Source organism: Phyllobates terribilis, unplaced genomic scaffold (genome assembly GCF_046119375.1).
Source record: "Phyllobates terribilis strain yellow unplaced genomic scaffold, ASM4611937v1 Scaffold_13__5_contigs__length_258822181, whole genome shotgun sequence".
In the NCBI taxonomy this organism is placed as follows: domain Eukaryota; kingdom Metazoa; phylum Chordata; class Amphibia; order Anura; family Dendrobatidae; genus Phyllobates; species Phyllobates terribilis.
Genome location: NW_027362773.1, coordinates 193770684 through 193914862, shown reverse-complemented (window position 1 = coordinate 193914862; position 144179 = coordinate 193770684). Strand labels below are relative to the sequence as shown.

General features: G+C 41.8%; 1 protein-coding gene across 2 annotated transcripts; it reads right to left on the bottom strand.

Annotated features, from left to right (window-relative positions):
- Nucleotides 1–46074: 46074 nt before the first annotated feature.
- Nucleotides 46075–132496, bottom strand: MAF (MAF bZIP transcription factor). Of its 2 annotated transcripts, XM_073659140.1 has the most exons (3): nucleotides 131027–132496; nucleotides 109115–109175; nucleotides 46075–52668 (listed from the first exon to the last, which is right to left on the bottom strand). In XM_073659140.1, the coding sequence occupies exons 1-2, from the start codon at nucleotides 132115–132117 to the stop codon at nucleotides 109142–109144; spliced, it is 1125 nt and encodes a 374-aa protein (XP_073515241.1). In that variant the 5' UTR covers nucleotides 132118–132496; the 3' UTR covers nucleotides 46075–52668; nucleotides 109115–109141. The 2 variants fall into 2 exon arrangements, with proteins under 2 accessions (XP_073515241.1, XP_073515242.1); XM_073659141.1 differs by lacking the exons at nucleotides 46075–52668; nucleotides 109115–109175 and adding an exon at nucleotides 127092–128930.
- Between the last annotated feature and the right edge of the window lie 11683 nt (nucleotides 132497–144179).

The window sequence follows — 144179 nt, the reverse complement described above, 5'->3', positions numbered from 1 at the left end:
AGGATCGACAATTAGAAATCCAACATGCCAGATCTAGGGAGCGGATCCGTGGAAGTTCAAGTTCTGGTACCTGACCCAAACTTTAGTCCAAAGTTCGGTTCGGGTACCAGAACTGTACCCGAACTAGAACCAGAAACCGAACTCCAATGAAAACAATAGTGACACGAACTTTAAATCTGGAAAAAAATTCTCCCTCTCATTCTCTTTCTTTCTATCTCTCCAATGGACTTCCCCCAGAACTCCGAAAATTGCAGCGGACTTCCGGGAGAAGTCCACATTCAGCATTTAACACCAGACACCAACTGTCCGGGTTCGCTCATTTCTAGCCAGATCCTTTACTTCCCATAAATCATCTGTTGGGCAAAGAATCTGGAGGCCCCCATACGTATTGAAAATTTGGCCGATCCTGCCCGACTTTAGTCCAATGTGTAAAAGGGGACCTTAAGTGATGGCATATTGCTATAGATTAAGAATTGATTTATTTAAGAGATGGTATTCTCACAATTTAAAGTTAACCCCTACCCATAGGATGGCAATAACTTACTGATGGCAGGGGTCTGACCACTGGGACTCATTGTAATCCCAAGAACGCAGATATATAAAGTCCCATCTTATAGGAGGGGAGATGAACATAGTAGACCTCACCTCCATTAATTGACAATCAGATAGTAGACCCCCGGAGATCAATAAGTTATCCCCTATCCTATGGAATGGGGATAACTTACAGTTGTTGGAAGACTCTCATTTAATGATTACTGGGGTGGTCCGATGTCTAGGATCTCCACTCATTGGAAGCCTCAGTGCTAATACAGCGCTGCTTCCACTTCACACTTTTTTCTTTTGCAAAGTCAACTCTTAGGCTGTGTGCACACTATGCGTTTTTGGTGCATTTTTGCAGCTAAGTCAATGAGAATCCTGAAGTGATGTGCACATAATGAGTAATTTTCCTCTCAGGATTTGCTGTGCGTTTAAATCTGCATCATGTCAATTCTTTGTGCGATTTTGCCTCTTTTTTCACACATTGACTTCAATTGAGTCAGTCAAATTCGCAGCAAAAACGCAGGTATAAAAATGTTTGCGGATTTGCTGCGGATTTTTGCTGCATATTTGTCTGACTCAATTGAAGTCAATGGGTCAAAAATGCTCCAAAAACACACAAAGAATTGACCGCTGGTCACAGACGTCGGCTAATGAGAGACTACTATACCCAGCAGCATACTTCTGCTGTCACTGATAACAGCGAGAGCAGGCACCGCTGATGGCAGGAGTCATTAGTCGGTGCCTGTGCTCACAGTAAAGAAAAAAGAAAAGTTTAAAAAAATATTGAAATAAAAATAAAAAACACATTATACTTACCTAACGTCTAATCCCCGATGCCCTTGTCACCTGTAAAAAAAATTAAAAAACACCATATACTCACCTAAAACCTAATCCCTGATGCCCATGTCAACTGTAAAAAATAAAAAATAATAAACCACTATATCCCTCACTTGTCTGCCGTAATCCGCATAATCCAGAGTGTCCCACAGAGATCTCACTTCCCTGGCAGCCAGCTATACACTTACAGGAGCGTTATCGCTCATGCAGTGTATTGCACTGAGCTGCCATGAGAGAGGTTATATGAGTTGATCAGCTGATGAAAATTCTCACGCAGCGGTGGTACAGTAAGTGAGATCACCAGAGCTCATCAGCTGATGAACTCCTGTGACCTCTCTCACGGTAGTTCAGCGTTATGCACTGACACAGGAGTGATTACACTCCTGTGTCAGTGTGTAGCTAGCTGTCATGTAGAACAGTTACATCTGCTCATGTGACTGTTCTACAAATGATCCGATCGCCATGGGACACTTTGGATTATGTCATCACTTCGGACAGGTAAGGTATACTGTTGTTTTTTATTTTGTTTTTTTTTTACAGGTGACAATGACTTCAAATGGATTGGGCATTATGGTAAGTATAAAGGTTTTTGGTTAATGTAGATTCAATAAAGGAGTCTGTTTTTATTTCAAATAAAGTACTTTATTCTGTGTGTCTGTATTTTATTTAATTATTTGACTATGGGGTTAGTAATGGGGGCTTCTTATAAACTCTTCTCCATAACTAACCCCTGGGCTTGATGTCATCTGCCAATACAAACCTCAATGGGGCTGACATCAACCTCCACCCTATCACCTCACTTGCCATCGCACCAGGGCAAGTGGGAAGAGCGGAGGCTAAGCGCCAGAATTGGAGCAGTTTATAGATGCACCATTTCTGAGGTGACTGAGAGCTGATGTTTTTAGTCTGGGAGGGGACCAATATCCATGGCCCCTTCCTAGCCTATTTATATCAGCCCGCAACTGGCTGCTAGCCTTTGCTGGTTAAATTTTATAGGGGGACCCTACTTCAATTTTTTTCTGCAGTCCCGTTCTAATCAAGCCAGTAAAGGCTAACCAAACAGCTGTGAGCTGTTATTAATAGCCAGGGAACATGTTGGCCTAATGGCTCCTTCCTAGTCTAAATATACTAGCCCTCAGCTGCCCGAGAAATGGTGCTACATATTTGAAGTGCCAATTCTGACGCTTAGCCCTGGCTCTTCCTGATGCCCTGGTGTAGTTGCATTGGGGTAATGGGATTAGGTGTCGCTGACACCAAGCCCTAGGTTTAGTAATCAAGAGGTGTCAGCCAGACACCCTCATCACTAAACCTGTAAGTAAAGAGTTAAATAAACACACACACTGAGAATAAAACACTTTATTTGAAATAAAACAGACACATTCTTTAATCATTTCAATTAACCAATATACTCATCCTGGGTCCGACGGTAATCCAAGGGTTAAAGCGATGTTCCACGTTTCTTTTTTCAAATATCTTTATTTATCTCCAAAAAGCATTCATTGCTGTACAAAAACGCTTAAAAAAAAACGCATGCAAAAACGCACCAAAAAAAAATGCTTTTTTGCTGGCAAGAGATGCAGAAACGTTGCAGAAATTTCTGCAACCAAATACTCAATGTGTGTACATACCCTTAGCCACTGCTGGAAAAAAACTAATATTGGGAAAATAAACTATTTTTGGCTCTTTTTAGTGCAGCATGGCTGAAAGAGCGGGATTTCAGTTCGGCATGCCCTCATTTTATACAATTCAATGCAGATGAATTGGAGGACCAGGAGTGGGCACTCTGATGAGGCCCTTGGCAGACAGATTTTTAGTTCTGACGGACATGTTTTGTATAATCAGAAACACGGATTAAAAAGAGATATAAAGCAGTTTGTGAGCCAGAACATGTTAATATATGTTATTAGAGGTTATTCATTTACTGCATACAAGCATAAAAGAGAGATAGGCTTTCAGTTCTGGCCAGGCAAGCAAATGGAGAATGGCAGGAGAAATTTATGCTAGAAAGTGAGGAGAAAGAAAGCTCCAGCTCCAATAGTGCTGTCAGAATGCTAATGAGTAGAAACGGCCCACTCAAGAAGAGCATGAGAGTCAGGATGGTTCCTGTACATGTTAGACTGGCATAAAACAATTTTAACTTGTTGTTGGGGGAGAGGGAGTAGCAAGACAATGTTTTTTCCAACTTTTGGGTTATCGGACAGACCCTTTTAGCATGCGAAATGGCTATAAACCATTCACTGCTGTTCTGCTATTTGTGTTTGTATTCTTTTATGTTGCTCAAAGGTCAAGATGAAGAAAAACATCATCTTCAGACTATTCTCTAAAAAACACACAATCAGGACCAGAATAGTAAACACTCCTATTTAGAATCCTCTGTTGATAAAAGTTCTGTTGTTACTAGTTATGTTCGCAAAACAGGGCCAATTAAGAGCTAATTCTGGCTCATACAAGGTCATGAGGAGCAGATAAGGCAGCTGGAAGACCAGACAGCTGACTCATACGGAATAAAATATTTGAGATAAAAACAACTTTTCTTCCTCCCCTCCCGAATGTGACTCGGCAAAAAGTTACAGTATAAAGTTCTGCGAGATATTTTTTTTCTGTTCTGTTTTGCAAAATCACTTTGAGTCCTTCAGCTGCCAGGAAAATGATTTTTTTTTGTTGGTCCTGTGTCAAGAAAGTTCAGTCACTGGGTTAACCATGGTTACTATGATTGTGATAAATGATGGAAAAAGGATTACAGAATATAAAGAGAACCGTTACATTGTAGCAAACTAATATTTTTGGCATAACTAATATTTTTGGTATAACTAACAAAGAGATGGAAAACAACGTTCCGGGAAGCATGGCGGAATACTGGTGTGCGGGATGTGAACCCTTGAGTCACAATGTTACCGCAACAGGGGCTTTGGTTGTGGCTCCTTCCCTGGGGTACACAAAACCTGCATCCTAAAATGGGACAATCATAACGTCCTGATACCCCAACATCCATGACTGTGGTGGTTGCTAATTGGAGGACTTTCTGGGGCAAAATCAAAACTTTGGGATGGCTGTCCTCAGTAATGCCAAAAAAAGTTGAATCTTCTCCCACTTGCTAATTATTCTCTGTGCCCCTGACAACTTTTTTTGATGCCAAGTGGTATCCAAGGTCACTTGTTGAACCAATACTTTGGAAACCCTCCTATAAAAATTCTGCATTTGCCCCTTCTGATCCTTGAGTTTGGGCACGCTTCGATCAGTCATTCAAGCCCAATGAGTAGAGATGAGCAAACCTGAACTTAAAAGGTCAGGGTTCATACCGGAAGTGTCTGGTGCTAAACCCCGAACACGGACTTCTCCCGGAAGTCCGTTTTAATGTTCGGAGTTCCGGTCGAAGTCCTGGAGGAGAGAGAGAGAATTTTCCAGCTCTAAAGTTTGAGTCTCCATTGTTTTCAATGGGGTTTGGGTTCTGGTTGAAGTTCAGGTACTCGAACTTTGGACTAAAGTTCGGTCAAGTACAAGAACCTGAACTTCTACTGGTCCACTCCGCCCTACCAATGAATCCTGATGTTTGACCATGGTATAATGCTAGCCCAGATTCTTCCTCTGTTTCTACAAAGGACTTCCCAAAATTCAAGAGATGTTGCCCATGCTGCTTTGAACACGTGATGGATATAAAATGTTCTAAAACCATAAGGAGATTATTGTAGAGTGGAGAGTAAATGGAATAATCTGGTGGGGGAATATAAATGTCATAGAGGAGAAGCCAGAATGGAGAGCAGCTCTGGTGCCACCATATAATCGGGTCTGGTGCCGATCAGTTGATCTCAGTTGATACGTTCTCAAAATATTTTGACCTATTTGTCTATAGGCTGGTAAACCACTAATGGAGTGAAGAGTTTTCCATCAGATTTCCGTCTACCACACACAGGTAATGCATTGAATACTGTATATTTTCAATGTACCCATCATTGTTGTGGTATTCAGATATTGTGTACTGATCTTGCTAAATCTTTCCTCGTACAATGAACGTCACTTTCTCAATCTAAACACTGTTTGGAGGGGGATACATGATAAAAAGAAGTCACGCTAAAAGAGGCGGATAGTGTGCCACCAGGAAACGGAAGGAAGTATTATCTTACCAATCGGAGGTGTATTTGTGGAATGTCCTCCAGTAGAGGTGAAACCAGTGCATGGATTCAGTCAATCAGGACATCTGTACATTCGGTTACTGCATGTATATAATGAACAGTTTCGTTCTCTTTGGAAATGTTTTTAAAAGACCAAAACCAAATTAAAAAAAATCATATTTTTTTGGTCCAGAAAGTGGAAAATCTACTTATTTCTTTTTTTAGGTTATTCCTTTTTAACTGATAATATTTTAGAGAAAATGAGCCAATGGCAAATAGCAAAGTAACACCTCTCTATGGTACTTTCCAATTTAGGTTGAGGTTTTTTTTTTTAGGAGTTTTTGGAGCAGAAACTTTCCAAAAATCACTGGAAGTTGTGAATTCGATTGCAGATTTGGATCCGAAAAAAATATCCGAAAAAAATCTGAAAACAACTTGAGTACACACTGAGTTTTTTTCAAGAATTTTTGGAGCAGAAACTGCTCCAAAAATTCCTGAAAAAACTCAGTGTGTACTCAAGTTATTTTCAGATTTTTTTCAGATACTGCAGCAAAAGCGCCCCATGAAATGAACATAGTCCACAGGAACGTCAAAGTGACAAGCGGTTAAAAGAAGAAAGATGAGAAGCTGGGAAGCCGCCCACACTCTATACTGGGACTATAGAGCAAAAGACGCCTGGGAAAACTTGGCGGTTGTCTAAATGATGCCATGTGCACATGGCCAAAAACAGTTTTTAGATGGTTTCGTTATTTTTGACCATAAAAAAACACCCATGATTGCCAATATAATAATCACATATACAGAAAACCATGTGGCAGGTGATGAAACTCCTAACCACCAATGATCAGAGCACCCAATCGCCTTGGTATAAGCAACTGAACACTATTAAAGGGTTCATCCAAGACAAAATTTTTTATTTACCATGGCAGGTAGTTGATGCCTACCTTGTTGTTGTGCCCGGCGCCTGCACAGAGCGGTCACTGACCGCTCCTGCCGGCAATTCAATTGGTCCGCATCACCAGGGCAGCTCTTCTTCTTCCGGACTGCTCTGTCAACAGAGCGTGACTGCTTACGTCATGCTGACTTACAACCGGCTCCCTGCAGTTAGGCAGCGGGGAGACGGATGTCAATCAGCATGACGTCAGCAGTCACGCCCCATGAACAGAGCAGAGTGGGAGAGAAGCCGCCGGTCTGTTGACTTCACGTCAGCAGAAGACGCTGAATCGCCGGCAAGAGCAGTCTGTGCTGGCAGAGATCGGCACTGGGCACAAGCGAACAACAGACCCGTAGGTAGCAACTACTTGCCTGTTAGTTTTTAGGCCCGTAGTAAAAAAATAATAATCCTGGATAACCCCTTTAACTGTAAAAAATAAATTTTTGTTCCTCTCTTCTTCCTCATCTTTACTATTGGCATATTTTCTAAAAATTTTCTTAAAGTAATTGTCCTGATTTTTAAAAACATGGCTGATTTATTTTTTAAAAAAATAGCACAACTTCTGCTAATGGGTTGTGTCTGTTATTGCAACTGAGCTGCACTGAAGTGAATGGGATTAAGCTGCAATACGACCTGTGAACATGGGTAGCGATGTTTTTGGAAGAAAGTAGCCATGTTTTTGTAATTCTGGTGCTGGCTGCTGCGTTATAAAGCAGCATTTAGAGCTATCCAACCGCTGCAGTGTAGCCATATTTAAATGCCACTCTCAATGTCTGTTGCAATCTTGCGGGAGTGTCGTTTAGGGCACCCCCCTATGACATGATTGCAGGGTGCCGATGAAGTACAATGGCAGCCGAGAGCATGTTGAAGGTCAAACACTTGGTAACTTGATTATCTCAGACACAATTACAACATTTTTAACCGTGCCCCCATCTACCAAGTGCGATTTCAGAGAGACTTTTGATACCTTGGATCCTCCTGTGCTAATATAATAGCCCAAATAATACCCCAACATCCCAACTATTATTTCAGACCAGTCAATCCATTGGTGGACACAGACTGAAAAGAGTCCCTGTGCAAGAACAATATATGGGCCCTTTGCGGTACAATAGTCCATCAAAATGCACAATTCCACCAGTTTTGGAGGCAGAAGTAGCCCCCCTACCTCTTGGGACCCTGTGCGGCTCCACAGGTCGACCAATTATATGTTCATCCCTGTATCAATCAGTATAAATGGACCTAATGATTAACATCTTTCAGTAGATTCCCTATGCCAGCACATCAAAATTGATGAAATACGCAACCATGTATGTATGGCTTTACATCGCAGACCACTGATTTAAAATTATATTGTATCCAAGAACTTTTCAGTAGACGTTCCTCCTTGAAATATAGATTTTACTAAATGTTAGTGTTCCTTGTAGCTTTAGAAAGATAAGTTTTGGGAATGTGCAGGGGGCTTCAAAGGGAGACTTATCTGTAAGTGATGGCTGCTCTCCACACAGGAGTCCATTTGGCACCTGTCTAGAGCCGGTGTGACAGCAGACCAGACCTTCTGACTTCATGTGTCAATCAACTCAACGTCTATGCAGACGGTAGACCGGGAGGTAGACAACCTGCAGCTCTCCAGCTGTTGTTTAAAACCCAGTCCCAGTATGCTCCACAAATCTAGAACGTCGCGATTCTGAAATTTTGCAAATGACAGCGGTCTGGGATGATGGTTCTTGTTCATGTGGAAGTCAGAGATAAAACAATATAACATGCAAATGGCTGATGTGATAACACTCTTGAGTGGGAACACACATAGTTCACCACTATCTGGAAGAGCAACTAGCACGTCACCATCATGAAGAAAGGACGGTCTTCTGAAATATTCGAAGAAGATAGCGAGGTCTTCAAAGGGAACTCATAGCTTGATAAGAGGTGGCCTGTTACTTGCTGGGTAGAGAAGATCAGCAGGGCGGGTTTTCGCAGCTGTCTATCAGCACACATGGCTTGTAAGATCATCTTTGTTGGAAATTATCACTGGTCGACACTGGAGACCGAAGAGGTGATAACTTCGTTTTTTGTGGATGGCAGATGTCTGGCTAACTAAACTGAAGGACGTGGATTGAAATTGTAGGAGCTGAATTGTTAGTGCATCCTCTCAGTTTAGATAGCTTGGTAGGTTTGCCTGCAGTCCTATGTAAAACCCTACATATATCCAGTCCTCAATCTCTAAATAACTAGACAACCGGAGCTCCGTGAAACCTTGGTTTTACTTGGATATGGGTTCCTTGGAGGATAACAACAGCAAAATAAATAATAGTCTTGGCAATAACTGTAGACAAGGGCATACATTCAATGGAGACCCTTGGGAAAAGGGGGCTCTCTAGTTGGTCTTCAAACAGAGGCTGGACAGACATCTGTCTGAGATGATCTAGTGAATCCTGCTTTGAGCAGGGGGTTGGACCAGATGACCCAGGAGGTCCCTTCCAACTCTACCATTCTATGATTCTATGATTCTATGATTTTAATACTGGACGGAAAGATTGTGTGGTGTCCATGATTACCATCTCCAGAGGAAATAATCCTGTGTTAGACAAGTAGAGGGCTAAAGTTGAGGTTTCATATCACACCTTACCATGATACGAACAGCAAACTATACTACCATAATGATACTACCGTTCCATAAAGCCTTACCATTATAATATTATCAGACCATGATGACATCCCATAATAAAAATGCCATGATACCATAATCTCTATTCTATACCAAAATGATACTGCTATCACCATTCTATGATGCTATAATACCACCATACCAAAGCGATAATACCATAACATAAAATTATAATACCGTACAATGATACCTTAATGGTAGTACCATACTGCGCGTTGATATCCAAATTATAATACCATATCACATGACCATACATGATACAATAATGATAATATAATGGTAGTACCATATTAATAATATTAATACCATGTAATCATCCATAATGATAATACCAAACCATGCTACAATAATGATAGTACCATGCTATAATGATAATATAATACCATGATCCCATAATAATACTACATCATTGTACAATAATAAAAACATAATACCATGATCCCATAATAATAATACTACATTATTGTACAATAATACCATACCATGACACATATGTCACAATAATGGACAGACCCTAAGATGAAAAAAATGAGCAAATACCCTGTATTAAGTAAATAAATAGTAATAGTACATGTTAATAACATAGGGTACTTAGTTGACACTATTTTGTTTAAAAAAAGCGTAAAAGCCATCCTACCACGACAAGGTGACCCTATCGGGATGGTCCTATCTCTAGTAACTCAACTTAGACCCAGTGTAATAATAATAATAATAATAATACATCTGCCTGTGGAAATGATACAATAATGGTAGTACCGTACCATAATCTTTATACCATATCACATTACCATGCCATAATGATAATGCAAAACTGTGCTGCCATCATAATAATACCACATTATAAAATCATACTATGATATAATAATGATAGTACCATTATAATAATACTGTGCCATGACCCATAATGAAAATACCATACCATGATACCATTATAAGAATACAAATACCATACCAAGATCCATAATGATAGTACCATATCATAGTATCATAGTGATTTTGCCACACCATGATATGAAATAATAATAATGACACCATTATTTAATAATAATAATAATACCATATTACCATACCATAATGATAGTATAATACTATGTTGCCAGAATAAGAATACCATATCATAAAATCATACTATGACAATACATAATACCATACCATGACCCATAATGAATATAACATAGCAAGATGCCATAATAATAAAAATGTCATACCAAAACAAATAATGATAGTACCATATCACATTACCCTACAATAATAATAGTTTCATACCATAGTGATTGTGCCATGATATGAAAAAAAAAAATAATAATACTAATTCAATTATATAATAATGAAACACATAATATAATAATGGTAGCACTATACCACAATCTTATTACTTAACACATTACCATGCCATAATGATAATACCATAATGCTAATATAATACTATGTTGCCATAATAATAAGACCATATAAAATAATACTATGATATAATAATCATAGTACCATGGTAATAATATCATACCATGACCTAAAATGAAAATATCATACCATAATAATAAAAATGCCATATGAAGATCCATAATTATAGTACCATATCATACTAATTGTGCCATACCATGATATGAAATAATAATACCATTATGTAATAATGATAATACCATATTATGTACCATGATACAATAATGATAATACTATACCATAATCTTTATACCATATCACATTTCCATGCCATAATGATAATACCATAATACCATGACACAATAGTGATGATACCATACCAGAATGATAATACAATACTACTGTATGCTGCCAGAATAATAGAACCATATGTAATAATGATAGTATCATGATAATAATACTATACCATAATCCATAATGAAAATACCATACCATGATACCATAATAATACAAATACCATACCAAGATCCATAATGATAGTACTGTATCTGTTACGCCGGCCACTCGCATGACATTTAAGAGCCGCCCTACTCACCGCGCGTTTCGCTCTGCTCCACTCAGTGCCTGCCTTGCGCTGATTGTGAGTCATGGGGGGACGTGACTGAACTCTGTAGGAATTGTATCCACTCTGTCCTGCAGAGATTTGCTTCCCCAGCCTATTACCTACTAGCAGCTGAAATATCAGGCGACTCCACCTTCCATTCCACTCCAAAATGTTGGTTCATAACCTGCTAGCACCCGTTTATGCATTTCTCAGTATTCTGTCTCCCGTCGTTGACCCGGCCTGTTTACCTGCTTAGTTTGACTTCTCCATCCCTGACTCCGACTTTGTTTTGTGAACCCGCGCTGCTTGACCTTTGACCGTCTGACTACGCTTTTGACTCGCCCTCCTGTACCTCGTACCAGCGCCTCTGACCCTTCAGTCAGCTACTGCAGTCCCGGGAACTGCCCTGGAGTGATTCCTGGTGTCTACCGGCAGTACAGCCTGTCCTCACCATCAGAGGTCCTAGTGAGGACCCTGTAGACACTTACTCAAGCCCCTCCAGGGTAAGCCCGGCCCATGGCACTGTGGATCCACACCCATCTGGGTTACAATATGACATTGCCCTGCACTAATGATTGTGCCATTCCATGATATGAAAAAATAACACTACCATGATGCCATCATGGCAGTACCGTATCTGATACAGATGTACCTTTCAATAATTCTGCTTTCATAAATGTGATCCTTAATGTTCACTTATTCACAGATGCATCTCTTTGCCAGATGACTGTTAATCCCAACCTCAAAATATAAAGCCTACATTGTGCCCGCGTTTCCTCTGCATTCACAAGCTACTTAACTATTCCCGAATAGCGTTTTTAGCGAGAGTCCAAAATACTCTATAAATATTATATCCCAGCAGTTAACACTTCTCCACAGCCTGAAACGAGTAGATCCTGGATTCCATTATTTATCTCAATCCTCTCCCTCTCCTAACTTCCTGTTGTCATGAATTTTTAATCAGGCATTTAAAATAAATAAGTATGCAGAGTCACTGTGCCTCTCTCAGTGCACGCGATGGATGTTTTGGGTAAAGTGATAGTGGAGAGAACTTGAGAGCATTTAATCCTATTCTTACTTGGCAAAGCAACAGAAGAAGAAAACACTAGTGCTGCCCTGGTATAAACTCTGAAGACGTCTGGAGAGACAGCAAGGTTCCAGAAGAGCGGTGCTGGCCCAATATCAGAGGAATTCCATGGATTAGAGGTGGCCATAATCATGGGATAACTCTGGCTGTGGAGCTTGGCTCAGGAGATAAGGAGCCTACCTCAAGTGGAAGCTTTGAGTTATTGGCTTTCCTTAAGGAGACCAGCATATATGGAGTCTCCTCAAGTGGAAGCTTTGAGTTATTGGCTTTTCTTAAGGAGACCAGCTGTATATGGAGTCTTATTGGCAATGCACCATGCAAAAAATGTGCAAATTAGAGAGAATTGTCTCGCTAACACCATCTATTAGAGGTAGCTACATACTCTACAAGTCAGCGAGGGGTAAGTACCCAAAAAACAGTCTACGCATAATTGCCTAGTCATGTCGGAAGGCTCTTTGGACATTGACTTGTACAGTAGCTACTTCCAAAGACTCCCATCCACATTAGATAAAAGTCAGCCCTCCAATTTTGATGGGGTCAGCTAACATGTATGAGGGCTTCCAGATTGTCACCAACAGATGTTGTAGGGGGAGAAAAGGATTCAGGTATTGGAATTTCAATTGCTGATCCATTTGTTCAGCGGAAACATAAGCCACTGCCGCAAGATTTTGACATCCACTCTCTCTCTTAGAGAACATGGTAGCTGCTGGTCAAGATGATGTATGAGGGAGTCAGAGTAATAGGTTTCGGCTGAATTATCTAATGCATATGGAGGCCTTCAAATGGTTGTCCAGTGATAACTTGTTGATCTGTGCTCGTCCAATCACTAGGATCAGCCCCAATCAGCAGGGAACTTGGAGCAACACTGTGAATGCCCTGCCACGACTCCATTCATTCCCAACGTGGCTGCTGAGTGCTGGCCTTGTTTTTTCCCATTAATTCAATAGAGAATTAATAAAGCACTGGTCAGGCATCTTGTAACAAGGATAAAAGTCACCCATTGGGGATAAAAGTGTCCTGTTCTGCCTATTGTTGCGGATCCCAGTGGTTGGTCGGACAACCACCGATCAATAACTTATCAATAGGTAATTACTTGTTTTCACTGGATAGCACCTTTAAGAAAGAACTTTTTGCAAAAATCAGCAAAAACAGGATTGAACAGCATAAAAATCCTTCATGGAGGAAATTAGTTTATCATCTGCAGCTGTTGACCAAGGATCTGCTTTGCTACAAATACATTTGTTTTTTGGAAGGTCCTTTTACAATCGGCTTTAAAACTAGAGAAGTATTCCGGTCTGAGTAAATAGAGGTTAGTGTTTTGTACTGAAAAAAAATTCCCAATATAATTTATGTATTAAATATCCATATCAAACGTTCATGAATGACATGGGAAAAGCTCCATCCAGGTTTCAACCACTAGACGAGAGCAGCAGTGCTACACTATAGAAAGGACTCAGTTTAGCTCTCCACTGTTTTCATCCCAGTTGTAGGAGCCTGGACGAAATTATTCTCATCTGATCCATGAAAGGCTGGGATGGGATAACCCTAGCCTTAAAAAAAAAAATCAAAAATCTTGGATGGACCCACAGGTTAACAGCTTGTTGCACTTTCAGTACAGTTATCAGAAGTATGTTTTTGAAAGAGAAGACACTTCTTGGTTACATGACCAGGACCCATGCCACTAGGGCCAAGTGTAAATGGACCCAAAATGTAGGGGCAGGACAAGTTCTCCTGGAGCCCACAGCAGTGATCTAAGAATTAGCCATGACATCTGACTAGGGATGAGTGGACCCATGGAAGTTCAGGTTCTGGAACCCGACCCGAACTTTATTTCAAAATTTGTTTGGTTCAGTTACCAGAACTGTACCCCAACTAAAAACAGAACCCAAAACTCATTGAAAACAATGGGAGGGGAACCCAAACTTTTGAGCTGAAAAATATTCTCTCTCTCTCCTCTCCCGGACTTCCCCTGGTACTCCGAACATTGAAACAGACTTCCACGAGAAGTCCGTGTTTGGATTTTAGCACCAGACACTAACTGTCTAGTACGAACCCTGAACTTTTACGTTCAGGTTAGCTCATCTCTATGTAAGGTGCCCCAGCGAGGTAGTCGTGGGCGAGTTGTAGCCCCTGCTCGCTCTGGCACCCTACAGACAGTTCGTGTCTTCCCTCTGTTGTGTGGCTGTGTATGTGGTGCTCTCCACTTATTTCAAACCATCCGATCGCGGCTGTCTCCAGGCATTTCTCTTCTGGAACCAAGGCGGCAATAAATTCAGAGGACACGAGGTTCTTAACCAGAACTTGGACTTTACTTGGGGAAGAGGAATATGTACAGTATTTACAGGCAGATATAATGGATAAGGCCCGACAGGTTATTATCTCTCTCACAGGCGCTGGCAACATCTTCAGCCCTGGTTCCCTCTTTGAGTGAAGCATCTCTGTGACTCTATCTCTAGCCCAAGAGACTCTTCTGAGTACCAACAGCGTTCGGATCTGATATCTCCCCCACGTCTTAGCCTGGAGTCCTATTTATCTTCCTCTGCTTCCGGCAGACTAGAAGTGCCCCGGGTCCTCAATACCTTCTGAGTTTCTCCGGCTGGCTAACAGGACTCTTGCGTAGGGAGACTTTTGCACTGGTGATCCCACTGTCGGAGGGTATGGAGCTCCTGTCTACCCTAGCAGCCAAATATATTAAAGCTGCCCGTACAGGTCACTGTCCTATCTCTTACTGAAGAATCACTTCCTGATCCTGGAAACTAAACAGAGATTTTCCTAATGTGCCCACCCTCAGTGAGGTGTCATCACACAGCATTAACCTATCACTGTCTGTAACACTGCTAGCAGACTCAACCTGACATCTGCACCCAGGACAGTGGCATCTTGTGGCTGTTTACAGGTACTGTAGCCCACAAGGAGTTATGTCAGGAACAAGCTCCGTATCACTCAAGGCTTGATCATGACGCTAAGTTCCCCCTTACTCTGCTGACTGGACCACTGAAGCTAACCCCTTAGCTTGGCCTACCAACAGTTCAGAGAGGTCTGACTTCAGGAACACTTCCTTTAACTATCTCAGTGCCAAGGGAAGGCTACGCCCTTCCCGACTATTACATTCCCCGACACTTTAATGTTGGTCGTCCCCGACCACACTAAACAATCAACACAGATCAGCAGCTATGACATTATATCACATTACCAAATTTACTAAAACATTTTAGTATGCAACTGGTCCTGAAGTCATCTTCTTGGATGGGAGACCAGCCCTTCTCGGTTAAGGGCCCGGGAACAGCAATTCAGGTCAGTCCATTATCAACTTTTCAAGACTTCTCAGAGGTACCGGTCCTTCTTGGTAAGGACCCTGGAAACACAGTGTCCATGTCCATATTTTTAAGACAGGCCAACACCTCAATAGCCCCCAATCTCCTTCAAGGGCTGCATTCTGAGACACACAGTCACAGGTAACACCCCGTGAGTCTCTTTCTTCTTGGCCCTAGCGGGGGTCACCGGTTCTTCCCGCTAGGCCACAAGTCTCGTAGATTTGGAGGATATCCATCCTCAAGGTGTGCCTCAGCGTTTTAAATTCCAGCAGAAAAAGGCTCAACAAGCGCAGCAAAAAGAAAAATAAAGAGTAAAAACAAAAAGAGCAGCTCTCTTAGGCACACAACTTAGTGCTGCTTAAGGCCTTCCTGGCCTGGGAGGTAGGGAAACAGTTCTCATATTCTTTTTCAGGAAGAAAAAAAAACACACAGGCCTTCTGGCCATGAAGGTATAAACAGTCCTTCCTAGAATAACAAAGGCGAGGCGCCTTAAACTTCGTTTCCTGAGACTCGACTGGTCTCCAGCCTTTAAATAGGGGTTCCTCGGAACTCGACCCCTCAGAATAGCCTGCTGGACGAATTGAGTAAGTGCAACTGCCCAGAGGACACCTTGGTCACTGCTCAGGTGTCTCCTGGAATTTCTCCATCTTCTTCCAGACTCCTCTCAGGCAGAACCAAGCCACTTCCAGCTGAAGTTATCTCTGGAACTACCTGCACATCTGCATCAGGCTCCCAGAGTGAAGTCAAGGCCCAAAGTCCTTCCTGAAGCTCCTCTACCATCTTCCTCCCCTCGGCATACCACAGCTCTATGCTTCTGAGAAATTCACCGCAACTTCTTTGGGTTGGCAACTGAGCAGCATGCAATAGTTGCTGGCCTGCGTCCGGCCTTACTGAACGGGATGGAGCTGAGGCTTGCATAACTGAAAATAGTGGGCTCCACCTCTTCTTGGTATTCTAGAGCGGTCACGGACTCTCCAGTCCCCGAAGCGGTGTACACTGAGTGCCTCCCTTCAGGCTGAGCCACAATAACTGGGGATGGTAGTATCTCTGGAACTACTTGATCGCGGTGATCAGGTCCCCAGGGCAGACAAAAGACTCCAAGTCTCCGCCAGTACGCGTCCACTGCATACGGGTCCCCATATTCACTCTCACCGCTCATGTCTTCCATCTCTTGCTCATCACCGCCAATGCTCATTCTCAATACAGGCTAGGCTCTTGCCTCGTGATCACGATGTGTCATCACAACTGATATCTTCCCAAGCTCCTTACCTCTCATGGGCTGGGACGAAAATGGCGCCGGTCGCTCTCCGGTGACGCGCGTACTGCGCGTCCAACTCCTCCTCTTCCTGGGCCGGCCTTCTGACGCGACCGCCGCGTCACTCGTCACTCTCGGCAGCTCCTCCTTCAGCTGCGCCCCTTCTCTGTGCACGCTGATACTCACTGGGCCGGACTTCGCTTTACTCCACGCCCTCTTCCTCACTGGACGTCCCATGCTGGGACGTATCTGCACTGCTGGGCCCATCCTTCTTTGGGCCGGAACTCGTGGGGGCTGGACATCTTTTCGCGCTCTCCGGCGTAATCCACTCCCACGATAGGCAGTTCTTCTCTCAGACTTTACCGCCACTGTCACCATCTTGGAATCCATGCTTCGGGCCGCCATCTTGGGCCGCATGCCTTCCAACACTTTCTCCTCAGTGTTCTGCGTCGGCTCTTCCCCGCTTTCTTCATGCGAGGAGCTCGCATCCTGCCGACTACGGCAAATGTAAGGTGCCCCAGCGAGGTAGTCGTGGGCGAGTTGTAGCTCCTGCTCGCTCTGGCACCCTACAGACAGTTCGTGTCTTCCTCTGTTGTGTGGCTGTGTATGTGGTGCTCTTCACTTACTTCAAACCATCCGATTGCAGCTGTCTCCAGGCATTTCTCTTCTGGGACCAAGGCAGCAATAAATTCAGAGGACTCGAGGTTCTTAACCAGAACTTGGACTTTACTTGGGGAAGAGGAATATGTACAGTATTTACAGGCAGATATAATGGATAAGGCCCGACAGGTTATTATCTCTCTCACAGGCGCTGGCAACATCTTCAGCCCTGGTTCCCTCTTTGAGTGAAGCATCTCTGTGACTCTATCTCTAGCCCAAGAGACTCTTCTGAGTACCAACAGCGTTCGGATCTGATATCTCCCCCACGTCTTAGCCTGGAGTCCTATTTATCTTCCTCTGCTTCCTGCAGACTAGAATTGCCCCGGGTCCTCAATACCTTTTGAGTTTCTCTGGCCGACTAACAGGACTCTTGCGTAGGGAGACTTTTGAACTGGTGATCCCACTGTCTGAGGGTATGGAGCTCCCGTCTACCCTAGAAGCCAAATATATTCAAGCTGCCCGTACAGGTCACTGTCCTATCTCTTACTGAAGAATCACTTCCTGATCCTGGAAACTAAACAGAGATTTTCCTAATGTGCCCACCCTCAGTGAGCTGTCATCACACAGCATTAACCTATCACTGTCTGTAACACTGCTAGCAGACTCAACCTGACATCTGCACCCAACACAGTGGCATCTTGTGGCTGTTTACAGGTACTGTAGCCCACAAGGAGTTATGTCAGGAACAAGCTCCGTATCACTCAAGGCTTGATCATAATACTAAGTTCCCCCTTACTCTGCTGACTGGACCACTGAAGCTAACCCCTTAGCTTGGCCTACCAACCGTTCAGAGAGGTTTGACTTCAGGAACACTTCCTTTAACTATCTCAGTGCCGAGGGAAGGCTACGCCCTTCCCCACTATTACATCTACATCTGACTGATATAAGAAACTGGTTGAGGTTTTGGCAACCTCTGCTGCAAGCCTACATAAGTGCGGCAGTAGTTGTGATTGACACTGGAGCCATGACTATGTCATTTCTGCACAGAACCTTCCAAAAAAAAAAATACCTGAGCTTGGAGGCTAAAAGTCCAAAATGAAGTCACATTAAAAAAATATTAATAGTTGATGCTATTTCATTATAATTGGAAAATAATAATAAAAAAAACAGTCCAAGTTGCATGGTGGTAGCCCAATCTCCTTGTTCCATGTGTTCAGCATGAATAGCGTTTTCATTAAGTGTCCATTGTAGCCAACACTTGTGTGTATTATGGCATATAGTTAATTAGGTAATTATTAAGTTGGATAAATGGAGGCTCTCTACAGAAGGGTCCTGAACCGACATCACAATATTCCACGTGCAATGTAATTTTCTCCTCTGACCCATGACTAAGGGCTGTATTGTTTATCTACAAGTCTGTTCCTTGGCTGGAATTCATTAACAGCTGCTTTAATTGGACACCTACAGATACTGCTTATGTGTTTTTTTTGTGTGAAGGGGCTAATAGGGATCATTCGCCTGCCATTATCTGGATGTGGTCTTCTAACCTCAAGCAAAGGTGTCCGAGCTGGTGGAAGCATGTGGAAGGAATCTCAAAACCTAATATCCGGAAAAGTCTTAAATAAAGACAGATTACTAAGGCTGGTTGCAGAGATGGGTGAATTTATTCGACTGTAATTGAATTCTACTCAAATTTTACAAAAATCTGTATTCTTAGATTACCGATTTTTTTTGTAATTCGCTTCATCAGCCCACCATTTTGATGAAGTACTGATGTGAAATGTATTGTGACGCAGAGACCCGCTGGCTCCTTGCACTGCAATACATGCCGCTGGTCAATCAGAGGCCGGCAGCTGACGCTGGCATGTCCCTCACGGGCGACGCATCGCAGTGCCATCATGCACTGCCCGTGGCTGCCACAGCAAAGTCATCTGCCAGCCTGTGCGCTGGCTATAAAAGAGGACGCCACAAATTGTGGGAGTGGAGGAAGGTAAGAAAAATTGTTTTTTTTTAAATGTGTTGTAAAAGAGCAGCAGAAGGGGGACATTATTATAGAAAGGGCCCAGGATGGAGGACATTATTGTAGAAAGGGCCCAGGATAGAGGACATTATTGTAGAAAGGGCCCAGGATGGGGGACATTATTACTGGAAGGGGGCCAGGATGGAGAACAATATTTACAGAAGGGGCCCAGGATGGAGACATTATACCGGGAAGGTGGCAAGAATGGGGACATTATTACTGGAATGGGCCAGGATAAAATATATTATTACAAGAAGGGACCCAGGATGGGAACAGTATTAATTGACGGGTGAAAATGTATGTTTTATAGGATATAGCATAATACAAGGGCTCATACAGCTGATCAACATGTAGATAGAGGCCCAGGTCCAAATTTTGCACCAGGGCCCAGCGGACTCTAGTTACACCACTGCCTCACTGCTCATCTCTCAGGAAACCTTCGCTACTCACTGTTCCCCGTCTGGTCCTCGATACCTTTTATTACCGCAACCCCACGCTGAAACTCCGAGCTGTATGAAATCTTTGAGGACTTGAAAAAGGCCAATTATGGTTGAAACGTTGCCTGCTGTGTCTTATTGTGATGTTTTTAACTGACATGGAATAAAGAACCTAGTGTTTTGGTGCCTCAGCTTTCCTGAACTTCTATATTGCTTTTGGACCTAGTGGGAGGGCCAGCCGAGTTCAGCACAAGTCTGTCAAGTCAATTGTGCATATGAATCTATCTTTGGACTGAAACCCCGGTTCTTTTCACACTAGACCAAAATGTCTGGCTATGACCAGTCTCGGGGTGTCTCTTTGCGTGCACATCATAAGGTTGCAATGTTTTAATTTCATGATGTCCCTGGCCTGGTCGTGGCTGAAAGTCCTAGCTTACCGTAAAGAAGCCCAGGGTTTCAGCGCGTGTCAGTGGTAAAAAGAGAAACCAAGGACTAGATGACGGTTAGTGAGCAGCGGAGGTGACCTTAGAGGTGAGCCGTGAAGGGAGTATTAGATTTTTTTTCTACTTCTTGTCTAGAGAGACCCCGGAACATAATAAAGGACATTCAATTCGTGGAAAATACATTTGAATCTAATCTCCCAGTAAAATCTGCGTGATTTGTCAAATTCCAAACTCGTCAGATCCACATATCTCCAGCCTTTTGGGGTTCTAGGCAGGGTGAATGTTCCAGTCTTTACCTTTTATACCTTCTAATGCCAAAACTGTATAATTTAGAACATCTAGACCAGTTCTCCATCTCTTTGAATGAAGAAAACTTCCAGATTTGCTTGGCCAGGTTCATTGGGATCGGATAAGTTGGTTGACTCTTCCGGAAGTCAGTTATTCTTCCCATTTACCGGGAGCCTGGTAGATATTCCAAGAAAGTTGACGACTATGTGCTAAATTAGCACTTCAATATCTTAATTGTCCCTGAGATCGGAACCTCGGCTAATCATCTTTATAAGACGGGAATACCTCTTTATTCTTCTTTATCAGTTTCAGCCATCAATAATCTTTAATCAATCCTTCATGAGTCTATTTTGGATGAGCCCCTGGAGCTCCATCCTCGCTAGCCCCGATACTTGTCCATTTCCAGGTCAGACAGAGGAAGAAAGCTATTGATTTGGAACTGCACTGGATTTCCCTGCGGGAAAGGACCAGTGCCAAAGACATTTTGCCAAATTTCGATTTTATTAGCAAATGAATTGCGGGTCACAGATGCCAAAATTTGAAATTGATATTCATTAGCAAATTATCTCCAGGTTTCTAATCTCTCTATTCATTGCTACAATGGACCGGGAACGCTCAATGCTTAAGATGTGTTCATGTGGATTCAGCTGAGATATTTGAGCCCGGCTAAATGGGAATGCTTAGTTTACACAGTCAGATGCATATTCCTTCTAAGCACCACTGCGTTCTATCAGCAGAGAGCATCTGAAAAGACAGCAAGTCTGCCGATGGCTGGCAGGAGTACATTTCTTGTGTGCGCAGAACACATTTCTTCTAAGGAGTTGCAGACAAGCTTTTAACTCCTCAGGTTTTAAATTAATATCACCCCGCAGCAATGGGTTTTAGACAGTGAGTCTAAAATATATGTATGGATGTCTGGGGAGAGTAATGAGGAGAAATTACAGAGGTTGATGGGAACGGCTGAGCGTACGGAACATAGAGATCTTTCCTTCCGCCATTAGTGTAAACAAACAGCAAGATGGGTGACCCAAGTTACGAAGAGGAGAACCGAGAGAAGATATTATTCAGCTTCGTGGTTCTGAAACGCGTTAAGTATGAAACATAGGAGAGGCTGAAAAGATATATAATTTGTCCGGGTGATTGGTATACATTTCTCATAATGGGGGCTTATATTTGTATAGTCAGGAACATCATACATTTCTGGATGAAAATTATGGAAAATATCAAGGAAGATAGGGACGGGGTTGCCAACTGTCCTGAAATGACCGGACACTCTTTCACCTGTCCATTATAAAAAACTCAGATTTTTTTTTTTAAGAACCTGCGTATATTATTATGTCTGTAATTTTCATCATTTTACCGTTTACAGTGAAGGCAACTGATGACTTTATATCAGAATTAAGGACAGTAGACATGATCATATTTTTATAATGTGGCCATAAAAAATTGTTGGGTTTCCATGATTTTTTGTAAACTGTCCAAAAAAAAAATAAGTTGGTAAACCTGGACAGGGATGGAGTAGTTTGTTTTAATCTGACCTATCACTTTGTTCTCGGGGAGATAAGCTAAGCATGTGGTAGGGGGCAATCGGGGGAGATAGCTATTGGCTAAAAGAGCTTTCAGCCTAAGGTCAAGTTCCCATGTTCAGTATTTGGTCAGTATTTTGCATCAGTATTTGTAAGCCAAAGCCAGAAGTGGGTAAAAAATCCAGAAGTGGTGACATGTTTCTATTATACTTTTCTTCTGATTATTCCACTGCTGATTTTGGCTTACAAATAATGAGATAAAATACTGACCAATTACTGAATGTGCGAACGTGGCCTAATTTGTATAGCCATCTCTAGGTCATATGGAAATAATTACAGCACGCTTTGTTATCACATCAAATTTGACAAAATTTTTCCAATTTTTCTAAAATTTCAAAAATATATTTCTTTTTTGAAGAACTTTTAACTTACTTTTTACTGTACTGTTTGCTTTCATTTCTCATACATAGGAATGCTGAGCACTTTATAGAAACACTAAATGCAGAAAATGTCCACACATATAAAAAAAATAATCTCAGCACTTCGTCCCTTAAATTCCTACTTTTCTTATTTTGTCTTATTTTGCAATAAAAGCTGAACATTTTCTAAAGAAATATCCTCAGAAAATCATCCATGTCCCTCCTTCTTCTCACTGTCCTGTGTGTGGCTGTAAGATAACTGGCTGCAGCAGAAGCCACTCCCCTATGCCCTGTCTGTAATTGGACGATGATCCTTAAGCCACACCCCATGTCTAAGGGGGCCGGACACTGATTGTCCAGCAGCCCAAGATGGAGCTGATCAGGAGGAAATTAACTCATGTTCTGTGCACGAAATCGACAAGACTGATTGCTTCCCGTTCATGCAGAGAATGCTGCACATTGTCACCCAGTGTTGACTACCATATTACAAGTCTGAATTCAATATTTATTTCTTGGTTTATGATTCCTTTAAGTGGTCATATACTTTACAGGTGAGACCCAATGCTTTGTTTGCCTCCCACCTTAAAGCCATATTGCATACACCAGCACTCCATTAAGTCAGCAACGTGTAGGGTCACCCCTCATTTGCATGTTTATAGGGTCTTGTGCAGAACACCATAGCTTCCAGGCAGCTGGATGAAATACAAACCTGTCAGGTAGATCTATTTTTGTTCCTGCTGCTTGTTTCTGTAGGGCGGCAAAACCCTTGGTAAAATGCCAAACCCATTCCAGCTTTTTCTCTCGCATTCCCCTCACCCATATCTGGAGTTTCTGTGAAATTGCACAGATGTACTTCCCTTCACTGTCCCAGGACCCCGGCACCATTAGCTGATGTTTACCATGGAAGTGCTGTCAGGTGAAGTACTTTGTAGAAAGTGTAATGCAATTTGCTCAGTTAATTGTTTTTTGCTTTCAGATCGCCCATTATCATCTCTACCGAGAGAACGTTAAAACATTAAACGTTAGCCCGATGTATGTGTTGTTGTGCGCGGGCTGCTATTAACTGGTATACTGTTGAAGATGACTGTGAAGAAGAACAAAGACTTAAGTGTCCCTCAAGTATCAGGGCTACCAAGACTTTTGAATATATTGCATTGCATTACCAAGAGGTTTGGTTACTTGTGGTCGTACCCCAGCTGTTGCCAATGGTCAGGACTCTAAGGGGAGGAGAACCGTTTTGGTTGACCTATTTACATGGGCAGAATGAAGTCCAAGGCTGAATCCAGATGTATCTGTGTTTTATTGCCAACAGTGTTAAAGTAGACCCCAGTTTATGACACCCCTGGGGTGATTAGCCTAGAGTGTATTTATCAGAACATCCAACTTTTGGTGATGGTCATCCAGGTGGATTTTAAGTATGGCGGGCAAAGCAAAATGTAAGGGATCCTTTATCTGTCTATACCACCCCCTTCCCTTCTACCACGCCCCGTTTCCTGCCCCTGAAGATGGGTTTTGAGTACAGGTGCGCTACTTTCCAGGAGGTTTCAACATTGCCCAGAAGATTTGTCCACTCTCTTGGGAGTTTAGGAGGTCTCCTCTTTTGACAGTAGTCTCCCTGATGTTTGAGTAAAGTTGTCAAATATGGTATTTGCCCAGATGACTGTAGATTGCCACCCAAGTCCAGTGGATCCTTGCAGCTACCCAGTTTGCCACCATAGACCAGGGCTTCTTCTGTTTTCACACCCATCATAATGCTATTAAACAGATTAGAGAAAGTTGGCCCGAGGATCTAACCTGATGGGAATGAAAAAATGGTGGCTATCAAAATATTAGCCCTCTTAAGTAAGGATGAGTGGACCAGTGGAAGTTCGGGTTCTGGTACCCAACCCGAACTTTAATCCAAAGTTCGGTACGGGTACCAGAACTTTACCCAAACTTGAACCAGAACCCGAATCCCATTCAAATAAATGAGGAACTGAACTGTGGAGCTGGAAAATCTCTCTTTCTCTCTTTCTCTGGACCATTCTTCCCCTGGAGCTCTGAATATTAAAACGGATTTCCGGGAGAAGTTTTGCACCAGGCACTGAGCGTCCGGTACGAACCCCGAACTTTTAAGAATCAGCCCCCCCAGGGCAAGTCAGGCATAATTTAAACTACTAGAAGGAAACAAAAAAAACCCTGACAAGCGCCTCTTAACAGAATGGCGACTGTATTATATACAAAACAAAGCATACAGCTGCCTCTGTAAACACCAAGATGTATGCAAACATTGAATATATGAAATGTAAACTGCATTACTGCTGTATAAAATGTACTTATAAAATCAAAGTACTTACCTGCCCATTTCTAGTACTCTGGCCCAGGCATGTCTGATAGTAATGTTTAGAGTCCCATCAAAAAAGGTCGCTTTGTTGTGATTGGTGGGCACACACAAATTGGCCAATTTGTGCTCTTAGTACCTTCTCTGACATCACTCATGCATTGGGCCTATTACAGATATTGTCAAGAAATCTCAAGTTTTACCTTCTTCAGCACTTTTGTCATTGTGTATCATATTGAGTAGACAGGGTGAGAAAAATCTATAATAGCAATGTATGGGGGGTTAGAAGCTATAAAGTCATGGTCCACACATGGTCCATTTCCATCTTGCTAAAAGACTGTGGCATACCTTGTGTTGCCAGCGCCCAGAGCAAGGCAAGTATTGTGCCCTTTAATCCAGTAGTAATGCCCTCTTAAGTGCACCCTTAAAATAAATAATACTCCTTGAAGGTCCCCTTTGGAAAATATGAATGCCCCCTTAAAAAGTAATGATTTTCCTTTTGTTCCCCTTCCAAAAGTAAAAATGCCACCTTTGTGCCACTCCCCATAAAAATAAAAAGTTTATAGTTTTATTACTCCCCTAATCTGAAAGATCCTAGTCTCTTCTCCCCTGCACACAGACTGGGCCGACACATGTGGCACAATGTGGTGATGTTGTTCTGCTGCCAGTGATGGGTATACTGACTTCTTGCAGGATGTAGACCTGAAAAAACCTACAGGATGTATGACACAGTTCACATTCGCGCTTATTGTATCTAGAAGTCTGGGACATATGCACTGTCATTTGTTCTTCAGTGTTATCAACACTGCTGCTACTTTCTTGTATGTATGTCGCTTAGAATTTTGCGCTCAGAAAAACTCCCATGTTATCCTACTGCTGTAAGGTCCCCATTTCTTACTGTTTGTGAATGTAATGAAGAATAGTGTACTTCACCTAAAAATAAGTATATACTAAAATCTCTCCTTACCTGTCAGGCTCATTAGGTGAGGTGGATCCTCAAAGCCCAAGGTTTGGGTGGGCACATGGGCCATGGGAATCAGTACAGCAGGCAGCTGAGGCACGCGGTAAACAGGTAGCAGAGGTCCTGGAAGCCGTAGGCAGACAGGAGATGTCCTGGAAGCCACAGGCAGACAGGAGACTGAGAACAGGTAGTACAGGTCCTGGAAGACTGGGAACAGATAGCAGATGTCCTGGAAGACCAGGAACAGGTAGAAGAAGTATCGGAAGACCTAGAACAGGGAGCAAAGGTCCCTGAAGACCGGGAACAGGTAGAAGAGGTCCTGGAAGACCTGGAGAATGAAGCAGAGGTCCTGGAAGACCTGGAAAAGGAAGTAGAGGTCCTGAAAGACTGGGAACAGGTAGTAGAGGTCCTAGAAGACCTGGAAAAGGAAGTAGAGGTCCTGGAAGAAAGAAAACAGGTAGAAGAGGTCCTGGAAGACCGGGAACAGGTAGAAGAGGTCCTGGAAGACCCGGAACAGGTAGAAGAGGTCCTGGAAGACCTGGAAAAGGAAGTAGAGGTCCTGGAAGACCGGGAACAGGTAGAAGAGGTCCTGGAAGACCCGGAACAGGTAGAAGAGGTCCTGGAAGACCTGGTATAGGGAGTAGAGGTCCTGGAAGACTGGGAACAATTAGCAGACAAAACACCGGTACAAATAGAAAGTCTTAATACCAAGAAACAGGGGTGAGTCTTGGTGGGCCTTATATAGGCCTAGGTAGATGATCACATAGGAGCACGCCAGGCCATCTGCAAAGCCCAATGTGGAGCACAACAGATTTCAGTTGAACGGGGTGAAGGGAGCACAGCCCTGATCTGGAACAAGTGCATAACAATACCATTACTAAATAATTACCGTTGTGATATAAATCAGTACATACAATAAATAAAGAAATGAGACCACCAAGACTAATTCTGGACTCGATGTGAGAAGTAGGACTGAGCCTACAGCACAAACCTGGACGCGCTCCCATCTACACTACAGCAGGATCCACTAACCAGCTTATAGAGGAACATAATGTATTCAGCGTGAACTAGAAAACCCTGGCGCTGCCTCTCTGCTTCCTAATTTGATTGTAATTGTGTGTTTTCTGATACTTTGTACATCTACCCACATTAATATCCAGACTCATGCATAATAAAATGCCCTATCCAGCCTGGAAAATGTTCTCCTACAGAGAGAGGAAAACAAAGAAGTCATCCGGATATTAGATAAAAATAATAATACTGATTTGATTCCGCGCTCCGTACGCTTCATTCCAGCGTATGCACAGAATCTTTATGTAGAGGAGACAGAGGAGAGCAGGAAGGTGTTTGCTGGCTCTCTGCCTCTTGTCTGAAACTCCGCAAGCTTAAAGGGAACTTGTCGCCAGGACTCTTTTTTTTATAGATTGGGGTATCTACAATTAGTTTGCACTGGATGCTCCTCCATTGTATCATCCAAAGGCAAAAGATATGAGAACAGTTTATGGGACAAGGAATATCTGTGTATGATAGGGACCAGCGATGCACATAGGGAGCCCCATTGCAAAATTCGTATTTGGACTATTATTTTTGGAGGTCTATAGATCAGGTTTTATTGCCTCTGAAGCACAATTTTTTGGTTTTAATTATAGTAATGAAATGAATATTTGTGAATATGGTATTTCAGGGAACTGAATCAAAACACAAGCGCAATAATAGGGATAAATTGGGCATCAACGGGCTCAGAATTAGGTTTAGCAGCAGGTTGGGAACAGGTGGGGATGGTGCTGGAAATTTGAGAAATGAAATGTGTCAGTGCTGCAAACCCTACAGATGAGTTGTGACTGGAAGAAGTTGTCATGGTGGTCTGAGCCAGATGGAAAATAAAAGAAGAGTGAATGATTCCATCAGAAAGGACATCACTTGTCACAATATATAACTGTACTGTAATTCCTTATATGACGCGCCCCCTGGCCCATGGGGTACTCGGTGCCGGGCCGGTCGTTGCTAGGGGAGATGTCACAGTGGCGGTGACCCGGTCCGTGACTCAGGGCGGTCAATAAAAGTGGTTATTTACAGGGGATTTATAGTTCTTGTATAGAGTTCGTGACGCCACCTGTGGTATGCGGCTAAAGGGAGCCGCCGCTGCAGAGCAGGTCCTCTGGAGCTGTTGTTAATGCGGCAGAGTTGGTTCAGCTCTCCACAGGGAGAGCTTAGCTCCAGGGCAGTATAGATGTTATAGATGTTGCAGTAGCGGTTGTGGTGCAGTGTAGTGCAGGGGTGATGGCGCAGCAGTAATAATTCACAGAGACAGTGGGGATGCAGTCTTCCCGATTTACTCACAGTTCACACTTTGCTCCTGGTTACAACGGCAGATCGTAACTTCCCACGTCGTGCTGCGTTCACCGGGCAGGGGCTCAGCCAACCCTCAGGTACCTCCGGAGTACATAACGGGACCCCCTTTTGTGTGTTCCTTCTGGCCATCTCCCTGCACCTCCCACCCAGTGTCCCAATCCAGTGGCCGCGGACCTTGTCGTGCGACGTCGTCTCTGTCCCCTGGGTCCTCTATATGGCCACCTTTTTGGTGAGTTAGATGGGGTTTTTTTGGGATGCAGCACCTGAAATGCTGCACCCTCCGGTTACCTAGTTGAATATTGCAATTCTCACTAGTTAGGGGCCGGTCCCCTCTGCGACCCGATCCCTCCACCGCCTGGTAGACTCGGGCGTACGGGTGGCCTCCAGCACTGCCTGTACCCCTGGGATCCTTTCTTCACTCCAGGAGCCTTCTCTTTGCTCTCATTCCTTCCTCCTCTCCTTCTCCTGGGCCTCTTCACTCAGGCCTGCGCTTCCCTCAGCTGAGCTCCTGCTCCCAACTCGTCCTCTGACTCAATCTCCTCAGAACTCCCTCTAGAATGTTCCACCCTCTCTTTTATATCACTTCTTACTGAGCTCCCTTGAACTTCTTCCTCCACCCACACCCACTACATGGTTCCCCCTCTCTTGGTTCCCCCACTCCAGCCAGGGACAGGGCTCAGCAGAGGAGCAGCGCATCTTGCCCCTCCTGCTGGTCTGGAGTAGTGTAGTGTTGGATGCAGGTGTTAGGGTCCCAGGCAGTACTCCTTTCTTACCTGAGAGTGAGATACCACACCTCTGGGTGAGATGCAGTACCTCTGTGGAGACAGAACCCTCAGGGGCGCCACACTTACAGATCGCTCTGCGATGATCTCCTAACAATGTCTATGACAAGATATCAAAATTTGTCCTATATTTGGGGGTAGTCTTCTCAAAGAGGTGGTACTTACGGATTTCATGATGCTTGGAAGGTTCTGCAAAAGCACGCGAGAGGTCACGGCGTCATGATGTCATGACATGTGCCGTGATCTTCCCGTGCCGTGCAAGAACCCTCCCAGCCCCATGAAAGCCGGAAGTCCTGGCAAAGCGGCAAAGCTTGAGATGCCCAAAAATGTCAGTGCAATCGGCAGGATGATCTGATGATGCAATGAAGACTGGATTGCTGACGGTGAGGAGCTGAGGAGGGGCTGGAGAGGTGAACGGTGAGTGTAAATGTGGAACCCCAGGGGTCTGGTTACCACAGTAATAGCAATATTACGTCTGTGAGCAGGTGGGAGGTCTCTTGGTCAGGAATCCTAAGCATGCAACATCTTCTGCCCAGTCCTGGGAGGGGAAGAACTTCCCCTATATAAACTGGGGCTGAGGCGGGGTTAGAGAGAAGAAGAGGAGTCCCAGACAGAGACACAGTCTGGTCTGGAGTGGAGCTGATACAGGGAGAGCAAGATCAGGAGCTCTGTGGGAGCAGTGATAAAAGGGGTCAGAGACTGGAAGCTGTAGAGCTCGTCCTGACTGAAGAGATCTCACCGGACACGGAGTCCGAGGCTGTGGGGACTGAGCCATACCCAGCAGCAGAAACCGACCGGCAGGGGATTTCAGGTCCTCTGGCCAAGAAACCCGAAGGCACGGTCACACGCAAGGGACCAGCACCGCTGTCGTGGAGCGGAGGCTACCAGAAGGCCCCGAGTCACCGGCCATACGGGTGAGCACCACACGGTACACTCAGGGACGTGGGCTACTTTTACCCGCTTCTAGCAAGGTAGCCAGGAAGAGTACAATTAGTGGGGAGGCCTACAACTCCGCCTGGCCAGGGGAGATCCTATCTGCTCACGGACTGACCAGGCCCCGATCGCTAGCCAGTACTCCCGGGAGGGTCTACCTTTGCCACCAGTAAAGACCCTGAACTACACCGCACCGTCTCTGAGTGGTTCCTGGTGCCTGCGAGCAATTCCACTATCCCCATCATCCACGTCCGCTGCCCTGAGGCCATACCCCTCCCGTTGGGGGTTATACTATCCACGCTGCACAACCGTACCACCGGCCTCAGCGGTCTGCCCTGCAGCGGCGGTTTCATAACCGCATTCAATGGGTGGCGTAGTCGAACACTATAACATCTTATACTAAACTCCGCCGCTTAGTTTGACACCCTGGGCACGGACCGGGTCACCGCCACGAGGACTACTATCCCCAGCAGATCCGGCTCCGGGTATCCCCCTGCGCAGCAGAAGCAGCACAGGCCCAGGGGGCGCGTCAACTTTGGCGTAGTCGGCAGGATTTCGTGCCCGCAACCACCGGGTACTGCGTGCCTGAAAAAGACTGTTAAACTTACCTGTGGTGAAGATTCCCACCATCCGACGCCATCTTTTGCCTTCTTCCCGCCATCCGTGGAGTTTTCCCGCCATCCGACGCCATCTTCTGCCTTCTTCCCGCCATCCGTGGAGGACGCGCCATCTCGAGGACGCCGCGCGGGAAGAAGAGGGGCGTGGACTCCGAAAGCGTGCGAGAACTGAAGCCCCGCCTCACGTCCGGACGTTGCGTAAGGTCCTGGAAGGAACCCAGCAGACGCCGACGTCACAGGAGCGCGACGGAAGGTCCTCAACCCTGACGATCCACTGCGGAGCCGCGGCCTACAGAAGAGGATCATCGCAAGGTAGGCCACGGTCCACTAGGGGGGAGGAGGATGTCGGATACGGAGGAGAGCTTCACTGCCACAGCCACCGCCAGCACCACCGCTGCTGCGGTCATGCCTTTCACCATGCCCTACATCCCGGGGGCAGCCTGGCTACCCCAGTACTCAGGGGAGTCACATACCCTAAATTACTTCAGAGAAAGGCTGGATAGCCTCTTCCAGGTGTACCCCCTCACAGAAGAGCAAAAAGTGAGCATCCTGGTGGCTCAATTAACAGGGGCAGCCCAAAGGGAGGTAAAGTCCTGGCCACTTGGGAGGAGGAGGACTGTCGCAGAGATACTAGCCCGGCTGAAGGACACCTTTGATACCCGTACCTCAGCCGAGATCAAGCTTAGATTCTACGGGTGCAAGCAGCGAGCACATGAGAATATAAGGGACTATGCGCTAAACCTACAAGAGGCCCTGAGAGCCATTAAGCAGGCCGACCCTGACGGCATGGGAAACGAAGACAAACTGTTGACTGAACAATTTATAGAGGGTCTACATTGTAATGCCCACCGAACCCAGTTGCGGGCCATGGCCTTACAGGACCCTCATCTGGACTTTGCACAGTTCAAGGACAGAGCCATCCGGGTGCTCCGAGAACCGGCACCAGGTGGCGCTGTGACCCACAAACGCCCTGCTACCACTTACCACCAGGAGACGGCGCCCTTGTCGGCAGGGCCTGTGGGAGCTGATGCGCAGGCTTTAAACAATGACCCGGCTACAGACCTGCACCATCAGGTCCAAGAGCTAACTAAAAGCGTTGCCGCGCTAACCCGAACTGTGCAGTCTTTACAGGTTTCTACTCCAGGGAAGATCCAGCTGGCATCCGGACCGGAGGATATCCCGTGGCGCCGACCAAGGAGGACCCCACCGGCCAGAGGAAGACCCAGCGACCGATACAACGAGAACGGAAAACCCATCTGCCGCCGCTGCAATCAACCCGGACATATGGCAAGGTACTGTCCTTTAAAACTGGCACAACCTGGGGTAGAGGGCCAACCCCTAGGAATAAGATCACCAGGCCCATCGAACTGGCGTGACAAATACGTGGGAGGACGTCCAGTCTTGCCAGTAGTACTGGATGGCATTCCTATGAGTGCCCTACTTGACACCGGGTCACAGGTCACCACCATCCCGTACGTGCTCTTCAAGCAGTACTGGAATGACTCGGATATAACCCGCTACCCAGACGACGACTTGAGTATCGTCGCCAGCAATGGTCAGCCCGTGCCACAGATCGGATTTAAAGAGATGACCATTAAAATCGGTAAAGTCGAACTGGCAGCACAGGGACTGATCATTGTGGACATTGACAAGCGCGAGAGTCACCCAAAGATAACTCTAGGAACTAATGTGATTGAAAATTGTCTTGCAGAGGTGATTCTCATTTTACAGCAGGTTGCCAAGAACGCCAGCTCCGGCCAGCAGCGAGTGCTCCAAAAAGAGATCCGGGCACTGATGCGACGGCAACAGGTGGAACTCTCCGGTGGTGAGATTGGTAGCGTGAGAATGTGTGACCCTTTCCCTATTGCCATGCCCCCGAAAAGTGAAATGATGATTTGGTGCCGGGCAGCTATTGGTCTGAGAGGTAGAGATTACCAGGCAATGGTAGAACCAGTCTACTCAGATAGTAGGCCCACCATTTTGATGGCACGGGGGGTGGTTGATGTACGCCATGGGAGGGTGCCCGTTCGCATAATAAATATCGGGAAGAGGGAAGTGTACCTGCCCCGGTATGCTACGCTAGCCAAATTGTATACCATCAACCAAAATTCTGTACAGTCTGTGGAACCCTTGCCTCCATCTCATCCAGAGGAAGGTAACGGCTCTAAGCAACAAATGGAGGACTGGTGTCAGCAACTGCATTTGGGTATTGACTCCACACCCGCTCACCAAAAGCAGGGAGTCTACCGGGTGATCCAGGAATACGAGAGAGTGTTCAGTAAACACCCGCTAGACTTCGGGCGAGTGAAGGGAGTGGAACATCACATCCCCACGGGAGACCATCCTCCCATAAAGGAGAGGTATCGTCCCGTACCCCCTGCACACTACCAACACGCCAAGGGGATGCTTAGAGACATGAAGGAGGCTGGGGTAATCAGGGATAGCTGTAGCCCCTGGGCAGCTCCACTAGTCTTGGTTAAAAAGAAAGACAACACCATGAGAATGTGTGTAGATTACCGGAAAATCAACCGTATCACACACAAAGATGCGTACCCCTTACCAAGGATAGAGGAGTCTTTGGCTGCTTTAAAATCTGCTAACTTCTTCTCCACTTTGGATCTCACTAGCGGGTACTGGCAGGTTCCTGTAGCAGAGGCGGACCGGGAGAAGACCGCATTCACCACCCCGATGGGACTTAGCGAGTTTACCTGCATGCCGTTCGGACTCTGCAACGCACCAGGAACCTTCCAACGATTGATGGAATGCTGTCTGGGACACCGGAACTTTGAGACGGTCCTGCTGTACCTGGACGATGTTATAGTTTATTCCAAAACCTACGAGGACCACCTGAAACACCTGGCGGAAGTGTTTGAAGCCCTGGCAAACTACGGTCTGAAGCTGAAACCGTCGAAGTGTCACCTGCTAAAACCAAAAGTGCAGTACCTGGGACACGTGGTGAGTGCTGACGGAGTGGCTCCCGACCCTGATAAGATCACCGCGATTAAGGAATGGCCAAGACCCTCCAGCGTAAAGGAAGTGCGACAGTTCCTCGGGTTGGTAGGCTACTACCGAAGATTCATTCCCGGTTTCACCAAAAAGGCAGCTCCTATGCAGGACCTCCTGATAGGCCAGTCCAGGAAGGCCAAGAACCAGAAGCCGCCCTTCAGATGGGAGAAGCTGGAAGAAGAGTCCTTCCGCCAGCTGAAGATGGCCCTCACGGGGGATGAAATCCTGGCGTACCCGGATTACAGCCAGCCCTTTATCCTCTACACCGACGCAAGTAACATCGGGCTAGGAGCCGTACTGTCCCAGATCCAGCAGGGGAGAGAACGGGTAATTGCTTACGCCAGCCGAAAACTGCGACCCACCGAAAGAAACCCTGAGAATTACAGCTCATTCAAGCTAGAGTTCCTGGCAGTGGTGTGGGCAGTCACCGAACGCTTTAAGCACTACCTCGCCTCTTCCCGGTTCACCGTGTACACGGATAACAACCCGTTGACACACCTGGACACTGCAAGACTCGGTGCCCTGGAGCAGAGATGGATGGCCCGCCTGTCCAACTATGAGTTCACGATCAAATACCGGGCAGGACGCTCCAATACCAACGCGGATGCCTTGTCCAGAATGCCAAACCTACCGGACGTAGGGGAAGATCCAGGGGAACTGGAAGAAGTTGAACTCCCCGCGTTTCACCGTCATGGGACTACCCAGTATTCCCACCGTGTAAGGGGTAAGCAATCCACTACGTTCAACCCCTTACCTCATTACAACTGGGCAGAAACGCAAGACAGTGACCCCGCCGTCCGACTAGTGAAGGAGATGCTGACTCAGCCAGATGCCCGCCTTGACCCAGACGCTCCGGAGGAGACCAAGCAACTGTGGGCTGAGAAGAGTCGACTGTTCCTTTACAAGGGGAAGTTGTGCCGCAGAATGGTTAACTCCCGGACGCATGAACTGGTCTGGCAAGTAGTGGTGCCAAGAAGAGACGCGGCTATGGTCCTGGAGGCATACCACGACGGAGCTGGGCACTTCGGATGGAAGAAGCTGGAGTTCCTGCTGCGCGGGCGGTTCCACTGGGTAGGCATGAGAGGAACCATCGAGAGGTGGTGCAGAGACTGTGGTCCATGCAACCTAAGAAGGAAGGACCGTGCCAGCCAGAAGACCCCCCTGCAGTCCATCGTCACCAGGCAGCCGTTGGAACTGGTAGCCTTGGACCATGTAAAACTGACCCCCAGCAGAAGTGGCTACGTCTATGCGTTAACCATCGTGGATCACTACTCCCGGTTCTTGGTTGTAGTCCCCGTCAAGGACTTAACGGCTCAAACAGCAGCTAGAGCCTTCCAGCAGCACTTCTGCCGTCCACACGGATACCCAGAGCAGGTGCTGACGGACCAAGGACCTGCCTTTGAAGCGGAAGTCTTCCAGGAGTTCTGCACTCTGTATGGCTGCCGGAAGATAAGAACAACACCCTATCATCCGCAAACCAATGGACTCTGCGAGAAGATGAACCAGGTGGTGATAGACCTTCTGAAAACATTGCCCCTGGAAGAACGCAGTCTGTGGCCTGAGAAACTGCCTGATCTGGTGGACCTATACAACCACATCCCTGTAGGTTCTACCAACTGTACCCCGGCTTACCTAATGAGAGCAAGACCTGGTAAGCTGCCTGTTGATCTGGATATGGGAGTCCTGACACCCGAGGACACTTCACCAGAAGCAGACTGGGACACAGAGAGGCAGCAGCAGTACCGGAAAGTACAGGAGAGCGTTGAGCGAAGTCTCTGTCAAGCAAGAGAAAGACAGGAGAAGACTTACAACCAGCATGCTCCCGCTGTTCCCCTGGTACCTGGAGAGCAGGTCTTGAAGAGGAAAAGACGGCTCCACAAGTTGGACGACCAGTGGGAGAAGGACCCGTACACCGTACTGCCATCAAGCCATGAAAACCCAAAAATCTGCACAATCAGTAAGGATGGAGGAGAAACCACAGCCATTGTCTCCCGAGATCCCCTGAAGAAGTGTCCCGAGCAACTACGAAACCCTGAAGAAGATCAAGAAAGCCCTCGACCCGCAGAGGAAAGGGAAGAGATGGTCAGTACTGTACTCGGAGACTTCCCTCGGTCTTGGACACAAGTAAATGGCGCTGTTGTGGTACCCGTTCTCACCTTCCTCCAGCCAGCATCCCAAGTGCCTACGGAAAAACAGGTAGAGCTGGAAGAGCAGCCGGTCCAGGAGGCAGAAGACCCCACACAAGCAGACCAGGAGAATCGACCCTCTGCTTATAGTGAGCCTGCCGTGCCCCTAGTGAGCCAAAGAGTCCGTAGACAGCTGCCCAGCTTACCTTTGACAGCTCCTACACCCTGTAGCTCAGGACCGGTCAGTAAGCTCCGTAGGTCTACTAGGGCCACTAGAGGCCAGTTGCCCGTACGTTGGAGGATCTAAAGTGTTCAGACTGTTTTATTGGTATTTACCTGTTTACTGTTGCTTGTAAATAATTATGTTTTTTCTAGTTATTTTATAGGTGTCTTTTGTGGATTAACCGGAACTCTGTTGTATATATGTTTGGAGCGTGACCCAGGAACGGACTAAAGACTGTTAAAGACTCGGGGCAGAACAGACCCCTACCTGGTTACGGCTCCCTGTTCTTTGGTGAAATGGACACCCTTTTTGCTTCAAAAATTGCACCCGGTTGCGGACACGCCGTGACCACCCTAATGTGTTTTTCCTTATTGTATTGCTCCTGTTTATACCCTGTTATGTTTTCAAAAATATGTTTAGTCCCGGAGTACTAAATTTTACTAGGGGGGAATGTGGAACCCCAGGGGTCTGGTTACCACAGTAATAGCAATATTACGTCTGTGAGCAGGTGGGAGGTCTCCTGGTCAGGAATCCTAAGCATGCAACATCTCCTGCCCAGTCCTGGGAGGGGAAGAACTTCCCCTATATAAACTGGGGCTGAGGCGGGGTTAGAGAGAAGAAGAGGAGTCCCAGACAGAGACACAGTCTGGTCTGGAGTGGAGCTGATACAGGGAGAGCAAGATCAGGAGCTCTGTGGGAGCAGTGATAAAAGGGGTCAGAGACTGGAAGCTGTAGAGCTCGTCCTGACTGAAGAGATCTCACCGGACACGGAGTCCGAGGCTGTGGGGACTGAGCCATACCCAGCAGCAGAAACCGACCGGCAGGGGATTTCAGGTCCTCTGGCCAAGAAACCCGAAGGCACGGTCACACGCAAGGGACCAGCACCGCTGTCGTGGAGCGGAGGCTACCAGAAGGCCCCGAGTCACCGGCCATACGGGTGAGCACCACACGGTACACTCAGGGACGTGGGCTACTTTTACCCGCTTCTAGCAAGGTAGCCAGGAAGAGTACAATTAGTGGGGAGGCCTACAACTCCGCCTGGCCAGGGGAGATCCTATCTGCTCACGGACTGACCAGGCCCCGATCGCTAGCCAGTACTCCCGGGAGGGTCTACCTTTGCCACCAGTAAAGACCCTGAACTACACCGCACCGTCTCTGAGTGGTTCCTGGTGCCTGCGAGCAATTCCACTATCCCCATCATCCACGTCCGCTGCCCTGAGGCCATACCCCTCCCGTTGGGGGTTATACTATCCACGCTGCACAACCGTACCACCGGCCTCAGCGGTCTGCCCTGCAGCGGCGGTTTCATAACCGCATTCAACGGGTGGCGTAGTCGAACACTATAACATCTTATACTAAACTCCGCCGCTTAGTTTGACACCCTGGGCACGGACCGGGTCACCGCCACGAGGACTACTATCCCCAGCAGATCCGGCTCCGGGTATCCCCCTGCGCAGCAGAAGCAGCACAGGCCCAGGGGGCGCGTCATAAGGATTTTAATTTTTTAAATTTTTGATGGTCCATTAAGTTCAGAAAGATGACAGCCAGCGGCTGCCATTGTGTGGAACATGTGCCTAAGTGAAGTACACAAAGATACCCATTTTTGCAAATGCCGATTTTTAAAAAATTCAAGTAGAATTGAACTCCACTCCAATTACTCGCTAACCTCTGATATACACAAATATATATATATATATATATATATATATATATATATATGCACATAGTTTAAAACCCAGAACTCAGGAAGTATTAAAGAAATTCCTTAGGTCCACTCCCCACAGCAGGCGAGTGGGGCTCTTGTTTTGGTAACTTTCTGGAGATTAAGGGAGTATAATTTAGACATGCACATGTATTCGTCCTCCTTTAAAATTAGGAAACCGATCTATTCTTTCTTGAGTGTTGGCTTTGCTGCCAGCCACAGACTGGCAGGTTTAACTCAAGAAAAACAAGGCTTAGATTTTTTAATATCATGTCAACTCTTATCTATTATCTCAACATTTACTCAGAATTTCGGGGAGTATTTTGACCTTCATGTGACCCGACATGTGACTAATGCTGTTGTAATGAGTCGAAGCCGTAGGATGTTCATTTTAGAATAGAACTCCAACATAATGCAGTATTAACCCTCCAACATCCTCGGTATTGTACAGCGAAATTCCTTTAATCTAATATTGATACAATCTCGAAAATCTGATAATCCCGCACTTGTTTCCAGCACAGATCAGCTGTGCAAAATGTGAAATTTCTCAAGATAAGAACCAAAAGAATGAGCAGACAGAACAGATAAGGAAATTCATCTGATTAAATACTTATAATACCGTACAGTAATATTTATTTAGACTTTTTTATTTAGAGTGTTCTCTACCCTAAAGTGGACCAATCCCAACAATTGTGGCAGGACCGGTCAGCCATATATAGACCATGATTTGTTCTTCTTGGAGATAAGACATGGCCAGAGGAGTCTGGCAGTGGTTTACTCTCCTATCCCCATACAGAAAACATGTCCACTTGGTTGAGAGTGCATGTGCATGGCCTGGCTAGGACTGGCCCACCGGAGAACAGGAGAATCCTCCGGTGGATCCCTGTGCAAGAGTGAGCCAGGATAATGTCACATTTTCATGAAGCTGAAAAGTGGAACCCTTGAGTTACCGACACTGTGCATGGCCAATTTTTCTTATAGACACTTGTCTTCTACAAGAACCCCATGCATTGGCCGATTTGATATTTTTCCTTCTCTCCCATACGAAACAAAAGGCCAATGTGAATTATTATTCATTTTAAAGCACCAGGAGGCAATAGGTTGGAAGTTGTAGCATGTCCGTTGGTGGTGAGGTGGCAGCGGGGTTATTGCAGACTGAAGACTTTCTGGAGTTTTTAGGTTCCATCTGAAGTTTCCAAGACAATCGGACATGCCGAGGCACTGAATTCTAGAGGATGGGGCATGCTTGGGAAAAATCTTGGACGCGATTCCGTGAAGAAACGAACGAGAGCGGAGAGGTGGTCTTGTGAGGATCAGAAATTACATGTGGGAAAGTGTTGAGAGATTAGGAGATGTATGGGGTAGACAGATTATGGATGGCTTTGTAGGTCAACATTAGCAGTTTAAACTGAATTCACTGGGGAATCAGTAACCATTGAAGGAATTGGCAGTGGTTGCAGTGGCAAGTAGTGAGGGAAGAGGAGGATTAATAAGGCAGCAGAGTTAAGGACAGACTGGAGAGCTGCGAGTGTGAATCAGCTCTACACCTTCATGTTTGATGTAGTGTTGTGGTGGCAAGAACCAATACCAGGAGTTGAGAAGTCCTTTTTCTTCTCATTGTAGCTCTATTGCTTCTACATATACGTGGAGAGAGAAGGTCAACCAATTTTATACTCTTCGGATGTGTTCAAAGTCATGAATGACTCCTTCAATACTTGTGCCCCTTGTGACTCCTCCAATACTTTACTTGTGCCCCTTTTCTTCTCCATACACCAGGAAAAGGAAGGTGGACCTGCTCCATACTTTTTAAATGTCTTCATAAACATGATGGAGATGGTATTAGCAAGCTCCAAAGAAATGCTTTGGATTTGTTCAATGGCATGAGCGAAAAATTGCTTGCTAGCAGAGAAGTCGTATGATTTTTTTAGCCTTGCCCCAATTTTTCAACATATACCAGAAGAGGAAGGTGAACCAACTCTATACTCTGTGGATGTCTTCAAGGGCATCAACATGTTGGCAATGGCATGAAGGGACTCCAAAGGTTCGATCCCATGTTTTTTGTTTTTTTTCCTGTGTCGCATTTTTTTCTTTATACACCAGGTAAGGGAAAATGAACAAGGTATTCACACCCTTGGATGATGTCTGTGAGGATGTGAGGAATGGTTGTGGTATGAGCCAGTTCCGAAGGAGCGGACTTTTTTTTTTATAGGGCCCCATTTCCTCTACATTTTCATAGATCCCATAGATGCTTTCTCTTCTTTCTGGCAAGAAAAGGAGAACCAGTTCTACACCTTTTTTATTTTTTTTTTAAGGTTATGAACCCACCAAAAGCTTTTAAAGATCCCCTTTTTCCCCACATATACTCCTTCCTAGACCACATTGAAGTTTTCATTCTGCACCAATAAGTTCTCAAAGTTTGTTAAAGGGGTTGTCCACCTTTGGGAACAATTTTTATTTCATTTTATTTACCCTAAATGATTGTATTTGGAGCTAAAAATCATTTTTGCATTTGGGTTTTATTAAAAAATTTTAACCGTTTTTTACAAGTTATTTTTTTCCTTGCACTTTCAACTATAATGTAGACTGTGGTCATAAATCAGCTGAAAGGAGCTAAGAAAAAGACTGATAAAAGAGTTAAAAATTCTATCTGAAGGCTTTAAGAATGTCAGAACAATCTCACTGATGGATTCTAAGTAAAATCACTCTGCAGCCAGCAAAAGAGAAAGCAACACAGAAGGTAAACGGTGAAAATTTTTTAATGAAGCCCAATAGCAAAAATTATTTTTAGCGTAAAATACATGCATTTAAGTAAAAAAAGAAAAAATATTGTCCTGAAAGGTGGAAATCCCTTTAAGGCTTGCATGTTAGCACTGTGATGGCAGTGGCAATCCCTCTGACTGTATGACTATAGCTCGATTAATAAAAGTATCTAATATGACACATTGCCGTCTCCATTTTTTTTTTTTAAGATTTGATTTGCCTGTCACTTTTATTTTCATGTTTGATTCATTGGCTCATTCCTATTCCAGATATGATTTATAGATCAATTTGTTTGCAGATATGATTGAAACACAGCGAAAGCAATTTTTAAATACCGTGTTTTCGCTGCGAAGGTGTAAAACCGTTAACAAATGTGCAAAATCAATAATAACAGCATTCTTCGGAGGTGTGCTGGTCTAATTCAAAGGAAATATTCATTACATTAAAAAAAAATAAAGAAACATTGGAACATGTAGAGAAATAGAGGTAACTAGTAAATAAGCATAAAAATAATACAAAGAAATAATAATAACGGGACGCTAGGAGATTTGACGTCAATTGTATTCATAAAATCTGTACATCAGTTACTGGAAGAGAAGTGTTTGCGTGAAAAAACAGTCTTCGGAGGTTGATGGAAGTCTATGAACATAGTGGCCTCTCCATAGTCTATATTGTTATTGACCAGGGATTGCGACAAAAAAAAACTTGGACTTAAAAGGACAACGTAAAGTATTTTCAAAAAGTCGAGCAAGAACATTGATAATGTCTCAAAAGAGATTGGAGAGATTGGATAGGACCATTGATATTTTCTCTAAATAACTCCACACTATTTTGAATTGCAGATCTTGCCCTTTAAATTCATGAGATAAAGTCTAACAACATCCATGTGGTCGCATTTATAGAGTAGAAATAGAATTGAGACGTCCATAAATATTCTACTATATAATCAGCGATATCCTACAGCAGGGATCACATCACATGGTATAGCAAAGGCAGTATAAAAGCAGAGGCAAGGAATGCAGCGGCTGTATAAAAGCAGAGGCAAGGAATGCAGCGGCTGTATAAAAGCAGAGGCAAGGGATGCAGCAGCTGTATAAAAGCAGAGGCAAGGAATGCAGCAGCTGTATAAAAGCAGAGGTAAGGAATGCAGCAGCTGTATAAAAGCAGAGGCAAGGAATGCAGAGGCCGATTTGTGCTGAAGCTAGATAGCGAGAGGACGACTCACAACTCGTCAATATAGGCAGCAAGAAAAAGGCTTATCACACTGACTAAACATTACACATAGTGTGTGACAAAACACAGCAGTGAAAAACAATGACGGTACCATCCATTTTCCCATAGCCATATATGTTGAGATAATTTGGACATTACTAAGGCTATGCTTGAGTTAAAGAGATTGAAAAGTGTTTGAAACAGTCCTAGGAAACTTCAGGGCGTTACACACACGTCTTTGCCAGGCAATAGGAGGCTTTGCTGTACCTGCAATTTGTAGTGAATCGAATTTTTGGAAAAATTAATAACAGCTGGCGAATGCAAATTTTAAAAGATTCGATCGTCTCTAGTGAATGGCGGCAAGAGTGAACCTGTAGTAGATTTTGGGACCCTACCATTCCCCCTTGTGTCCATTGATTCAATGTGAAAGCATACAGAGGTTTTCAGTAGAGGTGTAATTTTGGAGAAAATATGGGATCCCTAAAGCCTAGTACTTAGCTGTAGGAGCTCCAGGAGCCACCATATAGACTGCCATGTGCATGAGCCTTTCTTACCCTTTCTTTACTCATAAATGTTCTTGTATCTGACTGTAGTTAATTGAGTCATCCAAGAACTACTTTACTTTAATTACTCAACAAATAAATTCATCACCTTTTTAAGTGCTGTCAAACTGTAGCCGGTCCTGCAGTGATGACTTCACCTAAATTGTTCATGTGACCACTGCAGCCAATCACTTGTCTCGGCATGTACAGAATAACATCACTGTGACTGCCTGTGACTGGCTGCAGCTGTCATGTGAACAATGTAAGTGATGTCCTTGCTGGAGGAACGGTGGGAAATTATTATAGGTTGATAAATTAAAAGGGTTTTCTACTTTTTTATTCTTAAATCACTATATGGCTGGATTTATGGATGTACATGAGCAGTCTGAGATGCAGCTACTCACAGTGCATTGTAACGCCAGCATCCCTGCACACTCCCGACGGCAGGGACGCTGACATACTCACTCCCGCGATCACCCAGCCGCATCCTCTGTGTCCGGGGGCCTGCTTATGCCGCGCTTAGGTCACGCACATGTTTCCTGACTCTTAAAGAGACAGCGCATGCGCACCTGATGTGTCCCAGCCATTGGCTGGGAAACACTTAGTGATTAAGGCACCTTTACTTGTTGGGAGGTGCCTGAGTAAAATTAGTATTTAGTCTTTAGCTGCCTAGTCCATTGTCAGGTTCATGTGTGGAGCCCCTGAGGGTTCAGTCGCCACAGGGGTACTGCACCTCAGCTTGAGGTGTGGTATCTCCTTTTCCAGGTAAGGATGGAGCATCTCTCAGGACACCACTTTACCACTCAACACTACACCACTACCTGTCCTGAAGGGGGCCTAAATGCACCAGGGTGCTGCCCCGTCCCGGGATAGAGGAGATGGGGGGAACCAAAGATACGGGGAACCATGTAGTGGGTGGGGGTGGAGGACACACTTTTAGGAAACACTTATTCATTCATATTTAATCTACGGCCATCTTAGGTTCAAGGTCTTTGATTGAGGGTCTTCTGTCAGGGTCCAGCAAGAGGCTGCAGCTGGCGGAAGGTTCGCGGTCCTTGTACTCTGGCCTTGAGACGAGGAGCGGGTCAGAGTTAACCACTGTCTCTACCCGGTCAAGGTTCTGTCCTAAGAAGGCCTTGGAGGGGAGCAGAGGACATAGGCTCCACAGGCAAAAGGATCCCAGGGGGATACGGACGGAGCGGAGTCACCACCTGTATTCTTTATTCTGGCCTAGCCAGAGGGATTCCTGCTGCAAGAGGGGTGACCGGCCCCCCATATCTGACTTTGTTACTTCATGTCTCAGTCAGAAAAGCCCGGAGGCCTAGTGGATCCCAGGGGGATACAGACGGAGCGGAGTCGCCACCTGTATCTCTTACACTGTGTTTATCCAGTGGGACCCGGCCTTACACCACGTTCATACCACGCACAGTCAGGAGAAGACTTAGTGGGAGAACTTACCAAGGAGAGGAACACACACCAGAGGGGTCTCGACAGGTGCTCCTGATCTACCTGGGAAGTGCTGGACCCCCTTCCCGGTGGTCGCAGTACGCCGTGTGTAGCAGAGAGAAGCTTTGCGGCTGAAAGTTCATCTGAAAGTGAGTAAAGACCCGGATGACTTCACACACCGCCTCAGCCTGTTATTTCCTGCGCGGCACTGCACCCACCATCCCTTCTCACACTGCCCTGAGGCCTGCTCCACCTGCGGGGAGCCGTCCCATCTTAGCTGCCCGTAACACCAGCCTCAGTGGACTGAAGCAGCGCTGGTGTCCATCACCGGAAACCGCAGGTGGCATAGTCGAAATACCACTCTTACTTGAAAGCCCAATATTTTTATGTGACAGCCCTGGGCACGGACCGTGTCCAGGCCATGACTGCATCCCTCCCGCAACCCCCTACACTGACCCGGCTCCGAGTAACCCTGCAGCTCAGGGAGGGCTAGAGTGTCACACATGTGCTTGTCCTGTTCCCAGAACCTGAACCTATCTTCCTCAGCCTGCCTAGTCTGAACTAGTACCTGCACCTGCTACCTTCCTGACAAATAGCAGTGCCCGTCCAGTCTGTAATCCAGAATCCGCACTATCTGAACCAGCACCATTGTCCCTCCTGTCTGTGAGCCAGAATCTGTGTGAACTAGCTTCAGGATCTGGTCCAACTTTGGACTCCGAGCCTGCTCCTCCATCCCTATTACCTGGGGTCAGCTGCTGCGGTTCCGAAGTCTGTCCTGGAGTGGTACCTGGTGACCAATTTCTGCTCAAGTCTAACCCCACCATCAGGGGCTCTAGTGAAGAACCAGGTGGTCGCTTAGTTATGCCCCTCCAGGCTTTCCCCGGTCCGAGGCACAGTGGGTCCACACCCACCAGCGTGACACGCATGCTCAGTGTAAACAGTGTGCATGTACTTTAATGACACAAATATTTGTTAAAAGTTCGAGCAAAAGGAAAATCACATGCATGAGTTTTTGTGAATGGATTCACCTCCTTCCTAAAGCCATCCCCGACTCCTCTTTTAATTAGGCAGCCTGGCACAATGTCATCATGGCGGCATGACGCACATGTCTAATCATAAGAAGAGGTGGGATGCCGTCAAGTAAGAGACAGTTCTCAAGGCTCCTGTCCAGCGACCACAAATTAGTGCAGTGACCGATGAATCGGGTCCTACAAGTAATTTTGCACCACTCTAGCGGGCAGTCCAGGACTGTAGTTATAGGGGGCTGTCGAGGTAGCAGTTTTACCCATCTACTGTCTTAAGGGCCTAAAGGCCCCTCTGTCTTACCCATTTTACCCATGTGTTATCTATCTGTTGTCTCAAGGGCCTAAAGGCTCCTGTGTCTTACCCATCTTACCCATGTGTTACCCATATGTTGTCTCAGGGGCCTTAAGACCCCTCTGTCTTACCCATCTTATCCATGTGTTACACATCTGTTGTCGCAAGGGCCTAAAGACCCATCTGTCTTACCCATCTTATCCATGTGTTACCCATCTGTTGTCTTAAGGGCCTAAAGACCCCTCTGTCTTACCTATCTTACCCATGTGTGACCTATCTGTCGTCTCAAGGGCCTAAAGGCTCCTGTGTCTTACCCATCTTACCCATGTGTTACCCATCTGTTGTCTCAAGGGCCTAAAAGCCACTCTGTCTTACCCATCTTACCCATGTGTTACATATCTGTTGTCACAAGGGCCTAAAGACACATCTGTCTTACCCATTTTACCCATGTATTACCTATCTGTCGTTTCAAGGGCCTAAAGGCTCCTGTGTCTTACCCATTTTACCCATGTGTTACCCATCTGTAGTCTCAAGGGCTTAAAGACCCCTCTGTCTTACCCATCTTATCCATGTGTTACCCATCTGTTGTCGCAAGGGCCTAAAGACCCATCTGTCTTACCCATCTTACCCATGTGTTACCTATCTGTCGTCTCAAGGGCCTAAAGGCTCCTGTGTCTTACCCATCTTACCCATGTGTTACCCATCTGTTGTCGCAAGGGCCTAAAGACCCATCTGTCTTACCCATCTTACCCATGTGCTACCTATCTGTCGTCTTAAGGGTCTAAAGGCTCCTTTGTCTTACCCGTCTTACCCATATGTTGTCTCAAGGCATATGGAAAGTGGTGGCTTCTTACAGATTTTACCTTGGGGTCCAGAGACACAACTTCAGGCTCCTGGGTCACAATCTGTGCAAGAAGCCCCCACTTCACATGTGCCATTTACAACACTGGTTGTCTTCTTATTTGGCAGAGGAGCCTTTATGGTAATTTTAAAGGATGACATAGCATGTGGTTCTCCATAGAATGTACTGGGTGACATTTTGGGGACCTCTAAATCACATTATGGGGGTCCAAATTAATTATAACCACAGGTTGCTCATCTATGATTGACAGAGTATAAAAAATGACTCATAGAATCTACTTGGGTCGTTGGAGAAGATTGTCTTTAATTTAGTGGTCACTTATGTTTCTGAATGTTCTTAGAAGCCAAGAAGAATTTTTAGGTCTAGGGACAGAAGAATAAATCAGTGTTTCCCAGGACACAAGTAGGAAAATAATCATGTAAAAGAAGACCGGAGAAAAACAGAGACAAGACAAGTGATATTAATAAACGTATTTATGGAGCAAGTGGAACTTTGCTAGACAAAATTTAATAAATAAATGATAAATTAGTAATTATATTTTAACTCATGGTAACATAAGCATAATCCATTTCCTTGTGCCAGACACAGAGATCATTGTATCCATTAATAAATAATATATTACACAAACATAGCCGGTCAGTGATATCTTATAATAAGGAAGACGTGAGAGGTCGATCAGGGGCAAAAAAAAGATGCTCCACTCGTGTCTCGTAAAATATCTCCTGCAAGAGAGGTCTGTAAAAGAAGAAGTTGGAAACACATAACTTCTGGACATTCACATGACAATCTGGATTCATTCCAATGACCCATGAAAAATTGGGGCCAAATTGTACAGATCTTGTTGGACTGGAAGACTAGCTTGCGAAAGGAGTTGACTTATTGAGTCTTGACGGAATGGTCTCCCTACTTTGCCATAAAGTTGGATACATTTTCATTAATTAATGGAGATTATGAAGTTTGGTCATAAACATCAAACCACCAATTTGACCATTTTAAGTGGTGTGGAGCAGAGAGACTAACAGAGATCAATAAGGTTTGTTACCACTATTTGATTTAAGTCCTGTTCACAAAACCTTGGATAGCCGATCCATCACTTTTGGCGCAGCAGTATTCTTGCCCTGATCAAATTGAAGGGAACCTTGATTGACCAGTTTGTCTGTCTTTTCAACTTTTAGGGAAAGTGCCATTGGGCAGAGAAAGATCAAGGAGGCTTGTTCTAGGCTCAACTGGTTATATAGCCAAGATTAATGATGGTCCGACCTGTAGGATTATACCTTGAGCAATAGGCCATCAACATCGATGAGAAAGTGTCTCGAAATTTCTTTTGGTCAGCAGATTAGATTCAGACCAATTAAAGTTTGGTCAGAATTGAATGTACCCCAAAAAAGATGTTTATTATCCTCTGAGATCTCTACAGATCAAAAAGTGTAATAAATGGAGGACAGGGTTTAAAATATAAAAAAGAGGACACTCATCTGTCCTGCCGAAGAAGCTCCTCCACTCACTCCCTTTGGAAAGGTCTTCCAGCTTCGACTAGGCTTCATGTAGTCATTTGGGACTGATGTCAATAACATGCGCCATGCCCAAAATAACCGAAGAGGACTACTTAGTGCCAAAAGCTGAAGACCAACCGAAAGACCAGAGGGATTGAGTGAAGGACCATCAGGGAGCTGTGGTAACTGAGAAGGTGGGGGGTGAGCTAAGCTTTTTACCGGGCCTCAAAAGAATTGAGCAAAATGGTGATTGGCCACTATTAAACTGGATTCTTGCAAATCAAATTAAATTTTAGGGAAATTTGTACTGAATTTGATTAGTTACAAATCAATTTGATCATCTCTAGCAAAGAACAACAGATTTCACTGTCTCACATTATTTTTAAGAGAAAACACATAATATCAGGTAGAGAACTCCTTTAAAGGGAATCTGTCAGCAAGTTTTTGCAATGTAACTGAGAGCACTATAATGTAGGGGCAGAAATCCTGATTCTAGTGATGTGTGTTGTAGTTTTATTACAATCAGTGTTTTATCAGCAGGAGATTATGACTGCAGGACTAGGCGTCACAAGCCAGGCAGTCTAGCTAATCTGTGTAACTCCACCCCCAACCACTGATTGGAAAATGTGTATAGTGTACACAGGAAGCTACCAATCAGGGGGGTGGGTGTAGTTCTACACATCTCACCATTCTGACCACTGTTATATATACAGTAGGGATTCTATCAAAACTTCACCAAGCAGCCAAGTATGTGATACATCACTGGAATCAGGGTCTCAGCTCCTACACCATTCAGCTTTTAGATTATATAGCAAAAACCTGCTGATAGAATCTCTTTAAGATGGTCATAAACATGAGGATAACTTAGAGACTTCCGTTAATCTTTTTAGGAGCCCGGATACATATTCTATACACAGAAAATTATGGCGGGCGTCAGAGGGTAGGGGATGTCAGCAAAGGACCACCAGGAGCTTCAATCTACACTTCTACGCCTCATCCATCGAGCAGGACTAAAAAAAGGTAAAATGATGGAAGCAATAATCGAAAGCGACAGAAGGAGCAATTAAAGGTTTCCTGGCAGATGTCTGATACACGGGAAAAGTTTAGTCAGCACTAAGTGTACATTTCATTTATGTATTCTCATTTTTTTTGCCTGTAGTTTTCCTTTAATTTTGGATAAAATCCAAAAATTCTTACATTCCTTCCCTGTCACGTTCCATTGAATAGTGGTGGCAGAAACTATTTTTTTTCCAATTTTAATAATTTACCGTCATATTTTTTTTTTTACACTTAGTAAATTTAACCCTGGCACAAAATGACGACATTTGGTGCTCCACACCCAGTTGTCATGAGGTTAGATCGTGCGTGTTCCTATGAAAATATTGCACTTTTCTATGTAACGCAGAGGTATGAATGGTTTATGCACCTCCTAATGCTTTTAGGGTACCTTCTACTCAATAGTATTAGAGGTTCTAATGACTCGGTACATATAGGAACATATATTATAAGTATAGCTTTCAGTTCTACGTTATGCTCCTTGATTTTTATACATTGCATATATTTTAAAGCGACATGACATGCTCAGAATTTATTACACACAGCGTTCCAATCTATTGGATCGTACAATTTAACTTCATGCCAGGGACATAGGAAAACATTGGGACGTCCAGTACACGCTGCGTCAGGCACTGTTCTCACTCGTTCCTCCAGAATCCCGTGATGTAAGACATAACAATCTAATGTGAAATTCCGAGATTTTTGCATTGTCAATATCTTAAAGGGGACATCGATCTATTCTTCCCTAGAATTTTTCCAGGCCATTAGGATACATTAGGCAATTCACTTTTACCAGGCTTGAGATTTTATTTTGGTGAATTTAGGAGAGTTTTTCTTTTTTTTTTCATAGTTTTGTCCAGCATGGAAAGTTATAAAACTTTGCAAATCGATTTATTAAGGGAATTGTCTTAATTTCTGTAAAAAACAAATTGCAAATGGAATGAGTAGATCTACGAAAAAATTGCAGCATGCATGAGTTGCATCCGATAATCAGATGGAATTCACCCATTCATTTCTATGGGTCCATGGAGAACATCGGACCACATTTGGATGACATCCCATTTTCATAGACAGACTGAATGCAGAAGATGGAGAAACTTTTTCTTCTCTCCTCATCCAAGAAAATCGGATCACACTCTGATCAAACTCTGATCAGAGTCTGATCAGAGTGTGATTAGCATAATCAGACTGATTTTCTGGGATTGAGAACATATGTTCTTTTCCACCTGCCCTAACTCTGGGGATAAGTTGCTGCAGGAGATTGTTCTGATAAGCACACCATTAAGAGGAGGAGACAGGAGCTGAGAACATTCAGAGGAGGAGACAGAAGCTGAGAACACTCAGAGGAAGAGACAGGAGCTGAGAACATTCAGAAGAGGAGACAGGAGCTGAGAACATTCAGAGGAGGAGACAGGAGCTGAGAACACTCAGAGGAGGAGACAGGAACTGAGAACATTCAGAGGAGGAGACAGGAGCTGAGAACATTCAGAGGAGGAGACAGGAGCTGAGAACATGCAGAGGAGGAGACACGAGCTGAGAACATTCAGAGGAGGAGTCAGGAGCTGAGAACATTCAGAGAAGGAGACAGGAGCTGAGAACATTCAGAGGATGACACAGGAGCTGAGAACACTCAGAGGAGGAGACAGGAGTTGATCCATCACTGCCATCATCTGTACTCCAAATGAGCACGAAGTGATATCAATATAGCTAAAGACAGGAAAATAGAATAGGGAAAAGCCAGGATTTGTTTTTTTACAGGGATGAAGACAAATCCCCTAATAAAGTGATTTGCAAAGTTTCCTAACTTTCCATGTTGAGCATTATAAAAAAAATAAAAGTTTAGTTGCTCTTTAATCAATTGTATTTTATGGTTTAGTAACTTGGCCAAACAGATGATATCTGTATAGAAAACAAAAAATGTCAGCGGTTTTGGCAGGGATTGACTTGGAGACTTGCCTGAATGTACCAGTGTGGAGCAATTTAGTCACATCATGACTCTTGAAATGAAGTTTTATTCTGACACTTTCCGCTACCGGTCTGTATCTCTGATGAGCTGTCTGGTCTCTGGAGTGAACGCTCCACCACACCTCCCCTTTGTTCTTGATGGATGACTGTAGAAGTCTCCTCGTTGGCCTTTACAAGCTTTCACTCAAAAGCAAAGGAGAGGGGGTCTTGTAGAGTGCTCAGAGGGCACTTAAAAGTTATGGGCTGCCTTTAGAAAACTTGTGGGAGAGGTTGGTACCAGAATAAAACCTCATTTTAAAAATGATGCTGAGATTAAATCTCTGCACATGAGTATCTTTAGGCAGGTCTCCAGGTCTTCTATTCATCCCTGGAGGGTCAAAACTGATGACAGATTCTGTTTAAAGAGGTTGTCCACTACTTTAGCATTGATGACCTATCCTTAGCCTTCATATCTTATAAGGGGCAGATGTGTAGTACCCAGAAGTGGCCACTGTAAGTAGAAGAAACAACTCCATAACTGAGCACTTCCGGCCGCTGCTGGCACCAAGAACAGCAGTTCGGCGGGGGGCGCCAGGTGTAAGACCACCACAGATCAGACATTGATGACCTATTAAGGATAGATCATCAATGTTTAAAGACTCAGTGAGTATAAAATGACTCTTCACACCATGCACAGAGTGCACCCATAGTGCACACTTTAGACCGTTGACCAAGGGTTCGGCCAAAATTAGTCTAACATGTATGGGTGGCTTTAGAGGGCCAGCTCTCTGAAGAAGTGAGAAGATAGATGGTTGGAAGGTGCACTAAACAGTTCATTCTTGCCCCAACTGATTGGACACTACTGGCAAATCCAACTGATGCCGAAACAACCCCCATTCATTAAATGTAAGCCTCCGGGTAACTCCATATTTCTAGAATTATAGCCTATGCTACATTGCGCCATTTACACCTACATATTTTTTTCCTGTAAGAGTCAATTCAATATCACATTAGTCTTTTTAAGTGTTTTTATTGATTGTTTCTGTCCAACTGGCGTCTAACGGAAATTAATAAGAAAGTAAGACTAATAAAGTAAAGACAGACAAAATACTTATTCTTATATCTTAGATCAGAGGACAAATATGAAACCAGAGCACTTGTAACCAGAGGGTAACCAGAGTTTAGGATTGGGTTCATATCGGTTACAACGCCTTTTTTTGCAACACCGAATTTCATATCTGCCTCCTCCTTGCTATCGATTTCTCAATGGGACAATGGAACGGTGGTACTGACATGTGTTACCTGATGTAATACTCTAATAATAGACTAAATATTTTGCCCCTACAGGGCTGAATCTATCATATAATCCTATGGAGGCACATGCCTAGGGGCTGCACTGTTTTTGGGGGCAGCCGAACCTTTCCCCGTATTCATTTTTTTTAGGTCTACCAGCCATATTTACCCAATCAAAAACATGGGGTAGGGTATTGGCCCAAGTAGAATAAACATGCAGGTTACTAATCTGGGGCAATAGACTATGGCAGCACGAAGTGTATACATGTTCTTGTGCATCTAATGTACATGGTGGATAGGGTATCGGTTAAAGAAACTATACTAAATTATATCATTTTATACATTAATGTTCAATGGAAGTCAATGAAATGCTGGTGAGAGCTGAGTTCTATACATTAAACTGTATAAGGATTTCCCCTATCATCACAGATGGATACGTTAGGACCAGCACAGATGTATGCACCATGCGTGGCCCCCTCTTCCTTGCCCTGGGGGGCTTCATTACACTTTCAATCTCCCCCAGCAGGGAAGCTGTTTACTTTTACATTTATATACAATGATAATTTGTACAGAAGTATATACAAAGAATGCTTCATTGCTTTTCACCGTTGAGCGTAGTCACTGTAACATTTCGCCGTCATTCATCAACCATCGTCTTTTTTTGATCCATTGGAAAAGTATAAAAGATGAATAGTAGGAGTTCGTTGGGAAGATGATTTTTCCAAGTTTCGGGTGGAAATCCTGGGAGTGGTTGTGAATTGTAGACAGAAGGAGGTACCAGCAATGTAAAGAAAAGATCCTGAGGGTTAGTTGTGTATATGGAAATATCCTACAGTCAGAAGCTTTGAGTTTACGTCATGTTAAGCTTACGCCACATGGTCACCTGAGGACATTTTGGAACAACGTAGTGCGGTTCTATCTATTCTCAAGACAGAATCCACTGGAATAGTCATTGGCCTGAAAGGTGAAGGACGGGTGGCTCCTTTACCGAATCTGTTGCATATCGAGAGTAATGATTGACCAGAAGCACTTCATACATAGGGTGGTCGTCATTAGAAAGCATTATAAAGATCCTAAGAAAAGCATGCAACCAAAAGTCCCACCAGTGTCAATGGTATTTACAATGATGAGGTTCATGATTCTGCATGTCCACTGGAAAGTAGATTAACAGCAGTCCTCTGCGAGAAAGTCTAAAATGAAGAGGGTCTGAAGTCACTGGAGTAGCAGAATGGGCAAGCTCAATGATGCTCACCAACTTTACTTCACCTGCAAATGGAGGGAAAAAAAGAAATTTAGTTTTTGAAAGCAAAATTGCTGATATCATATATTATGATTGTTCATGTGCTAAAACCCTCAACGATCAGCAGAATAGGCAACTTATGTCCCAAGTTCTACCTTGATTCTCCACTAGATGCAAACTGAAGCCAAAAGGAGTCAAATGTTGGGCCAAGTCAAACATGTGCCCTGCCATTCCATTTGTGGCCATGGAAGAACTAAGGGAGAACATGGACACAGAAGTTTAAATGAGATATGAACACTTTGAAAACATTCGACTAAGATGCCCAGTCATACAGCCATTTTTAATAAGATATGTGTGTTATTTTCGTTGAATTTATCTTAATTCAACATTGAAAAGAACGAGACGAGAACCAGAGTGTGTTGGTTTCCTCCAATGATTATCGGACAAAGGTTGAACAGGTTTAACTGTCTTATCTTCTATATTCAGCCTTGGACAGCTCTACTTAGGACTATATGAAGAGTCATACCAATATGTTGCATTTTGAGAGAGTACAGGCATATACAGATATGTCCTGCCCTACCTTTTCTCTTGGCTCTAGACATCCCAAGATTTGTGGCTCGAGACAGTCAACGATTTGCTATGATGATTCTAGACTATCTTTGATACAATTTTGGTCCATTTGTTCAGTTCACTGGGTCACAAGAAGTGTGCTTCAGTCTACTGAATCAACAGATGTAGAACTCATGCCTATAGGTGGTCCAACAAGAGGATCCTTGGTATCTTGCGACTGTCACCAAATGCTGGAAACTATACAATTGGATGACATTGACCATCGACTCAATAGTTTCCAGCTAAACGCCAACATGAGACCTTTCCTTCAAGATACCAAATAAAGGATACTATGAAGGTGGATCCTTGGTCAAAGGACACTTTCCTACTTTCAGCATATACAGGGTGCTCTCGTATTGGATAGTGAGAAATGGATGGGCTTCATTTTTATCCATTGGGTTAGTAAAGGTCAAGTATTTCACTCCATTAGGAACTCGTTTCAGATCAGTTGTAAGTAAGCACAAATATCGAAGAACCAAATTCCACTTAGAAAACCAAATTACCTTGTCCCACATATGACCTTAACCAATATCAATTGCCTCATTCCTGGCTACATCCCTAAACAGTATTGATTTACCTTCTTCCCTGAGGAATACCAAACAGATATCCTTCTGAAGCAATGTCCAACACTTACTTCCCTCAATGTTTTTAGCTGATGACCTTCCTAAGCCATATTCTCAGTGTAATGTCTACCTATATAGAGTCAATATTAAAAATGCAGTGGTCATCTCCATCCATGGGTCTTGTATCAGCTCCATGTATTTTTTCCATGTTTTGACTGAAGATTGATGGATGAGACCCAATATGTCTATTACTGGCCAGTCATTTGCCAATGTGTGGTCTGCTGTAGCACTAGCAAGCCAGGTGGCTTTCTTTGGCATTCGCAGATGGCATCATATTGGCACCTCACACATCTGTGAACGAAATCACCTTGAATGTAATTTTGGAAAAAAGCATAATGAAATTGGAGAGAGTTCAGCGTCAGGTGACAATGTTTGTAAATGGGATTGCATTATGAAGAATCAGTAGCCACTTTGTATGTGTTTACCCTAGAAAAATGAGATGATCTGATGACTCTTTTCTGTAAAAATATACTCAAGGACAGTACAAATAATATGTTCCTGCTGTGAAACCAGAGTTTCAGATTATACAAAAAGAGAAGAAAACACCAGGCTCCTTGCGCAAGACGAAAAAATAGCTTGGCTAGATCTCCCATACTTCAACTTTTACTTTTAGGCCACGGCCTCACTATCAGTATTTGGTCAGTATTTTTTCTCAGGAGTGGGAGCCAAAACCAGGTGAGGAACAATCAGAGAAAAGGTATAACAGAATCAAGTCACAAATTCTGTATTTATCACCCACTCCTGGTTTTAGTTCCCACTCCGGAGAAAAAATACCGACCGAATACTGATAATGGGGCCATGGCCTTAAGGTGTTTCTTGTTGAGTTGGGATGGCTCATGGCTCCACAAATTAGACTGCTGTGTTTTAAAAGTAAGGTATTCTATACAGGGACATAGAAGATTTTGGGGTTAGTAAAAAGCTATACCTCTAGGAACAAAAGTTTCCCAAAGATGTATTTTCACCAATTACAGTATACACCCCCCCCCCCACCACAGAATAAGTGTATTAAAGGGAATATGTCACCAGTTTTTTTAAATGTAATCTGAGGCCACCATGATGTAGGGGCTGAGACAGGGGTGTAACAACCACGGTCGCAGGGGCCCGCCGACGCCAGTGTGGCGCCCAGCTGCGCTTGGAGCCACAGATCCTAGAGGGGTGCATTAACGGATTCCTCCACAAGAGGCCCCCACAGCACACACACACACCTCCACCTTCCACCTCAGACCACCAGAGGGAGCCCGTTAGGGATATAAATAGGGAAGGTGGAGCTAGGCAGCTCAGTGATTCAGCAGTTCCTGCTCAGACACAGAAGGAGTCAGTGCAGTCGAGCCAGAGCCTAGCAGTTCCTGCAGAAACAGTTCAGTACAGTCTGTAGAGTGAGTTCAGACTAGAACTCACAGAGCTCAGGATAGAGAGCTAGGAGTGTGCCGACACTCTGAGAGCGGCGAAGAAGAGCAGCATCCCAGCTGCAGTGTGTGTAGCCTAGTGAGGGCCCCGAGCGGGGCCGAAGGCAAGTGGAAGAAAGTAACATAGGGGGCAGAGGAGCTTTACAAGCTCACCCCAGAAGTATATATACCGGACACCAGGTCCTAGTCTACGTGGATCTTCATGACCAGTACAAAACAACCGGAACCCCTGGCGAACTACATGTCCCAGGATCACCAAAAGCTGATACGTACCAGGGTCAGGAATCACGGAGACCCCAAAGAATAGGGAAAGTGATCTCCAACCAAGTCAGCAGGTGCAGAACAGAAACAAAGTTAGGCCTAGCTCCAGGCAGGTCATAAACTTACTACACAAAGGCAAGAAACAGGAGGCCCTACACTCGCTCACTGGGGAGGATCCTGATATGCAACCTTCACCCTACAGTGCTCCGGGATGTGCCTGAACTTACATCAGTAAAAGGTACTGAAGTGAACTGTGTGTTGGCCTATCCTTCTTCAGACCCGGCTGGGTCTCCCCTGTCCTGCATCCCCTCTCCTACGCTGCCCTGAGGCCTAGCTCCACCTGTGGGGAGCTCTACCACCCAAGCTGCCATAACACTGGCCTCAGTGGGCTGCCGCAGCGCTGGTGATCCTTGCCAGGCACCACAGGTGGCGTCACGAACATTTACAAACCTATTATCCCAATATACATTCCCCTCTTTTCAGTTGTCCGCCCTGGGCCACGGACCGGGCCAGCCACCGTGATATCCCCCAAGCATCTGAGGGCCCGGCTGCCGAGTACCCCACGGCCCCGGGGGCGTGACACCAGCAGAAACTTCAACTGGATGTACATCCTTGGACGTCCATCCAGTTGAAGTGTATTGCGGCGCACAGCCCTATCAGGTCCGTGAATGACAACACACACTGCCTCCAAATCAGAGGCCAGCAGCTGACTTTGGCGTGCACGTGTCGGAGTGCATGGCAGTGACATCATATGCTCCCGTTGCATTATACTTTATGGATAACTATGGGGGGAGACGTGGAAGGGGCCATAGGAGGGCAACAACCCAGCAGCAGCACCGCTACCTCCGCCTTTGTGCAAGGAGGAACAGGAGGAGCACTGCCAGAGCCCTGCAAAATGACCTCCAGCAGGCCACAAATGTGTCTGTACAAACGGTTAGAAACCGACTCCATGAGGGTGGTATGAGGGTCCGACGTCCACAGATGGGGGTTGTGCTCACAGCCCAACACTGTGCAGGATGCTTGGCATTTTCTACAGAATAACAGGATTGGCAAAGTCGCCACTGGCGCCCTGTGCTCTTCACAGATGAAAGCAGGTTCACACTGAGCACATGTGACAGACGTGACAGAGTCTGGAGACGCCGTGGAGAGTGATCTGCTGCCTGCAACATCCTTCAGCATGACCGGTTTGGCAGTGGGTCGGTCAGTAATGGTGTGGGGCGGCATTTCTTTGGAGGGCCGCACAGCCCTCCATGTGCTCGCCAGAGGTAGCCTGACTGCTATTAGGTACCGAGATGAGATCCTCAAACCCCTTGTGAGACCATATGCTGGTGCGGTTGGCCCTGGGTTCCTCCTAATGCAGGACAATGCCAGACCTCATGTGGCTGGAGTGTGTCAGCAGTTCCTGCAAGATGAAGGCATTGAAGCTATGGACTGGCCCGCCCGTTCCCCAGACCTGAATCCGATTGAGCACATCTGGGACATCATGTCTCGCTCCATCCACCAACGTCACGTTGCACCACAGACTGTCCAGGAGTTGGCGGATGCTTTAGTCCAGGTCTGGGAGGAGATCGCACAGGAGACCATTCGCAACTTCACAGGAGCATGCCCAGGCGTTGTAGGGAGGTCATACAGGAACGTGGAGGCCACACACAATACTGAGCCTCATTTTGACTTGTTTTAAGGACATTACATCAAAGTTGGATCAGCCTGTAGTGTGTTTTTCCACTTTAATTTTGGGGTGACTCCAAATCCAGGCCTCCATTGGTTAATAAATTTGATTTCCATTGATGATTTTTGTGTGATTTTGTTGTCAGCACATTCAACTTTGTACAGAACAAAGTATTCAATGAGAATATTTCATTCATTCAGATCTAGGATGTGTTATTTGAGTGTTCCCTTTATTTTTTTGAGCAGTGTATATACCAGGATTGGGCCCAGGATAAGGGATATATACCAGGATGGGCTATTCATTATACTATATGGAGGACTATTGGCTGTGCATTATATTATATGAAGGATATGGGCTGTGTATTATACTAATATGGATGACTCTAGGCTGTGCATTATGCAACATGGATGACTATGAGGAGTGCATTATACTTTATGGAGGACTATGGGGAGTGCATTATACTGTATGGAGGACTATGGGGAGTGCATTATACTGTATGGATGACTATGGGGAGCGCATTATATTGTATGGAGGACTATGGATAGTGTATTATACTATATGGAAGACTATGGATAGTGTATTATACTATATGGAAGACTATGGGGGTGCATTATACTATATGGAAGACTATGGGGGTGCATTATACTATATGGAGGACTATGGGGACTGCATTATACTGTATGGAGGACTATGGGGTGTGCATTATACTACATGGATGACTATGGGCTATGCGGTATATTATATGGAGGACTATGGGATGCATTATACTATATGAAGGACTATGGGGGTTGCATTACACTTCTGCTAAGGAGTCCCATGATTTCTATGTACGCCCCTGGTGAGTATAATGGTTTATTTTTTTCTATACATTAAAGAACAGCAGCAGAACGCGGGACATGTACCAAGAGGTGGAATATATATACCAGGATGGGTCCCAGGATAAGGGACATATACCAGGATGGGCGATATATATACCAGGATGAGAGATATATACCAGGATGAAAGGCGCATAATTATATATAGATTTGAACCCAGGACTGGCGTAGCACCCCATCACTCTCCTTCTTGGTCAAATAGCCCTTACACAGCCTGGAGGTGTACTTGGGGTCATTGTCCTGTTGAAAAATAAATGATGGTCCAACTAAACGCAAACCGGATGGAATAGCATGCCGCTGCAAGATGCTGTGGTAGCCATGCTGGTTCAGTATGCCTTTAATTTTGAATAAATCCCCAACAGTGTCACCAGCAAAGCACCCCCACACCATCACACCTCCTCCTCCATGCTTCACAGTGGGAACCAGGCATGTAGAGTCCATCCATTCACCTTTTCTGCGTTGCACAAAGACACGGTGGTTGGAACCAAAGATCTCAAATTTGGACTCATCAGACCAAAGCACAGATTTCCACTGGTCTAATGTCCATTCCTTGTGTTCTTTAGCCCAAACAAGTTTCTTCTGCTTGTTGCCTGTCCTTAGCAGTGGTTTCCTAGCAGCTATTTTACCATGAAGGCTTGCTGCACAAAGTCTCCTCTTAACAGTTGTTGAAGAGATGTGTCTGCAGCTAGAACTTTGTGTGGCATTGACCTGGTCTCTAATCTGAGCTGCTGTTAACCTACGATTTCTGAGGCTGGTGACTCGGATAAACTTATCCTCAGAAGCAGAGGTGACTCTTGGTCTTCCTTTCCTAGGGCGGTCCTCATGTGAGCCAGTTTCTTTGAAGCGCTTGATGGTTCTTGCAACTGCACTTGGGGACACATTCAAAGTTTGCATAATTTTTCGAACTGACTGACCTTCATTTCTTAAAGTAATGATGGCCACTCGTTTTTCTTTACTTACCTGCTTTTTTCTTGCCATAATACAAATTCTAACAGTCTATTCAGAATGACTATCAGCTGTGTATCCACCAGACTTCTGCACAACACAACTGATGGTCCCAACCCCATTTATAAGGCAAGAAATCCCACTTATTGAACCTTACAGGGCACACCTGTGAAGTGAAAACCATTTCCGGTGACTACCTCTTGAAGCTCATCAAGAGAATGCCAAGAGTGTGCAAGCAGTCATCAAAGCAAAAGGTGGCTACTTTGAAGAACCTAAAATATAAGACATATTTTCAGTTGTTTCACACTTTTTTGTTCAGTATATAATTCCACATGTGTTAATTCATAGTTTTGATGCCTTCAATGTGAACGCACAATTTTCAAAGTCATGAAAATACAGAAAAATCTTTAAATGAGAAGGTGTGTCCAAACTTTTGGTCTGTACTGTATATATATGTAATTTATTCAGGATGTGGGGGAACAGCGGTTCAAATATTGCACCAGAGCCCATCAGACTCTAGTTATGCCACTGGGCTGAGATCCTGATTCCAGAGATGTGTCACTTACTAGACTGTTTTGCTGTTTCAATACAATCAGTATTTTATCAGCAGAAGATTATCACTACAGGACTAGGTGTCTCTTGCCTCCTGGTCCAACCACACCCCAACCACCTATTGACAGCTTTCTAAGTAAGCACAGTATAGACAGATAACTACCAATCAGTGGTGTGGGTGGGGTTATACACAGCTCAGCATTTGACCTCTGATAGATCTGCAGCAGAGAAAACTGTGATCCTATCACAACTGCTGCACCCAGTAAACTAAGTGACACATCACTGGAATCAGGCTCTCAGCCTCTACTCCATGCTGTTGTCAGATTAAATAGCCAAAACCTGCTGACAGAATCCCTTTAAGGCAGTGTCAGGAACCTGCTACTTCAGGAACCCCTTCACAGTTGTACATGCTGAGACCTTGCTATGTTCTTAGTGTTTCTATTAAAAAAATGACACATTGGTCGACTAAACATTTGAGAATAGGGTGGAGCCTTATTGCCCATGACCATGACCGCTCTTTAAAGAGAATCTCTCAGCAGGTTTTGGCCATGTAATCTGATGACAGCATGAGGTAGGGGCTGAGACACTGATTCCAGGGATGTGTCACTTATCAGGCTGTGTGCTGTTGTTTCAATATAATGAATGTTTCATCAGCATGAGACTATCACTGTCTGGACTGAAGCTCATGTGAGTTCTGGTCCAGCCCCGCCCCTTCCTCTGATTAGCAGCTTACTGTCAATAGACACTGTACACAGAAAGCTGTAATATGGCCAGGTTCAGCTTGCTACATGCTACATCTAAAATCTCTGATTGTGTCACAATTGTCACACCCAGTTAACTAAGTGATATATGGCTGGAATCAGGATCTCTTTTCCAACATTTTATAGCTCTAAGATGATGTAGCAAAAACCTGGTGACAGAGTCCCTTTAAGGTGGCCATTAATATTAGACTGAGGTTGGCCGAACCTGAATTTTGGTGGGACCGCTTAACCATCTAATGTGCATTGGTTTTGTCTATGTTTTGGGAAAAAAATGATCAAGCATGTTGACTTTAGACATGCCCCATCCTTTATTTGGCTTACTCCGTCTGCCCCACTCAAAGCATGCATGTCATTGGTGGTTTAGGAGGGATAGCTGTTGGGCAAATGAGCATTGGTTATAGCCCCATGTGCTTGGATCATTCTCTACTGAAAATATAAAGTAAAACTGCACCAAAGAGGAGACAATAATAGAAAGTGTTAAAATCAGAAAGTGGTTAATTATTTTTTTCCCAAGCTGTAAGAAAGTGAGTAGCACAAAGGGTCATAAGACTCATAACCTCGGGGTCCCTACAAGTCTGAAGAGGTTAATTCCGTGTCTGGTGTCACATGGAAGATCACAGCAGATGGTATAGATGGTTCTCAACCATTCTCACCCCTGGGGAAGGTGATACACTGGGTCAGCTGGGAGCACAGCTTGTAAACGTAGTATGCGGCTATATTTTTCTTTAACCTCCAGTCCGTTATTCTATCCTATCCCAACTCTTCTGCCTTTCCTGACGTACTTAGCACTTTAACTCACTCTGAAAATGACCCTTCCAAAATAGTATCATGGTGCTAAGATTCAAGAGCATTACGTAAAGGCTTCACCTGCCAGCAACATGAGGAGCAGGAGTTCACGGACATGGAGATGTTCCTACTGACAGGGTAAATCTGCCGCTATCATTGGCAAGGATTAAAGAGCATTTCCACCTAAAATAAAAAAAAAATCAACTGCAAATATGATTTGATCTGTTCTGTTTTATCAGCCGCCCCTTCGCTCTATCTTCTCGTTCCCTTCAGAGGTAGAATGTGTCATCGGAAAATGAGAAATCTTGCAATTCTCACACTGGCCACTGGGGCTTTTTTTAGACTCTCACTTCCTGTTCTTTCAGGAAATACACATGAATATTAGCAGCAATGCACAGACTCCTCCCATATCTATTGTATTGAAGCATCTAATGAGCGTGTGAAAACGTCATTGTGAAGGAAAAAGGAGCTATGACATTGCCTATTGTGACTGGTGGATCCCTTCTAATCAGCGGTGTATGGAGTTGTTAAGTGTCATTGTAATCCTGCCTCTGCTGATAATGAGACTGCTGAAGAGTCTTCTGTAAAGAACAGGAAGTTAGAGTCCAAGATAGTCCCAGTGTCCAGTGTGAGAATTGCAAGACTTATATATATACATACAGTATATATATATATATTTGTGAAGATACAGTATATATATATATATATATATATATATATATATATATATATATACAGTATAGACCAAAAGTTTGGACACACCTTCTCATTTAAAGATTTTTCTGTATTTTCTTGACTAAGAAAATTGTACATTTACACTGAAGGCATCAAAACTATGAATTAATACATGTGTAATTATATACTTAACAAAAAAGTGTGAAACAACTGAAAATATGTCTTATATTCTACGTTCTTCAAAGTAGCCACCTTTTGCTTTGATGACTGCTTTGCACACTCTTGGCATTCTCTTGATGAGCTTCAAGAGGTAGTCACTGGAAATGGTCTTCCAACAATCTTGAAGGAGTTCCCAGAGATGCTTAGCACTTGTTGGCCCTTTTGCCTTCACTCTGCGGTCCAGCTCACCCCAAACCATCTCGATTGGGTTCAGGTCTGGTGACTGTGGAGGCCAGGTCATCTGGCGTAGCACCCCATCACTCTCCTTCTTGGTCAAATAGCCCTTACAAAGCCTGGAGGTGTGTTTGAGGTCAGTGTCCTGTTGAAAAATATATGATGGTCCAACTAAACGCAAACCGGATGGAATAGCATGCTGCTGCAAGATGCTGTGGTAGCCATGCTGGTTCAGTATGCCTTCAATTTTGAATAAATCCCCAACAGTGTCACCAGCAGAGCATCCCCACACCATCACACCTCCTCCTCCATGCTTCACGGTGGGAACCAGGCATGTAGAGTCCATCCGTTTACCTTTTCTGCGCCGCACAAAGACACGGTGGTTGGAACCAAAGATCTCAAATTTGGACTCATCAGAGCAAAGCACAGATTTCCACTGGTCTAATGTCCATTCCTTGTGTTCTTTAGCCCAAACAAGTCTCTTCTGCTTGTTGCCTGTCCTTAGCAGTGGTTTCCTAGCAGCTATTTTACCATGAAGGCCTGCCGTACAAAGTCTCCTCTTAACAGTTGTTGTAGAGATGAGTCTGCTGCTAGAACTCTGTGTGGCATTGACCTGGTCTCTAATCTGAGCTGCTGTTAACCTGCGATTTCTGAGGCTGGTGAATCGGATAAACTTATCCTCAGAAGCACAGGTGACTCTTGGTCTTCCTTTCCTGGGGCGGTCCTCATGTGAGCCAGTTTCTTTGTAGCGCTTGATGGTTTTTGCAACTGCACTTGGGGAGACTTTCAAAGTTTTCCCAATTTTTCACACTGACTGACCTTCATTTCTTAAAGTAATGATGGCCACTCGTTTTTCTTTACTTAGCTGCTTTTTTCTTGCCATAATACAAATTCTAACAGTCTATTCAGTAGGACTATCAGCTGTGTATCCACCAGACTTCTGCACAACACAACTGATGGTCCCAACCCCATTTATAAGGCAAGAACTCCCACTTATTAAACCTGACAGGGCACACCTGTGAAGTGAAAACCATTTCCGGTGACTACCTCTTGAAGCTCATCAAGAGAATGCCAAGAGTGTGCAAAGCAGTCATCAAAGCAAAAGGTGGCTACTTTGAAGAACCTAGAATATAAGACATATTTTCAGTTGTTTCACACTTTTTTGTTAAGCATATAATTCCACATGTGTTAATTCATAGTTTTGATGCCTTCAGTGTGAATGTTGTACAATTTTCATAGTCAAGAAAATACAGAAAAATCTTTAAATGAGAAGGTGTGTCCAAACTTTTGGTCTGTACTGTATATATATATATATATATATATATATATATACATATACATATTATATAGTGTATATATATATATATATATGTTGGTGTATATATATATATGTATATATATATATATATATATATATATATATATGTCTTATACCTGGCAGCCATGTAATACAAATTGATGAGATATTTAGAAAATAAACAGAATCTGCAGCAAAGAGAGTGAACCACCTCATTACAAACTCACTTTTTCGCTGGAGGAAATGTAAGATACACAAGGGGTTACAAAACAATTTAACATTTTACAGCCTCAATGTATATGTATATTTAATACGTGTTTTTTGGCTGTGTCAGTATTTACTTAGTTTCATGCTATTCTTGTATTCACCAGAACATGGTTTTAATCAAGTCAGCTGTGCTGCTCTTCTGTGTTTAGTCAGGCTTGACAAAGGACTATGCAGGTCTGAAACATGTTGCCTGGGAGCGCAGCGGATATTTCTTTTTTGCCTTTTTAATTTTTGTGCTGTTGTGTTCAACCATATTTTGTGCTTTTTTATACTACTGGATAAATAAAGCAATTATTTTAAGAAGATGTGAGTAACGGCTATCGTTTGGACTGTTGCTATTACTGGAGTATTTTGCCGTGCACCTGGACAGGTGGGCCGATTACCCCTTTTCCACAGACACCATGTACTTCCTATAACCTTCATATACAGCGTATAGTTGTAGCATGGCACGGGGAGGTAGCCGCAGGCGAGGCACTGGTCTCTTACTTTTACGCCCCGTCGAGCTACATGAAAGAACGGGTCCTGGCTGGGTGTTGGTGCTGTGAGGGCCTTGCGCCCATGTAGGCCGCCTTTAGCCGGTGGTGTTGTCTGGCTGGCCAGGACCAGATGTTCCATAGGTCAATAAAGGAGATTCCCGTTCTAAAACACAGTCTTCACTGAACGGTAACTTGATAAGGGTTGTGTACAAGGGGTTGCGGGTACAAAGTCTTATGGATGTTTCCTTCACAGTGTACAGCATTTTCACTTCACTTTTCTACTCCAGGGCCGGTGAAGTACACTGATTCTCCATACTTTGTCACAGTCTAGCTTATTGCCACACTCCTGATCAGCAAGTCTCTCTACCTGCTCAGCGGTTCTGAGTCCTATTTCTTCCACTACTGGCCCCCTGGATCTACCGCTTGGAACCCCCATAGTCCCACAAACACAGTCCTGTTTAGGTCCGTTACCTTTAGCGTTTTGAAGCTTGAGGTTTCTCATGACACGTCATCTTATCCAAGGACCCCTTTGTCTGGAAGGCCAGTCTGTCGTCGGCCACTTCAGTACTGCACCAGTCCCTTGTCCCTTAAGCCTCTTTTCCTCGGTAGTTCACCCAAAACAGCAGCAATGCCCATACATACGTCCTACTCAAACTTAAACTTGTCCTTAACCTGCCTAACTACAGGAAGCAGCCACCTGCCCTTACACTAAACCCCTCCCACAATGGGCTAGTCCCAAAAATAAACACTATCCTTACCCTAATGTCACTACCTAGCTACAGTCACTATCTTACACTACCTATCTTGTGTCCTAAGTCCTAAACTATACATCACTACACTATCACACACTATACTGTACACTATGTCTTACACTACACATTACCAACATTACTATATCACATTACACAATATATATATACAGTGGGTACGGACAATATTCACACCCCTTTAAATGTTTCACTCTTTGTTTCATTGCAGCCATTTTGTAAATTCTAAAAAGTTCATTTTTTCTCATTAAAGCACACTCTGCACCCCATCTTGACTGAAAAAAACAGAAATGTAGAATTTTTTGCACATTTATAAAAACAAACAAACTGAAATATCACGTGGTCATAAGTATTCAGACCCTTCGCTCAGACACTCATATTTAAGTCACATGCTGTCCATTTCCTTGTGATCCTCCTTGAGATGGTTCTACTCCTTCACTGGAGTCCAGCTGTGTTTAATTAAACTGATAGGACTTGATTTGGAAAGGCACACACCTGTCTATATAAGACCCCACAGCTCACAGTGCATGTCAGACCAAATGAGAATCATGAGCTCAAAGGAACTGCCCAAGGAGCTCAGAGACAGAATTGTGGCAAGGCACAGATCTGGCCAAGGTTACAAAAGAATTTCTGCATTACTCGAGGTTCCTAAAAGCACAGTGGCCTCCAGAATCCTTAAATGGAAGAAGTTTGGGATCACCAGAAGTCTTCCTAGACGTGGCCAACCAGCCAAACTGAGCAATTGTGGAAGAAGAGCCTTGGTGAGAGAGGTAAAGAAGAACCCCAAGATCACTGTGGCTGAGCTCCATAGATGCAGTAGGGAGATGGGAGAAAGTTCCACAAAGTCAATGATCACTGCAGCCCTCCACCAATCGGGCCTTTATGGCAGAGTGGCCCGAAGGAAGCCTCTCCTCAGTGCAAGACATAGGAAAGCCCGCATAGAGTTTGCTCAAAAACACATGAAGGACTCACAGACTATGAGAAATAAGATTCTCTGGTCTGATGAGACGAAGATAGAACTTTTTGGTGATAATTCTAAGCGGTATGTGTGGCAAAAAGCAGGCACTGCTCATTACCTGCTCAATACAATCCCAAAAGTGAAACATGGTTGTGGCAGCATCATGCTATGGGGTTTTTTTTCAGCTGCAGGGACAGGACGACTGGTTGCAATTGAAGGAAACATGAATGCAGCCAAGTACAGAGATATCCTGGATGAAAATCTCTTCCAGAGTGCTCTGGACCTCAGACTTGGCCAAAGGTTCACCTTCCAACAAGACAATGACCCTAAGCACACAGCTAACAAAGGAGTGGCTTCAGAACAACTCTGTGACCATTCTTGACTGGCCCAGCCAGAGCCCTGACCTAAACCCAATTGAGCATCTCTGGAGAGACCAGAAAATGGCTGCCCACCAAGGTTCACCATTAAACCTGACGGAACTGGAGAGGATCTGCAAGGAAGAATGGCAGAGGATCCCCAAATCCAGGTGTGAAAAACTTGTTGCATCATTCCCAAGAAGACTCATGGCTGTACTAGCTCAAAAGGGTGCTTCTACTCAATACTGAGCAAAGGGTCTGAATACTTACGACCATCTGGCACCTGGGAATCAGCGGTACAGTTAGCGCTGTTCCCAAGCACCGGATGCTGACTGCTTCCCTCATCATTGTTCCCTGCTGGCACTGCAATCAACACCAGCAGGAACAATGCTGAGAGGAGTAGTCTGATCCCGCAGTGTCCAACTGTGGAGGAGAATGACTCGATCCAGCAAGCGGCCCCAGAGCTGCGCTCAGCAGGCGGTGTCCTGTCGCTCACTGAGCTCAGTGGAGGTCCGGAGCCCGCTTACTGCAGCACGTCATTCTCCCAGGCTCCTCGGTGTGAGCGGTCACATGGATTACAGCGGGGGACACTTAGGACAAGGATTTTTTTATTTTATTCTTATCTTTACAGTTGGACACTACTGGAGCAGACTATTACTCTCAACATTGTCCCCTGCTGGTGCTGATCGCAGGGCAAGAAGGGGACAATGATGAGGGCAGCATTCAGTATCTGGCGCTTGGGAACAACGCTAAGGCTGAGTTCACATGATGTGTTTTTCATGCGTTTCCGCGGCGTTTTTGCAGTTGCGTAAACGCCGCGGAAACGCATGAAAAACGCATGGTAGAAGGGCAGCAATGTTCCCCAATTGAAATCCGCATGTGCTGTGCCCATGATGCGGATTTTTCCGCAGCGTAAATGCTGCGGTCAAAAATCCGCAGCATGTCAATTAATTTTGCGGAAACGCTGCTCTTTTGCCGCCATTGACTTGCATTAGACCGCATGGAATCCGCATCACTCTATATGTTGATGCGCTTTTCATGCGGTCTAATGTGCGGATGGTACCCGGGTGTGGAGGAGAGGAGAGTCTCATCCAGACCCAGGTACCATTAAAAAAAAAAGAATAAAATAAAAAATATATATATTCTCACCTTCTGACGGCCCGCGCAGCGCTCCTGCTTGGTTCCCCGCACTTCGCGGTTGAATGAAGAAGGACCTTCGCTGACGTCAGAGTCATGTGACGGGTCACGTGACGCTGACGTCGGAAGGTCCTAAAGTCTTCACTGCCGGCAGCCGGGACCGAGCGAAGCAGGACACCGGGGGCCATCAGAGGGTAAAGTATATATTTATTTTTTATTTTTTGACATTCACACACTATATAAATCCATGCCGGTTGCATGGATTTATATAGTGTGAAGTTGACAAGCACTTTCCAAGTGATGCTAAAATCGCTTGGGAAGCGCTTGTCAACCCGCATGCGGAAATGAAAGTGAAGACCGCTTCATTTCCACATGTCCCTGGCAGGAAACCGCATGTACAATCCGCATGCGTTTTTTCCTGCCAGAGAGATGCAGAAACGCTCAGGAAAAAATCCTGAGCATTTCTGCATCGTGTGCACATACCCTAACTGTACACTGATTCCCAAGAGCCAGTACTTGTGCTCCTGATGCAGCACATGGGCAGCACACGGTTGTCACACGTGTGCCACACTGGTGCACACAGACACGGATATCTCTGGTACTGTTTTTTCCAGTACCGGAAATATCAAGATATGTGAAAGAGCCTTTATGTATGCCTGTCTATGAAACCGGACACACAGTAGGAGTCTCATGTATTTCTATGGTAGTCCTATTATGTCTCCATATAAAACAGGGTTGTAACACAGCCAGGGACATCCCTAATACCAAGATAACTTGACTCTGGAGCAAAAGCAAAATTCACATATTTGGAATCAATATATGAGAATATACAGATACTATTTTACACAAAGCAATTGTTTTTTATTCATTTGCAATTTTTTTTATTCTTCAAAATATTATTTTCACTATCTCACTGTTTTTTTTTTCAGGTCAGTTCACATTTATAGCACAAATTTGGGAAGAAATCTGTGACCTTCAAGGACAAGGTGAACTGCATGAAATGCCAAATTTGTGAAAAGAATTGATGTAGCACTCTTAGTATATGATGACTATTAGAACAAAATTAAAGGGGTATTCCCAAAATAGTAAGTTATCCCCTATCCATCACTTACTGATCATAGGAGGTCTGACCACTGGAACCCCAACAATCCAGATAATGGAGCTCTGAACTTGAATTCTAGCCAGCAGAGCTCCATCTAGAATGGGGCGGTTGTGTGCATTCTTGACATTCACTCCATCTATTGTCTATGGGACTACTGGAAATAGTGGAGTTCCAGACTCGCCTATCTGCAGCAATGCCATAGACAATAGATGGAGCCGAAGTCAAGCATGCGCACATCGTCTAAATTCTAGACGAAGCTCTGCAGAACTTAATTTCCATGTTACAAAAAATCTGGGGGTCCCAGAGGTTGAATGCCCAGCAATCAGAAAGATATCCCCTATCCTATGTGAATATGGAATAAGTTACAATTTTGGGAGTAACCCCTTAGATACCAGTGACAAAACATTGATGAGATATTTGAAAACTCCAAACATTAAAAGAATTTAGGAATTACAGAGTCCAGTTTATTAAAATGACATTTATAGCATTAGATTATATTATTATTAGCAGTAGTATTATAACTATTATAACTATTATTATTATAGTTATTATTATTACTACTACTACTATTATAGGTGATATTATTATTTTAATTTTTACTGTTATAATAATAGAATATTATTATATGTCACTAAATCAGAAAAATTCACAACCTTTAAATTAAAATTGCATGTATTATTTTATTTCCTTTTTTTTGTGATTTCCTACTACAAATCATGTACAAATTCTATAAAGTGACCTGGCAATATTATTCTCCACGTCATGATTACAGTAAAATATCGATTTTTATTTTTTTTTAACATTTTTTTGGGCTAATAAAATGCAGAACTTTTGTAAAATAAAATATTGGTTTGTGTTGCAATTTTCCTAGACACGTAACTTTTTAATTTTTTCTGTGGCAGGCGTTTTTTATTCGGTGAGTTGATGTTTTTGTTGACACCATTTTGGCGTACATCGTATTTTTTTAATATATACTGTATATATATATATTTATATATTTTTTATATATATATATTTATTTATTTTTTTTTTGCCGTTTTGCTGTTTTTTTTTTGCTGTTTGCTGTTTTTTATATATATTTTTTGCAGTTTTTTTTTGCTTCTGATTTTTAATAAATGTTTTAATGCTTTTAACAATTTTTTATTATTTTCCTTCGGGGGACTTGAACGTGCTTCATCGCCTATTCAATACTGTAGTATTGCAGTGTTTTGTGAAATTGATGATCTTCTACGAAGCAAACCCATTTACAACCATTTAAATCACTGTTAATGCAGCATCTAAGGGGTTAAACTGCTGCTAGCTTCGATCGCAGCTGTTATACTCGGGTGCCATCCAATGTCACCTAAGGGGTTAAACTGCAATCGATCGGAGCTAGTTTCAATCGAGGCTATTAGACTCGGGTGCTAGCCAATGGCATCTAAGGAGTTAAGCTTCAGCGTTTGGTGCTTTCTTCCAATTTTAAAGGTTTCTACTTGCAGTCAGTGAATCGGAACATTTTTGACATCCAGTGGCTAAAAATCCATACGGCCCAAATTCTTCTCACTGCTGAAGGTTTGCTACAATGTATGCAATCTAGACAATCCTTAGTGAACTAAATATAGCAGCTAAACACACCAAGAGAACAAAATATCTCGTCTCCATGCCGCGCTGCAATGTATCAGAGACTTACTCTAGGACATCTGTCGACACCTAATAGCGACTGAAACACATAAGACGTTTTATGATGGATAGAAAAGCCGCTGAAGTATGAACAGAGATAAGCAAAAATTAAAAAATTCTAATTTGCTGGCCTCGATAAATTTTTCTAAAAAAAATCGATTCACCATGAATCGAAAGTCTTCAAAACCCCCAACTTACCAGAAAAGACATTATTCATTGTTGGATTTCAGACTGGAGAACATTGGCCCACCAGAGAACTTGATTCTGAGGGCCCAACTTTCATACACACAAAACCAAAGTATGATCATTACAGGGGTTTTTCGGACCAGGGCTAATTTTTCGTCAGGCACTGAATATTACAATATTTCCGCAAGAGACACAATGTTAGGATTCAGCTCTGCTTGTCGGTTCATCACGTGATCTCTCATATGAGATTTGTATTCTTTTGTTCACGTGTCGACAGGTTAATCTTCCTGCTTCTCTGATTGCTAATGCTAAAGCATTGAAATAAGCAGGGAGAGAAGTTAGTGTCACGGGTGAGTCAGGTGAGACAGACAGTCGCTCTGGTGCTGGCTGCAGAAGGTCACTGTGCTTGGCATTGCAGACGCTTTCTTGATTCCCTCATCTCTGTAGTATAGGTATATCCTTCTTCCTTTAGGACCCAGCAGCGACCTCCACCTTCTGCTGCTGATTGACACATCCTTGCTGGGTAGTTAAATAGTTTCAGTTTCTCCAGAGAGTCACCGGTGATAGTTCTATGTACCTCTGTGTAGGCTTGGAGCACTAGCAGTCGGCTAGTTTCTTCTCTTGTGCCCTTGGAGGACATTTGGCGTTATGTCTCTGGTGTCTGCTCAAGCTAAGTGTATCCCCTTTGTTTGTCTACCTTGTTGTCTTTAGTTTGTAGTGGGGCTTTACTATTGATCACCCCTCACCCTCCATATCTAGGGCCAAGCTCTAGGCACATTCAGGGCTTAGGTTCCTGCTCGGCGATAGGTGTGAAACCATATAGGGACGATAGGGTAAGCAGGGTGATATTAGGTCTGCCTAGGGGTCTCCACTCCCCCTTTCCCTAGTATTTGGGCTTCCTCCCCCTCTTCCCTTTGTGTTGCACGTAGTCTTTGTCTCACCTTGTGTGACAGTTAGTCAGTACATGACCACAAATATGCAAATCTCATATCAGCGATCATGTGATGACTGACAAAACTGGCAAGCAGAGCTAAATCCTAACAGTAAGTATACTACACGCTGCTATGATTTGGCATGTCACAGTGCATGGCCAAAAATAAGCCTTTAATTATAATGCAAAATGACACATTGGAGAGAGCTGTGCAGTGTAGCTCCATAAATATTTAGAAGCTACTACAGATGATTGGGAAGGGTGCTGTGTATCGGGCCCCCACTGATCCAATTTCGATGACATTACCATGGTATGTCATCAATGTCATTTTAACAGAGAAGCCCTTAGTGTTTTCACCTACTATGAGACCCCTTTCACTGCTGTCTTTAAGTATGATCCCCCCCATACAACATGATGCCCTCACATTGAACTCTCCTAGATAAGCACAGTATGATGACTTCAGAGTGACATCATTGCACCTGCCACACCCGGACTGAGACATACCATGCATATACCATTCAAATCCAAAAGGTGGGCCGCCGACAGGCACTGGATTCTCCCCTACTCAAGAGGCCCATATCAATAACAAGTTCGGCTGCTATGGACATTGTTAAAGGAGAGATTAGGGCCCACTGAAGGATTCTCCGATTTTCCAGTGGGCCAGTCCATCTCTGCCTGTATTCAGCCTTTTTCAAGCTCTTTAATGCAAACACAAAGTTATTAATGTCAAAGTGACCTGAACATATATGGCTATGGGTAAACAAATGGTCATCTGTAATGTCCCTTTACAGTTTTATGACTTTCTCTCCAGATCTTTATGGCTGAGCTGTGAGATGAGACGCAATCTCACTATGCAGATTAACCACAACATGGCTGCTGCATTCTCTGCCTCTGAATCCAGTGAGCCAGTCCAACCCTGACTGTATTTAACCTTTTTCAAGCTCTTTCATGCAAACACATAGTTATTAATGTCAAAGTGACCCGAACATATATGTCTATGGGTAAACAAATGGCCATCTGTAATGTTTTTTTTACTGTTTTATAACTTTCTCTCTCGATCTCAATGGCTGAGCTGTGAGATGTGACGTTATCTCACTATCCAGATTCACTACAACATGGCCGCTGCATTCCCTGCCTCTGCTTTTATACTGGCTCTGATAGAACACAGACAATCAGGAGGGAATAACTAATCGCTATCTATCCCACATCTATTTAATCTGAATCTCTTTGGAGGTAGAAAATAACCCAGTGAAATTGAGATTAAATTATGATGGAATTTTTTAAATCAGATTTGACAATTGACAGCAATTTACCTGAATTTATTTTTGGGCATTCTCAGACATAGTGGCACCCTCTGAGAGAAAGTTCCAATGAAAACTTTCCAAATAGTTTGCCACCGCTGACTAATCCTAATAATATATAATGGGTATGATAAAAAACTAATATTAAACATACATAATAATAAAATAATATATAATTATTTATTGGAGAAACCTGTCCCGTAGGGTCACAAAGAGTTACCGCAGCTCTCTTACCATTGATTATGAAAAGAATAAACAGAACGAAAAGCTGACAGAAGAAAAAAAAAGAGTCTACGGTCCATGGAAGCCATGAATACTCTCATACACCCCGGTGCATCTACTTTTAGAAGCGGCAATAAAACACAACAAGCAGAAAATTATCCTAGGAATAAAAATGTACATGATAAAACTCTTCATTCAAAACTAATTGTGAAGCATTTGCTGTCTTTTATTAAATTAGAGAGAGAAGATGAAATAAATATTTTATACCGTCAGCTGCAAAGTGGGAAAATACCGCGTGTTTGGGATTTTAGTGCCCTCGGAGTGAGGAAAATTTATTTGCAGCGAGTGGAAAATAGACAGTGTGCATAAAATCCGGCAGATTCCCCCTAGTCAAATTATTTATCAAGTTAACAAGGGAGGGACCCTGCTCGTGACAACGGGGCCGGAGAGGAGAAGACAAGCCTTTATATTTTACCTCTGGGTTAGGCAAAGCCTGTAAAAACGCCACCTGACAACCAACGGGCATAAACATATCTGTGCAAATTATCCGTATTGTTAGAGAAGGGATGTAAAACCCGCATGCATCTTCCCCATCCACGGCACAAAGGCGGCCAGACAGCAACTAAGGTGCCACAACCGGCGCCAAACTCAACGAGACGTATCTTGCCGGATCATAAGGATGGTCACAATATTACCACTGTCTCATATTCAATGTTTGCATATGTCTATCTAATATCTATCTATCAATTTATTTTTTATCTATCTATCTATCTACAGTGGGGAAAGTAAGTATTTGATACTCTGCCGATTTTGCAAGTTTTCCCACCTACAAAGAATGGAGAGGTCTGTAATTTTTATCGTAGGTACACTTCAACTGTGAAAGGCAGAATCTAAAAATAAAAACCAGAAAATCACATTGTATGATTTTTACATAATTAATTTTCATTTTATTGCATGAAATAAGTATTTGATCACCAACCAGCAAGAATTCTGGCTTTCACAGACCTGTTAGTTTTTCTTTAAGAAGCCCTCCTACTCTGCACTCATTACCTATATTAATTGCACCTGTTTGAACTTGTTATCTGTATAAAAGACACCTGTCCACACACTGAATTAATCACACTCCAACCTCTCCACCATGGCCAAGATCAAAGAGCTGTCTAAGGACACCAGGGACAAAATTGTAGACCTGCACAAGGCTGGGAAGGGCTACAGGAAAATAGGCAAGCAGCTTGGTGAGAAGGCAACAACTGTTGGCACAATTATTAGAAAATGGAAGAAACACAAGAGGACTGTCAATCTTCCTCGGTCTAGGGCTCTTTGTGGGATCTCGTCTCGTGGGTTAAGAATGATTCTGAGAAAGGTCAGGGATCAGCCCAGAACTACATGGGAGGACCTGGTCAATGACTTGAAGAGAGCTGGGACCACAGTCTCAAGCATTACCATTAGTAATACACTACGCCATATGGATTAAAATCTTGCAGGGCACGCAAGGTCCCCCTCCTCACGCCAGCACATGTCCAGGCCCGTTTCAAGTTCCCCAATGACCATCTGGTTGATTCAGAGGAGGCATGTGAGAATGTCATGTCATTAGATGAGACCAAAATAGAACTTTTTGGTTTCAACTCCACTCGCTGTGTTTGGAGGAAGAAGCATGAGTACTACTTCAAGAACACCATCCCAACTGTGAAGCATGGTGGAGGAAACATCATACTTTGGGGGTGTTTTATGCAAAGGGGAAAAGACGACTTCACAGTATTGAAGAGAGGATGGATGGGGTCATGTATCGCAATATTTTGGCCAACAACCTCCTTCCCTCATTAACAACATTGAAGATGGGTCATGGATGGGTCTTCCAGCATGACAATGACCAGAAACACACAGCCAGAACAACTAAGGAGTCGCTCCGTAAGAAGCATTTCAAGGTCCTGGAGTGGCCTAGCCAGTCTCCAGACCTGAACCCAATAGAAAATTTTTTGAGGGAGCTGAAATCAATGTTGCCCAGCGACAGCCCCGAAACCTGGAGAAGATCTGTATGGAGGAGGGGCCAAAATCCCTTCTGCAGTGCGTGCAAACCTGGTCAACAGCTACAGGAAACGTCCGACCTCTGTAATTGCAAACAAAGGTTTCTGTACCAAATATTATGTTCTGTTTTCTATTGTATCAAATATTTATTTCATGCAATAAAATGCAATTTAATTATATAAAAATCATACAGTGTGATTTTCTGTTTTTTTATTTTTAGATTCTGTCTCTCACAGGTAAAGTGTACCTACGATACACATGCGCGAGCTGGTTGTGATGTAGTTGTCCACAGAAAGATAGCGATCTGGACTACAATATGGCGACGCGCATGCGCAGAAGTCTACCTATATGGATTGCGGACATGCGCTGGGTAACTTCCGGGACGCCGGGAGCAGCGCGTCCATATGCAGACATGTGTTCCTACTTTAAGAATGGTGGGGTGAGTCACAGACATTGTTATATATTGTGCACATATCTATTAATTATATTAATTAAGAGAGAATATGAGAGTATAATGATTGCTCATATGTGATGTACGTGCTTTGGAGAAATGATGTGTATTGTGACACAGATATATTGCACTATATACTTTCCTGCACTCTTGTCACTTTAATATTTTGTAAAATTGGATTTATATATTAATTATCATTTGATTAGATCACGTATTTATATAACCATGATATAATGATTCACTGCTTGAAAAAGGTCTCCACTGCTGGACCGAAACGTTGCCCTGACATGATGGGTTAATAAATCACCCTATAGTGTGGACTATGGAGTGCTGACTTTGTCTTTTTTGGATATCTATTATCTATCATTATCTATCTATCTATCTATCTATCTATCTATCTATATATTATCTATCTATCTATCTATATATTATCTATCTATTCATCTATTATCTATCTATCTATATATTATCTATCATTATCTATCTATCTATCATCTATCTATATATTATCTATCTATTATCTATCTATTAATCTATTATCTATCTATCTACATATCTATCTATCTATTATCTATCTCTATCTATCTATCATCTATCTATATCTATCTATCTATCTATCTATTATCTATTATCTATCTATCTACCTATCTATCTATCCCTATCTATTATCTATCTATCTATCTATCTATTATCTATCTATCTATATCTATCTATTATCTATCTATCTTTCTATCAATGTACATCTATCTAGCTGTATATCTAAAAAAAAGGAAAAAAAGAAGCTGTCCTGTGTAATAATACCAGAACATGTCCGCTGTCCTATAGAGCCAAGGCTGTTGTCTATATACTGCTCACTAGTGTTGAGCATTCCGATACTGAAATATCGGGTATCGGCCGATATTCACTGTATCGGAATTCCGATACTTAATTCCGATACTTTTATAATATCGAATACCGGAATCGGAAGTTCCCATAATGCCTGCGCTCTGCAGTGTCTGTGAAGGATGACAAGCTGGATGGCAGCGCTCAGCTGCGATCCAGCTTGTCATCAGAATGCCATCCCAGCGTGGGAGAATTCTCCTGATTGTTTAAAAGCCGGCGCGGTAAAAAGCCGCCGGCTTTTAAACAATCACGCAGCCCCATACTGCTTCCCCGCAGCCTCCCACCCCGATCCTCCGCTCCCCTCGCCACCTCCCATCCCGATCGTAAATTAGGACCGGGCGGGGAGCGCAGCACCAAGGAGCGAAGGACCCGGGCGGGGAAGCCGGCAGTGAAAAGACTTCACCGCCGGCTTTCCCGTTCTGTGCTGCGCTTTCCCGCCGGTTATTTCAAATGAACAGCTGAGGTATCAGGTGATGCCGATCAGCTGTTCATTTGAAGTAGCCGCGGTGCCCTCAGAGGGTTCATGTGAGTTCATGCTTGACTGCATGAACTCACATCAACTTTCCCACGGCCGCACAGGTCAGCCTCACCTCCCGGACCCGTCATGATTAGTGTGTGCGGGGTGTGTGTGTGTGCGGGGTGTGTGTGCGGGTGTGTGTGCGGGGTGTGTGTGTGCGGGTGTGTGTGCGGGTGTGTGTGCGGGCAGACATAGGCCGATGTGACACTACTACTCCCATCGGCCTATGTCTGTCCCCCGTCCACTCCTGCCAGCAGGATCAGCTCGATGGGAGCAGTAGTTCCCATCAGCCTGATCCTGCTATTTAAATTGCCCTACTGTGTCCCCAATAAATGTTAAATACATGTCATTGGTGGCCAGTGGTTACCTAAAAGAAATTAGTTCATACATTACCTGTCCCCGCCGATCGCCACCTAAAATAAAGTAAAAAATAAAAAACTACACCTATACTCACCAAGACACCTAATTCCCCGAAGCCATCGATCTCCTGTAATAAAATATAAAATAATAAACCACAACCTTATCCTTACCCCTCTGTAGTAGTCCACGAGTGTCCCACGAAGATCTCCAGTTCAGAGCAGCCACATAGAATGTGACCGCTCTGAACCGCTGCCACCGCTAGAATGACGGGGCCGTAAGGGTTCACTGGAGTTCAGGCAGCGCTGCTCCAGTTAGCTCCTTTACGGCCCTGCTGTATCGTGAGAAATTCCCACGGTACAGCACTGCCGTAAAGGAGGTCTCCGGAGCTGCGCTGCCTGAATGCACTCCGGTGACCTCAGTCAGTGGCTCCCGCTGCCGGGAGCGGACGTGTTCCCGGCAGCGTGAGCTTACAGCAGCCATGCACAGCTGTCACCATCTCCAGATGTGACAGCTGTGCATGGGAGATCAGCGCAGGAACGTGGACAGGTAACTATTTTTTTTTTAGTAAACTAAGAATTAAATAAAATGGTGTTTTATTTCAAATAAATTATTTTTTTCTGGGTGTAGTGTGTTTTTTCTTTTTAACACTTTGTAGGTTAGTAATGGGGGTGTCATATAGACGGCCATCATTACTAACCTGGGCTTCATGGCAGCTGGCGCTGACATGAACCCCACCACTATTACCCCCTGCCACCGCACCAGGGCAGCGTGGAAGAGCGAGGCTAAGTGCCAGAATTGGCGCATCCTATGGATGCGCCATTTCTGGGGCGGCTGACGGCTGGTGTTTCTAGCCTGGGAGGGGGCCAATATTCATGGCACCCTTCCTGAGCTATTAATATCAGCCCCCAGCTGTCTGCCTAGCCTTTGCTAGCTATTAAAATAGAGGGGACCCCACGTCATTTTTTTGGGGGGGGTCCCCCATTTTAATAGCTAGTAAAGGCTAGGTATTCAGCTGGGGGCTGATATTAGTAGCCTGGGAAGCTCCGTGGGTTTTACCCCCTTCCCAGGCTTCAAACATCTGCCCCAGCCGTCTGCTTAACCTCCGCTAGAGACTAAAATTATGGGGGATCCCACGCCATTTTTTTTTTAAATAAATCCTTTATTTTAACACTAAATGACATTTGAGGACTTAATAAAGATGCAGTCCCTAAATTGTTATTTATTTTTTAATAAATTTTTCCCAAAACTTTTGACGTGGGCTTCGCCATATTTTTGTATGCCAGCCAGGTACAGCATCCAGCTTCTATGAACGCGCCATTTTCCGGGGCGGCCGCGGACTGCAATTTTCAGCGGGGGGGGGAGGGCAGAAAGCTTGGGCCTCCCTGCGCTGCAGATTCCATCCCCCAGCTGCCTAGTTGTACCTGGCTGGACACAAAAATAGGGAGAAGCTCCACGTTTTTTTTTTTTAATTATTTCATGAAATTCATGGAATAATTAAGAAAAAAAGGGCTTCCCTATATTGTTGTGTCCGGCTAGGTACAAATAGGCAGCTGGTGGTTGGGGGCAGCCCGTTCCTGCCTGCTGTACCTGACTGGACACAAATATAGTGTGAAGCCCCACGTCAATTTTTTTTTAATTATTTCAGGAAATTCATGAAATAATTAAAAAAAAATTATGTGGGGCTTCGCCCTATAATTGTGTCCAGCCAGGTACAGCAGGCAGGAACGGGCTGCCCCCAACCACCAGCTGCCTATTTGTACCTAGCCGGACACAACAATATAGGGAAGCCCTTTTTTTCTTAATTATTCCATGAATTTCATGAAATAATTAAAAAAAAAAATGTGTGGCGCTTCGCCCTATTTTTGTGTCCAGCCAGGTACAACTAGGCAGCTGGGGGCTGGAATCTGCAGCGCAGGGAGACCCAAGCTTTCTGGGCCCCACCCGCTGCAAATTGCAGTCCGCAGCCGCCCCGGAAAATGGCGCGTTCATAGAAGCGCCATCTTCTGGCGCTGTACCCAACTCATCCAGGGCCCTGGTGCGGTGGCTCACTGGGTAATAAAGGGGTTAAGGCCAGCTTGGCATTATCAGCTGGCCCTAAGCCCGAAATTCATGGGATCACGCCAATATTAGACATGACCGCCATGAATTTCTAGTAAAGTATTTAAAAAAAACACAAACACCCAGAAAAAAGTCCTTTAATTGAAATAAAGACACAATTCTTTATTGTTCTAAATTAAACCATACTTACCGCCACGCCCATTCCAGCTGAAGCCAACGATCTCCTGCAATAAAAGTAAAATAATAAAGCAACCTCATCCTTACCTTTCCATGGTTCCCAGGACAGCTTCAGCTCTGCTACATCGAGATGACAGGCTGGACCGCAGCAGAACGCTGCCATCCAGCCTGTCATCCCGCGGACACTGAGAAGCGCAGGCATGCTTGCGCTCCTCAGTGTCTCTCTGTGACGTCATCCAGATGAGCCGAGGTCATGTCCAATGAACTCAGCTCACCTCATGCACGTCACTGACAGCGTGGGAAAATTCTCCTGCACTCAGCGCTTCAGCGTGAGAATTCTCCCACGCTGTCAGTGACGTGCATGAGGTGCGCCGAGTTCATTGGACATGACCTCACCTCATGCACGTCACTGACAGCGTGGGAAAATTCTCACGCTGAAGCGCTGAGTGCAGGAGAATTCTCCCACGCTGTCAGTGACGTACATGAGGTGAGCCGAGTTCATTGTCGGCTCATCTGGATGCCGTCACAGCCAGACACTGAGGAGTGGAAGTATGCCTGCGCTTCTCAGTCTCTGCGGGATGACAGGCTGGATGGCAGCGTTCTGCTGCGGTCCAGCCTGTCATCTCGATGTAGCAGAGCTGGAGCCGTCGTGGGAGCCATGGAAAGGTAAGGATGAGGTTGCTTTATTATTTTTCTTTTATTGCAGGAGATCGTTGGCTTCAGCTGGAATGGGCGTGATGGTAAGTATGGTTTAATTTAGAACAATAAAGAATTGTGTGTTTATTTCAATTAAAGGACTTTTTTCAGGGTGTTTGTGTTTTTTTTAAATACTTTACTAGAAATTCATGGTGGTCATGTCTAATATTGGCGTGACCCCATGAATTTCGGGCTTAGGGCCAGCTGATAATGCCAAGCTGGCCTTAACCCCTTTATTACCCAGTGAGCCACCGCATCAGGGCCCTGGATGAGTTGGGTACAGCGCCAGAAGATGGCGCTTCTATGAACGCGCCATTTTCCGGGGCGGCTGCGGACTGCAATTTGCAGCGGGTGGGGCCCAGAAAGCTTGGGCCTCCCTGCGCTGCAGATTCCAGCCCCCAGCTGCCTAGTTGTACCTGGCTGGACACAAAAATAGGGCGAAGCTCCACGTTTTTTTTTTTTAAATTCATGAAATTCATGGAATAATTAAGAAAAAAAGGGCTTCCCTATATTGTTGTGTCCGGCTAGGTACAAATAGGCAGCTGGTGGTTGGGGGCAGCCCGTTCCTGCCTGCTGTACCTGACTGGACACAAATATAGGGCGAAGCCCCACATCAATTTTTTTAAATTATTTCATGAATTTCCTGAAATGATTTAAAAAAAATTGACGTGGGGCTTCGCACTATATTTGTGTCCAGCCAGGTACAGCAGGCAGGAACGGGCTGCCCCCAACCACCAGCTGCCTATTTGTACCTGGTTGGACACAACAATATAGGGAAGCCCTTTTTTTCTTAATTATTTCATGAATTTCATGAAATAATTAAAAAAAAAAAATACGTGAAGCTTCTCCCTATTTTTGTGTCCAGCCAGGTACAACTAGGCAGCTGGGGGCTGGAATCTGCAGCGCAGGGAGGCCCAAGCTTTCTGCCCTCCCCCCCCCCGCTGAAAATTGCAGTGCGCAGCCACCCCGGAAAATGGCGCGTTCATAGAAGCTGGATGCTGTACCTGGCTGGCATACAAAAATATGGCGAAGCCCACGTCAAAAGTTTTGGGAAAAATTAATTAAAAAATAAATAATAATTTAGGGACTGCATCTTTATTAACTCCTCAAATGTCATTTAGTGTTAAAATAAAGGACTTATTTTAAAAAAAATTGACGTTGGGCTTCGCCCTATATTTGTGTCCAGCCAGGTACAGCAGGCAGGAACAGGCTGCCCCCAACCACCAGCTGCCTATTTGTACCTGGCCGGACACAACAATATAGGGAAGCCCTTTTTTAAAAAAATTATTTCATGAAATAATTAAAAAAAAATTGACGTGGGGCTTCGCACTATATTTGTGTCCAGCCAGGTACAGCAGGCAGGAATGGGCTGCCCCCAACCACCAGCTGCCTATTTGTACCTGGTTGGACACAACAATATAGGGAAGCCCTTTTTTTCTTAATTATTCCATGAATTTCATGAAATAATTTAAAAAAAAAATGCGTGGAGCTTCGCCCTATTTTTGTGTCCAGCCAGATACAACTAGGCAGCTGGGGGCTGGAATCCGCAGCGCAGGGAGACCCAAGCTTTCTGGGCCACCCCCGCTGCAAATTGCAGTCCGCAGCCGCCCCAGAAAATGGCGCGTTCATAGAAGCGCCATCTTCTGGCGCTGTACCCAACTCATCCAGGGCCCTGGTGCGGTGGCTCACTGGGTAATAAAGGGGTTAAGGCCAGCTTGGCATTATCAGCTGGCCCTAAGCCCAAAATTCATGGGGTCACGCCAATATTAGACATGACCACCATGAATTTCTAGTAAAGTATTTAAAAAAACACAAACACCAAGAAAAAAGTCCTTTAATTGAAATAAACACACAATTCTTTATTGTTCTAAATTAAACCATACTTACCGCCACGCCCATTCCAGCTGAAGCCAACGATCTCCTGCAATAAAAGTAAAATAATAAAGCAACCTCATCCTTACCTTTCCATGGCTCCCACGACAGTTTCAGCTCTGCTACATCGAGATGACAGGCTGGACCGCAGCAGAACGCTGCCATCCATCCTGTCATCCCGCAGACACTGAGAAGCGCAGGCATACTTCCACTCCTCAGTGTCTGGCTGTGACGGCATCCAGATGAGCCGAGGTCATGTCCAATGAACTCCGCTCACTTCATGTACGTCACTGACAGCGTGGGAAAATTCTCCTGCACTCAGCACTTCAGCGTGAGAATTTTCCCACGCTGTCAGTGACGTGCATGAGGTGAGCTGAGTTCATTGGACATGACCTCACCTCATGTATGTCACTGACAGCGTGGGAGAATTCTCACGCTGAAGCGCTGAGTGCAGGAGAATTTTCCCACGCTGTCAGTGACGTGCATGAGGTGAGCTGAGTTCATTGGACATGAACTCGGCTCATCTGGATGACGTCACAGAGAGACACTGAGGAGCGCAAGCATGCCTGCGCTTCTCAGTGTCTGCGGGATGACAGGCTGGATGGCAGCTTTCTGCTGCGGTCCAGCCTGTCATCTCGATGTAGCAGAGCTGGAGCTGTCCTGGGAACCATCGAAAGGTAAGGATGAGGTTGCTTTATTATTTTTCTTTTATTGCAGGAGATCGTTGGCTTCAGCTGGAATGGGCGTGATGGTAAGTATGGTTTAATTTAGAACAATAAAGAATTGTGTCTTTATTTCAATTAAAGGACTTTACTCTGGGTGTTTGTGTTTTCTTTTAACTTTGACTATGGGGTTAGTAATGGGGGTGTCTTATAGACGCCTCTCCATTACTAACCTGGGCTTGATGTCAGCTGGCATTATAAGCTGACATCAACCCCAACCCTATTACCCCCTGCCACCGCACCAGGGCAGCGTGGAAGAGCGAGGCTAAGTGCCAGAATTGGCGCATCCTATGGATGCGCCATTTCTGGGGCGGCTGACGGCTGGTGTTTCTAGCCTGGGAGGGGGCCAATATTCATGGCACCCTTCCTGGGCTATTAATATCAGCCCCCAGCTGTCTGCCTAGCCTGTGCTAGCTATTAAATTAGGGGGGACCCCACGTCATTTTTTTTGGGGGGTCCCCCATTTTAATAGCTAGTAAAGGCTAGGTATTCAGCTGGGGGCTGATATTAGTAGCCTGGGAAGCTCCGTGGGTATTACCCCCTTCCCAGGCTTCAAACATTTGCCCCAGCTGTCTGCTTAACCTCCGCTAGAGCCTAAAATTAAGGGGAACCCCACGCCAATTTTTTTTTAAATAAATCCTTTATTTTAACACTAAATGACAAGTACAGTAATCAACACTGTCACTGTACTTCATATATATGTGACTGACATGTTTCTATCTATCTAATCTATGTGTGATTCTCTATTCCTTCTATTCTAAATTGTCGGGTACAGATGCTGAATTGCCGGCCGGCTTTCTTAAAGAGACGGTGCATGAAAACACTATTATTTTTTTAAATAAATCCTTTACACTAAATGACAAGTTCTGTAAGCAACACTGTCACTGTACTTCTTATATATGTGACTGACATGTTTCTATCTATCTAATCTATGTGTGAAGCTCTATTCTGTCTGTTATAAATTGTCGGGTACAGATGCTGAATTGCCGGCCGGCTTTTTTAAAGAGACGGTGCATGAAAACACTAATATTTTTTTTAATAAATCCTTTACACTAAATGACAAGTACAGTAAGCAACACTGTCACTGTACTTCATATATATGTGACTGACATGTTTCTATCTATCTAATCTATGTGTGAAGCTCTATTCTTTCTGTTGTAAATTGTCGGGTACCGGTGAATGCCGCTGATGAATTGCCGGCTTTTCATGTCATTCTACATTATTCTTAGTTGTTTTACTTCATGTAGAATTAACCTACAAGGAAAGAAAGGGTTTATTTTCATTCCGATATTTGTGTCCCATTGACTTGCATTGGTTTCCGGTATCGGAATCGGCGATATCCGATACTTTTTGGGTATCGGCCCGATCCAATCCGATACGATATTTCCTGATATCGGAAGGTATCGCTCAACACTACTGCTCACACCTGTAGTAGTTCATGCAGCGGCTTTCCTCTGTGTAACTATTCTGACCTGTCAGACCCCCATCCTGGGCTGTTTGGATTTTATCTGTTTCAAATATAGAAATCCTGTCGTTCTCCCCTTGTAGATCTACAGACACCAGCATGGACTTGCTGAGGCTTGTAGTCCTTGTCTAGCCTCAGCTATACACAGTGTTGTGTTCCTATTCGCAGTTTGATGAAGTGCGGCCAGTAAAAGTTGCATCAATTCTTTGATTATTCTTTCTATTACATCCTGACTCTTCTATACATCAGACATTGATTTATTGGAAGGATTTCTGCATTTCGATGTGTAGATTTTGCTGTCTCAGGGGATCGCGTTCCAATGGCAGCCAAGAAAACAAAGGAGCGTCACTTGCCAAAGAATAATAAAATGCATATTACCAGTTTACTATAATTAAGACTTGTAGTTCTTGTACCAGGCGGGGAGTCGTGCCAAGGTTCAATGTTGTTACTCTTGTGTCATTATTTCAGGGACATTGCCGTGTGGCCAGTGTTATTATGGTCCAGCGAACCTTGGCAGAAAACCTATTGTTATTGTAGTTGTGTTTGGAAACAGATATATCTATTATATACACCAAACAAATAAATGCATCAAGACAATGCCCCCTCCAATGGTAATTGGCGTAGGCCCGGCTCCTGGAACCACTGGCAATCAGCTGATCGGCACAAATCCTGCTCCTGGAACAATCAATTCGTTACTGAAACCACTGGTGATCAGATTATCACAGATCTGCCTACGGGAACCACTGGTGATCAGATTATCACAGATCTGCCTACTGGAACCACTGGTGATCAGATTATCACAGATCTGCCTACGGGAACCACTTGTGATCAGATTATCACAGATCTGCCTACGGGAACCACTAGTGATCAGATTATCACAGATCTGCCTACGGGAACCACTGGTGATCAGATTATCACAGATCTGCCTACGGGAACCACTGTTGATCAGATTATCACAGATCTGCCTACGGGAACCACTGGTGATCAGATTATCACAGATCTGCCTACTGGAACCACTGGTGATCAGATTATCACAGATCTGCCTACGGGAACCACTGGTGATCAGATTATCACAGATCTGCCTACTGGAACCACTGGTGATCAGATTATCACAGATCTGCCTACGGGAACCACTTGTGATCAGATTATCACAGATCTGCCTACGGGAACCACTAGTGATCAGATTATCACAGATCTGGCTACTGGAACCACTGGTGATCAGATTATCACAGATCTGCCTACGGAAACCACTTGTGATCAGATTATCACAGATCTGCCTACGGGAACGACGGGTGATCAGATTATCACAGATCTGGCTACTGGAACCACTGGTGATCAGATTATTACAGATCTGCCTACGGGAACCACTGGTGATCAGATTATCACAGATCTTGCTACTGGAACCACGGGTGATCAGATTATCACAGATCTGCCTACTGGAACCACGGGTGATCAGATTATCACAGATATGGCTACTGGAACTGTTAGAACCCTCCTGTTAGTTTTTTCTATCTTGTGTTTTGCGGTCACGTGACCATCTGCCTATATATTCCAGCTCCGCCCTTTTGGCTGTGCTGGACTTCAGTGTTTGACTGTCTCTCTAGCCAGGTGCTTCTGTGCCTTTCTCTGTCAAGTTCGCTTGGTCCTCTGGGACCTCTAGTACTTTTTGTCAGTTTGTCTTTTGTGACCTGCAACAACTTCTGTTTAGGAGGTGTCCCATTTTTGTTCCAGTCCTTAGTTCTTTTAGGGACCCCTCCCTTAATTCTATAGGTCTTCGTTCAGACTAGCCGAGGACTAAGGCGGGTCTGTTCTTATAGGTCTTCGTTCAGACTAGCCGAGGACTAAGGCGGGTCTGTTCACTAGGAACAGGCAGTCCACTACATCGTAGGGATTCAACTTAGTCTTACTGTAGGGACAGCTTTCCCCTATCTTTCCTTAGTACATGTTGAAGATATATCTCATACCCTACCATCATTATATATAAATGTAAAGCAAAGTTGCATAATAAATATAGGGTACTTAGTGAACTATTTTTGATCAAAAAAAGTATACATTTATACATATATACATTTATATATAATGATGGTAGGGTATGAGATATATTTTTGTCTTTTGTCTTTTGTAGGTTTTGTTTCTTTTTGCTAGTGTGAACGTGCTCCTATTTCTTGCATGTCTACCATCTTAGACCTCAGTTCACATTGCTTGGTTTTTTGTCTTGTTTGCATTCTGTGCAATTTAAGGGTGTGGCATCCCCTTTGTTGAGCTGACTGGTATATATGTAGCTTACCACGGGCCTGGGTGGTCTGGAGTTGGGACCCGGTCCTATTTGTCTACCCTTTTATATGCATTACTTCAACTTTGATATACAGTAAGTTTTTAATATAGGCAGTATAGGTACCGTCCCAATTTAGGGTCACCTTGCCGCTGGTGGGACGGCTTGTATACTTTTTTTGATCAAAAATAGTTCACTAAGTACCCTATATTTATTATGCAACTTTGCTTTACATTTATATATAATGATGGTAGGGTATGAGATATATTTTTGTCTTTTGTCTTTTGTAGGTTTTGTTTCTTTTTGCTAGTGTGAACATGCTCCTATTTCTTGCATGTCTACCATCTTAGACCTCAGTTCACATTGCTTGGTTTTTTGTCTTGTTTGCATTCTGTGCAATTTAAGGGTGTGGCATCCCCTTTGTTGAGCTGACTGGTATATATGTAGCTTACCACGGGCCTGGGTGGTCTGGAGTTGGGACACGGTCCTATTTGTCTACCCTTTTATATGCATTACTTCAACTTTGATATACAGTAAGGTTTTTAATATAGGCAGTATAGGTACCGTCCCAATTTAGGGTCACCTTGCCGCTGGTGGGACGGCTTGTATACTTTTTTTGATCAAAAATAGTTCACTAAGTACCCTATATTTATTATGCAACTTTGCTTTACATTTATATATAATGATGGTAGGGTATGAGATATATTTTTGTCTTTTGTCTTTTGTAGGTTTTGTTTCTTTTTGCTAGTGTGAACATGCTCCTATTTCTTGCATGTCTAGCATCTTAGACCTCAGTTCACATTGCTTGGTTTTTTGTCTTGTTTGCATTCTGTGCAATTTAAGGGTGTGGCATCCCCTTTGTTGAGCTGACTGGTATATATGTAGCTTACCACGGGCCTGGGTGGTCTAGAGTTGGGACCCGGTCCTATTTGTCTACCCTTTTATATGCATTACTTCAACTTTGATATACAGTAAGGTTTTTAATATAGGCAGTATAGGTACCGTCCCAATTTAGGGTCACCTTGCCGCTGGTGGGACGGCTTGTATACTTTTTTTGATCAAAAATAGTTCACTAAGTACCCTATATTTATTATGCAACTTTGCTTTACATTTATATATAATGATGGTAGGGTATGAGATATATTTTTGTCTTTTGTCTTTTGTAGGTTTTGTTTCTTTTTGCTAGTGTGAACATGCTCCTATTTCTTGCATGTCTACCATCTTAGACCTCAGTTCACATTGCTTGGTTTTTTGTCTTGTTTGCATTCTGTGCAATTTAAGGGTGTGGCATCCCCTTTGTTGAGCTGACTGGTATATATGTAGCTTACCACGGGCCTGGGTGGTCTGGTGTTGGGACCCGGTCCTATTTGTCTACCCTTTTATATGCATTACTTCAACTTTGATATACAGTAAGGTTTTTAATATAGGCAGTATAGGTACCGTCCCAATTTAGGGTCACCTTGCCGCTGGTGGGACGGCTTGTATACATTTTTTGATCAAAAATAGTTCACTAAGTACCCTATATTTATTATGCAACTTTGCTTTACATTTATATATAATGATGGTAGGGTATGAGATATATTTTTGTCTTTTGTCTTTTGTAGGTTTTGTTTCTTTTTGCTAGTGTGAACATGCTCCTATTTCTTGCATGTCTACCATCTTAGACCTCAGTTCACATTGCTTGTTTTTTTGTCTTGTTTGCATTCTGTGCAATTTAAGGGTGTGGCATCCCCTTTGTTGAGCTGACTGGTATATATGTAGCTTACCACAGGCCTGGGTGGTCTGGAGTTGGGACCCGGTCCTATTTGTCTACCCTTTTATATGCATTACTTCAACTTTGATATACAGTAAGGTTTTTAATATAGGCAGTATAGGTACCGTCCCAATTTAGGGTCACCTTGCCGCTGGTGGGACGGCTTGTATACTTTTTTTGATCAAAAATAGTTCACTAAGTACCCTATATTTATTATGCAACTTTGCTTTACATTTATATATAATGATGGTAGGGTATGAGATATATTTTTGTCTTTTGTCTTTTGTAGGTTTTGTTTCTTTTTGCTAGTGTGAACATGCTCCTATTTCTTGCATGTCTACCATCTTAGACCTCAGTTCACATTGCTTGGTTTTTTGTCTTGTTTGCATTCTGTGCAATTTAAGGGTGTGGCATCCCCTTTGTTGAGCTGACTGGTATATATGTAGCTTACCACGGGCCTGGGTGGTCTGGAGTTGGGACCCGGTCCTATTTGTCTACCCTTTTATATGCATTACTTCAACTTTGATATACAGTAAGGTTTTTAATATAGGCAGTATAGGTACCGTCCCAATTTAGGGTCACCTTGCCGCTGGTGGGACGGCTTGTATACTTTTTTTGATCAAAAATAGTTCACTAAGTACCCTATATTTATTATGCAACTTTGCTTTACATTTATATATAATGATGGTAGGGTATGAGATATATTTTTGTCTTTTGTCTTTTGTAGGTTTTGTTTCTTTTTGCTAGTGTGAACATGCTCCTATTTCTTGCATGTCTACCATCTTAGACCTCAGTTCACATTGCTTGGTTTTTTGTCTTGTTTGCATTCTGTGCAATTTAAGGGTGTGGCATCCCCTTTGTTGAGCTGACTGGTATATATGTAGCTTACCACGGGCCTGGGTGGTCTGGAGTTGGGACCCGGTCCTATTTGTCTACCCTTTTATATGCATTACTTCAACTTTGATATACAGTAAGGTTTTTAATATAGGCAGTATAGGTACCGTCCCAATTTAGGGTCACCTTGCCGCTGGTGGGACGGCTTGTATACTTTTTTTGATCAAAAATAGTTCACTAAGTACCCTATATTTATTATGCAACTTTGCTTTACATTTATATATAATGATGGTAGGGTATGAGATATATTTTTGTCTTTTGTCTTTTGTAGGTTTTGTTTCTTTTTGCTAGTGTGAACATGCTCCTATTTCTTGCATGTCTACCATCTTAGACCTCAGTTCACATTGCTTGGTTTTTTGTCTTGTTTGCATTCTGTGCAATTTAAGGGTGTGGCATCCCCTTTGTTGAGCTGACTGGTATATATGTAGCTTACCACGGGCCTGGGTGGTCTGGAGTTGGGACCCGGTCCTATTTGTCTACCCTTTTATATGCATTACTTCAACTTTGATATACAGTAAGGTTTTTAATATAGGCAGTATAGGTACCGTCCCAATTTAGGGTCACCTTGCCGCTGGTGGGACGGCTTGTATACTTTTTTTGATCAAAAATAGTTCACTAAGTACCCTATATTTATTATGCAACTTTGCTTTACATTTATATATAATGATGGTAGGGTATGAGATATATTTTTGTCTTTTGTCTTTTGTAGGTTTTGTTTCTTTTTGCTAGTGTGAACATGCTCCTATTTCTTGCATGTCTACCATCTTAGACCTCAGTTCACATTGCTTGGTTTTTTGTCTTGTTTGCATTCTGTGCAATTTAAGGGTGTGGCATCCCCTTTGTTGAGCTGACTGGTATATATGTAGCTTACCACGGGCCTGGGTGGTCTGGAGTTGGGACCCGGTCCTATTTGTCTACCCTTTTATATGCATTACTTCAACTTTGATATACAGTAAGGTTTTTAATATAGGCAGTATAGGTACCGTCCCAATTTAGGGTCACCTTGCCGCTGGTGGGACGGCTTGTATACTTTTTTTGATCAAAAATAGTTCACTAAGTACCCTATATTTATTATGCAACTTTGCTTTACATTTATATATAATGATGGTAGGGTATGAGATATATTTTTGTCTTTTGTCTTTTGTAGGTTTTGTTTCTTTTTGCTAGTGTGAACATGCTCCTATTTCTTGCATGTCTACCATCTTAGACCTCAGTTCACATTGCTTGGTTCTTAGTACATGTTGCAGATCATAACAGGAACCACTGGTGATCAGATTATCACAGATCTGCCTACGGAAACCACTGGTGATCAGATTATCACAGATCTAGCTACTGGAACCACTGGTGATCAGATTATCACAGATCTGGCTACTGGAATCACTGGTAATTGGATCATCATCACAGATCCAGCTACTGGAACCACTGCAAATCAGTTGATCAGCACAGATTAGGTTACTGGGACCAGGGACAATCAACTGGATCCTGAAACCACAGGTGATCAGATTATCACAGATCTGGCTACTGGAACCACTGGCAAACAGCTGATTAGCAGAGATCCGGCTCCTGGAACCACTGAAAATTAGCTGATCAGCACAGATCCAGCACCAATAACCACTGGCAAACAGCTGATCAGCACAGATCCAACTCCTGGAACCACTGGAAATTAGCTGATCAGCACAGATCCAGCACTAGGAACCACTGGCAAACAGCTGATCAGCACAGATCCAACTCCTGGAATCACTGGAAATTAGCTGATCAGCACAGATCCAGCACTAGGAACCACTGGTAAACAGCTGATCAGCACAGATCCGGCTTCTGGAACCACTGGAAATTAGCTAATCAGCACAGATCCGGCTCCTGGAACCACTGACAAACAGTTGATCAGCACAGATCCGGCTCCTGGAACCACTCACAAACAGTTGATCAGCACAGATCCAACTCCTGGAACCACTGGCAAACTGCTGATCAGCACAGATCCAACTCCTGGAACCACTGGAAATTAGCTGATCAGCACAGATCCAGCACTAGGAACCACTGGTAAACAGCTGATCAGCACAGATCCAGCTTCTGGAACCACTGGAAATTAGCTAATCAGCACAGATCCGGCTCCTGGAACCACTGACAAACAGTTGATCAGCACAGATCCGGCTCCTGGAACCACTCACAAACTGTTGATCAGCACAGATCCAACTCCTGGAACCACTGGCAATCAGCTGATCAGCACAGATCCAGCTCCTGAAACCACTGGCAATCAGCTGATCAGCACAGATCCAGCTCCTGGAACCACTGACAATCCAGTTCCTTAAAACAATGGAAATTAGCTGGTCAGCACAGATCCAGCTACCACTGGCAAACAGCTGATCAGCACAGATCCGGCACCTGGAACCACTTGAAATTAGCTGATCAGCACAGATACAGCTCCAGGAACCACTGGAAATAAGCTGATCAGCACAGATGCACCTCCTGGAAACACTGGCAATCAAATGATCAGCACAGATATGGATCCTGGAATCACTGAAAATCAGCTGAAAGGCACAGATCTGTTTAAAGGCACAGACCCGACTCCTAGTTCCAGGAGCTGGATCTGTGCCTTTCAACTGTTAGCTAATGGTTCCAGGAGCAGGAACTGTGCAAGTAAGCTGAATAGCACAGATCCAGCTCCTGGAACCACTGGCGATGAGCTGATCAGCACAGATCCAGCTCCTGGAACCACTGGTGATGAGCTGAATAGCACAGATCCAGCTCCTGGAACCACTGGTGATGAGCTGATCAGCACAGATCCAGCTCCTGGAACCACTGGCGATGAGCTGATCAGCACACGTCTAGTTTCTAAAACTAGTCACTGTTACCTGTTATCATCTGGTTATCACCAGATTTCTCCTACAAATAAATAGGTGCGCATGTATACATGGACATACAGGCTCCACTAGAGCTACAGACATTCTTACTTAATGCCCCCATACACATTAGATAGTTGTTGGCTGAATAATCGCTCAGCAGACAGCTATCTCCCCCATGCACAGGGACGCCCGGCTGAACACTCCTGTGTTCTCTATGAAAGAGACACAGTCAGACTCTTCCTCCAGCAGTGGAGAAATACAAGATCAGCTATTGAAAACCTGGATGCTTCACTACCCCGACATCATCTGTCGGGAAAAAGTCAGGGACACACTTTACATACATTGTCGTTATTGTCCCTATTGGGGTTTAGAATTGAAATTCCCTCTTGTCTTTAAACTGTAGGAGAAAAGTCATGCAAACACAAGAACATACAAACTCCTTGCAAATGTTGTCCTTGGTGGGATTTGAACCCAGGACCCCAGAGCTGGAAAGCAACAGTGCTAACCACTAAGCTATAGTATTGACCTAATGTTTATGGGGCTCTATCAACTCCCCTATCCCCCGCAACAGATTATGTCAAAGGAGAGAAAGGTCTGATCTGTTGGATTTCCAATGGATGATCCTTTGGTTCTCCTTGAGAAAAGCTGCTGCCAATGGAGTCAGGCAGTGACTCTTTCATACAGAACACAGGAAAGCTGGGCAAAGCCAAAAGTTCTTGCTTATGTTCATGGTGTCCTTTAGTAGCACTCCGCTTTGAGGAATAATTCAAATGGGTAATCCCATCTATGAGGTCCTATGTCCCAATAAGCCATATGGACATGAGTTATAAGAATGAGACCTCTCTTCCCTCTTAAATATAAAGAGTATTCAATTTTTAAACATTTTTGATATGTTGTGGTGCCTGCAGTATTGATCTATGTGGGTTTGAGCCCTGAGACCCCCACCGATACCTTAAGAAGAGCGATGTTGGTACTCAATAGAAACGTAATAGGTCTGTACACTAGTGATGAACGAGTATGTTCTGTTAAGCCTTTCGGCAAGCATACTCGGGTGCTCACCGAGTATCTTCAGCGTGCTCGGGTGTTATATTTTAGTCACGCTGTGTGCATGATTTGTGACTGTTTGACAGCTTTAATACATGTGAGGAATGCCTAAGAAACAAGCATTCCTCACATGTAATAAATCGCAAACCATGAGCACGTCGTGATGAAAACATAACGCCCGAGCACGCTGAAGATACTCGGAAAACACCCGAGCATGCTAGTAAATCTCGAGTAACGAGCATGCTCGCTCATCACTATACACCACTTTGCTCATGCACAAGGTTGAGCTGAACACTTTTGTTTCTTTGTTCGAGAGATTGTTGGGCTTCTCAGGATCTACATCCTCATGGATCAATGGTACTGAACCTAGGCTATGACATATCGAAAACATGTCTAAAAGTTTGGTTATCCTTTAATTAATACAGAATATTCTACATCAGTGTTCCAGAACTCTGGTCCTCAAGCGCCACCAACAATTCATGTTTTTAGGATTTCCTTAGTATTGCCCAGGTGATGAAATTATTGCCTGTGCAGCTGATGCAATAATCACCTGGGCAATACTAAGGAAATCCTGAAAACCTTACCTGTTGGTGGCTCTTGAGGACCGGAGTTGGGGAACACTGGGCTAGACCATGGGATGAAGGTCATACAGGAGGTCCTGGGCCACAATGTAAGAGTTGTCCAGGCCCTCTCAACCTTTACATGTCATGGGATCTTCTATTCATTAATTAGAAGATTGGAGTAAACAATGGATCCCTCCCGGATGTAGACAAGAGGGTGCAGCAGTGCAAGAAAGTGTAGAAAGACCAAAAAAGTGAACAAATAATAATTAAATACATTCTTGTTACTATTAGTAACGACTATGGCAATCTATGGGGCCTCCATTAATAGATCCTTAAATCTTAATTGCCGTGAAAGTCGTCTCACCGATCAGCGCGATACGGAAATTACATTATGATCAGCGCTTCTAACTCAAGTTCTGCAGCTCCACTAACGTCGTGCTCCAGGTTGTCACCGAGACAGATCACCTCAACTCTTCTGTCTCAATCCGCCATATATCTAAACTATGAGTTTGCATAAATGTTCTGATGAAAGTGTTCATTTGATCAACAGTATGAATAAATCTGATTTATCTTCCTGGTAAGTGTTTCGTCTCAATTTGTGCTTTAAATCACTTTCAGGCAGTTACACTGGCAGTGAGAATACAGTGCAATGTACCGATTTCTAAAGAATCATTTTAAAAAGAAAATCCTGCCATTATTTACCCAAAGGGACAAGACGAAACTTGGGCTAGTTCAAGACTGATAGAGACCACTAATTAAATATTTTCCCTAGTATAATGTCATATGTGGCTTATGCTGGAAGTAGATTTGATATAATGAACCTCACATATAATTACAAAATTAGCCAACCATTCAAAATGTCAATGTCTGCTGGAAACAAAGATGGGGCATGTTGGCTTTTGACATGCACAATTGTTCATTTGGTCAGAAAAACAGCTACAAATGGGCATCGAAGCTCCAAACTGTCAACATGCAGCTCTGACCCTTAATACTTCTATTAAAGGGGTTGTCCAGGCTTGGAGCTCAAGTCTATGTGACTGCAGACTTGTGAGTCCTCACAGCCAGCAGTGTGTGCGCTACCAGGATTCTTCATTGCTCAGTGGACGGTCATGTAACCACAAGTATGTGATTTGTATACTTCCGGCCAAATTCAGACTAGACGTGAATGTCTAGTCGGCATGTGACGACATGTATGTATGTATAAATTACTTATATGAGTTGTATGGACGTTTCTCTCGTAACTATTGAAGTCAGTGTGTCTGTTCACATGTCCGTGTATTTTTTGCTGACCGAGTAGTCAGCACAAAATCATAAAAATATGTTCGACTTTGATCCAAGTCTTGGATCAAACTCGTCAAAGCAAGTCTATGGATCCCATCCGGGTGCTGTCTGTTTTTCAAGGACCATTTGATATGAGAAGCTTGAGAAATTTTTAACATTTTTATTTTTTATCCAAGAAACTCTGACCTTACTCTGGAGTTTTTCGAGGAGTTTTTGGACAGGAAACTGAGCGTAATCTCTCCAAACTCTCCTCCTAATCACGAAACTCCTATAAAAAAGTTGAGTTTTTGCTCAGTTTTTATTCAGTAAAATTTCTGTTCTTTCTTTGATTAGGAGTCCAGTGGACGGTCCTATTCAGTGACTGACAGCCATCCATGTATACAGAGATAGCTGTCAGTCACTAAGGACTGCCCACTGGACTCCTAAGCATAGAAGTAATAGGGATTTAAATTAACAATGTACAATGGTCACAAGCTCATTTCTCCTAGTAAGAAGTGAAAAATGTTTAAAAAAATAAATAAAATAAAAACTATAAAAGAAAATATATACAAAAATATAAAAAATATATAAAAAAAATAATATACAGTACAGACCAAAAGTTTGGACACACCTTCTCATTTAAAGATTTTTCTGTATTTTCATGACTTTGAAAATTGTACATTCACACTGAAGGCATCAAAACTATGAATTAACACATGTGGAATTATATACTTAACAAAAACGTGTGAAACAACTGAAAATATGTCTTATATTCTAGGTTCTTCAAAGTAGCCACCTTTTGCTTTGATGACTGTTTGCACACTCTTGGCATTCTCTTGATGAGCTTCAAGAGGTAGTCACCGGAAATGGTTTTCACTTCACAGGTGTGCCCTGTCAGGTTTAATAAGTGGGATTTCTTGCCTTATAAATGGGGTTGGGACCATCAGTTGTGTTGTTCAGAAGTCTGGTGGATACACAGGTGATAGTCCTACTGAATAGACTGTTAGAATTTGTATTATGGCAAGAAAAAAAGCAGCTAAGTAAAGAAAAACGAGTGGCCATCATTACTTTAAGAAATGAAGGTCAGGCAGTGCAAAAAATTGGGAAAACTTTGAAAGTGTCCCCAAGTGCAGTTGCAAAAACCATCAAGCCCTTCAAAGAAACTGGCTCACATGAGGACCGCCCCAGGAAAAGAAGACCAAGAGTCACCTCTGCTTCTGAGGATAAGTTTATCCGAGTCACCAGCCTCAGAAATCTCAGGTTAACATCAGCTCAGATTAGAGACCAGGTCAATGCCACACAGAGTTCTAGCAGCAGACACATCTCTACAACAACTGTTAAGGGGAGACTTTGTGCAGCAGGCCTTCATGGTAAAATAGCTGCTAGGAAACCACTGCTAAGGACGGGCAACAAGCAGAAGAGACTTGTTTGGGCTAAAGAACACAAGGAATGGACATTAGACCAGTGTAAATCTGTGCTTTGGTCTGATGAGTCCAAATTTGAGATCTTTGGTTCCAACCACTGTGTCTTTGTGCGACGCAGAAAGGGTGAACGGATGAACTCTACATGCCTGGTTCCCACTGTGAAGCATGGAGGAGGAGGTGTGATGGTGTGGGGGTGCTTTGCAGGTGACACTGTTGGGGATTTATTCAAAATTGAAGGCATACTGAACCAGCATGGCTACCACAGCATCTTGCAGCGGCATGCTATTCCATCGGTTTGCGTTTAGTTGGACCATCATTTATTTTTCAACAGGACAATGACCCCAAACACACCTCCAGGCTGTGTAAGGGCTATTTCACCAAGAAGCAGAGTGATGGGGTGCTATGCCAGATGACCTGGCCTCCACAGTCACCAGACCTGATCCCAATCGAGATGGTTTGGGGTGAGCTGGACCGCAGAGTGAAGGCAAAAGGGCCAACAAGTGCTAAGCATCTCTGGGAACTCCTTCAAGATTGTTGGAAGACCATTTCCGGTGACTACCTCTTGAAGCTCATCAAGAGAATGCCAAGAGTGTGCAAAGCAGTCATCAAAGCAAAAGGTGGCTACTTTGAAGAACCTAGAATATAAGACATATTTTCAGTTGTTTCACACTTTTTTGTTAAGTATATAATTCCACATGTGTTAATTCATAGTTTTGATGCCTTCAGTGTAAATGTACAATTTTGATAGTCATGAAAATACAGAAAAATCTTTAAATGAGAAGGTGTGTCCAAACATTTGGTCTGTACTGTATATAAAATGTATAAAAAAAAAGTTTCCATGAAACACATATTTATCATCACTGATTCTATACCTTTTCAAATTCTAAAAATATTATGCTATATATTCCGCAAAGTAATAGCTGTAACTAAAAAATATAAATTCCTGAATTTCTGTGTGGTTTTTTTTTGTTAGGGGGGGGGGGAGTTTGGGGGGGTCACTTTACATTTAAGAAAGATGAATAAAAAAAAAATGAAAAATTATATGTTCTCCAAAATGCTGGGAAAATCATACCAATAAAAAATACAGGTTATCCCACAAAAAAAAGCAAGCTCTCTACAACTCCATTGACAGAAAAAAAAACAATAAAAAAAAGTTAATGGTTTCACAATACGCAAAATAAACCAATATTTTTGAAAATTTTGAAAAGTGGAAAATTATGGAAAAAAAAAATATAAATGGTATGATTGTAACCACACAGACCCGAAGGAAAAAGTTACCATATTATTTTGTAGTGCAATTGCTGTTTTTTAACTCCATGCCACTACACATGAATTTATTTTTCTGTTTTTTTAGTACATTACATGAAAAATGAAATGGGTCCATTAAAAAAATAAAACACAAACATGAACCTCATACGGCTATGTTGATAGAAAAATACCAAAAAAAAAATTTTTATCTAAGAAGGTGGGAAAGCAAATATGAAACAAACAAAAAAAATATTAGTGTGGCACCAAAGAGTTAACGGGGTTGTCCGGCCTTATAATATTGTTGGTGATCGATTGGATAGACCATCAATTTCAGATTGGAGGAGGTCCCACGTTCAACTCCAGCGATGGCCGGTTAGAGGCAGAACAGCCATGTAGTGTGCTTTGCCGAAAATTGCAGCTGAGCTCCTATTCAATTGAGATGGGCCTGTCAAGCCTGGTCAACCAACTGTGCTCCGCTATCTATGTAATGGTGCTGCCCATCTTTCGGGACATTATTTTTTTTCTTACTTAAATGACTGTATTAGGGTCTAGAAATCAATTTTGCAACTGGTTTTCATTAACAATTTTGCACTGTCTGTCTTTTATAGCCTCTGTGTTCAAAATGAGTTAACTGAGAATCAGTCAGCGAACCTGTTCTGATAGATTTACTGGCAAGTTTGTAACACTTTAATCTGTCTTTTCATGAGCTTTCAATCTTACTCCACCCACTGCCGGCCTCCGATCTTTTACTGACAGGTCACTCTTTGCTCAAGACCAGCCATTCCTGTCCAAGATACTGCACAGGCACCATCATTGTCTCATCAGAGAAGGCGATCGATAGTCTGGATCTCGTAACATCAACAGGAGCTTAATGAGCATGCGCTGCTCCTCCAATGAGCCAATGAATATAGACTTCAGATTATAACAGAAGCTTCTAAATTTATTGCCTACTCATTACACACTAAAACAAGATTTTCAAAAAGTCTTAAATGTTTTATTAGATACTATCAAAGTATCAAAGATACAGCAAAGGCTGGGACAAAGAAAATTTAGACTAAGGCTATGTTCATATGTAGCACCCCGAGGGCTCGGCTGCTACAGGGGTATTGCACCTCGATCCAGAGGTGTGGTATTCCACTCCCGGGTAAGGACGGAGGGTGGGACTGAGCTCAGCTTGTTGCATGCACTACACTCATCCCATTTCCGGGGGACAGAACAACGGTACTCCCACCAGATAGATGTGCAGGTACGACAGAGTCTGTCCCTGGCTGGAGTGGGGAGGGGGGAGGAACATCCCAGTAGTGTAGGAGCAGTCAGGGGAGGGACTCTGGGCATAGGAGGAGCCCATTGGTTGCATTATGACCTGGGCTCGGGTGTCAGAGGGAGTATATAAGGTGGGCACCATCTTAAGACAAGGTCTGTTCAGCCTGGAGGAGTGGAGAGAGGAGCTCAGCCAGAGAGGGCTGAGGGGGAGCTGTGGCTCCGTCTGGGCCCAGCTCCAGAGCCAGGCCTGAAGCAGAGAGAGAGGAAGGAAAAGGAACACTAAGAAAGGCCCAGAGACGCAAGCAGAGGGAACCCTGAGATCCCATGAGTGAACTAAAACGGGTGAAGGGTTGGCAGAGAAGGGTACCGGATCCCAAGCTGGTGGATGCAAATCATCCTTAGCCAGGAACCGGAGGTCGTGGTCAAGCTTTGGCACGACCCCTCGCCACATCCGCCAGGAAGGCACGCCACATAGGGTCAGGAAAACCGGAGAGAGGTTTTGCCCCATAAGGCCCGAGGAAGCCGGACATAGGTGGGTCCCTGGTGAGGACGGCCAGTAGGAAGGAAGAGAGGGGAGCTCAGGACCACGCTCTGGAACTGCCTGGGAGTTGGCCGAGTCCCGCACCTGGTGGACGCAGCACGGCTCGGGTGGTCACTCTTGGCCGAAGTGACCGGAGCAACACCTGTGAGTAAAAGCCTTGAAACTGCACCACACGTCTCTGAGCTTCCTTGCTGCACCATCACTACCACTATCATCCACATCTGCTGCCCTGAGGCCATACCCCTCCCGTTGGGGGTTATACCATCCACGCTGCACATCCGTACCACCGGCCTCAGCGGACTGTCCTGCAGCGGCGGCTTCATAGCCGCATTCAACGGGTGGCGTAGTCGAACATTCTAACATCTACTGCTAAAGACTGCCGCTCAGTTTGACTCCCTGGGCACGGACCGGGTCACCGCCACGAGACTACTACCCCCATCTGATCCGGCTCCGGGTAAGCCCCCGTGCGCGCGATGCCGCACGACACAGCAGGCCCAGGGGCGCGTCACATACATTGCCTTTTTTTGCAGCAAAACCTGGTCTCTGGGCAGGAAAGAAGCTGTGTTAAAAACGCAGGTTTGGGTGCGTGTTTTTGGTGCGTTTACAGAATCCCAAAGTTCAGCTTTGCTTCCACCACAGAAGCATGAACACAGGTCACATATGTGAAACCATATTAACCAGAATTACAAATGTAACAGTGGGAGAGGTGAATTGTGCTGTAATATTTTACCTAAGACACTGACAGTGCATTGAGTTTGTAGGACACTATTTATTTTCACACTATGGGGTCTGCCATTCAGTTGCTCGGGCATTGTCCAATCTCACACCTCCCTAGGCCACATTTGTTGTTTAATCTCACACCTAGCTCAGCCAATGTTTACATTGTACACATCACTAATTTAATTAAACTGTCCTAATCCAAACTGCCATCTCAGTGACCAAGACAAGATGGTAAAATCACAAAAATAATGAGTTTCACATACTGCTGTACTTGCTTTTTTTCACTAAAAACACAGCAAATTCTGATAGCTATGTTCACACTAGGCGTTTTTTCACTACCCATCACTTTCAATGGGTAAAAAAACGCTGAAAAAAATGCAGAAAAAAACGCTGAAAGAAGTGACATGCTCTATACTGCAATAAACCATGTAAGGCACAAAATACTGATCAAACAAAAACCAAGGTGTGTGCATGAGATTTCTAGAAGCTCATAGACCTTGCTGGTACTGTAAAACGCAGCTGAAAAATTTGCATAAAAAATGCTGAAAAAAATGTAACATGTGTACATGGCCTTAGGGGTCAAATCACATTAGGCTTACAAATCACTGCTGACCAATCACAACACACTAAGAGAAGCGGGCAACGCCCACGAGGAACCCGTTGACTACAAATGGATTCTTGTCTGAAGACAACAATTTATATAATGGCTTGGACAAGAAGACCAAAGATTTAGCCGCCTCCATTTGTATGCAGATCTCTTTAGCTGATATTGTGGAGGAATGTTCAGAGACGCCTTAATGCGAGCGGAGTACAATTATACTGCGTAAGATGTGATACTGTTTAATCGCCTTTACTTGTCACCCGTATTTATTAGCCAAGCACATATGGACGATGGTCATTAATAATTCCACAGTGCAGTAAGTCTTGGAGCCCTCCGGTATCAACGTATCAGATGATGTAAGGAAACAAAGCCCCCGTTCCTGGAGCTTCCACCTCCCTCTAGACCCCAGTCTTCTGACCAGCAGCTTATCGCCGTTCCCCCACCTATCAGTCATCCGCTGATGACATTTGATGTGCTCCCAATAGAAATCCTACATAGAAAGCTGTGACTGTCTTACTCAGAGAAGTCTCCTTTACCCATGACTAGAGTTAATTACTAGAAGTTTCCATTAACTCTTTAAGGTCAGCCATGCTTACTAGAGGTGCCTGTTAACCCTTTGTGGCCAGCCTTACTTACTTGAAGTGTCCCTTAACTCACTGTGGTCAGGCTTATTTACTTAAAGTGTTGATTAACCATTTATGGCCTGTCTTACTTCCTAGAAGTGTCCATTAGCCATTTAAGGTCTGTCTTACGTACTAGAGGTGTCCCTTAACCTTTTGTGGCCAGCCTTACTTACTAGAAGTGTCCAGGACACTTCTAGTAAGTAAGACTGGCAACAAAGAGTTAAGGGACTCTTCTATTGAGCAAGACTGATGACAAAGAGTTAAGGGACACTTCAATAAGTAAGGCTGGCCACAAAGGGTTAATGGACAGGTAAGACTGGCAACAAAGAGTTAAGGGACACTTCAATAAGTAAGGCTGGCCACAAAGGGTTAATGGACAGGTAAGACTGGCAACAAAGAGTTAAGGGACTCTTCTATTAAGCAAGACTGACAACAAAGCGTTAAGGGACACTTCAATAAGTAAGGCTTACTGCAAAGGGTTAATGGACAGGTAAGACTGACAACAAAGAGTTAAGGGACACTTCAATAAGTAAGGCTGGCCACAAAGGGTTAATGGACAGGTAAGACTGGCAACAAAGAGTTAAGGGACTCTTCTATTAAGCAAGACTGACAACAAAGCGTTAAAGGACACTTTAATAAATAAGGCTGGCCACAAAGGGTTAATGGACAGGTAAGACTGGCAACAAAGAGTTAAGGGACTCTTCTATTAAGCAAGACTGACAACAAAGCGTTAAGGGACACTTCAATAAGTAAGGCTTACCGCAAAGGGTTAATGGACAGGTAAGACTGACAACAAAGAGTTAAGGGACACTTCAATAAGTAAGGCTGGCCACAAAGGGTTAATGGACAGGTAAGACTGGCAACAAAGAGTTAAAGACTCTTCTATTAAGCAAGACTGACAACAAAGCGTTAAAGGACACTTTAATAAATAAGGCTGGCCACAAAGGGTTAATGGACACTTTTAGTGAGTAAGGCTGACCACAAAGAGTTAAGGCACACTGTGTCCTTTAACTCTCTGTGGCTAGTCTTACTCACTAGAAGTGTCCATTAACCCTTTAATGTCAGCCTTACTTACAAGAGGTGTCCCTTTACGCTTTGTGGCCAGTCTTATTAGAAGTGTCCATTAACTCTTTGTGGCTACGTTTACTTACTTGTCCATTAACTCATTGTGACTAGCCTTACTTGCTAGAAGTGTCTCTTAACTCTTTGCAGTCTGGCTTATTTATGAGAAGTGTCCCCTAACTCTCCATGAGTAAGTTTAATTACTAGAAATGTCCATTAACTCTTTGTGGCTGTGTTCACTTGGTAAGTGTCCCTTAACCTCTTACAGCCAGATAAAACTTTCCCCTAACCATTTGTTGGCAGCTTTATTTGCTAGAAGTGTTCCTTAACCCTTTTGTGGCCAGACCTATCAAAAGCACAGCCCCCATATCTTATTAAAAGTATCCCTTAATCCTTTGTGTACATTTCTGCTTGCTAGAATGGCTTTTTAACCCCTTTTGATACTAGAAGTATACCTATCATCTTATTCATGCTGCCCAAAGCATTGGTCATCGTGAATACGACACTGGCTGTGTTTCAGACAAAACAAACTTTGCAAATCCAATAGTTAGTCCAAGGCTCGCTACTGGAGCTGAGCTTGTCCGAGCCTCTGACGTGCTCGATTCGAGTACCAAGCACTCGAGCATTTCACGGCTCGATCAACACCACCGATGATCCAATCACTAGTTTTTTTTGCATTTAATATCAGTGTCTGACTATCAGCCTCCAGAAGTGTCCCTCATTAACTTATCAAATGCCTGAGATTCTAGAAATGTCCATTAGGCCATCATTGTATGGACCACTGATCAGAACAGTTCCCAAGCACTTTATAGTCTCATCCTCTAAGCTGTTCATATACGTAAGAATCAACAATCAAGTTCACCATTGTTCTTAACAATATCATTATAATAATTTACAACCATGAACAGTGAAAAATCATGAACAGTAGTATGAAGAACGTGAGACACCCCTACATTAAAAAAAAAATGTTTTGGTTCACAAAGTGAACCTTTCTCAAAACAGGTTCACACTGAAACGAAACGTCACCACAAGGGTCATTAAAGCCCTATAATTTGCATTATTTTTGCAGCGCTGCTTTCATTCTTTATTTCTACTATTCAGGTTAGATTTATGCCTGGGAAGCTTTGCATCTCCACCTGCTCTTTTCTTTTCTTGATACAGTATATAACTGGTGCTGTTTTTTTATTTTTCTATCTATTTATCTATGATCTATCTATCTATCATCTGTGTCTATCTATCTTCATAGTGTGACATGTCTCAAGCAATTTCACAAGTGTATAGAATGTTGTGCTCAAAAGTTTACATACCCCGGCAGAATTTTTCCTTTCTTGGTCTTGTTTCAGAGAATATGAATGATAACAAAAAAACTTTTTCTCCACTCATGGTTATTGGTTGGGTGAAGCCATTTATTGTCAAACTACTGTGTTTTCTCTTTTTAAATCTTAATGACAACCAAAAACATCCAAATGACCCTGATCAAAAGTTCACATACCCCAGTTCTTAATACCGTGTATTCCCCCTCTAACATCAATGACAGCTTGAAGTCTTTTGTGGTAGTTGTGGATGAGGTTCTTTATTTTCTCTGATGGTAAAGCTGCCCATTCTTCTTGGCAAAAAGCCTCCAGTTCCTGTAAATTCCTGGGCAGTTTAGCATGAACTGCGCGCTTGAGATCTCCCCAGAGTGGCTCAATGAAATTGAGGTCAGGAGACTGAGATGGCCACTCCAGAACCGTCACTTTGTTCTGCTGTAGCCAATGACAGGTCGACTTGGCCTTGTGTTTTGGATCGTTGTCATGTTGGAAGGTCCAAGTATGTCCCATGCGCAGCTTCCAGGCTGATGAGTGCAAATTTGCCTCCAGTATTTGCTGATAACGTGCTGCATTCATCTTTCCTTTAACTTTTGCCAAATTTCCTGTGCCTTTGTAGCTCACACATCCCCAAAACATCAGCGATCCACCTCCGTGCTTTACTGTAGGAATGGTGTTCCTTTCATCATAGGCCTTGTTGACCTCTCTCCAAATGTAACGTTTATAGTTGTGGACAAAAAGTTCAATTTTGGTCTCATCACCCCAAATTACCTTGTTCCAGAAGTTTTGAGGCTTGTCTCTGTGCTGTTTGGCGTATTGTAGGCGAGATACTTTGTGGCATTTGTGCAGTAATGGCTTTCTTCTGGCGACACGACCATGCAGCCCATTTTTCTTCAAGTGCCTCCTTATTGTGCATCTTGAAACAGCCACACCGCTAGTTTTCAGAGAGTCCTGAATTTCAGCTGATGTTATTTGTGGGTTTTTTTGCATCCCAAACAATTTTCCAGGCAGTTGTGGCCAAAATTCTTGTTGGTCTACCTGACCATGGTTTGGTTTTTACAGCGCCCCTGATTTTCCATTTGTTAATCACAGTTTGAACGCTGCTGACTGGCATTATCAATTCCTTGGATATTTTTTTGTATCCCTTTCCTGTGTTATACAGTTCAACTACCTTTTCCCGTAGATCCGTTGACAATTCTTTTGCTTTCCCCATGACTCACAATCCAGAATCGTCAGTGGCTCGATGAAAGATGCAAAAGTCTGTCTGGATCCCAGAAACTCACTCAGCTTTTATGCACACACACTGATTACAAGCAAACAGGTCACAGGTGAGGATGTTACCCTTTGTAGCCATTCAAACCCATTTGTGTCAAATTCTGTGCATGTTATCAGGTCAAAATCACCAGGGTATATGAACTTTTGATCAGGGTCATTTGGATGTTTTTGGTTGTCATTAAGATTTAAAAAGAGAAAACACAGTAGTTTGACAATAAATGGCTTCACCCAACCATGAGTGGAGAAAAATGTTTTTTGTTATCATTCATATTCTCTGAAACAAGGCCAAGAAAGGAAAAATTCTGCCGGGGTATGTAAACTTTTGAGCACAACTGTACAGTGGGTGAAATAAGCATTGAACATGTCACTATTTTGCTTACCAAAAAGGACTGACATCTGGGGAGAATTTCATCTCAGTAGCACCTTTAGAAATAGATTTAAGAAAATTGGTGACATGTTCAAAACTTATTTCACCCGCTGTATATATATGTCAAATGCAAGGTTCACACTATGGACAAAACCTTGGTCACTTGGGCTTTTTGAGTGCTGCCTCCATTTGTATGTCTATATAATCATGTTTTGGCATTTATCTGTGTTTTATACTAAGACTTATGCTGCTTTGTTCTCTAGCTATCTAAACTGCTTATCAGTATGTCTTTGGCATGTGGGAGGACTCCTAAGCAAACACGTGGAGAACATGCAAACTCCTTGCAGATGTTGTCCTTGGTGGGATTCGAACCCAGGACCCCACTCATTCATTCTATTTTTTTTTCTTTCTTTCTTTTCTTGAGATGTGCTGTAATATCTTATTACATAAGAGAAGTATTGTACTGTAGATGGTTACTGTACTGTAGCTGTATGGTGCACACCTTCACAGCCCAGCATCTAAGCAGATGTATTGATACAATTCTCATAATCTATCTATCTATCTATCTATCTATCTATCTATCTATCTATCTATCTATCTATCTATCCTTTTTCTTTCTTTCTTCTGTAATATCTTATATTACATTTTGTTCTGTTCTTTTATATAGTAAAATATTATAGATGTAACACTAGTGATTTTGATCTATCTATCTATCTATCTATCCACCTTTTTTTCTTTCTTTCTTTCAATCTTTCTTTCTCTTTCTTTCTCTCCTTCCTTACTCCCTTCCATCCATTTATCTATCTCTCCTCCCCTTTCTCATCTTTGGCATGTGGGAGGACTCCTAAACAAACACAGGGAGAACATGCAAACTCCTTGCAGATGTCGTCCTTGGTGGGATTTGAACCCAGGACCCCACTCATTCATTCTATTTTTATATCTTTCTTTCTTTTCTTGAGATGTGCTGTAATATCTTATTACGTAAGAGGAATATTGTACTGTAGATGGTTACTGTACTGTAGCTGTACGTTGCACACATCTACAGCTCCAGCATCTAAGCAGATGTATTGATACAATTCTCATAATCTATCATCTATCTATCTATCTATCTATCTATCCATCTATTATCTATCTATCCATCTATCTATCTATCGTCTATCTATCTATCTATCCACCTTTTTTCTTTCTTTCGCTCTTTCTTTCTTCTGTAATATCTTATATTACATTCTGTTCTGTTCTTTTATACAATAAGATATTATAGATGTAGCACTAGTGATTTTGTACAATGTGCAATGTAATTTCTATTAAGACTTTAGACAAATTTATTAATCTTCACTCATTGAATAACTATGATGCCAATAAAAAACAATATAACATATTCTGCTCTACTCCAGCTTCATATTTCTTCTTTCTTAATGTAAATATGGAAATCAAAGGGAACATTGGAGCAACTGTTTTAAAGGGAATCTGTTAACAGGTTTTTACAATGTAATCTGAGAGCAGCATGATGTGGGAGCAGAGACCCTGATTCCAGATATGTGTCACTTACTGGTCTGTGTTTTGCTGTTTCAATAAATTCAGTGTTTTATTAGCAGGAGATTATCACTACAGGACTAGGTTTCTCATGCCTCCTAGTCCAACCACTTCCCAGCAATGATTGGCAGCTTTATGCACAGTGTACACAAAAAGCAGCCAATCAGTGGTGTGGGCGGGGTTATACAGGGCTCAGCATTCCGAGCTCTGCTAGATCTGCAGCAATGAAAACTGTGATTCTTTCACAACTGCTGCACCCAGTAAACTAAGTGACACCTCGCTGGAATCAGGGTCTCTGTCCCTACACCATGCTGATGTCAGATGACATAACAAAAACCTGCTAACAGATTCTCTTTAAAGAGATAAAAATTGGCCAGTTTTTACTGTTATTTTTATTCCTACCTCTCCCTTGGGTATTCAACTATTTATTTTAAGCCATAGTTTTTATGGCCTTTTATAAGTGGGCGTGGCTCACAAGATCCTCTAGGGTGTGTCTTTAGGCTGCTTTGCATAATTACACTGTGAGCCATGCCTCCTTGTAAATACAATAAAAATCAGAACTAAATAAAAAGACCCATATCTCTGGAACCGTATGGTGGATTTCTAAAAAACTAAAAACGTCATACTCAGGGGAGCAGCAGAAATACAATATTGTGCCTCTGCTGTAAATGGAGAGGAGTAAAACTACATGAGTGGAGAAGACTTCCATTCCATGCCAGGAAAATGGGACACAATGGACCACAGAGAACAGCCGTTCAGGATGTATACTATGATATCAACAACGGGGGCACTATGATGAATAAAGGGAAAATACCCCACCCCCTTTATAAAGGGCTTCCATAGACTGACAAAAGCACTATCATTTCAGTTATGATTTATGCAGGGGCCTTCAGATGACTGAGATGCCGCCATGATGGCGCAGTTTTTATAAAAACGGATTGTTAATTGATTTTGTTTGTTAATGACCATAGAGTTCTGTGGTTAAAGCTGCAAAGCCACAAGGCCATTCAGAAAGAGAACCAATTAACAATCAATTTTTAACAATCAATCTGAAAAACCCACTTACCCGCCGGCCCGTACCACGGTACCATATTTGGCAGCATCCTCGACTGTACAGCGGCTGCTTATGGGACCAAACCGGTAGTAATGCAGCTGAGGACTCACAGACCACTAGTGTTTTGCATTCAATAACATTTGTAGCGCTGCCTACGTTTTTAGGATTAAGGATATTTGCTGGACTACAACTAACAGACCAACCGCTACATTGTACTCATGCTGCTTTATCTATCTATTATCTGTCTATAACATATCTATATATCTATCTATTATCTATCTATCTATTATCTATCTATTATCTATCTATCTATTATCTATTATCTATCTATTATCTATTATCTATCTATCTATCTATTATCTATCTATCTATTATCTATCTATCATCTATCTATTATCTATCTATCTATCTATCTATTATCTATCTATTATCTATTATCTATCTATTATCTATTATCTATCTATCTATCTATCTATTATCTATCTATTATCTATCTATCTATCTATCTATCTATTATCTATCTATTATCTATTATCTATCTATTATCTATTATCTATCTATCTATCTATCTATTATCTATCTATTATCTATCTATCTATTATCTATCTATTAGCTATCTATCTAATATCTATCATCTATCTATCTATCTATTATCTATCTATCTATTATCTATCTATTATCTATCTATTATCTATCTATTATCTATCTATCTATTATCTATCTATCTACTATCTATTATCTATCTATCTATTATCTATCTATTATCTATTTATCTACTATCTATTATCTATCTATTATCTATCTATCTATTATCTATCTATCTACTGTCTATTATCTATCTATCATCCATCTATCTATTATCTATCTATTATCTATCTATCTATTATCTATCTATTATCTATCTATCTATCTATCTATCTATTATCTATCTATCTATTATCTATCTACTATCTATCTATCACCATGTAGAAACTATAGGCCTTGATGGGATCAGATTAGTAATTAAATTACAAAAAGAGAAAGAAATGAATGTGTCGTCTTCTGTCTTTGTGTTTGATGCATCTGGATTTCCTTGCCAGAATTTGAAAGAAATATACTGTAAGTGATCAGGATCTGCTGATAAGTCTCCTTTTTTATCCTTTCATCCCCTCCAAAAATGTAACACATAATATAGAAGTAAAAGCATAGGATGTATAGTGCAGACACCTGGCGCACACTTTGCTCCCGTGATATCGGCGTCAGCGGTGACTCCCCTATATTCGGTGCTTTCCCTCCTGCTCTCGGTACAAAGCTTTAGTGCATTTGATAGCTATTTGTTGAGAGACGTGTGCCGGCCGCCCTCCTTATTTATTTCCCTTTCCAGGCTCCGAATATAAAGTGAACACGTACCTTTTGAACTTCAGGCATGAACGATTTTCACATCACCGATGTGGAGGATTCCCGAGTGTACCTGGGCGAGCGAATATATCAAAAGAAACAAGAGTTCATGAATATTCACGACTTAATACAGAGAGATCTCACACTTACAGCAACTAAATACACTGATTGTATCTTGTCTTGTATTATAAAACATTTATACCACGCACCGGGCACGGAATAAATCTACGTTAACCGCTTCACTGCCTGCTGTTACATAGGACTGCACGAGGGACGGCGGCGGCACGATATCTTATCTGATGTGTGATGTATCATGTGTGAGAGCAAGAAAGGAGAAATAATGCAACATGATCATATATATATGTATTTCTAGAGACAGCCATATATGTAATTTGATGGTGATAATAATAATAGTAATCATTTATATCAATAATTCATTTAATGCACAATAATAGCAAAACCGAGACAAAAAAATAAATAATTATATATAGATGGATAGATATAAAATTATTGAGAAACAGGGTAGGATAAAAATCTAAATGTTTTTTAAGAAGGGTCGTGAAGGGTTAAAAGATGCATTAAGAAATCAGGCCAGGTCACGAAGAGTTAAAGAAAATGTAGCATTTCTGGACATTTCTAAGAAGCAATCAATCTAATGAAAGGTAAAGGACACTTATAGAATATTAAGGAAACCTCAGCACTCTCGATAAGTAAATGTGACCATGCTGTCTCCTGTTCTTCCCGACTTCCCCATACACATGCACACTCGGATCTGCTAGGGAGGAGGAATCAAATCAACTGTTATCACAGTGGTTTATCACTACGTCTGCTGTCGAGAGAGAGTTGGGACATCGCCATACATTTATAGATAGATATGAGTTTGAAAAACTGGAATGAAAAAAAGAAAGGAAGGGAAAGAGAGAAAGAAAGTAAGTAAGAAAGAAAGAGGGGAAAAAGAAAGAAAGAGAAAAATAAAGACATAAAAGGGTGACTAGATACTGTAGATAGATAAAAGTTTGAAGAAAAAGAAAGAAAAAGATGGATGAAAGGGTGGTTAGAGATAGATAGTTTAAAAAAACAAGAAGGGAAGAGAGAAAGAAAGAGAGAAAAAAAAGAAAGAGAGAGAAAGGGAGAGAGAAAGAAAGGAATAGAGAAAAAAGATTGATAAAAGGGTGGACAGATATATATATATATATATATATATATATACAGTATATAGACAAGTATATAATGTAAGGAAGGAAGGGAGAGAGAGAAAAAAGAAAGAAAGAAAGTAAAAGAAAAAAAGATAAAAAGGTGGATAGATAGATGAATAGAAAGATTATGATTATGAGGATTGTATCAATACCTCTGCTTAGATGCTGTGGGGTGTGCACAGTACAGCTACAGTACAGTAACCATCTACAGTACAATACTCCACTTATGCAATGATTGAGGCTCATGGTAACATATACTTGGAGGAGCCATGATCTTGTATGGACCTACATAATAAATATTCGACAGGTCATTCTTCATCAGAAAGATGCTACAGACACTTCATCTTTCATGGTCGGGTTTTACATCAGTCTGATAATTAGTGTTGAACAAGCCCCGCATGTTGGGAGTGCGCCATCCTATGCTGAATTTTGATTAAGACCACAACACCTCCGGTTGATTAAACTAAAGCCATATGAATATGTTTATGGAGAAACGATAGGCTGCAATTGATATCTAGCTCTACCTTAAGGTGTCACTTCAAGATTTCCTCTCTCCAGTTCCTAGCGGCTGTTATTTTTGGAGCATACGTTCAGGGCTGCCTTAAATGCTACTCTTGGCCCGGTGCCCAGGATCTCTTAAAGTAGATGACATTTTTAGACATTCGGTGTCATTTTCCTCAATATGACCTCTACTTTCATGCCAGGGATGAATCCATCCTGTTATTAATGCATTCAGTTTCATGAGGGAGGGAAAAAAAAGAGACGCTATTCAATTTTCACACCTGAATAGAGTCCAAAAAAATTCCTAGTTTGCTCCTGTTATCGTTATGTTGACGCGGAGCTGAAATTAGTCTCTCACTTTAGTAGACATTAAGTCATCGAAGACCCTAGAGAAGTCTGTTCAGGTCATCTATACTGTTATATTTTCGACAGTATTAGGGAGATCTCAACATTTTAAAATATGTGACTGCAAAAAGAGTAGACTTTGAAGGTGCCAAATGACTTCACCAAGTCACCCAACTATATGGTGACATTTTAAGGTGAATCAACCAAGACACTAACACCAAGCTCCTCTGAGTCTTATCTGACACTTCACATACTATAAAAGTGTCTGTAATTTCATAGGACCTCCCAGCTCCGGTTGCCTCATCTCAACTCCTCACAGGACCCTTTCATCAGTTTTGTCCCCCTTCCTCCTACAAAGGCGGGGATTTCAGTTTTTGCTGCCTTTTTCTCAACTATTTATACCCTTGGTAAAGCTCTGTTCACATTTTGTTTAAACTGCACTTTTAGAAAACTCTTGATGTGTCAGAATTTTTTATTGGTGGGGATCTGAGTGCTGGGACTGCCCAATGATCACTAAAAGATGAATCACACCAGCTGATTACTGTGAAGATTTGTTTCCCAATACTGAAGTAGTGTAAAAAGGCGTTCAATCACCCAATGAATGAGAAAAACTTGCAGTCATCAGGTGAAATGATTGTTAAGATCATCACTCTTAGCAGCACATCATCTTGGGTAAACAGCACATGTGCTGCCGAGAACAATGCGCATGTTACTGATTGTTCTGTGTGCATTGGGATTGCGGTCAACCTATCTGAACAGACTTTAACAAGTGCAACCAGTCTGCAGTCATTGACGAGCGTAAATGGAGGAAGACAAGGGCTCACTCACGGAAAAGAAGGGCTTAGTCAAGAAGGAGAAGGGCTCATTCAAGGAAAAGAAGGGCTTAGTCAAGGAAGAGAAGGGCTCAGTCCATGAGGAGAAGGGCTCAGTCAATGAGGAGAAGGGCTCAGTCAATGAGGAAAAGGGCTCAGTCAAGGAGAAGAAGGGGTCAGTCAATGAGGAGAAGGAATCAGTGATGGAGAAGGGATCAGTCAATGAGGAAAAGGGCTCAGTCAAGGAGAAGAAGGGGTCAGTCAAAGAGGAGAAGGGCTTAGTCAAGGAGAAGAAGGGCTCAGTCAATTAGGAGAAGGGCTCAGTCAAGGAGGAGAAGGAATCAGTGATGGAGGAGAAGGGCTCAGTCAAATGCAGCACTCTTCCAAGACTGAAGATGGAGTCATAGACTATATCTTAACCCTGTCTTCAGTTTGTCGGCTGAATGTTTCTGCTCCTTCATTTCAGTGATTGGTGGGGGTTTTCAGCACCAGGACAACCACCAATCAAAACTTTTGAAAAAACTCTAGAACATGTCAAACATTTTCTAAAAATTCAGTTACACTTTAAAGTTAATTGGACACATACACCAGAAAGATCTCCCAATATAAGTGCCAAAGCTCCGACAGAAAGTTTACAACACAGCACACCTTGTATTGCAGTGGCCATAGTGCAGTTAAGGTGTTTTCTCCTACACTGAAATATATCTGTTCTGTGGATGTAAAATAACTTTTTTGGCATTGACTGAGCCAAAGGGGTTTATGGACTCTTTGGACGTGCGTGCCAGGGCATTTGTTGGAGCTAATGCTTAACATACACATGTAAAGGAGTGAGTATTCTGGTACACATAGTTTACCTGAGGCATCATATATACTTGTGAAACAACTCTATGCCTAAGGGATCATTCAAATTTCAGTTTTTCACATATGAGTTTTACTCAATATTTTCATGAATAGAACTTGTACCTATTATTGTCTATGTGGCTGTTCACATGTCCATCTTTTTTTGCAGACTGAATAGTCAGCACCAAAACACAAGAGACATGTCCAATTGTGATCCGCAAATGTAAGTCTATGGATCTGTAAAGAAATTCAGCAGTTCTAGGATGTCATCCGTGTGCTGTCCATTTTTCACGGACTGTTTGATGGTAGAAACTTGAGAAACCTTCATCATTTTTTATTGTGTACAAGAAAAGAATTAATGAAAACTGACACTGATCAAAGACTGAAAAAAATCTGATACAAAAAAACGGATCCATTTTTTTGCGTATGAGTACAAATCACTGAATCTGAATGAGCCCTAATGTTTGTGCTACAAGTGAATGATGAGAAATCAAAAGAAATATTAGAGGAAAAAAAAGTGAAAGATAGAAAGAAGGAAAGAAAGACAGAAAGGAGGAAAAAAAAGAAAGAAAGAAAGAGAGAAAGAAAGAGAAAAAAAGAAGGTAAGAAAGAAGGAGAAAAAGAAAATAGAGATGAGCAAACCCAAATTGTAAAGTTCGGGGTTCGCACTGGTGCTGAACTCCGAACACAGACTTCTCCTGGAAATCTGTTTAACAGTTTGGGACCCTGAGGAGGAGAGAGAGATTTTCCAGCTCCAAAGTTCGGGTCCCCGTTGATTTCAATGGGGTTCAGGTTCAAATTTAGGTAAAGTTCTGGTACCTGAACCGAATTTTGGACTAAAATTCGCTTGGATGCCAGAACCTGAACTTCTATGGGATCACTCATCCCTAAAAGAAAGGATGAAAAGAAAGAAAGAAAGGATGAAAGAAAGGAAGAAGGAGTAGAAGAAAGAAAGCAAGAAAGAGAGAGAGAAAGAAAGAAAAAAAAGAATGGAGAGGAAGATGGAAAGAAGGAGGAAGGAAGGAAAGAAGGAAAGAAATGAAGGAAGGAAGAAGGAAGAAAAAGAATGAGAGAAAGATGGAAAGAATGAAAGAAAGAGAGAAAGGAAGAAGGAAGAAAACAAAAAATGAAAGAAAGGAGGAAGAAAAGAAAGAAACAAAGAAAGAAAGAAAGTAGGAAGGAAGAAAAGAAAGAAGTAAAGAAGGAAAAAAGGAATGAAAGGAGGAAGGAAGAAAAGAAAGAAAGAATGAGAGATAAATGGAAAGAATGAGAGAAAGGAGGAAGGAAGAAAACAAATAAAGAAAGAAAAGAGGAAGAAAAGAAAGAAAGAAACAGAAAGAAAGATGGAAAGAAAGAAAGAAAGAAGGAAGGAAAGAAAAAGTAAATATCAAAAGAGGCCAGTGAAAGCGATATAAAGAAAAGAGAGAGAGAGAATTGGCAGATGAAAAAAAGAGAAACGAAAGGAGGTGTGGGTGATCTAAACATACAATTAAAAATAAGTAACGTACATAAAATCTTTGCTACCTCTGGACTCAGGAGACTCTGAAGAACGAAGGTCTGGCCGGGATAGATTTCCAAAATAAATAAATAAATAAATGTGACATATTCGGTCCCTGACCTTATATTAATGTACCTGGATTCTAATACGCAAATTTGAAATAAATAGAAATTATTAGGATCTGCCAACAAATCTGTTTCTTTTCTTTTTAATCCATAAAATCCACTTAGAAAATGTAAAAAGAGGAGAAAGAGAGAAAGAAGAAAGAGAGAGCGTGAAAGAGAGATGTGAGGGGTAAGTGCAGACGGAGGATTATCCCATGTTAATGCTAGTGGATAGTACTGTACATTTGTGTATTAATCAGATTCATTCTGTTTATCCAGAGTTCAAAATATTTAAAGTGGAAATAATAAAACCAATAACTAATAATATTAATAATAATAATAATAAACATAAAACAGCAAAAAATAATAATAAATTATTGTCAGGCAGTAACTGTAAAACTACAGACAAGACTTTCTAGTATTATGTCGCACCATAACGACCAGGTAATTCTTTTTAATCCTTTTTATTAAGACATTACAAGCCGTTATATGTGACTATTAGATTATATGGGGAATATTAGTAGTGGAAACTGATCAACAAAGGGATGGAATAAGTTTCACCCATGGGTGATAGCATCAATCACAAAGCATCCAAGTAACTTACGCCTATGAAAAAAATCTAAAACGACAACAAATGCAACAATGTTGCTGTTTTATAAAAATAATTGGTATTGAGAGTCATTTTAAGTTTCAGGTTTGAGACGTTAGTTTGTTTTGACGATGTTAAAGAAAAAAGGGCTTAGAAATGAAGGGTGGGGAAGGAGGTGTAAAACATTGCTAACCATTTTTGCAGAGGACTTTAACTCTTTATAATGCATTTTTTCCCTGCAGCACTGGATCTAGTAAGCTCTGCTATCCCTGTAGATTACAGCTTGATAACTGGATCCATTTCTGCTTTTATTATTTCAACTGTATATACCTTGTAGTCAACACTTGTTAGCGGAGCTGATTTGCCAGCTGCCCCCATACATCTGGATTCACATCTGTTCAAGACATCAGACCCTTATGATCTCTCAACTAAAGGCTGGGAAATTATTGAGAAATTATGAAGAAAATGAAGATATTTCCCAGTTTTTCTGGAGGTTCTAGAAGTTCTTTAATGTCAGAAATTAATTGGAAATATTCTATGTTCTCAGTGTAAACTGTGAGGATGTCGTCATAGTCGGAAGTCATTAAAGGTCCACAGGAAAACCCTTCTAAATAAGTATAGACATGGACAACATTAAATGCTAGAAGTCCCTAGCACTGGTCTGATCAGTCTAGACTTAGACTGGACTAACTATTCTCCGGGGAAATAATGAACTTTCTTCACTCTCAGTTTTTGAAATGGGAAGCCAACGACCTCCACAAAATATCCAGTGTCTGGGTGAACATTGATGTGACCTGTAGGCAACTATCATGTAATTATCAATAGTGGTGGCTAAACCCATTCATTGAGGAACCTGTGATCTAGAATCATGCCATGTTTCCAGGGACTAAATAAAAATATTACACCCAACATCATGAGACAAGAAAAAACATTTTCCAACTTGGGTAGAAAAACAGAAGCTTATGAACAAGACAGAAGAAGAATTGATGCCTCCAAAATGTGGTGCTGGAGAAGGATGCTATCAACACCATGGATGGCAAGAACAAACCAATTTTGGAACAAATCAAGCCGGACATGTCACTCGAAGCAAGAATCACCAAGTTACGACTTGCCTACTTTGGACACATCATACGAAGAGAGCAATCACTGGACAAGGACATCATGGATGGAAGAATAGAAGGAACAAGGTGAAGAGGAAGATCAGCAACCCGATGGCTTGATATGATCAAGATAACGCCAGAGAAGACCTTGTTGGACCTATCTAGGCTTGCACAAGATCGATCTTCCTACAGAGCATTCATCCATCAAGTCACAATGGCTTGAGATCAAACCGAAGGCCGTTAGAAAAAGAAGAACATTCACCAATCTGCGACAACTCAACTAGAGTTGATCTTGAAGAAGGTCAAAAATCTTATGGGGAGTTATTGGGCAACCAATTCTTGTTACCACAGACCAGATGTTATCAAGACTATTATTACCACTTTAAAGGATTTATCTGTTAAAACAGCTAATTGAAGTGGAGAGGAGTGTCTCTCTGGATGACCAAACATATATGGACAGTCCACTGCTCTCAATAGTAACAGTGTAATCCTTCATTTCTCCTTTAAAGGCACTGCAGGGAATATAACCTCACCGGATTCCCCACTAGTCGGACACTCTTTGCTCAACTTATTGTCAGGAGATCCTTCCATCAAAATGCATAATGCAAAGTGGACATCACCTTTGAGATTAGGATAAACACTGGAATGCAGAATGTAACGCTTCTTCTTGCAGAGACCAATAGTTGCCGTAGTGAGACTAAGGCTCTGTTCCCACAATGAGTATTTGCTGAGTTTTTGATGTTGCAGATTTTTTGCACCTATTTGGTAAATTCAGTTACGTGCAGGTTTTTTTACAAACATTTTTAACCCTGCAGATTTTATCTCTTTTTGGTGAGTCAAGTTTTAAATAAAGCTGCTTTGATTTTGATACTTCCCAGTATATGGCTTTGACCAAAATCAGTTGCGTTTTTTTACCTGCGGATTTTCAGCATCTAATGCAATTCTATGGGGGAAACCTGCACTGAAAACTGAGCGTACCCACAAGAGAAATCGCCATGTTGTGGATTTTAATAACGCACCGGAGGTCAGAGTTAAAGGAAATCTGTCAGCAGGTGTTTGCTAAGTAAGCTTAAGACAGCATGCTGTAGGGGTTAATACACAGATTTCAGCAATGCCTCTCTTATCAAGCTCTGTGCTGTTGTTTGTTTGCAATGATTGTTTTAGCACCAAGAGCTTATCATTGCTGGACTAGAGCATCATGTGCCTCCTGGTCTGACACGCCCCCTCCTGTGATAGGCAGCTCACTGTCTATGGACACTGTATATACAGAGCCTGGTGTGTGCGGGGCTTGCTTCCTCAGCTCTGCTGAACTGATAAATCTAAAATTGTTTCTGAACTGCCGCACCCAGTAATCTAAGTGATATATCATTGGATTCAGCTTCTCTTTACCTACATCATGCTGCTCTCAAATGAGGTAACAAAAACCCGCTGACAGATTCCCTTTAAAGAAAAAAGCACAGTGGGCATGAGATTTCTATAAATCCCGTCCCCTTTGCTGCAACTGTAGGAGGCGGAGGGTTTTTTCCCCCACTGCAAAAATACGCAGCGTCAAAACCTCATTGTGGGAAGTTAGCCTTATAGGCCAAGCAATTCTTCCTGGGGACTAGATATGCAAATTAGCTCTCTACCAAGGAGAAAAAAGTTGCCACCAATTAAATTATAAGTGAATGACTAAGGATACTCAGCCAAACCGGAGTCTTCTCCAACCCCCCACCCCACCAAAAAAAAGAAACTGCCTAATCTACAAAGCAGTCATTTTGGGGTTCTTGCCCCTCGTTGGTGTACAGCAGGTTACTGAGAAGTCTTTGATGGAGGTCTTCTGGGGGCAGCAAGAGTAGAGAGCAGTGTCGGACTTGGATGTCAAGTGCAAATGTGACATTATCCTCAATCACAAATGTATATAATAATGAACTGGGTAGATTGTTAAATGAATAAGATGCTGCCTTTGTCTGTTCATAGTGATTCAAGTATCTGCTCATATAAGAGGGTGGTGGCCCACCGGAGGATTCACCGGTTCTCCCGTGGGCCAGTCCAAGCCTCTATCAAACATGTTCTTGCCATGGAGATGTCTTCACTGTCCACCTTACGCTCCTTTCCCGCATCCTCCAGATCTAAGATCATCTCATTCTCGGCTCGATGCTGCAACGTGGTGCAACACAGCAACTTCATTATATACTGAATCAGATTACAGGCCTTCAGGGGGGAGAAAAGCAAATAGTAGGTGGTGTGAAAAACTGAACAGAGACGATTACCTTCCCATCCTATCCAAACACGCTTACACTCTCTGGAAGATGTTATTTCCTTGCAATGTTCCTCCTGAGATTCGCTATTCCCCAACTGAAACTAGTCAGCATCAGGCATTTAATTAACAAGTCATCATATACCTCTCTCCTCATTTCATGGTGCGCTTTTACTGCCTGCGAGGCCTGCGAGGCATCAAGAACTGAAGGGTTAAACGCGGGAACATTCGAGTCTACACCTCGACCGGATGACGTTGCTGACCCGTCGACTAGATGCATTAATTAGGCTTGCAAAACTGTAATACGTTGCATTTCTCGGGAAGCCAAGCTTCTGCTAATAAGGGGTAAATTCGTAAATCTTTCGTAGGAAACATGATAAGAGAGACGGTAGATACGATTTGTATTTTGTAGAAAAAGAATTCCAAAGAAAGATTTTTTAAAAATTTTCTATCTCTTACTTTAAGAGAATGTCCAGGTTATACTAATAGGGGGCAGGATTAATTGAATTCCACCCCTGTCCTTAAAAACAGGTCATAGAAGATGCTAGAATTAAATTTGTAGAAATGGCTGACGACTTTGGGACATCAGATCCAGAGAAACTCAAAAGAAAAATTCCAATAATCCGACATGCAATATTTCTGGATTGTTTGGGATTTCCGAAGACATTCTAGCCCCTCCCTAGACCATGATTGGGTGGCAAACCAAAAAAAAAAAAAAAGTTTTACCATTTCGTAAATATTTCAGAATTATTATTATTTTTTGGTAATGGTAACAATGAAAAAAAATATTATGAAAAAAAATATTGTAGAATATCGACAACTTCTGCCCAACATATTGCACCGATCAGGGGGATCAAACTGGAGTGCAAATTTGCAATGTAGAAAAAAAAACCTTTTAATAGAGAAAAAAACATCGAAATAAAATAAAGTTGGGACAATTCAGTAAAAAAAAAAAGCAAAAAAGAAAAAATGTTGCAGATATTTTTAAATATTTGTTTTTATTATTAATTAATTAATATTAATATATATATTTATTTTTTTAATAATTTAAATATATATTTTTCCGTTTCGGCAGAAAAAGAAACAGATTTTCTGTCGTAGAAGCTTCTGCAACAAATCTGCCAAGTGTGAATTAATCTTGACTTTTCTCTGACTTTTTTTTTTTTGATATTCTCATTAATGCTAAAAGGAGTCTTGAGAATCTGCCCTCATCCACCCCTTCACTACCGACGATGTATCAAAACCGTGCCCTTTGATGCGGGCTCACACGCTGAGCCTGCATCTTTCTCCAGCACTCGATGGCGGTTTTAAGAAGAAGGGGAGGAAAAAAAAAACGAAAATGGAAAATCGCCCGGGCGTGAAGGGGTTGAGGAGATATCAGCTTACACAAAAAAAAATTTCTACACTTATATACATGAAAATAATAAAAAATACTAAAATATATCTATACCTGTCCCAGCTAATAAAATAAGTTTGTGCAAATGCAAGTAGGTGACTATAGACCACCACAACAGCATGCCAAGCAAATGAAACAAATCCCCCGTTTTATGCTTTTATTAAAGGCTTTATACTATAGGCGTCAATCTGTATTTCTAGATCAAGTGAAGATATATTTAAGCTTCCCGGAATTTTACTAGTTAACGTTGTTAATAATTCCGAGAAAATTAGAAAAATAAATATTAATGAAATAAATAAATCCAATAAATAAATAAATAAATACAAAAAACAAATAAATATTTTCATGTTTGTAATAACTCCGAGAAAACTAAACAAAAAATATTAAATTATTAAATAAATAAAAAATATATATAAATATTTTCACGCTCATAATTTTGAGAAAATTAAACAATAAATATTAAATAAATAAAAAACTAAAAAAATATTTTCACGCTTTTAATAATTATGAGAAAATTACCGTAAACAGTAAATATTAAATAAATAAAAATATAATAAATAAATATTCTCACACTATTAATAATTATGAGAAATTAAACAATAAATATTAAATAAAATAAATAGATATTTTCACGTTGGTAATAATTACGAGAAAATGAAACAATAAATATTTAATAAAAAATATATATATTTTCACGCTGGTAATAATTACGAGAAAATTAAACAATAAATATTAAATAAAAAATAAATAAATATTTTCACCTTTCACCTCCATTGTTGAATGGAGTTACTAATTCTGAATATTGCAACTCAGAAACAGGATTTGTAAGGAAAAAAAAAAAGTCCATTTCACCGTGTTTGGACTTTTATTTTTCCTTATAAGTGGTAAGTAATAAAATTGGAAATAATAAAATAATTTCCATAAAATATTTGCGATAACCTTCTCGATTTTATTATCACATGCCAATAAAAGTAAATTTCCTGTTAGAAGAAATAATGTGCTCCAACTAGCCACCCCGTACATAAAACATCGGCGCAATTACATTTTACAAGGATGCATATAACGCAAAAAGTGTTATTGCAAATGGATTGAAATAAAAAATCAATAAATATATAAATAATAATAAAAAAAAAACTTCTAAAGAAGAGATCAGGTCCTTCTGAAATGATAAGATAAAGTTGTCTGCAGATGAATAATTATCAATAAACATATGTGCTCTTTAGTGTGTGACAGCGTGACCTTGCCAAGCCTGTGAGCTGCCAGTCTGACGGTGAGGATATAATCCAAAGAAAGTGCGCTGAATCTTTAAGCAGGGGGGAAACACCTTGCCGACCTGCTGCCGAAAATCTCATTATCTGCTGAATTCTGCTACGTCCACTGCACGGTAATTTAGCCTTTCTCCCCTTTCTGAGCAGCCACATTACCACCATATTGCCCTGTTTTACTTTTTTTCTCCTTTTTGCAACAAATCCCAAAATACTTATATTTTCTAGTACCGCAACTTGGCTCATTTTCCTGCAGTGGAAAAGGAGGATATATATGTGTATACTGATATGTGTGTGTGCGTGTGTATATATGTATACATTAATATGTGTGTGCGTGTATATATGTACATGGTTATATGTGTGTGCGTGCGTGTGTATATATATATATGTGTGTGTGTATATGTATGTGTGTGTGTGTATATATGTATATATATGTGTGTGTGTATATAAGTATATAGTTATATATGTGTGTGTATGTATATATGTGTGTGTGTGCGTGCATGTGTATATATATGTGTGCATGTATATATGTGTGTGTATATATATGTATATAGTTATATCTGTGTGTGTGCATAGATCTATATTTATGAGTGTGTATATACAGTATGTATATACTTATATGTGTGTGCGTGTGTATATATTTATATGTGTGTATATATATGATATGTATATATTAATGTATGTGTGTGCATATACATATATATGTATATAAGTATATATATATATATATATATATATATATATAAACATACACACCCCTACATAATCAACAAGCCTAGACTAAGAGGAAATGTGATTTTCTGATTAAGCTACAGCTATGTGGTCCCTAGGCCCAATGCCAGGGTGTAGTGTTAACCCCCATTTCCTTTTTAGATTAAAATCACGCTAATGGTATGAATAAATACTTCAGATAGCTGGAAGAGAATGCCTAGTATATAAATAAAAGAAGGTCATGAACATACAGAACTGTTTAATCACATAATAAAAATAATAATAAATAAAAAATGAAAGAAAGTATATAATGTATAAACATACCTCTAATTTTGATATATATATATATATATATGCATCTAATTAAAGATATATATATATATGTATATAAAATATATATATATATATATGACTCTAGGAGTTTGGATTAACATCAAGGCCCACCTGCAAAATATAGTGCTAGCATATTGTATAAGGTACTGTGACATATAGGTTTATACCTATTTTCACCAATGGAAACCATAAAGAAGGCCACAACGTCATCCCGCTTCACAATGCAGCCTCCCTTTTTAAAAAAATAATTACATTTTTTTATTATTTTTTCTTTTTTAGTCTTTTTTTAGCATCCACTGTACAGTATTACAATCCGGATCAAACATGGAAGCCGTCTTCCCTCTCTCCTATAGAGAAATCAATGCGTAATCCATAAAAAAAAAACTTGTGCTATGGACACTTATACAATGGACACATTGGAGAAAGCGGAGGGAATCATTTTTTGTTAACTTTTAATGCAAATTTTTGGACTTTTAACTATAGGAAGTTTAGGCCAAGACGATGACATGGCCCCAACCTCTTGGTTCCTACCGTAGATTTCTTGGGTGACATATATATATATATATATAAAAAAAAAATAATAATAATAATAATACAAGAAAAACAAAAAATATACCCCTATTGGCTTGTATAAAAGTCATGGCTCTGAGAAAACACTGTATAATGACTCCAGCCAAGAAATGGCCGGTCTTTCTTTATATCTATTACAACTTTTTTTTTATATATCGCAGCGTTAAAAATAAAATAAATGGAACATAAAAAAATAAATAGTAATATTATAAATAATAGTCAAAATAATAAATTATATATATATATATATTTTTTTTCCTATGATGTAGTAGATAGCGCAGGTATTCCTATTATCCTGCACTATGATCCAATGCCAGCTATTATTTCCATGCGATAAGAGGAGCACTTGTCGTAAATCACGCCTCTCTAGGCCGACCATACAACGTTAGCTATGTAAATGAGAGGCCGGGGGTAGGTCGCCATATATATTTGCTTATCAATTTTTCTCATGGATTTATAAGACTAATTATACATGAAAATGAAAAAAAAAATAATTATATAAATATATATATACCAGATAGAGGATTGAGAGTGAGCATTGAACGAAGCATTAAACAACCTGACTGTCTGATTCGGCAGCTACATATTTCTTTGCACGTTGCATGTCATCTGATTAATATTATTAATCTCTGAGTCGACCAGACGCTGACCTGTACAAAATAAATATTGGATTAATTTACGGCTACTACTAACAGGTGTATATTGGAGAAAAAAAAATACATCAATAAAAGCCTATGGAAAATAATAAATTAAATAATATATTATTTCACTTCTTTATGTTATGATGTATTTTAATTCTTTGCTTATTTTTTTTTTAGTGTTAAAAAAAGTAATTAAAAAAATATACATATATATAAATACACATGTTAGATATTTGTATTAGATTATTTCAACCCCCCCAAAAAATAGTAAAAAAATAAATAAAAACAATTAAATATATATATATTAGATTTTTTATTAGATTTTTTTAACTCAAAAAAGTAAAACAAATAAAAAAATCCAATAAAAAATATATAAATGTAGATATGCGTATATACTGTCTATTTTTTATTCCATTTTTTAACGAAAAAAAAAATAAGTAAAAAAGTAGTAAAATTGAATAAAAAATAATATATATACGGTATATACTGTGTATATATATATATATATATATATTTATTTTTTTTAACTTAAAAAATGTAAAAAAAAATAAAAGAATCCAATAAAAAATATATGAATGTAGATATGTGTATATACTGTATATTTTTTATTTATTTTTTAATGCAAAAAAATAAGTAAAAAAGTTATAAAATCTAATAAAAAAATTATATATATATATATATATATGGTATATACTGTATATATATATATATATATTATTTTTAATTAGATTTTTTTAAACACAAAAAAATGTAAAAAAATAGAAAATCAAATAAAAATATATATATTTTATTTTTTTAATTCGATTTTTTTTCAATCCAAAAAAAAAATAAAAAAAATATATATATAAATAAATATATATGTGTATATACCGTATATTTTTAATTAGATTTTTTAATGCGAAAAAATAAGTGAAAAAAGTAATAAAATCTCATTTAAAAAATATATCTTTCATTTTTTTTTATTAGATTTTTTTAACTAAAAAAAAGTAAAAAAAATGTAATTAAAAAATAATACATACACACATGTATCTATCTATCTATATATATATATATATATATATGTGTATATTTTTTTAATGCTAAAAAAATATAGATTTATTAAATATTAAAAAAAAAGAAATAAAAAAATAAAGTATTTAAAAAATATATATATATATTTTTTTAGAAAATAACGAATATAAAATTGCAAAAAAATAAATGTTTTTTTTTTCTCTCACTTCAACGTCTTAAAAAAAAAAAATGTTTCCCAGCAGCTGCACGGAAATATGTCTACTTGCACAAAATAAATAAGAAATGTTATTTCTGTGGCATTAAACTTGGACGCTCTCCAGGCCTTTCTCTCTGCAGGTGTTTTCTTCATGGGAGTTAAAATTAATAACTTTAAAGTTATTTTCTGTAAAAAATAAAAAAATATATAACTAAAAGGATTTCCTTTCCAATTACGCTTGACTTAGAGGATATCAATCTGTGGCATTTACAAAGATAATTCTAATGTACCCTATACATAATTTACTAACCCGGTACAGGAAACGGGGGGGAATTATCTGATACTGCATTTGCGTTCAAGGATATCGTTGCTCGAATATTATGAATGATTTGACATCAAAGGATAAAATGTTACAGACGAACTAGTGTGGTAAGTAACAGATGTCTTGCGGGATATTTTCGAAAGGCGTTCTAGTGTTGATGTTAAACCTATAGGTGTCGAATGAGCTTGTGAATATTAAATCTTGTTGTTTCACCTGCTTGATAGGAAAAGAGAAAAAGTTGCACTTCAGAGCTGAAATCCTAAGGGTAAAGTCACAAGAGGCAGAAACTTCTGCAACAGCTCCATTCATCCCTATGCAAAAAGGAACGGAAGTGATTTTCAGCCTGTGCCTATACATGGAGACACAGGAATTAGTTAATTGATGTTATCCCTTTTCCTATAGCCTTCTCAGTTTAGGACGAGGTGACAATTCGGAATCTGGTAAATATGTTATTATATTATCATATCGATCTCGTATCTGCCGGATGATAATTCCGACTATTGAATTAAATAGGGCGCGTCGTTACATATTGTGCGTCTCCAGTTTTGTCATTGAAGACGCGGTGTCCTCTGCTGGGAACGGAAATCCATACAGAATTCATTCATCTGTGTAGATGTAGCAGAGCCGAGTTGGCGGGCAGATTCTGCATCCTCATGAGATCGATACTCAGCTCTGCTACATCTTCGTATAACCGTGGCACAATAGATACTGCTGGTCGTATTATGGATTCCCCTATAGGCCTGGATATATTCCCCAAAAAGATGAAAGAAAAAAAAAGAAAATACGCGAAAATACCCAATGACGTCGTGAGATTTGACTGCAAAGCCCAAGTCATGAGTGCGTTTTACAGGGCCGATAAAGGGTTAAATGCAAGAACTGGGAACCTCTTTTTACAATTCTAAGGACTTAAGATAAGAGATTGCAGCAGAGAGATGATGGAGGGGGGGGGGATGTAGAACGTAATATTAGGACCCTCTGTTAACACTCAGGGGTTAAAGCCGCCATTGTTTTATTGCAGCACCAAAAATCCCTTCTATGTGATCCAAAGTGTGGGCATCAGGACTTCTTTATGATCCAGGAGCAGATGAAGCCACACTACGTTGTTTAACCCTTGCTGCCGTATAGATATATATGTATATATATATATATATATATATATATATATACATACATATTTTATATATATCTATAATATAAAATAAAATAAATAATATAAATAAGTGTGTAAATATAAAATAAATTATAAAATTATATATATAATTATACATGTATATATTATATATATATAATTTTATATATCCTATGCAATGCTTAGGCCTGTGTCTACTATGATAAGAACCCAAATTAACTAGTTATATGGATTTGCAATCATTACCCAAACAATGGTCTACTACAAAGGGTCAAGTGTCAAAGGGCATCGGCTCTGGGGTCGAATCTGGGACCAATGGCTGCTGCTGTGGTTTACAAATCCACAAGGATGATCTAAAAAGGATCTAATGCAATGGACCTAATATCGACACACAGGAGTCCTAATAATTCTCCAGTAAGATCCGCGACGTCAGTAGATTGATAGGTGATCATGACGCTAATTACTATTGCAATTAAGAGGCTGTGAGTTTGTCATTGAATATTCTATCTACTGGCAAAAAAAAAAAAATTGTCAGCTACACTAGAGACGCAACACGCTTGGCCGATTAGTGGATTTTATTTTATTTTTTTTATTACAAAAAAATATATATATAATTAATTTAAAAAAAAAATCAAAATATATTGTATTGCGCATCGAACACCAAGGTAAAGTCGGGGGAGTAGGTAGAAAATTACAAGACTGGTGCAAAGTGTTAGCAAGACAGCAAGGAACAAATAAGACTAAGGGGAAAAGGATAGAAAATAAATAAACAAATAAAATGTAACTGGAAATATAAAACACAAAGAAAAATAAACAAATGAAGTGTGACTTCCAAATAAATGAAAAAAAATAATAAGAAAATATATATTATATATATATATATATATATATATGTATGTATATATATATATATATATTTATAAAATAAAACGTAACTTCCCAAAGTAGGAAAAAAATAAACAAAAATAAAATAATAAAATGTAATTTCCAAATATATATATACATATATATATATATATATATATATATATATATATATATATAATAAACAAATAAAATTTAACTTCCAAGTCAAAATATAAAAAAATAAAAAAATAAGATGTAAATTCCAAAATTTATTGCATTCTACCTAGGACACTTGATATATTTTTTTCATCACCTCCTGCAGAAAACATAGATCCAAGCCCAGTACAGAATCAAAAACTGCAGTTTATTATTGTAGATTATTCTTTTTTTTTTGCCTTTTGATATGACCATAGAAGTGAAATGACAAGAGCACGAAATACAACACATGTCGTTAGTAACTCAAAATATAAAACAAATTTTGCACAGCAAAATATAGATAGGAAAAAAAAAACATAATAGCTGACACGTATTTAAAAATCTATTATGGTAACTATATGTAAAAGACATGGTATCAGTCCCTGATAATAATAATAATAATATTAATAATAATATTTTTTTTATTTATTTCCTGGTTATTGCCTTTTAAGACTGGTGGAATTTGTGAAACTACAGAAAATCCAGTTCTGCACCACAATATTATACTGTAAATTAAAAAAAAAACTGCATTGTTTTAAAACTGTGCAGTAATGCCGTTTTTTTTTCTTCTCGCTTATAACTGCATACATTATGTATTAGCGTTTTGCATTTGTATTATATGCTTGCAGGTTATATCTTAGTGCAATTCAGTCCCAAATACTTCAATTTCTGAGAAAAGGAAAATAAGAAAAAAAAATGGACTTTTAAATGGAAAAAAAATACTCCCTTTAAATTCTTAAAGGGCACTTGCCCTTTTAATACCTTTGGTTTTCTAATACATTGAGTGGTAAAGCATGGGTTTAAGTTGCAATCACATGCAGTAAAAAAATTTAAAAAAAAAATCCTAGAGCAATTTCTAACCCTACAACATCACAAGAACAGACAATTTAGTGCATCAATCATCCCCAAAATGTTCTATACCTAGAAGAGATCTAACAGGTTCCAATGAATCTAGGACATTGCAGAAACTGTAGGATACATTGTAACTGGGCAATAGACACAGATATTAACAAAAAGGAACAATATGTGCTACAAAACCCATAACATTCCACATCTGATAGAAACCAAATGCAAAAAAAAAGGGTGCAATTTTTTTTCCCCCCACTTAAAAAATAAAATGTAATTATTAGCTCACAGCATTTAGTCCCAAGACGAGTTATGGAGACATCTCTCTTTTTTTTTTTTAACAATTTTTTTTTACACATTTACATAATGCAATTCCATTCTGTCAACCTTGGAAGGAAAAAAAAAGCAATCAGTGCATTCAAATAATAATAATAATAATAAAATAATAAAATTGACGTTTTTTGCATATTTTCGAAAAAGCAGTTTTTGTCTTTTTTTTTTTCTTGTAGCAGATGCAAACTTTATTAAAAGGGGGAACGAGGTTGCACTTTTTTGTTGGCAACTCAAAAAAGTGATGACGAAACATATATATATAAAAAAAAAAATGAATGTCATGCCATATTTTCCAGAAGTCCGTTTTCCAAGCAAAAAAATAATAAAAAAACAAAAACAAAGAAAAAAAACTCAAAAAATAATAATTATACCGTACATGTCCAGCATGCAAGGCCTTCTTATTAATATAATGTCTCTTTTCTTTTTTCCATAAAGTCTTATAACAATTACAGTTCTTTGTTGCCAAGACACAACAGCAAGCGTAATGCATGAGATGAGTATGGGATTTTTAATGGCGGGCCAGTCTCATTCATTTTAGGCCATAAAGTCATATGAAGTTTGATGCAGGCTTCATTTTGGCAGGTTGCTTTATATCATCATCATCATCATCTCCTCTTACATATTTTTTTTTTGTTTTAGTTCAGCAACTCTCAAAAAAAAATGGATGAATTCAGCGAGATAGTTCTAAAAATTCACATTTTTTTTGTATTTTTTTATTTTTTTTTATTGCAAGCTCATATGAAGAACTCGGGATGGCAACAATGTCTCTGTTTTTCTGGCTTTGACACAGCAAGCTCATAAACTCATGACCTTAAAAACAAAACAAATAGGAAGCGTAAAGTGGATGATAAATTTCAAAGTGCAGTCTTCATATGAGTGCATAGGGGTTTTTATGGGTGCAAGGCAAGCATGGATGAACAAAGTGATCCTAGAGAAGTTCATGCAAGCTCCATATCTCCCATATTATGTCAAAATTCCTCCAGATGACCCCCACAATCTTCTATAACACCTACATAAACCATATAACAATAAAGTAGCAATATAATATGGGTCACTACTAGTATAAAAGACCCATACATAGGTGTGTTTTAGTTTAAGGTCAGGTTCCTCCACTAGGAAACCCCTTTTTTTGCATGGGAGTGATGGAATATAACTTCTCCATATCACTTTGTGCACCAAGGAGCAAAGTAATATAAAATGTAATAGCATACAGTAGGTTGTATAATACAAATGCATGGGGAAACTTTTCTACATGCATAATGGCATAAAATGCACCACATACACAATGACAACCCAAGAGTGATACATTCAGGGGGATGCAAAATGAAAACCATGGGTAAAAAGGTTCTCTAACTTTCCTACAAAGGGAAGGGAGTGATTTAAGAAAGGATGATCTAACCAGTAACGTTGGCCATACATGGGATGAATGGGTCATAGTGATCAAATCCAAATGGTTTGAAGGACCATCTGAAGTCTTGGATGTCATTGGAGAGGTCTTCCCACCATCATGTTCAATCAGTCTCAACTTTTGGGTCTATTGATAAATTGTGGGCAGAACCTATTATTTAGATATATGAATAGTAAGAATATCCATTTTTTTTAAGAAATTCCAATGTATGGCCAAGCTTATAAGTAAGAGCCCTCAACCAGTCCACCAAAGACAAGAGGACAGAACAGATGTTATGAGCCCCCAACCAATCCACCAAAAACTGGAGGACAGAATAGATGTATTTTATCACACATATGTATAGGCTATCATAGTGCATAAAAACTAAGTAAAAAGTTGGTAAGATAAGACTTATTAAAGGGCCCTCACCCCACTCACATGGCAAGGATGAGAAAGTTGCAAAAAGTAGAGAAAGAAGTGGAAACTTGAAACAAGCTAGTGATGCGATTGGTGTGATATGTCCTATCAAGAACACTGATCTAGTGTGAATGGGGTGGCATGTGATCCTTCATAAAAAAAAAAACATGCCTACTGGAAGTTGGTTGTGAGTACTTGGTCCCCATGTCATATAAAGACCCATCTCCCTAAAGAAGGTGACCTGGTCTCCTAAAAATGGCCCAAGCTTAACAGGTCTGCTGGAATGTCTATAATTGAGTTGCATGTGTCTCCAAGGTCCACAAGCCAGTTGGGTGGCATGTTCTTTACCAAGACCCAAAGTCTAGTGTGAGAAGGATGGCATATCCTAACTAGGAAAGCCTCAGGTAAGCCCCCTTCTTGCCAAACAAGGTGACCAGTCCTAAAAACGTCCCATGTTTAATGGGTTTGCTGGAATGTCTATAATTGAGTGGCATGTTTCTCCTAGGTCCTCAAGTCAGTTGGGTGGCATGTTCTCTACCAAGACCCAAAATATAGTGTGAGAGGGTTGGCATGATATAACTAGTAAAGCCTCAGGTAAGTCCCCTTCTCCTCAAATAAGGTAACCTGTCCTCCAAAAAACTTCCCATACTTAATGGGTTTGCTGGAATGTCTATACTTGAGTGGCATGTTTCTCCTAGGTCCACAAGTCAGTTAGGTGGCATGTTCTCTACCAAGACCAAAAGTCTAGTGTGAAAAGGGTGGCATGTTCTAACTAGTAAAGCCTCTGGTAAGTCCTAACAAGCTCAAGTGGAGGGAAAGTCCTGGCCACCAATTCAAGGTTTGAGTTAGATGACAGCTACTTCTATACCCTAGTTCAAAGGCAACTGGGGAACTTCAAGCTCAGGTATGTTTTGAAGCATGTCCAATTTTAAAATTCCCCTGGTATAACATGGGTTAGGTGGTATGCTCCTTAACAAAGTCTACATTTAGATGGGTAGCATTTTCTGTGAAGGTGGGATAGCATTTCTCCTAAACTAGAGTAGTTGGGTGGCACAAGTTTGGAGCAGGCAAGAAAAAGTGAATGTCAGGAGCTGACACTTACATGAAATACTCCGGAGAGGAAGGGTTGTCACTGTTGGTGGATCCGTTTTCTCTGAAGCCGTTTCCCAGAAGCTTCTCATACTTCTCCTTGTAGGCGTCCCTCTCCCGGAGAAGCCTGGAGATCTCCTGCTTGAGGTGCTCCACCTGCTGCAGCAGCTGGTTCTTCTCGGACTCCAGGACGTGCCTCTGTTGCACCCTCTTGAACCTGCAGGACTGTGCATACCCCCTGTTCTTCAGGGTCCTCCTCTTCTGCTTCAGCCGGATCACCTCCTCCTTGCTCACCCCCCTCAGCTGTCGGTTCAGCTCCCTCACCGACATGGTGACCAGCTGCTCATCCGAGAAGCGATCGTCAAAGTGCAGGTGGTGGTGGTGGTGATGATGGTGGTGGGGTTGTTGGTGCAGACCCCCGACCACTGATGATGAAGAAGATGCTGGGGAGCTGCTGCTTCCTCCACCACCGCCTCCTCCACCACCACCTCCTCCTCCTGCAGGCTGCACCCCGGCTGCTCCTCCAGGATGGTGGTGGTGGTGATGGTGGTGGTGGCCACCCCCTGCTGCAGCAGCTGCTATCACTGCAGAAACCACCGCAGCTGCAGAGCCCATATCTTCCCCGGGCATCCCAGCAGAGGATGCATACTGCTGCCCCCTTGCAAAGCCATCGTAGCCCTGGAGCTGTTGTTGGTGCTGCTGGTGCTGCTGCTGGTGCTGGTTCTGGTGCTGTGTGGGACCGCTGCTGCTGATCAGCGCTTCTACAGCGTCCTCAGGGCTAAACCCCAAAGCCTCCGGGTTGATCTGTTGGGGATAGCCGGTCATCCAGTAATAGTCTTCCAGGTGGCTCTTCTGATCACTCCCAGAGCTGGGGCTGGGGGCTGAGAAACTCGGGGAAGGGGGCACCGAGCTGCAGGGCGTGCTCATCGGGGTGGAAGACAGCGATCCCCCGGCGATCAGGCGTCCGCACTGGCTGATGATGCGATCGGTCTCCACCGGTTCCTTTTTCACTTCAAACTTCATCAGATCGAAGTCATTAACATATTCCATGGCCAGGGGACTGGTGGGCAGGTCGGACGAGCTCATTGCCAGCTCTGATGCCATCCTCCTGCTGCTGCTGGGCACAGTCCTCCACACGGGCTGCAGAGGGGACACCAGGCTGCTCTGCTGGCTGCTGGGGACTGCCACCACCGGGTGAGCCAGCTTGGTTGCTTTGCCCCCAAAATTGCGCTTAGAAGAAGATCGCACCGATCAGCAGTGCACCCCAGCGCTAATCCCGGTGCACATCCCCGGCACAGGATACAAGTTTTTTTTTTTCTTAAAGGGGGTTCTCTTTAACAATTCATCTTCAAAAGTTTTTTGTGTTTTTGGATAAAGAACTCCCAGAAATAGAAGACAGTGCAGAGCCCGAGCCGGAGAAGGGAGCACCGCTGTCAGGAAGACCGGGGATTTTCAAGGATCATTCACTTTAAAAGCAATGCTGCGTTTTATAGCTGCTCTGACGTCACCGGCCCAATGGCGAATGGTCGGGGGACGGCGGGCCAATGGGAGCGCGGATCCCCGGGCCTCATTAGCATAATAGTATATAAAGTTTAAAAGAAGGGGAAGGAGGGGGGGAGCTGTCAATCACCGGCGATCAGCTGACTGTCAGCTGGGGCCGGCCGCGGTTAACTCATTGTGGGGCGAAGCTCTCTCTCTTTTTTTTTTTTCTTTTTGCTCCTCTTCGGTAATGGATAATGTAATACAGGAAGGGAATAAGAGGAGCTGCAGAGGTGAAAGGGTTACCGGCAGGGACAGATGTGCGGTTAACTCTTCTGCTCCCGGCTGCGGTGAAGAGAAGGCTGCGAGGATGGATGTGGAGGAAGGAGCAGCGCAGAGAGGAGGAGCAGCACTCCCATCATCCCAGCCCCGGGAGAAAGTTTCTGCTGTGGATCAGACTCCCATCATCCTGAGCTGTCACTGTCCTCATAGAAAGAGATGGGAGGAGTGTGTGCCGGCACAGGACACAGCCAGCTCTGCTACATCCAGAGAGGGAGACGAGGACCACAGTCACATTCACACAGATCTATCTATTATCCATCTATCTATCAATCTATATCTATCTATCATCTATCTATCTATCTATCTATCTATCTATCTATCTATCATCTATCTATCTATCTATCTATCTATCTATCTATCTATTATCTATCTATCATCTATCTATCTATCTATCTATCTATCTATTATCTATCTATCTATCATCTATCTATCTATCTATCTATCTATCTATGTGTCTGTCTATTAATCTATCTATCTATCTATCTATTATCTATCTATCTATCATCTATCTATCTATCTATCTATGTGTCTGTCTATTAATCTATCTATCTATCTATCTATTATCTATCTATCTATCTATTATCTATCTATCTATTATCTATCTATCTATCTCTCTATTATCTATCTATCTATATCTCTCTATCATCTATCTATTTATCTATTATCTATCTATCTATTATCTATCTATCTATCTATTATCTATCATCTATCATCTATCTATCTATCTATCTATGTGTCTGTCTATTAATCTATCTATCTATCTATTATCTATCTATCTATTATCTATCTATCTATCATCTATCATCTATCTATCTATCTATCTATTATCTATCTATCTATCTATTATCTATCTATCTATCATCTATCTATCATCTATCTATCTCTCTATTATCTATCTATCTATATCTCTCTATCATCTATCTATTTATCTATTATCTATCTATCTATTATCTACCTATTATCTATCTATCTAATATCTATCATCTATCTATCTATCTATCTATTATCTACCTATTATCTATCTATCTATCATCTATCATCTATCTATCTATCTATCTATCTATGTGTCTGTCTATTAATCTATCTATCTATCTATCTATTATCTATCTATCTATCTATTATCTATCTATCATCTATCTATCTATCATCTATCTATCTATCTATCTATTATCTATCTATCTATTATCTATCTATCTATCTATCTATGTGTCTGTCTATTAATCTATCTATCTATCTATCATCTATCTATTATCTATCTATCTATCATCTATCTATCATTTATCTATCTATCTATCTATCTATCTATTATCTATCTATCTATCTATCTATGTGTCTGTCTATTAATCTATCTATCTATCTATCATTTATCTATCTATCTATCATCTATCTATCTATTATCTATCTATCTATCTATTATCTATCTATCTATCATCTATCTATCTATTATCTATCATCTATCTATTATTATCTATCTATTATCTATCTATCATCTATCTATCTATTATCTATCATCTATCTATTATCTATCTATTATCTATCTATTATCTATCTATCTATTATCTATCTATCTATCTATATCTATCTATCATCTATCTATCTATTATCTATCTATCTATCTATTATCTATCTATCTATCATCTATCTATCGATATATCTATCTATCTATTATCTATCTATCTATCATCTATCTATCTATCTATTATCTATCATCTATCTATCTATTATTATCTATCTATTATCTATCTATCTATCTATCTATCATCTATCTATCTATTATCTATCATCTATCTATTATCTATCTATTATCTATCTATCTATCTATTATCTATCTATCTATTATCTATCTATCTATTATCTATCATTTATCTATCTATTATCTATCTATCTATTATCTATCTATCTATCTATTATCTATCTATCTATTATCTACTATTATCTATCCATCTATCTATCTATTATCTATCTCTCTATCAATTATCTATATATCTATCTATTATCTATCTATCTATTATCTACTATTATCTATCCATCTATCTATCTATTATCTATTATCTATCTCTCTATTATCTCTCTATTATCTATCTATCTATTATCTATCTATCTATCCTTCTATCTATTATCTATCTATCATCTATCTATATATCATATATGTATTAGCTATCTATCCTTCCATCTATCCTTCTATGTGTCTATTCTTTTATCTATCTATTATCTATCATCTATCTATCTATCTATTATCTATCTATATATTATCTATCATCTATCATCTATCTATCTATCTATCTATTATCTATGTATCATCTATCTATTATCTATCATCTATCTATTATCTATCTATCTATCTATCTATCCTTCTATCTATCATCTATCCATATATCTAACTATTATCTATCTATTATCTATCTATCTATCTATCTATCTATATCTATATTTATATATTTTCTATCTATTATCTATCTGTCCATTGATCCATATGTGTGTCCTCCTTTGCTCTGCTTCATCTATATACCGGTGTGTGTAGTGTTTGCAGACATGTGAATATATATACACCTGTGTGTGGTGTGTTCTGTATGTGATATATCTGAGTGTACATTGCTGGGTTTTGAGGCTACATGGATGACAGCCTGATATATGGTACATTGGATTCATAAGATATTGATTATTGATATTTCCCTATGGAATTCTGGGGAGCGGGTGACAATCTATGTACAGCGCTGCAGAATATGTTGGCACTATGTAACATAAATACATAAATGTATGATGATAGAATAGAAAGAAGCTAGAAAAACAAACTAAATAGATGGATAGACAGCAGCCAGCATGTCCTGTGCAGACAGTAGGTGATGGTGCTCTGCAGCCTGCAGTAACCTTAGCAGTGCATGCTCCGGGGCAATGCTCTGCAGAGTGTGGGGGGCTCAGGGCCAGGCTGCTCCAATGCTGGGGGCTGGAGCCTCCCTGTCCCTCTCTGCACTCGTACACACTGTAACTTGATCAATCTCGCTGGAGCTCTGTTCTGCCCTTTGCACTTTCACATTTAAGTTAACTATTTTGTACTTAATCGTGACAAGAAACAGTAACTGAAGACTCCTCCACACAACAAGACCCTCCAAAGTCAGGAGAGCCGAGATGTAGGGGGAGAGCTGAGAACTGTAATGTCAGGATCAGATGGATATTATATCCAGGGCTGGAGGAAAATCATAACAGATTATCTGTGAGTCTTATCTAGGACTGCAGGTGATCTACACAAAGGAGCTAGAGTCTTATCCCAGTGCAAAAATATCCACATATCAGTCACTAGCTCTCCTTTCTTTCTTTCTTTCTTTCTTTCTTTCTTTCTTTCTTTCTTTCTTTCTCGCTTTCTCTATCTTAACCTATCTATCTATCTATTATCTATCTATCTATCTATCTATCTATCTATCTATCTATCATCTATCTATTATCTATCTATCTATCTATCTATTATCTATCTATCTATTATCTATCTATCTATCATCTATCTATTATCTATCTATCTATCTATCTATCATCTATCTATCTATCTATCCTTCTATCTATCTATCTCTCTATTATCTATCTAGTGTTTATCTATCTATCTATCTATTATCTATCCATCCGTCTATCCCTATCTACATATCTATCTAATCTATCTATCTATCTATCTATTATCTATCTATCATCTATCTATTATCTATCTATTATCTGTCTATCATCTATCTATCTATCTATCTATCTATCTATTATTTATCTATCATCTATCTACCTAAATATCTATCTATCTATCATCTATCTATCCATCTATCCCTATCTACATATCTATCTATCTATCTATCTATCTATCTATCTATCTATCCATATATCTATCTATCCCTATCTATCTATCTATCTATCTATCTATCTATTATCTATCTATCTATCTATCTATATCTATCTATCTATCTATCTATTATCTATCTATCCATCTATCCCTATCTACATATCTATCTATCTATCTATCCATATATCTATCTATCCCTATCTATCTATCTATCTATCTATTATCTATCTATCTATCTATCCATCTATCCCTATCTATCTATCTATCTATCTATCTATCTATCTATCTATCTATCTATCTATCTATCTATCTATCTATCTATCTATCTATCCCTATCTACATATCTATCTATCTATCTATCTATCTATCTATCTATCTATCTATCTATCTATCCCTATCTATCTATCTATCTATCTATCTATCTATCTATCTATCTATCCATCCAGCCATCAGTTCTGTACATAGTCTACAGTTAACCCTTAATCTGCAGTAGTATATATACCTGTATATATATGATATTGTATTAGGGCTGCATTCACACCATGATCCATCTTTGCTATAATTAGCATTATACACAATTATGGCAGGACCATCATCCTGTGACACAATCTTGGATTCCGGATTGACCTTCCTTATGTCACTAAATGTTTTCTTTACTGAAAATTGCAATATATCGCTTTCTGTTGGTAGCGATCAATAACGTTGTCAATATTCGGCTGTCAAAGGTTAACGCTGAATTTCCTGTCATGACATTAACGAAACTCGTGAATATCATTCATAAACAAGGGTAAATCTATGAGAGGAGCTTCCCTTTTACATGTCATTTGCATTTATTGTATTTATATATTTATGTCTTTATTGTTTGTACATGACCCTAAGGAATATGTTGGCGCTATAAAAATAAAATGTATTCTTTTTTTCTTTCTTTTTTTTAAGGCAGGAGGTTGTAAAGAGCTGCAGAATATGTTGGCGCTCTAAAAATAAAATTATTATTTTTTTTGTTTGTTTTTTTTTAAGGCAGCAGGTGCCTGGTGAATGAGGGGTTAAATGTACTCTTTATTACATGTGTGCTGACCGCCCTTACAGCTTTGGCCCTATACTCACTCACATTGTCTGTGTTTTGTTTGCTGCTGATTTACAAAGTGAATGTGAAGAGTAAAAAAAGGAGAAAAAAAATAAAAAAATAAGACTTTACTTCTTTATTGGAAACTCCACAGTGCCACCTATTGGCCAATGGTGGGATAATTTGATCTTTTTCCAGACTCCACTGTAAAGCAGTTGGTATTAGTAATGTGCATGGGATAAGCAGCTTTTACTATGGGGGTTGGGCTCCGTTGGTTGTGTAGCGGGGGCTCTATATTGGACCCTATATTCACTTGTCCATAAAGAACACATGCTTTAAAAGTTTTTTTTTTATTCTTTTTCCTACAAATAACATTTAATTGTATGATTAGTGGAATTTTGATCACTGGGACCTTTACTAATCCCAAGAAATGGAATAGTGAGTCTCTAATCCTCACCATAGTATTGTCTCTATGGGAGATATGGAAACAACTAGGTGAAAGTGCGCGGCTCAAGCACCCTTATTCCTAAAAGGGGCCTTTTTTATATTATTATTTAAATGCATGTATCTGGGGAGAGAGAAAAAAAATCATTTTTGCAATTAATAATAATCTTTATATAGCGCTAACATATTCCGCAGCGCTTTACATACATTATTGTCACTGTCCCCATCAGGGCTCACAATCTACATTCCCTATCAGTATGTCTTTGGAGTGTGGGAGGAAACCGGAGAACCCGGAGGAAACCCACACAAACACGGGGAGAACATACAAACTCCTTGCAGATGTTGTCCTTAGTGGGATTTGAACCCAGGACCCCAGTGCTGCAAGGCTGCAGTGCTAACCACTGAGCCACCGTGCTAGAAGTTTTATGTACCATTTGCACCCTATAGTCTCTATTGTTTACTTCAAAATGAGGTAACTAAGAATCCGTCAGTGAGCTCGTTCTGATGGGGTAGCTTATAACTCGTTTATCTGTCTTTTTCTGAGCTTTACCCAACTGATTTATGACCACAGACCACATCAAGGTTGAATGTCAAAGGACAAAGCCTGTAAAGTCCAAAGGGTGCAACATCTTTAATTAAACCCAATTGCAAAATGATATTTAACCCAAAATGCATATATTTAAGTAAAAATGTCTCTAGAGGTGAAAGAACAATCCCTTTAAGACCTGAGCCCTGGAACACCAGATATTCATAAATGCCAATACATTGCTTCATCCATCCAGCTTTCCCAGACTACTGAATATATATCTTGGAGCTGGGGATTTAGGATTTTGCAAGGAAAGCTTTCTTTCTTTCTTTCTTTCTCTCTCCCTTTCTCTTTTCTTTTTCTCTCTCTCCCTTTCTCTTTCTTTCTTTCTTTCTTTCTTTCTTTCTTTCTCTTTCTCTTTCTCTTTCTCTCTCTCCCTTTCTTTTTCTTTCTTTCTCTCTCCCTTTCTTGCTTTCTTTTTCTCTCCCTTTCTCCTTCTTTCTTTCTCATTCCCTTTCTCCTTTCTTTCTTTCTTTCTATCTCCCTTTCTTTCTCTCTCCCTTTCTTTCTTTCTTTTTCTTTCTTTCTTTCTTTCTCTCTCCCTTTCTTTTTCTTTCTCTCTCCCTTGCTTTCTTCCTTTCTTTTTCTCTCTCTCTTTCTTTCTTTCTCTCTTTCTTTCTCTCTCCCTTTCTTTCTTTCTTTCTTTTTCTCTCCCTTTCTTTCTTTTCCTTTCTTTCTCACTCCCTTTCTCCTTTTCTTTCTTTCTTTCTTTCTTTCATTCTCTCTTTCTCTCTCCCTTTCTTTCTTTCTTTCTTTCTTTCTTTCTTTCTTTCTCCCTTTCTCTTTCTTTCTTTCTCACCCCCTTTCTCATTCTTTCTCTCTCTCCCTTTCTTTCTCTCTCCCTTTCTTTTTTTCTTCCTTTCTTTCTATCTATCTATCTATCTATCTATCTATCTATCTATCTATCTATCTATCTATCTATCATCTATCTATTATCAATCATCTATCTATCTATATATCTATCTATTTATCATCTATCTATCTATCTATCTATCTATCTATCTATCTATTATCAATCATCTATCTATTATCAATCATCTATCTATCTATCTATCTATCCCATATCTATCTATCTATCTATCTATCTATCTATCTATCTAGCCCATATCTATCTATCTATCTATCTATCTATCTATCTATCTATCTATCTATCTATCTATCTATCTATCTATCTATCTATCTATCTATCTATCTATCTATCCAGCATGGCGGTGGCACAGTGGTCAGCTGAGGTCCTGGGATCAAATCCCACCAAGTACAACATCTGTAAGGAGTTTGTATGTGCCTCCCACACTCCAAAGACATCCTGATAGGGAATGTAGATTGTGAGCCCCAATGGGACAGTGATGATAATGTAAAATGCTGTTGAATATTATGGCCCCCCGTGTATATATAAGCATAATAAATATCTATCTCTTTTTTTATATTTAACTACAGATTAGCAGCCAAGATGGGACGGGGGATAATTTAATGATCACTGGGGGTCCGACCATGGTCTACAAGACTGTCTGAAATAGCTCAGTGGTGTATTCAGCTTTCTCCGACAGTCCCATAGACAATGAATGGAGTGAAGGTTGAGCATGCGCACCTCTGTTCCATCCAAGTTGAGTCTCTGCAGAGCCCTGTTCTCGTGGTTCTGAAGCCCCATCTTTGGGATCAGGGGGTTACAATTTTATGAATAACCCTTTAACTGAGTTTTCTTGTCTCTATACATCCAATGTAACCTGCATTGATGCGATACAATATTTTGATGCCGATATTTTGATGCGTGGGAACCGCAGCTCTCTGACTGGCGGTAACAAACTTACCACCGATCAGAACCACCAGTGTTTCTTGCGCTCTCACAGAGATGACAGCGTGGGAAACACCCGATGTTCAGGGAAGTCTTGGTCCGTGCGTAAAATCTGCAGCAGGGCCCCCCACTTATGTGCCGCTTATGATACTAGTGGCAACTTTGGGCCCCCTCGGCCACCAGTTCCCAGGTGCGACTGCTACCTCTGCACTTCCTATAGTGGCGCTCCTTCTTTTCCAGACCCCATATCCATTGTGTTATAGAAATAATAGGTTCTGCGACTCTCGAGCTGCCACCGATGATTTGGGAGGTGAATTAATGGCGATATCAATTGCATTAAAGTTAGTTGTAATTCTGTAATAAATGAGATGTCACCAGTAAGTAAGATTAAGTGCCCCGCAATAAAGTTGTTTATCCGAGAAGTAATTCTGAGAAGCCTAACTTCTGTCATTTAGTCATATATTAAACCTACTCCTTGTACATTGCTCTCTCTTGTTGCTTTTCACTATTTATATCCAGTCTTCCCATCCCCCATCGCAAGTATAACGAGCACTGCTCTTACCATACCAGGGCTGCGCTGTAAATTATAGCTCCCATTTGTATTAGCTCCAAGGGAAATACTTTAAGACGCCCAAAGACATTAGAGATTAGTCGGGCTCCTTTTGGTCATTGACTACATCATTTCTCTCCAACCCCTGGCTCTCCAGCTGTAGTGAAACTACAATACCCACAATGCCCTCACAGCCACAGGTGATATATTTCAATTTTTTTTATTGCACTTTTTGTTTATAACGGATCCCTATGGGAGACAAATGCAACTGCATTCGTGGGTGGATAGATGGATCCTGGGAGATGAGTGCCATTATTCAGTGCTGCTTTGCATGATGGTGGTGGTCTCGCCGATCATGAGAGCAGATGTAAATTATATCTCACGGACCCCTGTTCTGAAGATAGGTGAGGAACCCACATCTTTTAGATATGTCACGCTGTGACTGTAGGACAGTCAGGGAGGAGGAGCCCTATACTGTCCCTTAATCTAGGGAATCCCTAGTCTATCCCTAACCCCGGAAATTACCCCTGAAGGTGGAGATGCCCGGGACATGTGCCTGTGTATGCTCCTACAAAATCCTAACCAACTCCCATCCTCCTCCCAGGGAGGAAAGGGGCAGGAGTAAAAGCCAGGGAGGAGGGGCCCTATACTGTCCCTTAATCTAGGGAGGCCATAGTCTATCCCTAACCCCGGGATTACCCCTGAAGGTTGAGATGCCTGGGTCACGTGCATCTCTGTGCGCCTACAAAATCCTAAGCAGCTCCCATCCTCTCCCCAGGGAGGAAAGGGGCAGGTGTAAAAGTCGGGGAGGAGGGGCCTTATACTGTCCCTTAATCTAGAGAGGACCTAATCTACCCTAACTATGGGATTACCCCTGAAGGTGGAGATGCCCGGGTCACGTGCCTGTCTGTGCTCCTATAAAATTCTACGCAGCTCCCATCCTCCCCCCAGGGAGGAAAGGGGCAGGAGTAAAAGGATTACACCGGCTGGACAGACAGGGGGAAAAGAAGGCACAATCAAACAACAGACACACAGGATAAAATACAAAGGGAAAATGGGTACACAGTAAAGTGGCAGAAAAGCAACATGAAAGAACACCAAAAGGGGAAGGAAGTGGTATTGAGAACAAACGGCATGCAACAATCACAAGAAGACAAGAGCGACTCTCCAGAAAACCTTCTCCAATGAAGCCAGGAGCAGAATGAAGATGTTATTGCTGGCATGGAGGGAAGCCAGACACAGGTTTATATAATGGAAGGGTGTGGTTCCAATAAGCAGCACAGCCAATAGACCACGAGGAACTCTAAACCCTTTCTATTCCGCAAGAAACCTGTAAACTCATGAATGGCCATCTAGATTTAAAGAAGATCTGTGCTCAGCTAAACGACATGATCTTCTAATCTCAGATGTATCACAGGGCCAAGAAGAATGCAGAACATTCAAGACAAGAACAATATCAGACTGAAGAACATTGGGCCCACCAAAGGACTTGATTTTGAGGGCCCACCTTTCATGTGTACAAAACCAATACATTATTTATCATTAAAGTGTTTTTTCAGACCTAGACTACTTTTTAACTGTATCAAATGGTTTAGTCATAAGATACACAATGTTGGGATTCGTCTCGTTTTACTGATTCGATCGGTTATTACGTGATTCAACAGATACTGTTGAAATACAGATGGTGGAGCCAGGTTCTCCCCCACTCAAGAGTCCCATAGTAGCTGCAAGGTTTGCCCTATAAGCTCTCTTGAAGGAGAAGCCAGGGCCCACTGGAGGAATCTCCGGTTCTCTAGTGGGCCAGTCCAACCTTGTATCAAATATTTATTATGACATATTTTATAGATGCGGTCTATTGCAGCCCACTCCGTAGGGAGAAGGGTCACCAAAACCGTTACCTATCCCTCCAAGCCAGAAGGCCACAGTGAGGGTCAGGGACAAGTGGCCTCCTCTAGCCAGAGCCAAAGGAGACCCAATCGTATTCCCAGCACCTGCCTGAGTTCCCACCCAAGCGAGAACTAGAAACCATCAACTGTCGGCTCCCCACCTGAAAGAGGAGAGGTTGTGCAGAGGAGAACGGAACCAAATGGCCACACTCTGCTCCCTCTTGACCATTCAGGAGGGGACCGCATTCTGAGAAGTCCTGGTAACAATCACACTTGCAAAAATAAATATGACACACAGTGAAAGAAAATAAATGAAATAGAGGGTGGAAAGTGTTTTCAGTATAAAACTGACCATACCCCCTGCAGGGAATTTAAAAATGTATTGGATGGGAACACGCTTTAAAGGGGTTACCCCATATACAACATTTAGCACCTACCCATAAGATAGGTGATAAATGTATGATTGCTATGGGTCCAAAAGGAGAATGGAGGGTCCCAAATTCCTGTGAATTTGATGGTCACTGCGCCATTCACTGTTTATGTGATCAGTAGTCACATTTGCATACTAGACCTATAGAAGTGAACAGAGTTGCGATCAAACATGCAAATTTCTACCCTATTCACGCATGTTCTTGGGAGTTTTGGGGTGGCTGTGATCAGACCCTTTCAATTTCTGCTCATGCCAATATTGTTGGTTGGGCAACCTCTTTAAAGGGTTATTCCCATTTTAGACATTCATTCATGATATATCCACAGTATAGGTGACAGATGTAGGTCTCACCTCCAGGGCCCACGCCTATCTTTAGGACAGGGATCATAGACTAATTTTCCCTATGAAAGGAAGTTTACTCCATTTAATTCTTCAGGAGTTCTGACCATATCTGAGCAAGTTGGGTTGATAGAACAGTAATTGGGGTTGTAGGGTAGAAAAATTATATTGAGAAGTGGGAGGAACCGCAGCAACTTAGGCACAAAGTGGAGACCACGTAATGTTACAGAGCGGAGGGATGAGTGCTGAGGAGCAGAGGGCAGAAAAGTCACCACCGCTCTGTGGACTTCATAACTGCAGAGTCCAGACCTCCTCTGGTATAAACATCAGCACAAACACTGCCCCCCCCCACCAGGAGCTTCATGGCCGAGTAGCTGAACTCAGCCTTACATCACCAAGCGCAATGCCGAGCGTCAGAAGGAGTGGTGTAAAGCCAGGAGG

Coding starts and splice junctions, on each gene's coding strand:
- MAF (XM_073659140.1), bottom strand. CDS start 132,117: ATGGCATCAGAGCTGGCAATGAGCTCGTCCGACCTGCCCACCAGTCCC. Junction 109,176..131,026: donor TCCTCTCCGGAGTATTTCAT/GTAAGTGTCAGC, acceptor TCGCTCGCCCAG/GTACACTCGGGAATCCTCCA.